Raw genomic sequence first — 110,351 nt, forward strand, 5'->3', positions numbered from 1 at the left:
GTAAACACAGGCCAGAGCCAAGCTGCAGCCAGCGCGGCATGAGAGAAGAGCCTCACAGGGGATGCAGGCTCAGGCGGACAGGCTGGTCCAGGGAAGTGCTGGTGCCTCACAAGGGAAGGAAGCAAAGCCACAAAGTTAAAACAAGGACGATGGGACCAGATGGATGCTCCTGTCATTTTAGTGCAAACTTGGATCTGCTCCATCATGGAACGTCTGGGCGCAAGAGATGCCTGTTGCTGGCCAGCAAACTCAAAATGAGCCCGTGGCTCCCTGAGCATCCAGAGCTAACCACTGCCAAGCTTACCCGTAGCTGGGCTTTCCACAGGCTTCTGGCCAGCAACCACCAGCCCAGAGCTGGGTGAGGTCAAGCCCAGTTTGTTGGGAGCATGGTCCTACTGGGAAACAGCAACCCTGACTTGTGTGCCCTTTGCTCACCACCTGCCCAGACTGTTCTCAGCTAGCGATCCCAGAGGAGAGGAAATCTCCAAACTGCAATCCCTGAATAGAGAGAGAGAGCTTCCCAGCCAACCCTCATACTGAGCGTGAAATTGTATGATATGGAATATTCTATTGGCCAACTTGGGTCCGTTGCTCTGGCCGTGCTCCCTCTCAACTTCTTGTGCACCTGCATACTGGCAGGACATAGGAAGTTGAAAAGTCCTTGATTTCTTAGCAACAACTAAAAACATCAGTATATTATCAACATTCTTCTCATACCAAATCCCATACTGAATCCAAAACACAGCACTATTCTAGCTACTAAGAAGAAAAATTAACTCTTTCCCAGCCAAAACCAGGACACAAGGACAGGAGACTGGGTCCTGGCCCTGCTTCCACGACCACATATATATTTTATTACTGGGAACAGAAACCCTGGCTATAACCCAATTTGTAGACACATGATCTTCCTCCTACAGCTACTTTCAAGTCTTTGAGGAAGTCCCTGACCCAGCTGGCCTACTTGCAGTTTCCCTAGAGAACACTTATCATGGCAAATCCCACCAGGAGGGAAGGAAGGTTGTGCTTAGTTTTCAGATGCCAGTCAGACTTCAGCAGGAGGCTGCAGCCTCGACAAACCCTGGGCAGGACTCTCAGTGAAACTCTCACGTTCACAAACTCCAGCATTTCTGGGCTTTGAGGTTCCTACCAGAGGTAAATGGCACTCAAGCTTTGGACTTTGTCAGAGTCAAAACACTCCTGTCTCAGCTCTGACGTGGATATTTGACTTAATTTCTGCGTTTTTTTTCCATGTAAATCTAAATGTGTTTTCCTGTGGCCAGACTCCCTGAGGTATTTGTGGAAAGGCAGCAGCCCATGGGAGATCTCCTGACACACAAACCTCCCTGGCCAACAAAGTCACACTTAACCGTAAGAGCTTGTAGCAAGGCTTTTGGGAGACCTCATCACTCTACAACTACCTGAAAGGACATTGTAGAGAGGTTGGTGCTGGTCTCTTCTCACAGGTGATTAGTGACAGAACAAGAGGGAACGGCTTTAAACTGCAACAGGGGAGGTTCAGACTGGACATGAGGAAAAAAATTTTCACAGAAAGAGTGGTCAGACGGTGGAATAGGCTGCCCAGGGAGGAGGTGGAGTCACCGTCCCTGGGTGTGTTTAAGGGTCGTTTGGATGAGCTGTTGGTGGATGTGGTGTAGGGGAGAACTTTGTAGAGTCGGGCTGATGGTTGGACTCGGTGATCCCAAGGGTCTTTTCCAACCTCAATGATTCTGTGATTCTGTGATTTTCAGGTCCCCCTTTCCACAGAAGAAGGACCACGGAGTTAGCTGGTGCTTGGGAAGAGTCCCATTCTTCCTTATTGCAGCCTTTCAATAGATAAAGGCTTCTAAGAAAGATGGAGAGAGACTTTTTACCAAGGCTTGTAGCGACAGAACAAAGGGCAGTGGTTTTAAAAAGAAAAGAGAGTCAGTTTAGACTGGATATAAGGAAGAAAGTTTTTATGATGAAGGTGGTGAGACACTGGTTGCCCAAAGAAGTTGTGGATGAGCCTTTGAGCAACCCCGTCTAGTGCAAGATGTTCCTGGAGTAGGCTGAGAGTAGATTGGAGTAGATTGGAGTAGATTGGAGTAGATGTCCCTGTCCCCTTGACTAGACGATGTCCAAAGGCCCCTTCCAACCCAAACCACTTCATGATTCTTCACCCCACTTGTCCTGCAACTCTTGAAACATCATCTCCAGGACCTGATGTCTCTCCGGGCCACCCCTCGAGGCGCGGGGCTGCCCTTGGGCTGCGGGCCGGGCCGAGGCAGCTCACACACTTCGGTTACAGCACCCGCGGCTGCAGCCCGACCCCGGGCCCGCGGGTACCGTGACACCTCTGGGTTAGCGGGGAGGCCTCAGCGCAAGGGGGGACGACGGTGAGATGGTTTCGGGGAGGCCATAAGCCACAATTAGGCTAAAATTCATTCATTAAATTCATACATAAAGCGCCGCCTCTGATCAACCCGGGGCGTCTCGCTCCGCTAACCGCCAGCAGGCCGGGCCTCCCGCGGCCTTGCCGGGGCGGGCCGGGTAGGCCGCGCCCCCGGTAGCGTCACGGCGAAGGGCCGGGCCGGGCCGGGCCGGTGGGGCCGCGGCGGGGAGCGGGAGGAGGCGCCGAGGAGCCGGGCGATGGTGGGGATCCCGGGCGGCTGCCAGTGTAAGAGCCGCGGCGCGGGGGGGGAGGCGCCGACCCGCTTCGGCGCCGCTCGGACGGGGCGAAGGGCCTAGCGGGGCCGCGGCCGGGCGGCGGCGGGGGGGACGCCTCGGCCTGGCCGGGCCGCGGGCGGCGGGGGGCGGCGCGGCCGGAGGCGGCGGAGCGGGGGGCAGCGCTGGTGCTCAGCTCCCCGCCCCGGCCTGCCCTGCCCGGCCGGGGGGTGCAGGGAGGGTGCTGCGCCCTGCTCAGCTCTGGTATGGACAAATGTCTGCTATAGGTGTGTGGTTGGTGTGTGGTGCTCAGCGTGCGGCTCATCGCCCTCGGAGTGCCGGGAGCCGCCTGGGGGCCCCCACCTGCAAAACCAGCCCAGCAGCAGCCCCGCGGGGTTTGTTTTTCGGTTCCAGGCTGGATGGGGCAGGGCGGGCAGCGGCGGGGCCGCTCCCCGCAGCCCCCCGGTCACCCCGCCGCTGGGCCGGGAGCGGGTCGGTGGGCTGGGCAGGGCCGAAGCCACGCCGTGCGCTCAGGCGGCAGCGACCGAGCGTGGACGAGAAGCCTGTCTGTGGCAGCATCCTCTGCAGCGTGGGGCTGGGAGGGTGAATAACTGAGCTCTGTTCTCATTAATTTCTCAAAACAGGAGGTTTGTTTCCAGAAGCTGCACTCTCTGAAAGCCATGAGGCCGGCAGGAGAGCAGGGAAGCGCGTTGCTGCTGCCGAGGAGCAGGGTAGATGGTTAGTTAGCCTGTGCCTCTCACCATATTGACCTCCTGATCGTTTTTCTCATCTGTGCTTGTGTGCGCAGCGTTTGTTTGTCCAGAGTCGGGAATGGACTGTGAGCCGTCCCGGGCAGAGGAGCGAGGTCCGGACAGAGCCGCGATGTCGGTGGGTAGCGATGTCCAGGCCGAGAGCCTGGATGGGCCATTTACCCACGGGCTGGATCACAGCCTCACAGCGACTCAGTTGATAAGTCATAGTTTAGTGAAGGGAGAAAAGCACTTAAAAGCACATGCTAAAGCTCAGAGGAAATGAGGGAATTTTAACATGAAGTGTGATTGCTCATAGGGAAACAATGTAAAGATAGATGGTGATGCTAATGTGGAAACCACCCTGAAAGCTGCATTCCCAATAGGAGAAGGAATTACCAAGTGACAGAAATTGCAGAGGGTGGGTGAATGCTTTATCATACTGCTTAGTGCAAAATGTGTGGAGATGTTCAGAGTGAGTTTGTTATTCCTTAAGGCAGTTACAAATATTAGCCTGTCAAAGCACACAGGCTTGAAAGAGCCAGTGGCCCAGGCAGCGGGAGGAGGGCACAGCAGTGAGCGAGCTGCGTTAACATCCCCATGGGTTTACAGAACCCTGGTACCTGGTTGACGGGCTCCTAACCTTGCTGCCAGGGAGGGCTCTTCATTTCGTCTGCCTTGAAGAAAAAGCCCCACAGAAGGAGGTTGGGTGAGATCATCTGCTTTAACCTCTCTGTTCAGAAGTCAGCCCACTGTGCCTGATCTGTCTCCAAGCTTCCTCTGCAGTCACAGCGGAGAAACTGAGGGTGATTCATCTCACCGGTCTTGGACACCTCTCTCTGGATGAGACGAATTCCATGCTGGAGGTGCCTGGGCTTTTTCATTGACTGCAAGGGGAGTCCTGGCTTTGGCAACAAGGAGTTAGATGAAACAAATCCCACCCAGTGTGTCTGCTCAAGGTGCACTTTGATGGTGTATGCGGAGTCTGGTCAGATTCCCTGTTTCTCGTAGACTGAGCACTGGGACGAGAGACAGGCCTTTGAAATCCTGCTTAGAAATAACTGAAGCTAAGAGAGACATCGATCTTGTGCCTAAAGCCATAGCTGCAGGGTGGGTATGTGAAACCATTTCCTCTCTCAGCTGTGACGCTTTCTGCAACCTTGGGCAAGTAGTTTGAATGTTTTTCTGGATTGTGGCAGGAACATATAAATGTACGTGTAGCTGCTCAGTTTTGCAGTATTAAACCACGTCTGAGATTAGGGCTTTTCATCTGGGTCCCGTTGACAGAACCGAGTCAGGAAGCAATTGCACTGGCCTCATGCCAGCAGGTACAGTACAACTGTAGCCCCTGGCAAGAGAGGGTGACAAGCACTGGGGATGCTTCAGATGACTCAGCGGCAGCTAAAGCATCATTTCTTACACACCTTTAATGTACCTGTGGCTCAGCATCCACTGGTGAAGTGCTAATGATAACCCTGGTGAGCCATACAGCTGTTTTATAAGGATAAGCACATAAATATGTGTTATAGCCTTCAGCAGCTTTATAGATAGAGCAGGTAACGATGTCCTGTTAGTGCCAGTTATTAAACAGGCTGAACACTGGCACAAGCATCCCTTAGTTCTCAAGCCCAGTGTCTGCCCAAGAACACTGTTGGATTTTATCTTTGGTCTCAAGAAAGTGAATAATCAGCTGTAGACTCATAATTTTTATAAGCACAAATTACATACATTGCCTTGGTTATCAGCCCAGTGATTTCTGCTGTATTATAAATATAGTTACTGGCAGTGTCTGGAGGTTGCTTGATTTCTTTGGGTATGTATTACAGAGAAGTGGTTCAGTGCTCAGTGTGAAGCTAATGATCCAGAAAGAAGAAATGTGGGACTGCTTTGAAACTTTGGGATGTTCCATATTAGTTTAAGGCACATACCGACTCTCATAAGCAAGTAAGAAAAGCATGTTCATTTCCAATGGGCAGAAATTAAAATGGATCTTTCAGGGACTTAATCTTGATTTTCACATGCTGTAAAATAAAAAGCTTAAGGTGTTACTCTTTCCTTGCACCAGTGTTCGGGGGAGTGAAATAAACTGACTTTTTTAAGCAGTCAGAGAAAAGAAAAAGTTTTTTGATTTGCAGCTTGTCTGAGGATAGAAAAGAGCCTGTACTTCAGGAATATCCCGTGTAATTGACTGTCTTAAAAGCAGGACTGGAGTGCAATAGTGAGCTGAGTACAGTTTCCATCAGCCTGAGCTGCCAAGGCTTTGCTGCTACCTCCAGATGTTGCCATAAATGACTGGAGGGGGGAGGACTGCTCGGGTTTCCCTTTTGCTGGCAAGAATCAGAGGTAAACTCTTTGATTTCGGAAGGAGGAGGTGGGTGTAAAACTCACAAAGGTCTCTCCCTCTGATGTGAAAAGTCCTGGAGGCAGTGTTTCTACCCAGACAGGTGATTTACTTGGAACTCTTCCAGACTGAAAACCACCTTCCTGAAGGCACTTGCCCAGCCAGAGTCTGGAGCAGAAAATTTCTCCTGTGTCCCTGTCACCTTCCTATCCCTCCCTGCCACATCCCACGTGTGCACACCCATGTTTGATTCAGCTAGGAAGGTGTCAGGGACATCGTTTTGGCTGTATTTGTGCACTCCTGGTTGATCAATCCTGACCTTAGAGCTCAGCTAAAACATTCTTTACTCCATTTCATGCTCTTCTAGACAGAACTTCTACAGGTAGTAACTTACCTGGCAATTGGACTTTGAGGTCAAAATCTGCACATATGTTTTCCTCAGATGTGCTTTGCAGCCTTGGTATAATTTAAAGGATCAGACTATTCAGGCAGGGATTTTCTCCAGTGTAGATTTATGTTGGTATTTAAGACAGTAGTTGATAATAGCCCTCAACCTTGGGTTCCAAGGATATTTTCAGAAGATAAATTGTATGCTGTTGTCTTGACTTTGGGTCCATAGGTGACACTTTGAAGCTTTTTGAAATATTACAGAATTCTCTCATTGCAGGTATGGTTTTGAATGGAAAGTGTAGCATTAGCCATTTTTTCCTGTGGATGTCATAAAATAGTTGGACGAATACTTAGTGAATGCTTGAAGAATTACTGCTGCTTTTCTCTGAGTGGACTCAATAGTCACACCAGTTTGTTAGAATCAATACCACCTTCTCCCTGAACTAAATATATTCATAGTTTTTAATCCTCGTGATCTCTCGGGAGTTGGTCTGTCACTTCCTAATAGTGCACCTAGTTGCTGTAGCAGCAAGTTCCTCCAAATATATCACCTGGAATGCTCCCACCTGGCTTTTGTATTCATTTTATCATGCCATTTCTGACAGGAGGCAACAGGAGGAGAAAAAGGAGGTATAAAATCCAGAAGGCAACAGAACAGGAAGGCTGTGCATGGTTGGTGTATGTGGAAGTAGGCTGCTCTGGCCAGGGACTGGCCAGGGATGGCTGGGTCGAGCAGTTGCCGGCACTGGTGGCACCGGGCTGGTGGCAGACAGCAGCTCCGCAGCACTGGGGAGATCCAGGGACCCTCCCTGGTGCCTGCCTGGCTGTCAGAGACTCTTCAGATTCCTTATCAGGAGTGGTGAGCACACAGATGCTTAGCCTAATAACTCATTACATCCCAGCTATCTTTTGTGTCTGTTAGCCAACAAATATTTTCTTTATACTTCGAAATTGTGGTGCATCCTGCCTGTGGAGGCTCTTTGCATCTGGCTGGAGGTGCTTGAGTAAACAGAGATGGAAGAGGGGCTGTAGTGGGGGGTACATCTGTATGGTTGCACGTGGTCCTGGGCAGGCAGACACTCGTGGTTGTCAGCTTTCTTTTCTTAAGTGAGGATTGTGGGATACAATATTTTGAGCCTATATTCTTGGGAGCAAGCATTTCAGTGGATCTTGATTAAGCAGAAATGTAATTTAACACTTTTAAAGGATGGGGATATCTCAGCCTGTGGCATTTCCAGGTGCAGATGAGATTAATTTGCTTATTTTAGGTGATGGCAGGTAATTGCATGTGCAGGGGAGGTACTGTAGTCAGGATGTTAAAACACAAAGAAGTCAAATGGCTCCCATGTTCCTCCCCCACTGTGCAAGCTCTTTAGCATTAAAACACCCTGTCTAGCAGATCTGCAGGCAGGAGTCTTCCCTCCTCCTCCTCCCTGATTAGGTTTGGTGGGGGCCAAGACGCCGGTGATAAATTGAGACTGTAAAGCACTGAACTTTGAGGGGAGATGAAAAAAAACGTTTGAAACATTTGCCGCCCTGGCAGCGTGTACATGGGTCGGTAATGGGGTTTATCTTCTGACATCATTAGAATCTCTGACATTTCTAGCTTAGAAACAATAACTCGCCTTATCCGTCGTCATGTTTTTCTAATTAAAGACAAAGCTTGGTAAATATTTTTTAAATGATTGAATTTCCCAAGTATGGAAAACACATGTTGGGAGTCAGGCTGGCTGCGTCCAATGCGCCTTTTCCCATAGCGTCCCTTGGAGCACACGAGTGCAAATACAGATTTAGAGCTGTGGGTGACAGGTTTATCTGGGATGATTGGCAAGGATTTATAAACCAGAGGGGATTTACTTCCCTCTCCCTCCCTCCTCTTCCCTCTTCTCTCCCCCCGTCCCTGACCCCCGTCTCAGAAATAGGAAATTGGGATCACATTAAACCCTAATTGGTTTGGCTCCAGCGCTAGTTCGGTGGCTGCCAAATAGTTAATTTATTGCGTGAGAGTTTGGCCATGTGTTGAGAGGCAAATTTGCTTGAAGCAAGGGATCTTTGTAAACTGTACATCCATTTCCGTGCCAGGTCCTGTTTACAGCAGCACCGGAGCGGGGTGCCGGAGGTGCTTTCCGTACCCATCCCAGCAGGACGGTGAGGGGGGACCCTGCCATGGGGCTGCCGCTCTGCCTTCCACGCTCCCCAGACGAAATGCTTTCAGGAATAGTTGCCTAAAAGAGCTTAAAGTGGCTTTAGCTGGACTTGGTGATCGACGTTTGGAAACTGCCAGCTAGATAAGACGTGGGAGGCTCTCAAGAGAATAAATGCATCTGTTTGGGAGATAACAGCAGGCCTGGGCTGTCACCACGGAGCAGGGCCAGGTGGGGAGTCCCCGGGGGTGGCGAGATGGCTTTTCCTGGATGGTGTGAGGAGGGGCAAACGGGAAGCAGGCGTATCTGGCTGGCTTCCCATGGCCCTGCAGAAGCCCTCCTTGTTCCTGCCCTTCTCCGTGAGGTCAGTGGCTGTTGGACATCTCAGATCTGCTGTTGCTTGCTGTTGGATCCCAGGCATCTAATTGCGTTTGCCTCCTGTGAAGATTTCTGCAGGTTGGGCTCCAGCAGAAGGGCTTGCATGGGCTTGAAGGCTAAGCAGCCCTCACTTAGGCCAACACTGCATTCACCGGCACCTGAAAGGGAATTATTTGGATTAAAGAGGATACTGTAGCCTGAGTTAAAAACTCTCACTGCTAGCGCGGCTCTGGTTTTGGAGTATGATTTGAAAGAGGCTGTGTAAGGAATAAATCCACGGCTGTGGCATTTTCTTTCATTTCTCACTGAGTTAAATAACAAATTTCATGTTAGGGAGCTGCTTCCAGCTCCGAGGCAGCAGAATTATTACCGCCGCGCTCAGCGGCACCCTTTCTGTGTCAGCTGCTGTTTCCATTGTGAACTTGATACCTGAAGGCTCAATATTGTGACCCTTTAATTTTCAGCTGCTAAACCGTACCATGCGAGTTGGCTAAAAGGGAAGAGCTCAGAGGGGAATTTGACATAGTTATGCTGTGGGAGCAGTGTGTTTCTTTGGGTATTTCTTAAGTGCTGAGTGTTTAGGAGAAATTGATAGGTAGTAGCAATGCACTCTTAGCAATACTTTTCCTTCTGTAGCTCTTGCTTCCTGGGATGTAATAAAATCCATTAAGTTCTATTTATGATCTAAGGCCCAATATAGTAATAGTTTTATTTGGATAATTGTGGCTGTTCTACCAATAATCAGAACACTGAACACTTCCAAGCGTACTGCAAAATCCAGGCTGTGTGTTTAGGAGGGTACAGGGTTGGCACGGCCAAATGTTAGTCAGTTTTCCTGAGGAGTCAGAGACACATCGGTTCAACAAAAAAAGCCTGGATGAAGCCGAGCATCTCTGTAGGAAGAGAGTTCCTGCCCACGCCTGCCACGCTGGGGCCGTGCTGCCCTGGATTTGCCAGCCGTAGCATGGAGGTGCTAGCAGGGTTAGGCAAGCAAAAGGGAGACAAATTGGACAGGTATTGGAAGCAAACAGCAATGGTTTGTTTTGGAGAGCATCTTTTCATCCCGAGGTCTGAAGGCAGGTTAAACATTCATCAGGGAGCCACTCCCCACTGTGCATCTCCTGCTTAGTTTGAAATGCAGCCATTTCTGGGATGAGCTCCTGTAATTACTTGAAAGTACATCGTACTTCCACCACTTTTGGCAGGAAGGAAGGAGGAATACTGTGCTCCATCGCCAGACAAAATAGAAATCAACAATTGGGATTTTTCTCAACGAGCAGATCTATCTTCTCTGCCATTAAATCCGAGTTGGATGGAAGCCTTGTGCCCATTTTGCTTTCGCAATGTGAGCGTGGCGTTCTGCAGCACACAGCCCGTATTCACGCAAAGATTTAAAGCAGCAAATTCTAGCCAGAAATTCTTTCTAGCACTTTGCTTTCCTTCTGCTGTTTGCTTCCCTCTTCACACTACAGATGCTAATGGATCACCTTCCCTTGGTGAGTAACGATACAAGCCGTACTTTACGTTGTGCTGAGAAACTCTGTCATCTTCAGGAATGTTCTTTCAGAGATGTGTTCCCACTCCTAAACCATCACAGATCAGGCAGCACTGAGAAACCTTCAAGACTAGCTTGAGATTACTTGTGTCAGCCTAAACACCTACCTCCTGTTTGAGCCTGGGCACATACCTGAGGCTACAGCAGGCTTGAGCCCCAGTTGGGTGCATGTACAAGTTGATGCATCCAGGCTTCTGTGCATTCTCTGCTCTCTTCTTCCTCCCTCTTCATAGATGAAAGTTGTATTAAACTTGATGTCCTCATTGCGGAGCCATCCGCTTCCCAGGACTGAATTTTTTTGCCAGGAGATTTGCTTAGAGGTGGAGAGAAAAGGCAGCAATCTGGAGGATGGTTTCCAGAAAAAAAAAATACATCAAATTTATGGCAACCACAGAGCAAACTAGTTTAGCGGATCTGGGAGAGCATCCCAGGGATCTTCGCGGAGGTGAAACCATTCAGGGTGTGGAAGGGAGAAAGAAGCACAGAGGCAGGAGCAGATCCTTAACCTGGTCTCTGCTGTCATCCGTGCATCCATTTCTCCAGCCAAGCTGCCCCTCAGCTATAAAGGTGTACACAGAAAGGAGGGGTGAGAATTTGGATGCAGGCAGTGGCTTGTTCATAGAGCTTGTAAATCTGACCGTGGGGTAACAGGGACTGCAGGTCAGCGTCATGCAAAATTTAATTTTTGGTGGATCGTCTGCATCCATCTGCTGCTGTTCATTTACTCCTCTGCTGCAAAAGCTCTGGCTACAGATTACAACTCTTAGTCCATGCAAGTCTCCACGTTTCAAAATATACTGGTCGGTGCCTTTTTTTCCCCCCAGAGGATGATTGTTTTCTGTGGAAATATGGTCTGCCCTCTGTATCTAGGTCTGCTGAGCACCTAGAACTTAAATTGATGGAATCTCCTTAGGAAGAATCTCGGACAGCAGCAGATACCCCTCTTCTGGAAAGCCTGCGGATGAGGATCTTGCAAAGGGAGCAGCAGAGGTGACCTGCACCCGCTTTGATTTTAGCATTGCCCTCCTTGCCACCTGTATCTAACAATACCCACTTGGCCTTGCACTGGTCTTGCACTGCAGTACTCCAGAAATGTTCACAGGCACTTGTCCATCCTTTTTCTTCTTGAATATACTTGGCTTATTGAACAAACCTCTTTTTTTCCCCTGTGTAGAATTGATTTTAGCAAGAGAAAAAATAAAACTTCTCTGTGCGTGTGAATGGGTAAACAACTATCAGAGTACACAAACTGTTGAGCAGGTAATTTTTAGATGTTTCTTGATTTGTCTGCTACCAGTTTTCTTTAAATGTTAAGTCTTCAGTCACTGCAGCTCCTGTGTTCATCAAGTTTTATTTCCCACTTAATAATTACAGCAGTTTCCCTTGAGCTCTGTACCTCTAATTAAGAAAGCTAAGTTTGATATAAAGTTAATGGAATAAAATTTGTTATATTTTTATGGTAAAATATGCTTGCAAAAATAACATTTGTAGACTCAGTCGCTACTCCTGAACACAGTTTACCACTTTTCTTGACCCTCTGTCACTACTGATGACTTTTCTGATGGTCAGAGACCAGGCTCTGGTCCATGCAGAAATTCTTGCCTTCGGTCTCACAGATACCCTGCACGATAGTTTGGCTGGCATAGGGTCTTGGCTTTCCCTTTTGCATGTGTTGATAAGGATTGCCTCAGTTCCCACCAGCACTTTTACTGTCCTGCTGGTGTTCTTGGTGGTGTAGGGTGGCCCAGGAAGCCCTGGAGAACCTGGCAGCACCACGCAGAACCAGTCCTGCTTCAGTTAGACTCTGGGCAGACATGACCCAGCCTCCGTGCAGGCTCTGAAAGCCCCGGTCGGTGAAAGCCCGATGTTATTTCAGGAATGTTTCCTATGTTCAGTGAGCCCTGTTAGAAAGAGCCACCGAAGGGGCACGTCCCCGTGCTGTGCCGCTGGGCTGAAGCAGTACCTCGGTGCCTCCCCAAATGCACCAACACCCCGCTGTGCCCTGCATGAAGCCTTCTTTGCCAGAATTTTACAGAAACTTGTTTTTTTGGCTCCCCTGTCCAAGATTTCTACAGCCGTTGCTGGTCCTCCCGGTCCAGCCCCAAAGAAAAGCAAAAAACCCCAGATGGGGCAAGATACAGTGGCATGTGTGGGCTTGTTCAGGTGCCCACGTGCAGTAGCCTTCTCTGCTGACTCTGCTTCTCCAACACGGGGTGAGTCTGTAGATCAGCAGGACAACCAAGGTGAGGATGAGCCAACAGACAGATCTGCCTGCATACACGCAGCAGGCCAGGAATTTAAATGTCACCAACAGTACTGTCCAAATGGCTGTGCTTCTCTGAGTGGCGGCTCCGTGAGTGGAGATGCACCTCATCACACCTGTTTTATAACATAGAAGCAAAATATTCAGGGCATCCAAATAGTTTATACCCCAACAAACAAATTCTGGCAGTGAGAGCGTGAGTTTCCATCTCATTAAGCTGTTGGCAAAGCTCTGGTAATTCCAGTCACTGATACAGCACAGGAATTATCCCTCGACACGACTGGTTGTGTCAGGTCAGAGCATCGCTGTTTTTTCTCAGCGGTTGCATGTTTATACTTAAGGGTAAAAGAAAGTGTTGAAATGTCAATTCATTGGGTTCTTCTCTGGTGCCAGAGCAAGGTCTCATGAGGTCAGAAGACAAGTGTCTGAGGATTTCTGTACAATGAGCATAAAGTGGATTTCTACCCCTAAGTTGTAATGAGGAATTGTTTTCAAATCCAATGCTTTTTTAAATGCAAAACCTAGCACCAATTCTGAGTTTTGCAGAGGCTTGAAGGTTCAGCTTGGAGGTCACCAGCTCAACTGCAGCCCAGGTTGGCTTTGACGAAGTTTCTGCCATCTCACAGCTGTTGGTCTGTATGAAATCAGCTGGTGGTTTTGGTCCACTTTCTTGGGGACAGGTCAGCTCTACCACGGCTGGTCCCATTTTTGGCATGCAGGAGGTTTGCCAGGAGTTGGAGAGATGGAGTTGGATGAGCTGGAGATTGTGGTGTCTTCTGGCTCCTCCAGCAGGCAGAGGATGAGGCATTTTGTTGAAGGGGTGGCACGCAGATGTCAATAGGCATGGGAAATTTGCCTCCAGCGCTGTTACAGATTTTACGGTGTCTTGCAAACAAGAAAGAGCAGTCTGCTCTCCCTGCCTCGTGTTACGTTACACAGCTTGAGACAGGCGCATACAAAATTCATTTTAGAGGTCCGTCATCCAGTCTCAGGGACTAAGGAATGCTTTAGTAGGGCTTTTATAAAATTTATATGCTTTATCAAAGGTCCTATTGTTTCCTCATTAAAGCGGGATTATCCCTCTGGGATTAGCTGTTCTGCATGGGTCAAGAGGACAGCCACACTCCATTTTCATAGTAAACTTTTGCCTGCCTGCAGAGATGTACTGTGAAACAGCCAAAGCAAGTGGGAGGCTGAGTACCCAGGAGACACAGGGATGCAGGTGCTTGGAAACAGGGCCCAAGAGGAGCTTTTACAAACATCAGTTTGATTGGACTTGACTCTTGAACACATGGAAAAATTTTAGTGGGCTGCACCTCCAGCACTTCTTATCATTCAAACATCCCATCTCCGAGACTCCTTCTGGCATTAAACAGCATCTGTCGTTGGTGCAAACCTTAGGAGGTGAATTTGCAGCTTTTTCCATCTGCTGAAACAAGCAGGCAGGAAGACCTTTTAATTTGCACAAGGATCTTCTATAGTCAATACAAGTTGACCCTGCAGGCTTTCTTGAACTAATTCCTGTCAGTTTGGCTTTGCAAGATCTAATTTTTTCCCTCAAATTATCTGCTTTCTTCCAAAAGTTTATTACATCTCAGGGATTTTTTTTCCCCTGAATGACTACGATTCTGAGTTATGTTCAAGTCATTTACAAATCACTGCTAAGTAACAGATAGCTTCTTTTAGTGATGCTGTAGTGTGCAGACGTTTGGAGTCTATTGGGAAGTGGGTTTGTTTGGTTTTTTTTAAATGCACTGACTGTCTCTACAGTTTATAGTCACATAGTTGCATATCCTTGTGTTCCTAATATAAATATTGTCATCACTGAACAAGGACTTGCAGGAAAATGGTGAAAAGAAATGCTGAAGCAGCACTGCTAATCAGGTAGATGTATTACACTGCTGTTTAGCTGTAAGAAGTCTCCAAGAAGAAGAATGAACTCTTGGTCTAGAAGCCTGCTCAGACTGCAGTATTAACTTGAAGAGGTGTTGTTTGAAATGGCTGCTGTAAAAATCCCTTAGAAAACTGTTTCAGTGCTTCTCTTGCTCTACTCATAATGACATTCCCTACAGCATATATATTTGTCATCTGTTTTTCTAGATCTACAGAGAAGTAAAATCCAAAGTACTCATGCTATAGCTTGGAGCATCAGGTCACACTTGAGCAGCTAACAGCACGCATGCTCTGCCTTCCTCCCCATCTCTCTGATGCTCTTGAGTCCCACCAGCAGCCTTGGTTGGGTTGGTGCAACCCAAAGTTGTTGTGCAAGGGGTGCAACTGGTTATAAGTGGACAATTGTTATGGCATGCAATGGTGGCCTACAGCTCTGAGTAGGACCGGTGGTGTATCCACACCTTCAGGGGTTTTTTTGGTGGCCTGTCAGTGGAAAGCTGACCCTGGTCATTAACTGTACATAACTGAGTCACGCTGAACTCAAAACTCTGTGCAGCATGTCAGGTTACTTGGGCTCAAAGCAACCAGGTTATTAACCATGGACGCAACATTTTAATCCAAATACTGATACAGCCTTAAGTAGGGCAGGAGCTGCTGTAACTCTAATCTCCCCCCACAACATGGGCCAGGTGTTTGCCTTTAACTGCAGCTGCTCCATCTGCAGAAACAGGTGGAGACGTTCAGGACCGTCAGCAAAACACAGCTGGGAAAAGTTAAGAGCAGCCCCACAACGTGCTATTTCACCTGGGCAGAGCACACCCCAAAGCAAATCATTTGCAATAAACACAGCTCCACCTCAGCAATGGCTCTGGGTAGGATTAATGAAATGAAGGGGAAGGAGATGTATGCTTGAGCTGGTTCAGGTTTTTTTTTTTTTTCTCGGTAGCAGCACAGCCAAATCAAATGAACTATTTCCAGCATGCTGCCTTTTAACTGCCTGTGTCATCAAATCCAACCCCGCTTTGGAGAAGCTTTGCTGATGAACATCTCTTTTTCATCTCCTACTCCAGGTTTTTAACTTTTTTTTTAAATTAAGGGTTTCTTTCTTATTCTTTCTCCTGAGATCTATTTTTTTAATAACTTGTGTAGAAAAGCAAGACTTTGACAGCTGTTGAAGTTTCAAGTTTAGTGTATCTGAGTTTTAGATTGAAGGTAATGTTTGGCCTCTTCCTCTTTCCCTCGTATGCATGTTAATTAACTTCAACATACAGACATTTTACTTATTCTAGCTTTTAGCAGTTGTCTGAATGTATATGTCTGGTGTGTGGGGTGGAAGACCTCTGACTTATTTGATATGATGCTCTCACCAAACACCTTTCAGTCTATTGAAAAATCTTCTCTTTGTACCATCTCAAGTGTTTTTCAGCATGTTCCCAGGTCTGTGGGAGCAGGTGGAGGCAGGGCGTGCTAGACATGCACAAAGCAGACCACGAAGCTCGCTCTACTGCCACAGAGAGGTTGGCAGGAGCACAAAGCATGAGCGGTTCCCCCTTTCTCCTACATGGAAACGATAAAGGGATCTGATGGTGCCTGTCCCCTTGCATAGGAATGGTGTCACCTGGATGTAAAATGCTTGGATCCAAGGCAGGCAGCTCCTTGGTAATGGTGTGTTTCCTCCTAAGCACTTCAGATGGAAAAATAAGTTCTTGGAACTTTGCATGATTCTTTCCTCCCCATCTCTCTGAGTCCATCAGGAATATTGTTGTTAGTGTTGCTGGGTTGATATGGAAAGAGCTCAAATGCCTAGGGAGTGGGTGGAGATGTGCACCTCTGAGTGAGGCGGGTCATCCTAAATCTGTGCTGGGGGCGCCTATGGCTGAAGGTCTTGTGTACAGACATGGTGGTGTTGGAGGGAGTTGATGCCTCCAGCAATTATGGGCTCTTTAGCTGGGTTGGTCTTGAGCTTCTGCATGTTAAATCCTGTAGGTTTTTAAGGTGGGTGGGTTGTGTGCTTTGTCCTGGTTTTCTTCAGCTGTTCTCTAGGGAGAAGCTATCTGTATTTTTTTTTTGAGACTTGATTTTCTGTACCTGTTGTTTTGTTGAATGAGTTTGTTTTGGAAGAATCTCTTGATTGGATCATTCTTCTGATGGAAACGTCCATTTTCCAAGACAAAAACTTTCCTTGGGACCAATACGTGCTCAGGAGATCAGAAGCCACCCTAGGCACTCTGTAATTGTGTTTACTGAAGTGTACAACATGGCCTAAATAAATATTTACTGATTTGAATACGGTTCTTTGGCATCCTGGTAGAATGCTGGCTGCTTGATCTTTGGCTATCCTGATATCTCCTTGTTTTGTGTAATTTTTGAGATGGGGTTGGGTTTTTTGTTTGGTTTGGAGTTCTAATAACTGTATGGAAGGAGAAGATTTTAAGTCCCGGTTTCCCAGGATGGGGCTGTTTCTGCCCAGGCCTCCTGCTTCCTAAAGGCAATAAATGGTGTCCTCAGCCTGAGGTTTAGCCTTCTAAGTTTTACTCTGACAATGTCACTTTTCTGCACGGGGAAATTGCTGTGAAATTCGGGTGTGAATTTGCAGCGTACCAGCTGCTGCACTAACACAGTCTGCAGAGATGTGCAGGGTGCTGGAGCCTTTGTGCAAACCCGCTTTCTGCGCTTCCCTTTCAGGGAGGATTCGAGGTGGCACCGCTGCCAGAGATCTGCTCTGCTGCTGGCACGGCCCGGCGTCGGGGTTAAAGCGAGCTGCTGCTGCCCACACTTTCTGGTTATGGGCTGTGGTTTCACCATCCCTCAAACCTCTCTGGTGGCTTCAGAGAAGAGGGGGCTTGATCTGGGGTTGAGCTTGGGGGAAAGGTGGATCCTGGCAGGTCCTGGTGCCTCCAGCAGTAGCCCCAGACACCACTGTGGTCCCATGTGTGCGCTTGTTGGGAGGGAAGGGGCCGCTCCAGTGTGACTGTGGGCTGAGCTTGGCTGCTGACCCTTGGAGGAGTGACAAGGGATTTGGACTAGGGGAGAAAAATTCATGTTAGCGCCTGAATATAGTTTTTCATCCTCTTAAAATTCTTCTGTTTCTTTGAAGTGTGAATCCCAGATGCTACAAAAGTATTTTTCCAGACATGGCTATGCTGTCTTGCTGTGTATTTTCCACCAAATTGCTGAATTACTGTTTTCCTTCTGGCCTTCAATTTTTTTTCATAGCTTTATCTTTTTGTCTGGATGTTTTACATGGCTAAAACTCATTCCTGTCTAGCATACCAATCTAAGAACTCCCACGTGAGACAGTGTTCCCACCGAGCTATTGCATAGGACAGGAATGCTGGCTTTTTTTCCTGGAACCTTGTAAACATGAACTTCCTGTTGACACCAGCTGTAAATCTGCAAATAGGCTCTGCTTCCGGCAGAAGATGGAGGTAATAAAATTTCAGGTCCTCTTTTGCTGTGCCTGGTCCTCCTTGAGCTGCAGCCAAGCACCCCAAGGGCAGTGGAAGCACAGAGGCACAGGAGGGAACCTGCTGATTGCTCTGCACCTCTGGAAGCCAGTCTTTCCCTTTATTTTTTTCCCCCTTTTCTTTAGACACTCAAATACGGAAGCAATCCTAATAAAAGCCAGTTGGAGAATCTCAAAACTCTAATGACTATAAAATGATGCTTCATTGCTTGTTTTCTCTTTTCCTTTCTCCCCTGCCTCTTCCACCACAGAACTTCAGTTTTGTGGAGTTAACTCTATCCTACATCCAAAAAGGGCAGTTTTGGGTAACAAGCTGGCCAAATTTAGGCGGCTATTAGAAGACTTCGCATGTTACCACCCATGTCACTTAATCTTGCTGTTATTGCTACCTCTGAGAGGAGATCTGCTGGGACACATAGCCCACACTAGTTGTTGGTTTTCCTTTTCACAGTTAATGCTTCGCTCTTCTGCATTTCATACAGCGGCAGCTCATAAGCCTCATCCCACGCGGGGCTGGGGGCTGGACCCCGGAGCTGGGGGCATCCGCCAGCCCCAGGCTGCTCTCTCTGCCTTTTAATGCCACTGCGAGATGAAGCTGCAGCTAGCAAGCTGAATGTTTTACCTTCCTTCTCCTGATGCCAAGACAAGTGTGCCCACAGCTCACTGGGGGAAGAGGCAGCAGCGTGCAGAGAATAGCTGCCTGGTTCCCTACGCTGGAGGCTGATGCATGCTTTATTTCTGGGTAGGTAGCAGACCCCCAGTAGATGGTGGAGCTTGGCAGATGATGTGGGCTTAAAATGGTTGGGCATGACCATGTTGATCAACTTTTGGGGATGCTGGGGCTTCCTTGTGGTATCAGGGAAGGGATGGAGGCAGGTGAGAGCCTGGAAGATGGTGGAAGCAGAGAGTGGAGAAGGTAAGCAGCAATAAGGTGAAAAAAGACATTAAAAGCGTGGTAGTGGAAAGGGAGGAAGGATACAGAAAGAAAGGAGTGGTTACAGGACATGGAAATGAGGAGCAACAGGCAGGATAAAAGGAAGATCTGGATGGAGGCTGAACTCTCTCAATAAGCATCCCATTAATTAATACTTTCTCATGTGGAAGCACAGGGGTGTGGATGAAATCCAGCCCTTCTCAGCCTGACCTCGGCGCTCTCCTCGCTCACCGCTGTGCTGGTTTCTCCTTGGCTTCCCGCCCTTAGAGAAACCGCAACCTTTCCGACTTCTCCGGGCAGAATGAAAGGCACATGGCAGCGGTGTAAGAGGAGCCTCTCGCAGTCGTCTGCGCTTGGGTGGGCGTGCTGGTTCTTTCGTAAACTAATAGCTCCCAGCAGTGCTACTAAATCAGACTTGGTGGAGCCGGGAGCGGAGAGTTGGAATGCCGGGCCAGGCGCAAAGGGCTGCGCTGGGTTGTTTCTTTTTTTTTTTCTTTCCCCAAACCCACCATTTGTTAGGTCCAAAGGGCCAGCGACAGCAGGAGAGGGAGCTGGCAAGGATGGGCTTTGCAAAGAAAAATAAAAACATCCCCCCAAAAAAACCTGTTTAAAACATAAGTTGTTGCGGTTGTTGTTCAATGAGGCTGGAAGGGAGGGAGCCCTGTTCACTGCTGAACCTGCAAAACCAACAAACTGGGGTGCTACTTGAAAGCCCTGCTTAAAATCCTGAACTGGTGGGTTTACTGGGTGAAATGAACAAAACAACCGAGGATTTTAAGTGTGTTAAAAGGAGGCTGTGGTTTGGGTGAGAAATTTGGATGTTTTTAGTCAAGGTTACCAGGTTAGTGACAACTAATTAAGGAGAAAATAAACCTCCTTTGGTGGCTGTCTGATGCCAAGACGTAGGGAGGTGCCATCTCCTCTGAAGGGCTGGGCAAGGACCAGAGACCCAGCAGCGCTCACAGATGTGGCAGTCCCAGGGACTGGAGGGGAGGGAAGCTCAGGATGAAGCAGGGAAAAAGGCTTCTGTTAAAAGAGCCCAAGATAAAGAAGGAAAAGCCATTATCAGGGGAAAAGCGACAGCCTGCAGGAGGGCAGTCACCAGCGGAGGGAGGTGCAGGAAGCAAGCTGGGGCGTAATGACCCTGCTGTAGGGAGGGGGCTTGGGATACATCACATGCATTTTATTGCTCATATTTTTGATTGTAAATGTTGTCCTTTCTGGGATGAGACCAAAAACACAAGTTCTGCTGACAAGTCGTGCTTTGATAAGTTTTAACATGTGCTTTCTCAATTGTTGAAAAACTTCTATAGGGGAGGTGGTGGGGAGTACTGGGAGCCCAGAGTAGGGCTGGGACACAGCTCTCAAAGCACATCATCTCCCCTGCAAAAGGGAGGATTTCTGCTTCCAGAGCTTGTCTGCATCATAAACACATGCTAGAGGGGATGGCCCTGTAAGGACTTAAGCAAAAATGTCAGATCTAGGCAGGTAACTGGCTTTTCTAAAGTAACAGGGAGATGCCTGAGACAGCTCTATCAGCAGAGCTTCTGAAACCAGAAATGCTCCTGATCCCCCACCTGGGGTGCTGAGCAATTAAAGACAAGCGTCACCAAAATTGCAGTTGGAGGGGAGCGGATGTATGTATTTTAACAACTCTATGTAATCAAATGGTGCTGCTATTGATCTGGAAAATATTGTCAAGCTGCAGTTGGACTAGACTTAATCCTCTGCAGGCTAGGTTTTACTCTCTCCAAATACGATTACTCATTTTTTCCGTATTTCTGTGTTTGTTTTAAATACCCGTGACAGCTACAGAGACTTGGATTTCTAATCAGAGCAAGGGTGTTAAATTTAGGAATTGGTGTGTTGTTTTGGGGGGGATTTTTTGAATAGGGCATCAGTTCCTGGGTGTTTTTTCTTATGTGATCCCATAGCCAGAATAAGGTAGCTTTTACTTAGGTGTCCCATCATCCTGTCCCGTGTGTCCCATCCCCCCCCCCCCCCCCCCCAGCCCTAAATCAGAGACCAGAAGTAAAGTTTCAGTAACTTGTTTAGCTTATGTTTAATTCCTTGTTGCGCCTTTGCTCCCACTGTTTTTTTGCAATGTCTGATCACAGTTGTTCTGGGTGTAAATGCTGCCAGCTTAGTTAAGGCTAACTTTTAATACATTTTGTCCCCTCTCTGGCTAATATTGAAATGGCACAAAAGCCAAAAACTGCTCATGTTCACTCCTGAAGGAGGCAATATGATTAGATTTACTTGACAAATTAAGCTTGTTAACATAATCTGCCATGTGCTAATTTAAATAATGGATGTATTGAAAAGAGGATGTTTGTTAAATGTGATAAATTTGGTAGGAATGGAGAGGTCTACTCTCTGTTTGGGGGGGATGCCTCTGTCTGCTGAGCTTGAACTCAAGTCAGTGAGCCTTCCCTGTAACCCCACCAGCATCGCTTCAAAGGGAGCAGTCCCTTCTTGGCTCCACTGACTTGTAAGTAAGGCATAAAGAAGGCAATAAAATGTTTGACTTTCCTGCCAGACCTGAGCCTGGAGGAGGAGGAGGATCCCAATTGGTTTCCATCAGATTCCAGTTAGCATGAATTTACGGTTTCCACTTAGCCTGATAAATGGCTTTGGCTGCCTTAGGGCATTTGGATTTATTTTTCTGTGCGATGGAAAGTAGTCAGCTTAAAAAGGCAAAGGCTTTCCAGGGTTGCCGTGAATATGAGTGAAGCTTCTTTCCAAGGTAAGAACACAGCAGGCAAAAAAATAAAGCTGTGGCACGTCATGAAATATGGGTGAAACAGAAGAGAAATCAGAAGTAGTTCTCTTGTGCTTGCTGTGGCAATGGACTGTGATAGGCATAAAAATTCCACTGGAAACTGGAAAAATTCTTCAGATTTCCTCGCTTTCCTCAGAAACCACACTTAGCAGCAGGTATCAATAGCTCCCAGTGTTCAGACTTTGTTTGCATCGTTCTTTCCATGGAACATTCCCAGGAGAAGAAAGCAGAAGCAGATTAATGCAGCGAGCTGGGGAAAGCAGTTTTCCCTGTGCTGCCTGCAGTCCTCCTTCCTTCCACTGTCATGCTGATGTCTGGGTTACAAAATCTATTTTAATGCAGGGGAGCGGGTTAGCCTCTTGGTTACATGGAGGTGTTTTTGAGGTTGGTAGATGATGTATTTCAGTGTCTTCTATTAGTGCGTTGCCTGTGCTTCCCCCTGCTCCGTTTGCAGAGGCTGGGCAGGGCATGGCGTGCGGGATGCTTTCTCCTGCCTCACTCTGCAGTAGCAGGAGTTGCCCCATCAGCGCGGCTGGAGAGACGGGGCTGGCGGTGGGATGCTTGCCTGAGGCTCCACGGCCCTGCCTCTGCCAGCAGTGAGCTTAGGGAGGGCTCCCAGCTTGGGTGAGTTTAGGGTCATGAGCTTAGGTCATGGTTTGGGTGAGCTTAGGCATGTGGTCATGTTTAAAATACAATCCATGAGCCTTTCAAAGGAGGCTTTGCAATGGCTCCTGCTCACGACACCCTGGGGACCTCACCTTTAGTTTTTATGCCTTGAGAGCCCAAAACCACACGTGCATCTTCCTTACTCCTAGACCGAGCCACAAGGTCTGACATATTCCTGCCTCTCTAAGCCAGAAGCAGGGATGTCTTTGCTGAGGATGTTGGGTTTTTGGTAGAAGCTGGCCTGTGGGTATCATGGCAAAGAGTGAGTACATTTTCAGAAAGGTTTTTAAAGTCAAACCGTTGTTAACTATACTTAAAATTCTTGGAGTGGCCTGAGCTTTTGATGTTTCAAACCACTTTAGGTTGTAAAATTAGAGAAAAGATTTATTTGGCCATGGGTTGACAAATGGTAGTTAGTACCCAGTTGTGATAGTTGGGGACAGCTTTTGTTTATGTAAAGTGAAACGTTTACAAGCTGTTGAGGTCCTTAGGTTAAAATATGATTAAAAAAAGAAGGTGAGGGAACATCTAGTGCTAGTTACCCGTTTCAAATAAAATCCCCAAACCCCGGGCCATCCCATGTACCTTGTAAGAGGGCTTTCTCTGATGATTTTGACCCAGAGACCTGACAGCTCCCAGGCTGTATCTCTTGAGCATCTTGTATTTGTCATACAGCATCCCCCTCCTCTCTTGTGCTCAGACCAACGTCAGCTTTTGAATTCACTGGCTGGTTTCAGGCTGCTTCGGTGATGTCGGGACAGGGCTGGATGGGGAACAGTGGTGTCTAATGCTAAATGCTTAATGCCTTAAGCATAGGGCTGCATCCATCTGCCTGGTACCATCTCCACTGGGAGCAAAGCTGCAACACAAGCTCACTCCTTATAAGACATCAGAGAATCCACATGAGAGCCACTGCTGTTGGCACGACCCTGGCCAGGGAGGGCTCCTGTTGGGGACCTCACAGTGCGAGGCGCCAGGGAGCAAATCATGAGATGCAAGTCCATAGGAAAATAACTTTATTAATTCTGGTGCTCGTGGAGCTGTTTGGTTTTTGTCTCCCTTCATTGTCTGTATAATTTAGAGATGATTTTTCCATCTCAGTTTATGAAATATTGGAGCGTCAGTATTTTGCGCAACCTTCATCAGAAGTGTCAGAGCCCCAGCGAGCTAAACTTTCTGAAATCAAATGTTTTATTGACGTGCCTTGCCAGCAGCCCTACCAGTGGGGACTGGGGCACAGAGAGACGTGGCACTGGCAGATCTGCCTCCATCGTCTGCCTGTCCCCAACGCGCTTTGCTGCCCAAGCATTGCTTTGCAGGGTGCTCCAGGTATCTGTGCGCTGATAGTTGATTGTCATTCTTTTCTTCTTTTTTTTAAACTGAAGCATATGATATTTCTGCTCTTAGGTGAGGTTTGGAGGTGGGAGAGTAGCTGTAAATCTGTGCCCCATCTGCCTGCAGCCGGGCCGCTGTTCTCAGAGCGATGCGCTTGCCCAGCCAAGGCTGCAGCAGCTTCATGTGCTCCTACAACAGCTCAAAGTCTCCTGCCCAAATGCCTGCCCCCAGTTAGCATCCAGCATCCTGACTACGTGGGAGGAGATCATGGCCCACGTCTTCATGAATGCATGCCATGCCTGCTCACAGAGTGGTTTTTAATACTTCCTTTAAAGCCTTTTCCCCTCCCAAAGGGAAGCAGAGGTACCTTAAACTAATTAGGAGTAAGAGGCAGAGAAGCTGGGGGGGAAGGGTTAGGTGGGATGCTGGCGGGCAGTACTTTTAGGAAGTTTATGGACATGGCTTGGCAGTTAGCAGTAGCCTACCAAAGCACTGGGAATTTCATAAAAATAAGCATTTTGCTGTCTGTAAGTGAGTAAATATCCTGCCATGCTTATACCAACTGCAGAGAATGCAGCTCATGTGATTTCTGGGCTTTTAAAAAACCAGCAATACAGCTCGGGCAATGGCAGGCTTTTAGTTTGCTGTCCTGGCAAGATATGTAGGTCGCTGGTTCTCAAAAAAAGTAGCTGGAGGGAGAGTTAGTGTTGCCTGCAAAGATTTGGAAAGGATTACATCGAGACCTGAAGCCTCTCGGCTCAGAGGAATATGGACTGGAGTGGCGAATCCCTCCTGAGATCTTAAAATGTGCCTGTGCGTGGTCTGCAAGCAAAATGCAAATGTCGCTTCTCCTCCTCGGGAGGTTTTATGGGAGCTGGGAGGAGGATGGCATGGAGGAGGATGGTTTGGGCAGTAACTGGAGGGGTGGTTGCCCCTTCCCCAAGGCAGTACCGCAGGCAGCCAGGGACGCCTGTCTGTGTGGTGAGGAATGCTGTGTGTAAATCCGTGTTTCCCCAGTGCCCAGCTTGCGGTGAATGGTGCTGGGCTGATGGGATTAGTCAGGGGCCTCCAGTTAATATCTGTTGTTCACACCACACATCGGGGAACAGCTATTCAAAATTACCAAGAGCTTTGTAGGTGGCAGAGCTGGCACGTCTGTGTATTAATGGGGGGAAAATGGCCAAATGTAGTTGTGTCCAGTGAGTTTCTGTTATGAGCCTCCCCTGCTGCTGTGAGATCCCTGGTTGAGTTTACTCACCCTATAAAATGTTTCGGATTTACATTTTCCTTTAACACTTCCTCTTCGATCCGAGTAATATGTTACACATTTAATTGCTTTTCCTTTGAATTTTCCAGTCCTCATTTGGTACCCTTGCAACATCAGTATCTTGTTATCTTGTTGTTGCTTCTAATTGCTAACACATGCCAGCTTTCCAGCGCTGCAAACTCTGGCGCTGGGGCTGGGAGGGGAGTTTACAGGGAAGATTTACGTGCATGGGGAAACCTTCAGAAAATTAATTCGCTCGTTTACCCAACAGCTTATCCAGATTTCAAAATTGAGGGCTAAGACGAAGGCTGATTTACACCCAGTGCTGCATAAAGCAAAGCCGATTTTGGGAGGGTTGCTCCAGTGGAAGCGCCTGTGTCGGCGAAGCCCTCCTTCCCTCTCGCCGCCCCGCCGTCGTCTCGCTGTTATTGCCGGCCATAAACAAATTACGTGTATTTAACAAGTTAATGTTAGCCCGGCTGCGAGGCGCTGGTAGGTGTGTGCTTGGTGACATCAGCTGGCGAGCAGCCTGGCAGCAGCGCGGCGCAGGCAGGGAGCAGGCAGGGAGCCGAGGGTGTGTGCCTCTAAGCTGGGTATTCTGGCAAGGTGGAGAGCTGGTCTGTTTGGCAGGACCTTCCCATCTGGGATCCATCTGTGTTTCCCTGGAATCGGACAGGCGGCTCCAGGCAGTGAGAAATCGCAGATGTGCGGGACCTGACACATGTCCAGCTAATGAAAGGAGAAGGCAGGCTGGGCTCCGGCTGTGCTCGAAGATCACGAGCGGAGGAGGAGGAAGAGCGCTTTTATTTATATTTCAAAGAAACTAGGTGTATTCAACAGCAGCTGGATCGTTGCAACCTTGCTGTTTAGGGTAAGCAAGAGATGGGTCTATTTTTAAACGGGACTGGGTAGGGCGCAGCATATCCAGGGGCAGGGGGGGATGCTCGGGGGGATGCTTAGCTGCTGTGCCGCCAAGTAGGTTTGAAGAGCGACGTGGGTTTTGCCGGCGGGCTGGGGAGAGCCTCAACCTTGAGCTCAGGTAAAGGGAGAGGGTGGGAGCGGCACCGTCCGCAGCGCTTCACCACCCAGCCTGCCTCCGGTCGACTGCAGTGGCTCTGCTGGGGGAAAACTTCAATAGAGGAGCCGGCTGCATGCGTGGATTCTGCAGCTGAAAAAATACTAAACTCTCTGAGGAGAGCTGCGTTAGAGCTCTCTCTATGTTGCCATGGAATGGTTTATTATTTTTTTTTTATTATTTTTATCCCCCACCCCCCCCACTCCCCTTGAGCAGAAAGCTGGGATTCAGCATTTTCTGGGGAAATGGAAAAGCAGGAAGGTTTTTGTGTATTTTAGCAGAATGTGTTTTTCCGCTGTGCCTAGCCTTGCTCTCATTTCTGCATGCTGATACTGAAGCTGGGGGGGTAAATCTGCAGAGGTGGATTTCTTCCATCGACTCCCAAATTTCCTTAATTTTCTCTGTGTTTTCAGTGCTTCTCTGCATTGTGGCAGAGGCTGCTCCCTTTTTGTCTTTGCGCTCCTCGAGCAGCAACTGATGCTACCAGCATCTAAATCTCTCTGATCAATTTTGTGATACCGGAACAGACCTCCCTGCCCTATATATTTTCACTGTCAGGCTGCAGACTGCTGTATCTTCTCTTATTCCATTGTAACCTCCTGATCCTGCGTGTGTATTTTAAACCTGTGCTTCCCCCCCCCCCCCCCCCCCCTTTTTTTGGGGGGGGAAGGTTCAGCAGTTGAAATTGCTCCTCCAACCCTCCAGAGTAGCTTGTTGTAAAGATCCCACTGTTGCACGATTGCTGAGCTGCTGCCCCGGGTGGGTGCTCTGCAAAATATTACCGGCTTTTTCTCCCTCCCGCAGCGCTCGGCTCCTGCGCAACAGTACTCACAGTCCATTTTATGTACCGGAGAAATCCTGCCCAGCCACAGGACACGCACCAAAATCAGCACTCAAAGTTTGGGGAGCTAAAATGTGGCTGAGGGTTGTTTGCTATTGAGCTGGAAAAAGAGAGAAGGATATTTGCTAGGCTGTCTGGTGCAGGAGGATTCCCTTTGGGGCACTTTGCTGTTGCTTTGTCCGGGTTAGTTTTAAGCGTGCCAAATGACAGGGTTTCCCCAGGGAGAGCGCGGTGCAGCCAGGCCAGGCTCCCTGGCAGGGTGCTGTGCTGCTGCATGGGCTGCAGCTCCATCCTCGTCTGGTTTGGCTGCTGCATGTGCCGCCTTAAGGTTTTCCTTCTCTTGCAGCATGCAGGAGATAACATCCCTGGATTATAATATATAAAAAATATATAAGTCTGCTTCTACAGACATGCTGAACACCTCCTATGTGTCCCTCGCTGTCCCCAGAGAGGAGGCAGAAGGAGCGTGTGCTGCCTAAATGCTCTGCGACTTCAGCGTCTCAAAGTGCACCAGCACAAAGGAGGAATGAAAACCAGAAAATCTCCAGCAAAGCCATACAGGGTGTGATGATATCTGAACGCAAAGAGCTGTGCTCCGCTGCTGCGGCTCTCCTGAAGACTCCCCGAGTTTGAGAACGCAGCACAGCGTGTTGGAGCATCTGCTCCTGCAGTCTCTTTGCAGGTCGGGCTCTGATTAAGCAAACAGAAGTTTTGCCAGCATCAGGGCAGCGTGATTTGGCCATTAAACAACTAATTTGCTGGTGTCTTGCTCAAGCCCTGCAGGAAACTTTTTTTCTTCTCAGGTTCCCTTATTCTGGGGATGGATTCGGGGTGCCTGAGGAGCTGAGTGCTTAGGTGAGAGTGGTAGTTGTATTTTGGGGAAGGGGATGGCTTGAAACCCAGTGGCCACTTGGATGGGCTACCTCACTTCTACAAAATTATTCTAAGTGAAGACTCGTTTTCTCAGAATTATCTTCTGGATAATGCGATTTTTACTATTAATATGAAGATGTTTCACCTGATTTTTGGGACTACCTAGGCTTCACCTAAATGACTGTGGGTCCTCTCTGGCTGGGTACCCCTACCCCAGCACATCCACTGGTTAGAGACACCTGCAAATAATACAAAACTAAGAGACCCCAGTGTTAAGAAACAAGGTAAAAGGGGTAAAGCAAAGGCAGTTTGAGAAAATATTGCCAACAGGAGAGTGCAATAAGCCAAGTGAAGGATTTGAAGGGTCTGAGGAAGGAGCAAAATTGCTAAAGGCAAGGAGAATAAATCGTTAATCTGAGAAGTCTGTTACACAGGGAATGCCCCGAGGAAAAGAGCAGAGACTCCATTTAATAGTGAAAAGGCCAAAACAGTGCTGCCAAGTCGGGTTCTGCTCTGCCCAGGGACTGGAGCCACAGCCTCTGCTTACTTCCAAGATGCTGCTATTTTTGCAAGTTGCATCTGCTGGTTTTTGCAGAGGCTTGTTTAAACCCGCTGAAGCCAAAAGCAAAGGGAGCTTTTCTTACGTGAACCATGGGTCAGGCTTTTGGGGTTTTTTTCCTTCTGTTTTCTTCCTCTTAGTCTTACAGTACTGGTGTCTCAGAGAGCGGGGTTTCACTTCTTAATGCTACCTTGTCTGTTGGATTAAACGGGAGTCCCAAATTATTTTATTGCTGCTTGTCGCGCATCACTCACGGTGGATTTTGGCTTGTAGAGGTTATCACTGAGGGAAGTAGGCAAGAGGGAAAGAGTGTGGTTTGACTTCAGGAGCTGAGTTTTCAAAGCAGCCAGCTCTCTGGTCCACAAATTGACCCATAAATGCAGTAACCGTTGGCAGCATTTTGCAGGAGGCAGCGCTCTCCCGCGATTGTGCGCTGGGATGGGCAAGCCAGGTGGCCTCTTGTTTTTTCAGGATTTGGACAAAAACCGAGATTTGTTTGATGTGCATGTGCAATGTTTATAGTATAGCTGGATAGCTGAATGAAGTCGTTTGAGGACTTGGGCATATGTAGCAGATTTAAGGCAACGCTGGCTAGTTCTTAAATCTGATCGGGAGATGGTCGTAATCCGTTGCCTATTGGTTTTTTTCCCATAATAAGGATTGGCTTATCTACACTTGTTCTGGGCTAGATTGTAAGCTTGCCTTTATCCTAGCATCTAGTGACTATTTCCATATCCGATTGCTTGTTAGAAGCTGGATATGAAATGTGTTTCGACAGACACTCCAGAGCGGTCCCTGAGGGCAGCATCACTGCAGGTCTCTGGGAGCCTGTTCAACTTTTATTTTTATGATGGAGACTGTCTTAATTCATGCAGCGTTCAGGGAATGGCTGGAAAAACCTTTGTTTAGAGCAAAAGCAGGAGCTGGGAAGAACTGGCGAGCGATGATCCCGCAGTTGGAGTGGAGTACCTAGAGGCTTGGGTTCAGTTCCTGGGTCTGCAAGCAATTTTCTGAGTCAAGACCTTGACCTTAGTGCTGCTTTGTGTGTCGGCAGCTTGCGTCCAAAAGGACAATAGCGATTTCAGAGGTTTCAAAGCATTTTAAAGTGTAACTATCGCACCTTTTTATTGGGCTGGGCAGTGGCATTCTTATAAGCCAAGCTTAAGGCTTTAGAATAACATGTATTGAATTTCCTTGGCGCGCTCCCGGCTGTAGGACTCCTGTCTTTCGTCCCTGCGGCAGGACTTGTGCTATTGAAGGAGGACAGTTGCAGGTGGCCAGAAGACTATTTGGAAGAACCAGGACTGTCACAGATCTGCTGTTCAGTTACTCGCCGGTCCTATGGAAACTAAAAAGCAAGGAGTCAGTTTTCCTTCCAGCAACAGGACGCCACACCCCGATGGTGGGTTGCTGTGTAGCCATCCCTTTCAAAGGCATCTCTTTCACAAAAAAACCCCAAGAAAGCCCCAAAAGTATTGATAATCATCACTGAGCTCGCCCCAAACAAGGGGAGGAGGAGCACACTGCAGCCCCAAAACAGCTCAGACCTGTTGCTCTGCGGCAAGCTGTGAATGTTTAAAGACCGGTATTACTTAGGATGCTGGTGGAGCGCTGGGGGGAGCGGGTTATTGTGCGGGGAACAGATGTGCCGTGCGCTGTTGCCGCGTGCCGGCTCTGTGCCGCTGCTCCGGCACCAGGTGCAGCCATTGTTCCGGCTGGTCCCTATTCATCCGCCCTCGGCTGCCGCTCTGCGCCCGCTCCCTCATTGTTTCTCCAGGAAATTAGCATTAAAAACCCATCCGAAACCCCCATGTCCCTCAACTGCAGGTGACTGTTATTGGCCCCAGCTGCCACCCTTGTGCTTGATTACTTCCATATGGGGTTGTGGAAAGAAGTAGGATCCACTTACTGATTTTTTAATATTTTTTTCCCCTTTTTTATTCCCCCCACCCCACACAGACACTTCAGCACTCACAAGGCACAAAACCCTGAAATCTATTAAGCCCCCAATAGGCTCCAGTTGCTATTACAACTGGGATGAACATTTTACAAGCAAAGCTAATTACACCCTTGCCCTGCTTTCTTCCTTTCTTCAGCCCCCACCCCATAAATGTAAAATAACCAGAGGGCAATTGGTAGTAAATTAAACCTTTGCAGTGTCCTGAGAGGAGGTTTTCTGGCTAGCAGGAAGAAGTCTGCTGGGCTTTAGATGTTTGGCTATTTGGTGGGGGGTTTTTTTACTAGAAAATGGGAAACTCTGGTCTCTGGCATGTTGCTGTGACACACCTACTAAAGGGACATGCAGATGCCAGCCTGGGTCTGGATAGAAAAGGAAAAAATAATTGAACAAGTGGGTTGTTAATTTGTGAGTGTAGTCAACTGTTGAGAGGAGCCAAAGGGAAACTATGCAGCCATTGAGGTTACAAAATTCTGGGAATGACGTGATTTTTGTCCTGGTGTGATTCATCTTCAGGGCAGCAGGTTGCATGAAACCCCAAACCCCCTGAAATCCCCTCTGGGTTTCCTGCTGACAGAGTGTCATGGAGCAGCCCAGGTTTGCCCTGAGGTGAGCTGTGCTGCAGTTGATAACAGGAGAGAGGGAGGGTGTGCATCTCCTTCTGCCCTAGCTAGGGCTTGAAAATGAACCTGTTCTGCAGAGGCACAGAGCATCTCCATTGAGGAGCACCGGTGGGTTGTGTCCTGTGACGAGGGGACCAGCCCACGCAGCCCTGACCTACTTTGTGCCAGGCAGGAATGGAGGAAAGTGGCAGCTTGTCTCCACACTGGAGACATCAGGTATAGCTTTCCTCTGTGCTCTGTCCCAACAACTTTGGTGTCAAAGCCCTGTCCATGTCCGGAGGTCGATTGGTGGGAGTATATACCTCTATTGAGAAACGTTGGGCTTCTCTCACAACACACTGGGCCTCCCAAAAGGTCTTTGCTTATGCTGCAGCACTGCAGCTGATGAGGGTTGTGCTGGTGGCTCCTGAGAGAGCAGCTTGCTGGGGGATGATGGTCCTCGAAGCACCATGACCAAGGTGTTGCACGCTACTGGTTGGGCCTGGCCAGGCTGCTTGAAGATGAAAGCCCATTAAAGCCCCATAAGTCCCAGCTATTTCATAGATAATCAGTAAGTCTTGTGTCTTTGCATTCTTGGTGGTGCCCCAGCAGCCACTTCCATAGGATCTGTCTTGTTCCTTGCTGGTGATGCACTGGGCAGCTCATGCTGAGACCTGACAGGGTGCTCCAGTGTGACAGTGGTGCTGCAGTCTCCTGTTGCAGTACAGATATATGTATGCAAACCTTTAGCTATAAAAGATCCTAGATGTGCCCCTCTCTCCTCAGAGCAAGACCTGGAAGATGTGATCAAAATGAAGAATGACTTTATTCAGATAACACAGCCCCTTTGGGTAAAGAGTCCCTCTTGCTGGTCTAGGCGTAGATGCTGCAGTGAGTCTTTGCTCAGATAGAGAGGTCTTTGGGAGTGGCTGGGGCTTGGCTGGTTGACCTCAAGATTACAAATGTAAATTTACTTACAGATGGGGAATGGCCTTGTCCTGAGACTTTGTGTCTCAGCACTGGTTCTTTGGCATTTGTCAGGTTGACCTCCACCTTGAGGTCCATCCTGCCGTGATGGGTGGGACCCGCCAATGTAGTTTGTGAGAAGGATTTAAAATAAAAATTCTGGTTGGTATCCAAGAAGATGGGTTTAAGCTGAAGTACTGGGGTTATCAACTGCATGTACCTCCTTTCTGATACGGACCTGTGCTGGCTTGGCTGCCCTGCGTGGACCACCCAGATCTTCCCGGGAAGCAGTTGTGCAGGTGCAATGGTGTGGATTGTGCACATCTGGTAGTGGGCTTCTAAAAAAAATTATCAGCCCCTTAGAGGTGCTGTGCAGGGTGGGGAGAGCCACCCGCTAAATCAGGTCAGAAGGATGGATGAAGCTAGCAAGACGACCTAATAGAGTATCTTGAGCGATTTTCCTCATACTTGTTTTAAACCCTTCAAAGTCAAATCTCAAACTTAGGGGGTTTCTTCTCCCTAATTAAATTAACAGACCATATGGTGTTTACTGTGAGCGCCTGCAATATGGAAGGAGCTACCTCCTGGATCACTTTCTTTTTTCAAAAGAAGCTGCTTTACCTGATGTCACTGTTCTGAAATGTTCTTTTCAGCAGCGGGTGTGAGGGGTTATTTCAGCCACCTCGCTGCTGTTGGTGTCACCTTCTGATCCTGGGGATGAGCTGGATCTTAACCTTTTCTGTTTCTGCAGCCTTCTTTGTCTTCTAGCTTTTGTAATGCCATTTTGCTGCTTAGTGGGACTGCGTGCAGGTCAGGGAATTTCCGTGCTTCTTCATAGGCAGGTAATGATTCTTGGGTTTGGAGCTGAGGAGCATAGAAAACAACTCAGCGGGTGATGGTGTTATTTTTAACAACTACTACTAATTTTTTTGTTGAGGGTAACATTACCATCTCAGGAATATGTGAAACTGAAAGTTTTGTAGAGTTTTGTTCTTTATTAATGGCCTGTCTTAAAAAAAAAAAAAAGTTACTTTGCATGTGCTGCTTTTATCTTTACATGAAATCTGGAGGAGGAAATGAAGACCTTGAGGAAGAAAACCATTGGTTTATTATCAGACCCTTGCATTTAGATGAACAGGAAAGTAGGGTAAAAGTCTCTAAACCTGTAGGAGAAACTGAGACTTTTCCTTTGACTTTGCTGTCTGTTTTCAGCTACTCTAACTCATTTCGTAGGGTGTTTTGGTAACCATAATTCTTGTGTGCGAGTGGACTTTGCTGTGAGCTCATCCTGCATCTCTCCAGTGGTGTACATTAACCTTTCTCTGCAGTCTTAACTTGTTGACACGTGTTTTCTGTAGGGGCTTGGTGTTAAAAGGGGAGATGGATGACCCTTTCATCTTCAGCCAGGCTCAGCTTGTTCCGGGGTATCTGAGCTCCCAGAAACAGATACATTTGCGTCCGCTGAAAGCACCCTGCCATATTAGCATATTCCCTGTAACGTATGCTCAAAGGGTGTTTCTTTGCAGAGAAGCCTCTCTAAAGATAGCATCGTGAAGTTCTGTGTTGTCAACCAGGGACACTTGATCTAAAAAACAACATTTGATACACAGACAAGGTTTGCCAGTGCCATCTGGATTCTGGGAGATGAGCTAGGTTGTCTCTGTTTTGCATACACTCACCAGGAAAAAAAAAGTACGTGCAGGCAGAGTAATTCTTCAGGATCACCTGAGCAGAACCATTTAGTCCACACGAATGTCCTTGGTGACATGGGACACCAGTGCAATCCCATACCGCTGGGCACCATGTGCCAGTGCACCTTCTTCAGGTGCTGGAAATAATTCTGTAGTTTAATGGTGTGTTTATTGAAATCCAGGCGGAATCAATTTAAATTCCGTGGGACCAGTAATCAAGCATACTGCAAGGCAGAACCTGCAAATGATGCAAAACCCCACAGAAATGGGAATACCTTTAGGGAGGTGGGGATGCAGGGTAAGCAGATGTCTTTGGCTTCAGTTCTGCGTGGTGGAGAGACCATCCTTAAAAATACACCAGTGCTGAGAGCAGAAACCTGGAGAACATGACCATCAGACGCAGCCATGGATTGAATAGCAAACTTACTGTCCACATCTTCCCAGGGATGTGTAGGTTATAAAACATATTTTACTTCAGGGCCTATTTCTTGACTTTCTAGTTATCCTCTCGTATGCAAATCTAATTTGCCTAATGGGCTGGTGAGTGTAATTGAAAGGCAGCCTGTGCTTACATGATAGTGGAAAGTCTCACCTGTGCTGAAGCACAGATGGGTCTCTGCCTCGCTGCTGCATCATTAGGGGAAATTTATAGGCACTGTGTCACAGGCTTTGCTGTGACCAGGGGAGGAAAATAGCAGTTTAAAACAAACTTGGGTTTTTTTGTTTGCAAGGTGGGCTCTCTGTTTCCTGGTGTTGCAATTTTGGTGGTTGCACTTCTTGGTTAATATAGTCTTTGTCTTTCCCTTGTGCTCCAGTTGATGGTGAACAGGCTAATGCAGGTTACTAGTAACTAGATGAGGACAACCCTAAGAATGACAAGTTGGAAAGTGGGTTTTGTGCTGTGTTGCGGCATGATGCTTTGAAAGCAAGTGCATCAGCAGCTGAGCCAGCACCTTCACTCTGTGGTCCCTGTGCATCACTGAATCTCCAGAGGTTATCCATGGAAAATCTCCACCTCTGCTGCCAATAAGAGAGAGGAGCGAGGCACAGCAGAGACAGTTACTGCTCTGCATCTATCTCTGCTGGGGTCATTCCCTGAAGAGACCAAGGAGTAGTGAGCTTTAATGGCTCTTCTGTTCACCCCCATCTCTCCATGCCTGGGCTCTGCAGGAGATGCTGCCCCAGCACCACACCAGGGGCCCTGCTGCTAAGGGTGTGTAGGTGCCCATCTACATCAATAGGCTCCTAAACACCTCTGAAACCCATCTCTAAATGCATTGCTCCTGTGCTTCAGCTCCGTGGGACAGTGGAGAACTTTCCACATGCTGATCAGGTTTGGAGCAAAGGGGAAGAGCAATTTGTGTAGTGACGTGAGGAGTGTTTTTAAGAGGCAGAATTGTCATCTTGGCAGGGCTCCTACGTGTGTCATTGATCGGGAATGAATATTAGCTGGGCAGCAGTTAATGTACTTAGCGCCCAAGTGGATGAAGCGCACTCTCTAAAGAGAGCCAGCGTGAGTTATGGCGTGATTAGCAAATCTTGGCTACCTTAGGTACATTGATGGGGTAGCAAGATGGGTGGGTGTTAGTGCGTGCAGCACTGCCAGCATCGGTGCAAGGGCTGCAGTAGTAAAGCCGCTGTGGGGTGAGGGATGCTTGTGGTCCTCAGTTTGGACTTCAGCACTTGTAGAAAGTTGTAAATAACAGGGATGAAAAAGACTTCCCAGGTCTTTTCTAAGTTACTCCTTGATTTCTGGGACAACTTGCTCAGTTTAGGATAAAGTTTGATGGAACTTTAGCCCTGGAGCTGGCTGGTGGTGGGTGAGCTCCTGCTCTTCAGCCTCCATCCAGAGAAGGGAGACTCCCTGTTGGACTCTGCTTTGTATTTGGAAAAGAGAGCAAACAGTATGACTTCAGGGATCCAAGGGGGATTGTTTTTCTGTATCCTTCCTTGATTGCTTCATTTTGGGTTTGTGGTAGAACTTGGATCGTGGTTTGTTTTGGGTTGGATTTTTTTGTTTTGTTTTTGCGAAAATGACTATTGTTTTCATCTAAACTAGCCCTTCTGACTGAGCTTCTGGACTGCTTCCTTCTCCAGATGGTCAGGAATTGTACCTGTTCTGTGCTTAACAGCTTTGGGGTTTTCTAGTTTGATTTGGGCTTTTGGTAATAGCTTTGGGTGTCCTTGGTATTTATTTGTGCCTCTCTGCGGTCTAATTGATTGTTATAGATTAAATGTGTTCTGCCTTGATCTTTTCACTCCTTTACTTGCCTTTTTTTAAGTGGCATTATTTACCAGTTACTGGTAGGGGTGCTTGGGCTGCCGGCGCTGGTATTTTGGGTCTGTCTTGTATGCATAGACTTTATTATTTCAATTCCTGTATTGGTTTATTTTCTACTCACCAGATACCCTCACCTCTTAGACGCCAGATCTGCTGTACCAGTTCTCATTAGCTTCAGATCCCCACATGCTCAATGGCAGTTATGGTGCTATAAGAAATCCAGATTTGCTCAGTACTGGCTGTTTTTTGAGGTCAGTGGTGGTGTTTTAGGTTGATTTATAGTGGTGGGAACCAAATCATCAAGCAGCAGGGCTTGGACGGTGGAGGACTGAGAGAGGGATGTATTCTTAAATTGCTGTTTTCAAGCTTCTGACTTAAACCTTCTCCTGTATGTCTTTAGTAACCAGCTGTAAAGTTCTTAAATCTTCAATTACTGGATGATTTTAAGAGGAATTTGTGGTGGGTTTGAATCCATCTTATTTTAAATGAGACTGTTTCCTCCTCTAATGATTTTTCAGGCTGTTCCCCTTTTACCTTGTGTTGTATGAATTTCTGAGGTGCTCCAGGATGGCTCTGCCCTATGTAGGCTCTATGTTTCTGTAAGGAGTGTCTATACCTGCCTCTTCAGTCAGGCTGAGTAGTGCAGGACTGAGAACTTGTCCAAGTCATGGACGATGCTTGTGTTTGTTGTACCCAGTGAGGCAGGATCCCTGTGAAGGTGCAATCTAATCTCAGGGATGCTCGGGTAAAAAGACAAGCTTATATAGGCAAGGGCTGTCTTCCAAAGGAGGTTTGTGTTTTCTTCTTGCTGCTGTGGTTGAAGCATTTCTGAGTTATCTGGTGACACAAAACTCCAGTAAACCTTTCTGCCAGCCCAGACTATGCTGTGGTTCATCATTCATGGGTGCTCTTCCCACTGCCCTGCGGGGTGCTGCTGGGGCTGCCTGGGCAGCAGAGCCCACGCCAGCTCTGCCCACTCCTGGAGTTGCTCATGGTGTTTCTTGATGCCCCTCCTGGTTCATGTGGGCTCTGCTCTGAAGGGCAGCGGAAAACCTACAGTTTTGATCCCTAAAGCTTCGTGGTTATGAGCTACTTGGGAGTTTCCTCCCCAGCATGCTGGAGAGCAGATGGGTGTGAACTGACAGTCTGCGTCCAGGAGCCTCATGTCTGGGGCACAGGGATTATTTTGTTTTACCTGAGACCTATTGGTCCGAAAGATCCTCTTAGCGATCCACGGGAGCATCTGTACAAACAAAACAACCTGTACACATCCTGGCAGGAACTGGTGCTGCATGTGACCAAACTGGTTCCCAGGAGCTAACAGGGAGCAGAGGCGCAGCAGTGGGCAGGACTCGAAGGCCCAGGAGCCGTGGTGATGGGTCCAAGCTCCCCTGGTGCTGTGGCCCGGGGCTTCGCACCATCCCTTAACTGCTTGGAGTCAGGGGTTAAAAATGCACCGGGAAGTGAAAAGGCTTCTGCTTGATGTGATGCTTTTCTCAGAGGAAACTCCCTAAATGACTGCTCCCAAGCAGGCAGGGCTTCATCCTGCAGTGAGCAGAGAGGGACCGCTGGTGGGAAGCCTTTAAGAAGCAGGGCTTGCTGCACTGACCCAGAAACAGCATCCTTCTCGACATCTGCTAAATTTCTTACAGAATTGACTAGAAAATTACCTCCTCTTCCACAACTTTATTTTTCCTACTGAAAGGAAGAGCTGGGATATAAAACACCAGGTGGTGTAAAAGAAGGGTCGCTAGCCTGGTGTCTCAGAATAAACCATCACTTCCCCCCCCCCCCCCCAGCTTCCAGGAATGAACCAGACTCACAGCGTGGAAGCTGCAGGACCCAGCAAAACTCCCCCTGGAAGGGACTTAGGTTGGAAATGTGGCTCCCCTGGGGAAGCCACAGGAATGCTGGACCCGCAGCGTTCACCTGGGCTTTTTGCAGCAGCCCAGCAGGGAGAAGGGGGCTGCATCACCGGTGAGCGCTGCTGCAGTGTCGTAGCTGTGGCCTTGCTGTGGGTACAGCACCGGCAGCTCTTCGGCTCAGCCGGCGGTGAGCAGAAGGGCGCTGCGAAATCATGGCACTGCTGTGCTGAAATGCTTTTTGCAGACTCCCCTTTTCTGAACTGTTTTGTTAAAGAATAGAGTAGGGCAGCCGAGGAGAGATGGGGTCCCAGACTCTCAAATGGAGTTTGTTGAGTGGTGGTGAGATTAATTTGTGGCTTAAATCTCTTCTGCCAAAGACTTGCTGATGGATTTGAAGCAGCGAGCACTGCTGATGTTGTGCCTGCTCGGACACCTCTGATTGCATTATCCACGCGAGAGGCTCTTGTACAGGGTGCGCTGCAGGGAAGCTGCATAGCAGCCCAAAGCATTCCCTCTGGGAACGCTTCCCCTGGGTGAGACAACCCTGTAGCCTCCCCGAGGCTCCTCCAGACCCGTACCTGCAACCGGAGAGGCCCAGCGAGGGCTGCGGTGGCCCCGTGCTGGCACCTCCATGGGGAGCTGCAGTGGTGGCCTGGGTCCCCCCGACTGCAGCGGGGTCGTTCCTGGGAGTCTGCTCCAGCATCTCTGCTGCTCCGAAGCCCATTTAATTCAGTGGATGCATTTCTATTGACCATTACAAGCTGTGGAGAGCCCCTCGGAGCTAATTAGTAATAAGAGGCTGCCAATTAAACACTGCTCCCTGGGCTCTACTGCCGCTTTTCTGATACTGCTGGGTTGGAGAGGAAGGTAACAAAATGGAGCCTAGTGCGTATGTGTTTCATCTGGAGAGCAGGAGAAGGGTGGAGCTGCTTGTTAAATGGCCAGCAATCCAAGTTTTAAACGGATTTATGAGTGCTAGATAGAATCATATCTTAAAGACTGTCTCAAAGCCTCTGTTAAGGTGGAAAACACTTTCAAAAGTTAGAGCTTGTTTCACTGTGGTTTTCCCCCCTTTGGGTCACCCAGAATTCTACAGGTACAAAAGTTGTAGCTTTATTTACTCTTATGGTGTTTAGCCTAAGCAAGAAGAAAAAAAATTTTCACTACCAAAATTACAGTGCTCAGTTGTTCTATATAACCTGTGGGATTTTTGGTAACAAATTATTTTCAGCAGAGTTTAGCACAACTTTGGTTTAACACCAGTGCTTGCAAAATTCTAAAGTTTTAAAGGCAGTTGCATCCATTCTGAAGTTTTCTTTTTTCAACACTTGGGTCCTAATTCACAATTAACAGCATGTTACCCTGCACAACAGGCTGATGCTCTTCCAGAGAGGGCTTATGCCAGCTAAAACTGGCGGGTATTGAATAGACATCAAGAATTAGAATTAAGAAGAGTTTATGAGTTGCTATAATGGGTACCTCTACAGTCAAAAAGTGCTGCTGAGGAACGTCAAAGACAGGGAGGAAAGCTGTGATATGCCAGTGCTGGGTGTGCAGTGGAGGCAGAGCTGGTGGCTCTGGTGTCGAAGTGCAGAGGATGGCTTGTGTGTCTTGCACGTTCGCTGTGCTGCTGAACCGTGGCAGAAGCGAGCATCAGTGTCTGACACTTCCATTTGGGCAGCATCACATGTGCACGGGTGGCTGGAGGAGATGGAGCCTGTCTGAAACGCCTGCCTGCCTTCAGAAATGCAGTCCCTAAGCTGTGGCAGAGTTTAAAGAAAACTAAGAGGAACGGATTTTCAATGCTGGCGTTGCAGTGGGAGGCTGGGTTAGCATGTCCTTCAGCTGTGAGTTTCCCATGTGTTGGATTGCTTTTTACTCTCTGGAGTAAACTTGGTGTTCAGTCACTGGACCCCAGAGGGGCACATCACCCCATCCATGGCCTTGCTGCTTTGGGCAGGGAGCTATTTCTGACCTTTTGGGGGTAACTCCCTAAAGCCAACCCTTGTAATGACTTTTCATCTCTAAAAAGTAGCTGAGTTGGTAGAAGTGCCGTGTGTCATTCATGTAAGCATGGTTAACTCAGTTCTTGCTTTCACTGTACATAGCATTTACTATAAGTGAAACTCAAGCTCTTTTTTTATCCTGACATAACATTTCTCTGTATGTAGAAGCCCCACAAAATAATAATTAAAAAAAAAAATAAAATCTTTGATACCAAGCTGTTGCTTCAAGTCTCTTTCTAAATGGCATCCCTTTTGTACGTGTTGTGTCTGGGCTCCACCGGCCTTGAGAGCCGTTAATCTTCCTGGTGTTTTCTTCCCTGCGGCAAATGAGAGACAGATGTTCCCATCTGGAAAGTTTGCTCCCGCCACCGTTGTTTCACTCGGAGTCGGAGGATTTGGAGAGCAGTGCAGCAGGCTGAGACTTTTAAGAACTAATTTTTCCATGATTGTGATAATTGCCTGTTTGATATCTGTAACTGCTTTCATTTTTCATTCAGAGTGCTTTAGCCTAATAAGTAAATAGTGCAGAGGAGTAAATATTTCTTAATATTGTAATGGGAGTGGATGATTTAAAACAAAAATAAGTCTTGATTCTGTAACTTTAAGTGGAACAATGGACGAATGAAAAATTACCAAAATACTTTAGCAGTAACTAATCACACGAATTAGTGAGCATCTCTGGCTTTGCTTGAACACAGCTGCCCTGCCCAGCCCCTGCCCATGTCCAGGTTATAACCCAGCCAAAGAGGTCTGAGCAACCAGAGGGGTGGTTTTGGGGAGGGAGGAGCTCTCTCCCCGATCCCCAGAGCACTTCCCATCCTAAAACTGTAATGCTGGCTGCTTTGTGGGCTTTGGTTTCCAGGATTGTATTCTGCTGGGGTATATTCCAGGAGCATATCCCTCCCTTCGGGGTGGCTGTCTCTGATGGGGGCAGAGCAAGCGGCTGGCGAGGGTGGGGTGGGTTCCCTGCCCAGGGGCACGCAGGCTCCCCAGCAGTGCTCGCTGCATCCCTTTGAGACAGCCGATGAGCAAAAGCTCTTGGCAGGGACATCAAGAGATGAATTTGGGTCCCCGAAACTTCTTGTGTGGGAAGGGCATTGCTATGGTGTGTTGGTAAGAGCAGCAACAGCTCCCAGGTGGCTGCTGCACCATGTGTGAATGGTTTTTAGGGCAACTATTCCCTCGCTCCTTCATGGAAGAGAGAGGAGGAGAGGGGGGGCTACCACACCAAAGTGGTTTTGCTCTTGTAGAAGTCAGATGACCAGAATTTGGGAGGCTTGCTGCATACCCCACTCTGGAAGCTATCAGATGCGATTGTTTGTGGGATGGATCCTGCAGCCGTGGGTTTGCACTGCTGGCCCTGGTATGAGGCCGTGGACCCAGAGGAAACCAGAGCTAAGGAGGCAGAGATGACATGGAGGTGGGTTTGTGCTGATGGGTCTGGCATGGCCAAGGCAAGGGCAGAGTCAGAGCTGCAACCGTCTTGTCTGGGTGGGAACACAGCAAAAGAGAACTGCTGTGAAGTCCAACCTGTGCTACCGATGAGTTTGTAGAGCCAGGCACATTAATAGGTTTTTATAAAATCACTGAAGGGCAAGACTGATAAAGATCTGCAGTCTGCCTTCAGAAATAAATTATTAATCTTATTTCCCTTATTAACTGCTTTCTGGACTGGTTGCGAGCGATAACATACTTTGCTCTTTCAAGTTCTTCTATCTGAGTTTCACATTGAATTGAGATTTAAAGTGAAACAGCTGTGTGTGGGAGAGGAATAGATGGCAATGGAGATACACGCGTTTATTTTTGATTTATAAAATGCCTATCCCAGGCTCAGCAGCTCCCTCCTGTGTGATGCAAGGCTCTCCTGCGAGGTGCCGAGTCCTCTCCACTCCCACAGCATCTTACAGCTCAGGAGCCTAGATGTGCTATAAAACCAAGCTAAACAGGGTAAAAATAGGCTGACTGCATTTAGTGGAGGAAGTATCTGTACAGTAACATAAGTTACCCACTGCAACAGATGCTATAGTATTATCTTAGCCAACTCTGTGCTTTGGCATGGAGGGAGGAGGATGGAGAAGGACCTCAGTTGACCAACATTTGCTGCTGACCTGTTTATGTGACACACTCGTGTCTCCCAGTTCTGTCTCCCAGTAAGTTATCATTTATTGATTCAAGCAAAGGGAGACCTCTGGAAACCACCCTATGCGCAAATAAATGTCAATATTTGTACAGAAATGTAATCTTGACTGCAAACCTCTTAATGTCTCCCTCACCAAATTGGGACTAGCCCAATCGTCCTTTTTTTCTTAAGGCTGCTGTATCGGCTGCCTTGTTTCCAATGCTTATCTTCAGTCTTCCCCCTCCATCACTTTTTGCAGCATCACTGCATCAAAAACATAAAATATTGGCTCTTTCCTCGATGATGTGGTTTCAGTTTGAGCTTGGGGGAAGCTGTCTGGAAGCAGGTGATGGAAGGATTGCAGTGGAGTAGCAGTAAACAGCGTCTTCTGGAAGTCTGAGTAATGATACTCTTGTTTTGCATGTAGATAACCTCTCATCTGCATGCCTTGGAGAACTGCAAAGGTGCTCTACAGATGGCTTAGAGCCGTCAAGGGGAGGGAAAGGCAACCTTAGAGCGGAGGAAAGATGTTAATAAAATTTAAATGTAATTCTTCCCATTTCTCAGTTCCTAAATGTGAAAAATATTAGCTTGGTGGAGACTGAAAACAGATGGTGAGCAGTTGGAGCAGATAAGCATGTTATTCAAAATAAACATTCGCCAAAGCTGGGGAGGTGGCGAACCATATTTCATTTCACCCTATTTACATTATCAGGTCAGGTTACAGTGATGCTGCCTCTCGTTTGCATTCAGACTATCAACAGGGAACCCTGCGACGCAACCAACTGCAGTGTGTCCTTTTCATCGTAGACATGTTTGGGCTGGAATGGATGGGTTTGGGCCATTTCCCTGTTTTTTTCTCCAGGACGATATATTGAGCTAGTTATCTAAAACCAGCTCTCCTAGGCTGTAGGCAGGGTCCTGCCAGCCACTGGAGAGGGCATGGAGGTGTGTCCTTCCTTTGTTTCCCTCTTTCAAATGGTCTCTTTATCTATTTAGACAAGCTTTGTGTTGCTTTGTCTTAAACCAGAGATTCTTACCCATGTAAAGTGTGGGGAAACAAGCCTCTGGTTCAAAGGACTATTTCTAGGAAGGGTTCGTTTTGCTGACTTGTAGGCAATCTATAATTCATGCCTCTAGTCCGAGTGGTCATCTGAAGTGGTAGGGCCAGTGGAAAGAGAGGTGTGTCTGAAGTGTGGCTTATTTTCCTTGCTTTGGTGAATGTTTTGGGATGGGCTGAATTGCCTTTGGAGGTGTCTGTCTGTTGGCTCCAGAACAAGCTTGGACCTGGCTCCTGGTCTACCAAAGACTTTCTCCTGGCAGACTTAACCTCAGCTGCTGCTACTGGGATGATTCTCCAGTCCCTTGCTCTCAAGAGGCAGGTATGAATTTGGGGCTCTTCTTGAGGCTTTTTAGGTTATGAGCATATTCTGCCTGTTGTAGATGAAAGTCGAAAACATCTGTTCTGATTAAGCCTCTTCTTTCTGTATGAAACCGTTATGTGCTTTCACTCCTGAGACTGAACGACTGGGCAAGCCCTTGTAAACAGTCTTTTGTTCAAAAGACATGAACTAAAACCAAAACATTGTTAATTTAAAGACTTTCAATCTAACCACTTAGGGATCAAAGCCTTGTGGGCAAGGTCTGATTTTGAGTCTGCTCTCTCTGTCCTGCAGACTGCAAAAGCAAACCCTTACCTGTGCATCCCTGCCAGTTTTGCAGTGCTGTCTCACATGTAATGTGTTTTTCTCTTATTTATTCCAATATGTTTCATGTTTTGACTTCTACAGAAAGCTGGAGTGCTCAAGTCTGGCAAACAGGTTTGTGAGAAGCAGTTCCAACTCTGTGCAGCTTATTTATAAATGGGAGCTACAAAATCGCTTCTAGGCCAGGCAGGTCCCTCCTTAACTCTCGCGACAGCAAACCAAGGGGAATCCTGCACCTGTGTCAAGAATGGCTTGAAGATACCAATGTTCATGCTGTACGTGCCCTCCAAACATCCAGCCACAGACTTAAAATCCATTTCCCATGAGGGAGGAGTCTTTACTGTCTTGAGCTGATAGGAAGGTTTAAGAGCCTGCGCATACTCCATGTGCTCACTCACAGAGGTTGCTGGATGGTGTTAAATTGTGCCCATGCAGACGCTACAGTGTGAATTCCTATAAAGCATCCATGTTTTCTGCACCATAACAGGGGCTCTTTCTCTCCTCCCTTGCTCTCAGCAAGCTCACGGGTCCGCTGTCACAGCTAGATCAAGGCTTTCTCTTGAGCATCATCCTGCAAAGTGCAGCACCACCAGCGTCAGGCACTTCATAACTGCCCATCACCTCTTCAAAATGCAACCATGTATATGGGAGTCGCAACCCAGGAGTCGTAGCCCCAGAAGGATGTGAGGAAGGTTCACAATCTGCTTTTTGTTAATAAATATAAATCTCCCATCCTGATACTATTCCGATGGCTGTTGGAACTATGTTTTGAACTTTGGGAAGCGGATGAGGAGGAGACCGGTGATGTCTGTCTGCCCCCCAGGGTAATTCCTGGCTCTCTTCTCCAGTTCCTTATCTTGCTTTTTGGGGGAAAGTAACATCCAGTTTTCTTCATGCAGTGTTTTTATTTCTTTTTCATCACCTAGTTTATTCTATAATTGCCAAAGGCATTTAAGGGTTAATTTAAATTCCAGGGTACTTGAGATACTCCCTAACTTGTGGCTATTTTTTTTTCTTCTGCCTTTTCCCTTTTCTCATACCCAGAGGCATGAAGAGAGATTAATAAAGCAGCTTCTTTATACAGTTTACGACGCAAGTAAATGCTAGCCATTCTTCAGAGGTTACCTATCACAGCAACACTCTCTGTACTAAACACCATAGGTGAAAGACTTCTTTAAAGAAAGTAAGTATGATGAAATGTGTCTCAACTGGGTGTTGAAACTGCCCCTTCTAAAATGTGCTGTTGTGTTGGAGAGCTGGAGTCTTGGTCCCCTGGCAGCGCAGGAGCGGGAATTCTCTGAGGACCAGTCAAGACCCCAGGTTTTCTCCTGGCGTGCTGTCCTGTTGCCACACTTAGCTCTTTCTCCTCCCCAGAAAGGAGAATCATCAGCTGCACTTAATCTTGACATATGCTCCTCTTCAATTTGTTACGCTAGGATGAGAACTGGAGCAGCAAAGGAAATACAGCACATACCGACAGTCAGCGCAAGAGTCATGTAGAACTGGGGCTTTTCAGCATGTCACTAGGGATGAAGGGTTTCAGGTGTATTCAGAGCTCTGGGGCTTTCTAGCCTCTTGCACACCTGGGCTCCTTAAATGGGACACGCGAATATATAGGGCACGCAGCATAAACTGATATGTGCCTACAGCTGTCCTCACCCAGACAGCAGCTTTGCAGCATCTGAAATCTGTAACTCCAATCGCTGTGAAATCTGGTCGTCAGGCTTTGTCAGCTTTTGGAGAAGATGAAATTCTTGCACCAAGCCAAGACTAAAACAGCATCTCTGTGATCGGGTTTCATTCTACTCCCAGTGAATCGTCTTCCCATGTGAAACTCCAGCACATTCAAGGCCAGGAAGGCAGCTCTCCCACCCGGCTGGGTGGCCACGTCGCTGACGCCTCTTTCCCTGGTTAACCTTTGCAGGTCCTGGGTGCAAAGTTGAGCAAGTGTCACCGCAAAGTTTTGACATTTGGCAGCTTGACAGCAAAAGTGTTTTGCCATAAACATGTTCAGTCTGTGTCCTGCAGACACTGCTTGAAAAATAACCACGCATTTGTAAATGTTTCTAAGTCCAGCTGGGGTTCGGAAGGAGGAGTTTTTGAAGGAAAACAAACCAATGTTTCCAGTTTAGGTAGATGTCATGCTCTGACAATTGGAGTTCAGTCATTGACAAGAATTATTCTTGGAGCATCATCCAAAAATCTATTACAGTGTTTGACTCCAGTGTGATATCAGATGACTGATATGCTGGAGGGACTCGCAGGCATTTTGAGGAGCATCTCAGCATCCTCTCAGTGCATCTGGAGACAGCTCTGAAATGTTGCCATTGGTGAGCCAGTAAATATTTCTGAACAGTGAAGTGCAGAAGAAAGAGGCCGGGAAGGCGGCATTTCTCCAGGGACCATCTCACTGGCTCATTTTTAGCCCCAGGTCGACGCGAGGCTGACTCAAGTCCTCGTTTGCAGTCTGGTTTGCTCACATGATTCTCATTAAATGGATGTGTTTAGGCTAAAAAGGAGGAGTTTTAGAAAGATGTTTTTTATCTGCGTTTATAGATGCCCCAGGTCATTAGCAGGAAGCTTTTAAATTTAACAATCCTGTTTGCTTCTTGTCTGTCGGAGTAAGCTCGGAAAAGAAGGTGTTGGCTTCTCGTGGGCTTTGGTTTTGGTGTCTCATGCAATAACGCTGCAGTAGCTGGTTTTATTTTGGGATTATAAATTCCATGTGACTTTTTTCCCCCCCCTGTAAATTAACCAAATTAGTTCTGCTTTCTTAATGCGCCCTAGGAGCATTTTAGGAGGAAAGAGGAGAAACCTTAAGGATTGGTTTCACGCTCTGTTTCTCTCCAGAGCATGGCAATATCAGGTTGGCCATATACTCCTGGGGAGGAGGGTTTCATAGGAAGCAGATGAAGAAGATCCGAGGAGGCGGGCGGGTGGCAGCACAGTGGTATTTGGGGTGTGCAGAAGGAAAGGGCTAGCAGCAGGCAGGGAGTGATGCAGCGCTCTCCTTGGCATGCCTGCAGCCGGGCAGGCACAGAGGTGGGCAGAGAGCTTGCAGAGGAAAGCCTGAACCGCATCTCACATCTCTGTGGACAACGTGCAAACAGGTCGTGGTTCTCCCGTGTTAGCTCACGGTTTTGCAATTATTCCCGTATTCTGAGCAAACATGTTTCTGTCCCCTGATGGCCATCAAGCAGCTGGCACCAAGTGGTAGGTAGACACAATTAGTGCTGTTTTGATTGAAAAATTTGGGTTGTTTAGCAACACCTCCCTTCCCTGCCTGGGTGAGTGAACTCAGACTTCTCCTGCTAGGAACGCCCCTAACTTCATGCACAAACCCTGCTCTTTTGACTAGTTTGCTGCATTTATTTTGAGTGGGAGGAAAGGCAAGAGTTTGTCTCCTCCTGCTCTTTATAATAAACTCACCTGCTGGAATAGGTACCTGTGTGCACGAATGATGTCCTGTTCCTACATCAGTGTATTGTTATTCATCTGAACACCGTACTCATGTGTGGATGTGATAGGGAGAGTCTGCACATCAGTATTAAAACATAGGGAGGTTGGACCAAATGTATGCGAATAGTAGTTCACAATATTAATATGGTTATTCTATGTTAAGATTAATAGAGCATTTGGTGGGTCCTCACTTTGTTCATGAAAGCAAAGCCTAGAAATTACTTTGTTTTGAAAGCAGGTTTAAATAAAGACAGACACAAACTCTGCCATGGAAGTATCACAGACACAGGTTTTATAGCATTTCCAGCCCCACCACCTCAGTTATTCCAGCTGTGCTGAAATGGCAGGAAAACATGGGTTTTCAGCATGTATTCATCTCTGTGCCCCCTTCCACAAATCGTCCAGCAAACAGAAAGAAAAATGTGAGAAATAATACACTTCATTTGTTACCTTGCTGACGTTAACCATGACTTGTCACAAGGAAAATAAATGAGCCAGCTCGTGCCTGGTGCATGGTGGCAGAGCAGGTGCTGGTGGTTCACGGAGCAGGTTCCAGGTCAGCGACACGAAGGGCTTGGGTGGCAGTTTGCATCTTCTCTCCTCAAAAGCAGCATTTCTGTTGTCGGGAGTTGTGAAGTAGCAGGTTTTGTGGTTGTATTTCAGTGCAAAACTTTACCATTCATTCTGTGCTTCTCAGCTTTGCGGGAGTACGGCATACAGTTGCTTTGCCAGAACTTGAAAGCTGAATTTCTTACAGTTGATAGATATTTGTAAAAACAGTGGATTACAGCATGATCTTTAATACCTTTCCTCGGTGGCTTAAAGCAGCATCAGGACTGATCCCAGGCGGTAGAGAGCCTCTGTGCACGTGTCGTTTTTTGGCTGTGCCCAGTTCAAGGGGGTGCACTGGGAGCCCCCTTGGGCTGCCTCGCCGAGCAGCGATGCTCGCTTGTGTGCCAGCACAAAGCGGTGCGCTTGGCTGCCCCCCTGAAACTCCAGCAGACTTCTGTGCTCGCCAAAAGCCAACAACTGCCTGAGAAAATTCACCGGTCCGAAGCCCAGCCTGCTTGCACCAGAGAGAGGTGAAAGATGAGTGTCTACACCTCCCTCACCCCCAAGCCGGGTGCAGATGGGCGCTGGGAACCCATCAGTGTTCCTGCACTGGCGGTCACAACTTGTTAGCAAGCTAATTGAGCAAGGGAGCAGTGGCTTGAGGAGCAGGGAGCAGTCACCACCTTCTCGGAGGGACAATTTGCCACATGTCACATCGCCCAGGGTCCTGAGCTCCGTATCCAGGCAGGTGCCGAAGCCCTAACAGCGTGGCATGGAGCACCCCGGGGCGGGTTGTGTGGGCTCCCACAGGAGCTGCACTTTTGGAGATGCTTGGGTTTTGTCTGCTGAGCTGTCTGGTTCTAAAAAACAAAAAACTAAACCCAAATCCCCCCCAAAAATCCCAACACCCCCCTAAGGCTTGTATAAGCACACATTTCCTCCTTTTCTCTCAGTTTCTCCCCTTTTGAGGCTGATTTCAGCCACACTGGAGCCAGGAGTGTGGCCAAGTGGTTCAACTGAGCTGGGACGTCCCACCAGAGCTTGGGTCCTCAGGAGGGACCCTCAGAGGCTGAAAAAGAAGCTGTAGCATGAACTGGTGCTGTATTAGACACTAGAGTCTCCACACCGGAGAGAGGGTGTGACTAGCCGATGCGGGCTCATTTTTACAATGCCATGAGCATTTCAGTCACTTCTGACACAGCTGCTGCCAACGTTGCACCGATGGTCCCCACACAGTGGGCCAGCATCCACCCGAAAACCGAGCTGACTGTTGCATGGCTTCAACCTGGCAGTTCCCCCGGAGAAGCCATCTCGGGGTCGGCAGCGCGGGTGTGGGGTGTGTGCAGCCATGGGAAGGCTGTGCTGGGCAGCGAGGAACAGCCCGGTGCAAGGGAGAGGAGGTGTAGGAACACTTAATTTGTGAGGTTTTTTTAAAAAGCAAACGTGCAAAGCTGGTCAGAGAGGTGTTTGCCAAAGTGGCTGCTTCGGAGTGTGTTTTTTCTTGTTGGGGAGCAGGGCTGGTGGTGGAACCTCGGCACCCCTCGCCAGTGCCACCCCGTGCATCCCAGCGAGGTGCATGTGGGCACGCCTGGGCAGTGCCAAGGGGATCTTACAGGGGAGAAAAGCAAAGCAAGCAGGCAGAAATACTTCGAGGAAGCATCTTTGGGCACAAGGGGTGAAAAGATGCAGTTGAGAGACTGGGATGGTGAACATGGGCATACTGAGCCTGCCCGGCAGCACCTCGGGACACCTGCTGCCCCCCGGGTGCCCGCCCGCCCGGGGCTGTGCAGAGCAGTGTGGGAGCCTCGTGTGATTTTTCTCCCCCACCCCTTCTCATCTTTGCCCTTGCAACTGTACTTCACGTGCTGGGTGGGGAAGCGCTTGTCCGTGACTGTCACTAAGCGTTACCACCTTCTCTTCGCACAGTTGCTGGTGAGAAGAGGGTGCCAGTGATGCCCGGATCGCCCGTGGAAGTGAAGATACAGTCCAGGTCCTCTCCTCCCAACATGCCGCCGCTGCCCCCCGTGAACCCTGGCGGACCCCGGCCAGTGTCCTTCACCCCAACTGCACGTAAGACCCCAGCAATGTGCTTTTCCCTGGGACCAGCTCTAGCCAGGAGGAAAGGTTCTGCTTACAGAAGTCACCGGGGATGCCTCAGCCGTCAGCCAGGGCTGCTCACCAGCACGGCGAGTGTTAGCCATGCTGCAGGGCTGTAAGGAAGGGGCGACTGGGGCTTTCCTCCTGTTCTGCTACATATGCAGGATGTATAACGGGGTCTGTCATCTCCTCCCACCCCGCCTGCTCCTCCTACCTTACTCCTAGTGCTGCCTTGAGTCCTTCTCCTTGCAGGTGCAGCCTTGATTTCTGCCATAGACTCCTTAAGAAATTGAAGTCTTTTATCAGGTCAGCTTCAAACAAGCCAAGAGCCAGGCTTTTCACTGTATCTTTTGGAGAAGTTAATTCCCCCTCTGCTGTATCTCACTTCGCAGACAGCGTTTCTGCAGTGGAGATTAGAAAGTTTTCCTTTTTTTTAATTTCCCAGCCTTGGAAATTCCTTGCTGTCCATCCAGCTTCTCTTTTCTCCATCTTCGCTTTATAATCTTTGCTATTAAGCCGCAGTAGATCCTGGCCCTGCCCAGCCTCGCACTCACTTGTAGCAGGGTGTTGCACAGAGGTGACTCTGCGGATGGAGTGGATGTACACCTTTTTCTCACAGTCTAGAAAGAGCAGAGACTTTTTTTTTCCTCCCTTAGCTGATATTTAAGCCATTTAATATCCTTTTAAAAGCATCATTCTGGAGCAAAGCTGCTTTACTTTGTTGGGCACAGAGTTATCTGACCCCCACACATGGCATGTACATATTTTCCAAGCCCTCCTCACCCCTTTTTCCCTGCGCTGAGCGTCTCCCTGGCTGGTTCTGCATTGCTTTGCTGTCCACAGTGGTGTCTGGGATATCTCACAGTTTCACACTGGCAATGGATTTCGGAGATTTACAATCCAGCCTCTTTCAGGACACACACTGATGTATTGCATGATGCTGGCAATAGCACTAATCACTGGGTTATCCCGCCAGACACGTTGTCCCCAGCTTTATGCGCTGAGGGGTTTTTAATGGCTCTCCTTTTGCTCACGCAGAAAAAGATCATTAGCAAAGTGACAGAAATTAATTTTTCAAATGAGGTTGTTTGGCACACTGTTAAGGGCCAAGGAGCCTGAATCTGCTGATTGCAGATGACTTGATTGCTTCTTTCCAAGAGAGATGAGAGATACAGCCTGTGGTGAAGTTTATTCTTGCTTTTTACTTCTCAGTTACACCAAAGGGTCTTTGTCAGAGTCAGTGGGTTTGTCTTCTGCCCTGTGAAATCTCATGGCTTGGGCAGGCGAGGAGGAGCATGCTGGAGGAAGGCCATGCCTGCCTGCAGATCAGTAACAAAAGGGTTGGAGAAACAGCGAAGCCTTTGAATACTGAGGACCTAAGGCAGAATTTAACAGAGCAGCCCTAGATGATGATTTTTATGTTCCCAGGAATTTAGCATCCTCCTTTCCTCACAGCTGTAATCCCACCGGTCTCTGTACGCCGCCTCAACTTGCTTCATCACTGTCTTCTCACCTGGAAATAGAGGTCCCAGCCTGGCTCTGTGGTCTGTGGCAGAGCAGATCCTGGCGATGCGCAGGATCAGATAACTGCCAGCCACCCTGCGGTAACGCCGTTTGCAGGAGGGGTCAGGCAGCTTAAACCTAAAAACACAAAGAGCGGTTACAGGGGCTGCATCTAACAGCAGCCCCGAGCCAACCCAGCTCGCTCCGCTTCCGTGGCATCACCTGAGTCCATCAACATCTGCCACTCCCATCCTTGGCAGCCTCCCCCGAGGGTCCCCTGCAGCCCCCCAGCTGGGTTGCACAGCCCCTACTTCTCCCGGGGTATAAATAGAGCTTGTTGCTCTCCCTAGTCTTTCGTTTGAAACAATAAGAGGAAGCAAAAAAGAGAAGGGGTAAAGCACCTCGGTTGTGGCTGCCCGAGAGTGCAGAGTTGTGCAGTCCTCTGAGAGGAGCTTCTCTGGGTGGCTTTCCCTCCTATTTATAAACACTTTAATCATGAAATAAATGTTCTTCATGAGTAATTGCCAGAAGCCTTGCCTTTCACGTATCTCTGCGTTTGCTGGTACTCCATGGTAGCTAACCCTGCAAGTACGTGTCATCTGCAGGACATCTCTGGTCCTTTGCTGCTTTGGGGAAGCTGGCATGGACAGGAGTTTTTCAGGTTGCATTGCTCCATAGCAAGAGGCATAACTCACTTTCTATTTGCACCTTCATCATCTCAATCCTGGCCTTTGCCTTCACTTCACCATCTCTCTGTCTTTGTTATGCCGCAGAAGAGCCCGTCACCCCCTGGTTAGCAGGAACCACCTTTGATGGTCTCTCTACCCTTATCTTTCCCTTGCATCTTAACTGACTCTGGTTAATCTTCTTGGGTTCCCTCCCGCGCTCACCACGGCAGGTCCAGGTGTGTGGAGCCTTTCCAGCCTCTGACCCCAGTGCGCTCCAGAGCGGTTTAACCGTTCAAGTACCTCCTGCCACCTTCTCCAAAAAACCCTCACTGGGGTCGTGATCATTTGGTATGATCCTCGCGAAACTGCAGCGGAAATTTTGGCATCTTTTTTTTTGCAAGCTGCTGCTCCATCGTGGCACACACCTTCCCCTGCCCTGAATGTAAGGGGCAGCTGTGCCGAGTGGCTTCAGTGCTTCTGCTCTGAACGCTGTCGTTTGAAGTGGGTTTTTATAGCTTGTGGCTTTCTCTTCAGTGCTTGCATCCATAAAGAATTCAGGGCTGGGCTTTTAAGGATAGCCCAGTGGATCAGCTAAAACTATATTTACAACGATGTACTTTTCACCTCTAAAATTCTGAGTTTATACTGACTTGAGGCCCCAAGCGCACAGCTGCTCTTCAGACGGGGCTCTAGATTGCACAATGGTGGCGCGGGGATGTCAACAATTTATTTTAATCCCTTGCCGAGTTCCCAAACTTCCAGCCCTTCAGTCTGTTTCGACATGCTTGCTGCTTACAGGAGGCAAAGTTGCAGATGGGACCAGGTTGGAAAAAACAACCGTGTTTGCAAAACTGCCTGTAAATCCCTGGGGAGGTGCCGCGGGGCGGGATGGTGTCGGCCATCCTCAGGGCGACGTGGAGGCACCTGAGCTGCGGTGTCTGGTAGTGGGACCCCGGCTGTAGTGAGCACTGGTGACGTAAACGATGGGGCTGGGAAGGATCCTTGGATCATCTGGTGTAATTTTCAGCCTGACGCAGACCAGAAAACGCTGCTCTCTGATTCTTGCCGAGGGCTTGTAAACTTTGAGCTAAAGCACGTTTAATTCCTCGGGCTGAGCATATGGCACGACTCCGTCTGCCACAGCATCGACTTTATGCAGCCTGACCCCATGTCCTCGTGGATGGAGGTGTGCCTGCTCTGCTGAGCCCTAATTCTGCGGTGTTTGATGGCCGTGCAAATGGAGCTGGCGGAGGAGAGAAACGCTGTGGAAGTCACTGGCAGTGGTATAAATCACACCTGAGCAGTCCCGTAAGGAAAACTCCTGCGGATGCCTTCGCTGGGCGCGTGGTTCTTATGTGCTGGCAGCTGCAGAGTGTCCCCACGAGCTCAGGGGAGGTGGGGGAGAAGGCACACACATTGCCCGTGACCACCTGGCTGCCCTCCAGCATGGCATGCAGGCTCTGCTCTGGCCATGGCCCTTTTTCTGATTCTTGCCCAGTTTGCTAGTGGTGATTAACCAGCAGCAGCAGGTTCTTGGGTGGAAGATGGATCCTTGTAAACACCAGACCACAGGGACGTGCCCATCTGATGCTCAGTAACGCTTCTGTCTCCCATTTGCAGTGCCCAACGGAATAAACCATTCCCCCCCGACGCTGAACGGGGCACCGTCCCCACCCCAGAGATTTAGCAACGGTCCTTCCTCCTCCTCCTCCTCCTCACTGACAAACCAGCAGCTTCCAGCCACATGTGGTGCCCGGCAGCTCAGCAAGCTGAAGCGCTTCCTCACTACCCTGCAGCAGTTCGGCAACGACATTTCACCAGAGATCGGGGAGAAGGTCCGGACCCTCGTCCTGGCGCTAGTGGTAAGCCCCACGCGTGGGCCCGGGCCGCCTTGCTTTTACCAGAGCCCTTTGGCGATGGGACCCTGGCAGCCAGCGCGTGCCCCTGTTACACAATATTATCTGTTTGTGTCTTTACGAGCAGAGCTGTTGACTGAGCAAGACTCTGTAATGTTTATGCTTTCTAGTAGACTTGCTGACTTCTTTTTTTCCTGTCTTTGGTGGGTTTCAAAAAGCTGTCCAGTGGCTTTGGCATGAGCTTGGGTGCAGCTGAACTTAGGAAAACTTGTAAGGATTTGGTCTAAGCTTTTCTATAAAGGCCACACGTCTGGTGCCATGGGCTTGCTGGAAGCCATGGGCTATGCTGGGCTCCTTCATTTCCCCTCATGAATGAAACTTTTCACACAATTCAGAGGAGCCTGTAGTTTTGTACTAAGGAAAGTGTTTTCCTTCTCATGCCTGACCCTGACCATGGATCACTTTACCTCTGATCTGCCTCCATACAAAGAAATGCCATTTCCAGGCACTGTTTCATTAGCGCTGCCCTGACTTCAGGGTGCTCAAACCTGCTTTGCTCGGCAAGGCAGCCAGAAGTCACGGAAAAGCTGGGGTGTCGCTCGGGCACTGGGTCCTGGCACTAGCAGGGACTTGCTCTGAAAAGCTGGTAGTGCTTCTCCGCTCTTGAGTGTGCAGAGAATATCCGGACACTTCAAAGATGTCATTTATGATAGGCAGTGATGTATTTATTGGGTTTTTTCCTCGATGGGCTGCTCCTGCATGTCTTAAACAAGCCCACTAGCACAGCAAGGCTGGCTGTTGCCAAGGTCTGCAGAGGAGGGGAAGGCTGCTGTTGCAGAATAGGAGGTCTGGGCTTCTGGTGTGCTGCTGATTTGCTGATTGCATATTTGCCTGCATTACCAAAGGCACGGATTCTTTTGCTTGTGACAGTCTGAAGGTGCAGCTACAGGAAGAGGCTTGGTAAATAACCTGTAGGCATCTTCTGCCCTTCTTCTGCAGTCCTACCCTTGGATTTGTGAGAGCTGGGGTTGGTGGCTGCGTGTGGGTGCATAAACAGTGCATCGTGCCCTTTTGTAGCTACAGACAGCTGAAAACACCCTTCAAAAAACAAATGAACAAGTCTTGCTGGGGAATTGTGACTAATATTTGCAGGTATAGAAACTAACTGGTAGGAATGCTGTGCAAGCCCATACCCTGGACCAAGACCCTGGAGCACAGCACCACGCCGCCTGCCTGACTGGGCTCCGGTGCAGCTCCCAGTGCTGCTCCTAAGCTGATCTCTGGTTTTTGGCAGGTTTCTTTTGAGGTTCAGCACGCAGTGAAGGTAGCTAGACCGCAGGCAGCCTGCAGTAGTTCTGCTTCCAAGGTTGGCACGGGCAGAGCAAATGTGGGTCTGTGCATGGCCTCGGGGGCTTTCACAGTGCTTGAGCGCTGGATGCAAAATGCTGCTGCTGCTGAAGACAGGTGTATGCATTTCCATGGGCGTAGGGGAGTACCTCAGCTTACCCTTTGGAAGGGAAACGATAAGCTGTCCAGGTTCCTCAGCCTGTTGTTCTCACCACTGATCGTGGTAATTGCCGCAGGGGTGAACTTTGTACGTGCAGGTTATCAAATCCTGCTGTCCCAGGGAGCACCCAGCCTGCACGGCCACAGGGATTCAGGGTCAGGCCGCGGGGGACCATGCGAGTGGGGTGAGCAGCGGGCTGGTGCTGACCTTGTGAATGGATTAGGTGAGATGAGCTGAAAGGGAGGAAGGAGGAGAGGAAGGCGTGCAGCCTCGAGCAGCTGGAATTGCTGTCTGGCTCCCCACAGCCTGCCCCTGGCCGGGGTGCAGGAGATGCCACCTGGGTCCTGCTGCCTGCCTGGAGCCCGTCCCTGCCTCCCAGCCCCAGAGCTGGGAGGATGCTGGGCTGGGCAGCGCCCGGCTGCGCGCAGCGTTCACCCCTCGCCTAGTGCAGCATGTCTACTCCATTGGCCTGAGTCTTTTTGGCTGCGTTAGGCAGGATCTGATGCAAACATTGTCAGTCCTGTAGTGGCAGATGCAGTCTCCCTTCCAGTTCTGTTCATTTGGAGCCGTTTTCCATGTGTCTAAAAATAAGAACAAATTGTCATTTCATTTCTTAATTTCTTTTCTCAGAACTCAACGGTGACAATCGAGGAATTTCACTGCAAGCTGCAAGAGGCAACGAACTTCCCCCTCCGGCCATTTGTGATCCCTTTTCTGAAGGTGACAGGGAGCTGGTGGGGCTTGCTGGTGCTCTGTGTGCCGCTCTGTGCTGCTTGGCAGCATGTCCTTGCTGGGAAAGCTCTTGTTTCCAGCACCACGGCAATTCTGTTAAAGTCCAAGACAGACTGCACAGACCGTAGCAGTGGCCATGTGGGACTGGCTTGCGGAAAGCTAACATTATAACGAGTGCCACATATGTCTGCTTGTATGTTAGGGATAAAGGAGACAAACCAAGCTCCGTTCAGCAGCTTCTGATCTTATAATCTTACTTGTAAATGTTCAGATCTAGAATACTTGAAGTGTTGGCATACGGAGCATGTCTGGGGTGGTTAGATGCTGGAAGCACAGACCGCCTCCCATGACACTTGGTTTTTGGGGGCACTGATGTCAGGTCATCCTTGAGAAAATACAGGTAAATCTGACCGTGCAGACGCCAGGAGCTGGAGGATCCTGAGCGGGGACCACAGGCTCTAGGTGTTACTGCTCTGAGGGATTAGGTGTGCAGAGCAAACCTTCTGAGAACGGCTGGAAAGGCCTGCCTGCAGCCTGCATAAACCAGACCGACGCTTCTTTTCCAGGCCAACCTCCCGCTGCTGCAGAGAGAGCTGCTGCACTGCGCCCGGGCTGCCAAGCAGACGCCCTCCCAGTACCTGGCACAGCACGAGCACATCCTGCTGAACACAAACACCACGTCCCCCGCCGACTCCTCCGAGCTGCTGATCGAGGTGAACGGGAATGGGAAGAGGCACAGTCCAGACAGGTAAAACCAGCTTCCATCGCTCTGCCACGTTCTCGAAGTTGTGACTTTGCTGTCGAAGCTTCAAGCAGCGCCCAGGGCTAAACCGTAGGATCTTGTCACTCCCAGAGACTCTTGTGGCTGTTAATAAGACACCGATGATTGCTCCTCGTGCACTGTGAATTCAGGTTGGGATCCTCTTTCAGGCAGGCTCTGTCCCAGGGGGACTTATTGGGTAGCACTGAAAAGCCTGAGCTGGAGAGCTGAGCGGTTCTCCGCCTCCCCGGGCGACGAGCGGGGGCACTGTCAGGGCTGAGAAGCATGCAGTTCATTTTCACCACTTCTTATTCCAAGTTAAAAGTTGTTACGTAATTATGTGGAGCATGCTTCAAATTTATAAAAACTGTGAAATTTTAATTTGGTCATGCTCAGAAAGATGAATCACAACACTTGGACATCTTGAACTTTCTCTTTGACAGGGTCATTTTGTGGATTTGTTCACGAGTTTGAGCATGTTTGTTTTACCTCCCTGCCTTTACCCCCTGGTAAAATCATCGCTGCCCAAACTCTGCTGATTCGCAGTCTGCATCTTTCCCTTCCTGAGTACATTTATGCTGTGCTAACAAACACCTCTCTCTGCCCATGTGGTTGCAGAAGGGAAGACAACAGCTTTGAGAGGGAGCCACTGCCGACAGAGCCTCCGGCCAAGAGGGTGTGCACCATCAGCCCCGCGCCCCGGCACAGCCCTGCCCTGACAATCCCCCTGATGAACCCCGGGGGGCAGTTCCACCCCACCCCGCCACCCCTTCAGCACTACACCTTGGAAGATATCGCGACCTCCCACCTCTACAGGGACCCCAGCAAGATGTTGGAGCACAGAGAGATTCGGGACAGGCACGGCAGTCTTGGTAAGAAAGCCAGGAGGGCTTTTAGTCATAGGAGCTGTGAGGTCCAGCAGTTGAGCTTTGGCATCAGTCCCTGCTTGGCCACTCGCACCCAAAGCTGTGTAATGCTGGGCATGTCCTCGGCTGAGTTTTTGCAGGGAATTTGGAGAAAACAACTAATCGTGGGACATTAAAAATGGGAAGATTGAGAGTTTGTATTTCCCTGTGTACGTGTAAAGGCTGGAGATGATGAGGGTGAGGAGGAAGGAGCTGGTGTGTGAGTTGAGTGTAGCCAACCTGGCAGGCAAGAGTGGAGGGCAGGGGAAATAGGAAGTAACTTTTCCAAGATCACTAAAGCTGGAGAGCAGAGCCTGACCCCCCGCCCCGTTTCTCCCCGGAGGGGGGTGGGAGGCGCACGCTGTGTTTCCAGCAGAGCAGCCTGAATCACAAGCTCTGAGCTCCTGTGGGATTTTAACGAGGGAGCTGGCTCCCCAGGCAGGTCAGATCCAGACCCGTGAGTGGGTTGTAGCACTTTAGAGATGAGGCACCGACAGGGATAAAAGCACTGCGGTGGAATTGCCCCTGTAGACCCACCTCCTTCAGCTGTGTTTTAAAATCCCAGCTCTGTGTAGCTGGAAATACAGCTCCTTGTTGTCGCTTCGGGGCCACCTTCCCTCGCCAGCACTGGAAGCTCAGTCCATCGAATTGTGCTCCTGGCTGTGGTTTGTTGCAGGTTTGAACGGGGGATACCAGGACGAGCTGGTGGACCACCGCTTAACGGAGAGAGAGTGGGCTGACGAGTGGAAGCATCTCGATCACGTAAGGAACGGCAGGAGGTGTGGGAAGCTCTGTGGGATGCAGCAACCCAGTGTTCCACCTGCTCCAGTTTGTGATTTTCTTGTTGTTGATACCGTATCCAGCCTTTCCTAGTGGCTTGTAGAGGAACAAGCCACCGCAAGAAGGTGGATGTCGGGGAGGGCAGATAAGAGCAGTAGCGCTTTCCTGGCAGGTTTTCTCTGCCCACGGTTAGTGGGAGCCCAGATCACTGTGGGCAAAGTGTCTGGAACTGGGGAGCTTCTCCTGCCGAGCACAGCCATGTGCTGCCCTGGCTGGCTGAGCAGCCAAACCCAGCCTTGTCCCACACGGGTCTTCCTGCCTCAGCCCTGGCCAGCGTTGGGCCGACAAGCGTGCAGATGTGCTATGTGCAATCAGAGATGGAGCTTGCAAAATAAGTAAACCCATCGTTATTTTTTTAAAGACTTTTTTTCCTGAGGTGCCAGCCTTTTGTGGGCCTCACTAGGCACACAGACAGCAAGACTTGGTATTTCTGGCAGACTTTCTGCAGTCAGCTTTTTCCCTCTGAGCAAGGCTGCTCATCCAAGCACTTCATTGGAGTGTTTCCCCTAGAGAGGTGCGATTGTAATTCAGCTTTGATCGTAAAGGCAGAGAGATCTCGTGGAATTTTTTGGGGGGTGTGGGGCAGAGTAGAGGCCCCATAGCTGAATATTTGCAAGTTGGGATGTGACTACGGAGAGTTGGCACCAGGACCACAGCCAACCCTTGCACGGGCACCTTATTCCCATAGGTAAGTGGTGGGTTTTTCCCCTCCACCTTCAGGAGCGTGGCCTGAAGGAGTTCAGCCACCTCCCGTGGTGGCCAAGGCCTCACGGGGTGGGTCTGACCAGCTCCTTCCCACCGGCTGCTGCATCCCTGCTCAGCATCGCTGCTGCGCGTGCGGGTACGGCCCCCAGACCTTACCCGCCTGCATCATCCAAAATACCGTGCTCAGAGCCTGTTGCTGGGAAATGACCTCGTGTTTCATCTTCCTGGGATGGTCCCTCTGACGAGCAATTTGGGAGGTGACCTCGTGAGTGAGACTGAAAACCCCTTCCTCCCTGCAGGCCCTGAACTGCATCATGGAGATGGTGGAGAAGACCCGGCGCTCCATGGCCGTGCTGCGGCGCTGCCAGGAGGCCGATCGGGAAGAGCTCAACTACTGGAAGAGGCGGTGCAGCGAGACGGCCGAGCCGCGGAAGGCGGGCAGCGAGCTCGTCTCCAGGCAGCACAGCCCCAGCAGCTCCGACTCCATCGGCAGCGGTAAGCGAGGGGTGGGCGTGCTGTGCCACGACCTTTTTAAGTGGGTGTCTAATTACGACAAAGCTATATTAGGCATAAAGCGATGATAATATATTCAAATGATAATATAAATTAAATACTTAAGCTGTTCTCAAAGCTTTGAAGAGAGACATTGGACAGGAGCTGGGTGAGCTCCGGGAAGCAGCATTTGCTGAGGTCTGAAGGCACCTTTGGGCAGCAGCAGCAGCACCTTCTGCTGGTGCCAGGAGAGCATCTCCCTTGTCACTGAGCTGTACTGGCTGAGCAACCCGAGCCAAGATCATTCCAAGCTGTGAAACCGGGGATGAAAAGGCAGGAGAGGTGGTTGGTTCCACCCCTCTTCCCTTTCCAGTTTGTCTTGCCTAAAGGATTTTAAATGTCAAGGTCTACTAATTCTAAAAATACCAAAGACTGCTGTAAGTGTAAGAGCTACTACCTGAGTTATTAATTCTATTTTTGTATCATGAGTCAACTTAACTTTATTAAAGCTGACTATTTTTCCCCTCCAGCATGTGGAGGTTTTGACCCTTTACAAAAAACAAGTCTGAAATGCTGATTTTATGCATTTGAATAGAACTCTAATTTCCATCCAAATAAATTTGCTGCAAATCAAATGCTGAAAAAAGCAGCTGATCATTCAGTAATGAGGATGGATGTTTTCTAGCAATACTAATAAATGTCAAACTAAAACTCCCAATTTTATATACATTCAACTTATTTGTATACAAAATAAAGAATGAATCCTCCTGCATGTCAAAAAGAACCATCTGAATTAGAGCCCAGCCCAGATTTAGCTGCAATCGAACAAGTTTTGATAGTTTCCAGAGAGCGAGAACAAGTATTTCCTGGGAAAACAATAACAAGTACACAAGCAAAAGGAACTAAAATAGAAGATATTAATCGGAGTTTCTCGGAAACCAAGCACCCGTGGCTCCAGCTGTAACTGCAGAGCAGCATGCAGCCAGCCCGTGGGGTGGCTGCGTACGCGTGATGGCCTGAGCAGCACAGCCTGGTTTTAGCCCTTCTACATTTAAGTATATTGTGACTAACACACAGCTCCATGTTGTTAAAGGTGATATAATTTAATTTTTTTTTGTAAATTGGGAGCGTTATTGATGCTTTCTCCCCTCGTAGGACCTAGGGCTAATTTTCAAGCTCTGTTGCTGTTACAGGAAGGTGCAGTTAAACATCAAGAAGCATCCTCAGGTGTACCCCAGGCTTAACCTCACCGCCCTCCTGGAGTGCTTTGGTTCTCCCACCAGCCTTTGACACGAATCAGTTTTTGTTTTGACCCTTCAGAAAGTAACTCTGCAGCCTTAAAAAAGGGGATGCAGATAGAACACAGGACGAGGCTTCTGAGAAGGTTCCCTGTGTGACTGCAGCCTGTGTTAGGTCCTCGTGTGACCGTCCCCATCTGCCACGTAGGCTCTTCCCAGGCTCACGGGTGCTGCATACACACCTCTCGCCCTAAGAGCTGTGGCAGGACAATTTGTCAGTTCAAGCTTTTGAATTGCCCCTGGGAATGAAAGTGCTGCCCTTAATGTAAACTTCTGGACGTATAGATCGATGCACAAAGTCGCTGGGCAGTGCAGATGTTTGATGGCACATATTTATAAGCATTGCCTGTTGTTATAGAGTACCAGGAGATGGAAATGGGTTATATAGTGTCATAAATTATGCAAGGCGCTAATTAAACGTTGTAGTCTATCATCTGAGCGTTTGATGCATGGCTTTAACTGTAGGAATCCTCTGCTTTGAGTTTTAGCTGGTTAATTCTACCCTGCCCCACGAGGTACCGAGGTACCGCCGAGCACTTGCTGGGTGCTCAAGCAGCAGTGGGGGGAGACGAGGCTTTGCCAACCTTACTCTGTGTCCCTTATCCAACAGATTCATTGCGGGAGTTCAGCAGCAGGTCGGGAACAGGCTACGTCACCGAAGAGATATGGAAAAAAGCTGGTAAGTGTTTGCTAGGAACCTCGGCGAGGGATTCTGCCAGATCGGTTGAGGTAAACACAGATGCTCTAGATTTGCTCTGCAGGAACTGGAGAAGCCCAGCTGCAGGAAAGCCTCAGGATGTGCACATCTGGCTGCAATGCCCCCCGCCTGGGTTTTCCAAAGGGCTTTGCTCCTTCTGACGCTGCCAGTGGGGATCCTGTGGGGCTAAGCCTGGCCCCTCCGCTCCCAGGAGCGGTCGTGATGCTGGTGCTGACCGTGTCCCTTCATCCCCGCTGCCCGTGGGCGTCCCAGCTGCAGCCAACACGCTGCCACGTCCCAACATCTCTCATCTCTGTGAGGCTCGTCCCACTCCTCGGGCGGGTGGATGAAGCTGCGTTTTTCTTCCAGAAGAAGCCGTGAATGAGGTGAAGCGCCAGGCCATGTCGGAGGTGCAGAAAGCGGTGGCGGAGGCCGAGCAGAAGGCGTTTGAGATGATTGCCTCCGAGAGGGCTCGGATGGAGCAGACCATCGCAGACGCCAAGCGCCAGGCCACTGAGGATGCTTTCTTGGTGATAAATGAGCAGGAGGAGTCTACAGAGGTAAGGTGCCAGGGGACATCCTGGGAAGGGACTTCCCAAGACTCACAAGGTCTCCAGGTCTTATCCGACAGTGACTTGGAGCCTGCAGGTCCCCTGTCCCTTTTCCCTTTTAAAAGTCTCTCTCCAGTCAATAACTAAAATGATGCATTGATACCCTAAAAAAACCCTCACTTTTGCTCGAGGGGAATCAGCCTAAATTACTAAGCCTCATAACACCTAATGAAACATTTGCACATTGGAAAACAAGGGAAGACTCTTAGTTGGTCATAGCCAGTGACACCTGCTGAATGGGTGTCTCAAGAGAATTTCTTTCTGCTCTTCAATCATTAATTACCTTCACTGTTCCTTAACAGGAAGCTCACTTCATTAAGCTTTGGAGATTTCAGCTGGACTGGGCAAGAATTGCATGGTTAATTCCTGCGTCACCGCAGCCCAGCCACGTGTGGTTTGCTTCTTGTTTTATTTTCTCCGCACAAATGCAAGAGCAGAGGCTTTGCCTCTCTTTCTGCCGAGCAAAAATCTGGTGGGAACATGGGCTGTGTGGGCAGCAAGTCCATCTCCCTCCTCCTGCAGGGTTTCAGTTCACCCTGCTGACCAGGGCTTGGGAAGGAACCATGTAAACATTAGGTGTTATTACAGAGAAGTATGTCTGAACTCTGATATTTCCCGATTAAATCACTGAAAGTTGAATGCACCAGTCGGTAAACATATGATGGGAGTGGGTGGAACTGCTCAGGAAGCCATGGAAGAAGTGAGACAAGCAATGATTTCTCTGTAGGGGAATACGAGAGGAGTGTCCTCCTCCTCCAGCTGTCCCGGGGAGCAGCGCGGGACCTCGGGAGCAGCCAAGCGTCCCCCCGCCAGCAGCTCCCATGCAAGCCCCAGAGCTCCTCTCCACAGGCCACGCTGAAGAGCTGTCATGTATTCTGGCATGCCGTGTAACCTCTGAAATACAGTTTAAAAACACTGCTTGAAGTGCAAACAGCTGTAAAGCAGTGACCCAGTTTTCCAAGAGTTACTGCAGGCTTCAGTGGGGGTTTTATTTGGTCGCGAGTCCTGCTTCTCCGGGAAGACCGAGGAGCCTCGGGGACATGCTGACTCTGGAGCGCCTCGCTCCCGACCCGCTCGCCTCGGCACTCTGCTGCCAGCCTGTAAATCATCACGAGGAGCTGGTGGCTCCGGTGCAGACCCTGGGAGCGGGGAATCTCACAGCCCTCCCTCACAACAGGGCTGCCCCATACAGGCCAGCATCTCCCACCACCCCGCTCTCCGGCTTCGACAGCTTTTTTGCTTGTGGCCGATGCGAGTTGCCCCGTCGGGCAGGGTTAGAGCCAGACTGGCCCGGGCAGAGGCTGCTTTTCTGCAGCTGAACTTGCCCTCCCCAGTATGTGGTTGCTAACGCACGAGTCCAGCTGCAGGAAAGCTAATCCACCGGCTCCCCTCCTCGGAGCAGCTGCAGCCGCAGCTCCCGGGGCTGGCCCCTTGCCCCCGCGCTCGCTCGTAAGGAAGCGGTGGCACGCCGTAAGCCCACCAGCTGACGCCTCTCCCAGCGGCCAGAGGGGCTTTGCTCCACTTCCAGATTGAAGCTCGGGCTCTGGCAGTGCTTCCACCTGGCTGGGAGGCTTTCAAATGAGCTTTTTCTTTTCCAAATTAGCCTGCTCCGACCTCTTGTGCAGCTAGGCAGGGTGCAAAGCAAATGGTGCCTGTGCAGCACGCTGTAATCCCTGTAGAGAGCACTTGGCCGGGAGCGATACCAAAATAGAGCTGCTTTAAAACAGGAAATAAAAAGACCGAATAGCAGCATCTGCAGCGTGTTTTTTAGTCCTTGCCTGCTGTTTCTTCTGTGCGTTTGGGCGGATCTAGGGGAGAGGATGTGACCGGTGCAGTCTGGCAGGCGGTTTTGGGCAGAGCAGAAGAGTAGGGGTTAGTACCCTTGGCAAAGGGCTGTGAAATGGCGGGAATTAATGGATTGCTTATTTTAATATTACTAAAACTAGGCCAGAGGGGGATGAACAGTCCCCTCCAGGGCTGTTGAGTCAGCACCATCCTGCAGCTCTTGGAAACTAAACCCATTTTAAAGTGTGGCGTCTTTGGTCTTGCAGAGTTGCTGGAACTGCGGTCGCAAAGCCAGTGAGACGTGCAGCGGCTGCAACATCGCCCGGTACTGCGGCTCCTTCTGCCAGCACAAGGACTGGGAGAGGCACCACCGAATCTGCGGCCAAGGCCTGCACGGCCAGAGCAAGCCGCTGGCTCTGCCCACGGGCCGATCGGCGGCAGCTGCCGCCAAGAGCCTGGACGGCGTGCCCAGCCCGGCCCTCGAGAAGACCTCAGCGACCACCTCCCGGTCCTCCACCCCAGCATCCGTGACAGCAATAGATACGAACGGACTCTAAAGGGGAAGTTTTGGTTCGCTCCATTTGACCAGTTTCCCTGGGTTTTTTTAAAGCTGAAAAAAAAAAAACCCACAGCAACTTGTATCACTTGACACATTGGACACATCGCGCCGCCTCCTCAGAGCACCGACACTCGGGCTTTGCCATCTCATTCTGCCTTTTTCCTTTTGTGGCTTGTGAAGAACTGGGGCCGGTCTTGCCCGCGGCACCTCCGTGCCCATCTCTCTGCAGTGGGGTACCGGGAGGAGGCCGGGCAGTCACTCAGGGGGACCTGGATTCGGTGGAGAGCGCTGCCAGCGCATGCGGGAGATGCTGAGCCCCGTCCTCACGGGTCAGATGTGCTCAAGCTCTTTTCCTGAGGTGTCTGAGCCGCGGCCTCCTTCAGCCACCTTTTTTCCATAATATGCATCTGTGGGTTTTTTCCTTCCCTGAGCAGTGTCCCAGAGGGCCGTGCTGGCGGTTGTTGCTGTGAACAGACCAGAGCCCGTTTCCCAGCAGGAGCATCTCGTCCTCCACTGCAATGGCAAAAGCCGAGCCCTCTTCTCCTCTTCTGCCTTCCTGGCGGCCGATGATTGCAGAAAGGGGGAGAGCATTCAAATGTCAGCACCAGGGAGTTACGGCTGGTCACTTCTGGAAGGCCTGGTTTTAATCCCGTTCTGTGACGGGACAGACAGTTGTGTGTTACCCAGAGTGGGACCTTTGGGGGACAGCGCAGAGCAAACCTGGATTGGTTGCAGGTGGTTATTGCCCTTCCCACCTGGGTACCGTTACTTTGCTATGCAGAAAGTGGTTTTTTTCACTGCATGGAAGTTGTTGGTTTGAGAGTTACTGCCGTTGTTTTTAACCACAGAGATCCTCACACGATTGCGGTGGGTTATTTACAGTCTGTTCTCTCCACGCACGTTGGCCAAACTATTAGAATAAAAGCAGGACGTGGTGTCCTGCATCACTTCTTATCCCCAGCCCTGGGGGGCTCCTGGGGCGCTGCTCCAACAACACCCTCTGCGCTCCCCTCGCCGGGGCTGCCCTGGGATGTGCAGCTGCCGTGTCCCGCCCTCGGAGCCCGTCCCGGGAACGCGGCGGGCGCAGAGCGGGAGGTGCTGCGGGGCTGCCCCGGCCAGCCGGGAGATCCATCGCTCCCAGCGTCCCTGCTGTGCGTGGAAGGAGCGATCCGGGGCAGCGCAGACCCTGTAGTCGCCCCCGCCCCGCAGAAGGGCTGTTTTGGGGCGCAGCAGGGCTCATCCTGGGGGGCTTCATCAGAGGCGCGGCCCGGGGCAGGGATGGGCACCTCTGAGGAGCCTCCGCTTTCCCACGCTGCACGCAAATGGGCTCTAGGAAACCATCTATTCAGCAAAGCCATGTTTCCATGACTGGTTTTGTGCGATTGCCGGGCTGGAGCCCAATGAGGCGAGTAATTCCCAAATTATTTTTGATCACTTTTTCAGTTGGAGGCGAATAATGGAGCTGTAATGAATCGTCACTGAGCCTGCAGGGGTGTAGCTGGCTGCTGGGGATAAACAGCGACCCGCTGAACCAGCTCTGCCCCTTAGGGAAAGCCCTTCCGGAAGCTGCTGTCAGGGCTGGAGTGGGCGATCCCCCTGTCTGCAAGGTTTTATTATGCAAAAAAGCCACAAAGTCGCCCGGTGGTCCCGCCAGCTCTGGCCGTTGGGCCTGTGTCCCCCGGGTGCCTCGGCGCTGTGCAGGGACGCGGCTGCCGGGCGCTGAGCACTGTGGTGCTGTGCCCCTGGCATGCAGCAGCCCCCGGGGGGGGTGGCACTGGGGTGCAGCAGCCCGGGGAAAGTGTCACCCCACTCCGAGGGGTTCCCCCAGGGGCGACCCCGCGCTGCCACCCAGCTGAAGGAGCTTTGCAGGGCCCCAGGCTGCAGCGGGGAGGAGCAGCAGGGCGGGGACTGCCCCTGCACCCCCAGGCCTCTGCCGGGGGGCTGAAGGGCTTTCCTGCCCCAAGGGGCCACCGGCAAGTTCGGAGCAGCCTCAGGTAAATAACGTCTGGTTGCCAGGTCCCCATCCTCACCTGCCCCCCAACCCCGCGCTGCGGGTCGGGTGTGGAAAGAGCAGGGCAGGGCTGGGAGGAATTGCTTGTAAATAGATTGTCTTCCATAATTCTCATGCAACTTTGATGGCCGTGTATTAAAATTAACCCCAGTGTAAATGAATGAAATACTAACAGTCATGATTAGAACAATTGCTTTTTTTTTTTTTTTCTTTTTTTAACATGGAATGATAAATGTGAAATTCGGACATGGGAAGACATTGGGTTGAGGTTTCTATTTTTTTTGACATTTAATTCTGTAATAGAAATTTGTTACTTCATTCCTGTGCATAACTTATTTAATGTACTGTATAAAGGAACCCAAACTGTTACAGATGTATTTAGTTTGTTCTACTCAAAAGTAGTCAATAAAAAGACTATATTCATCATACAGCTCCCCCTCCTCTGGCAGAAGGAGCAGAGGTTTGCTGGGGGGCTCGGGCCGCCCTTGGGCTCCCTGCAGCTGCGCTGCCAGGCCCCGGCCTTGGCCAGGGGACAAAAACGGCCTCCCCAGGGGTGGAGATGCTGCTCCAGGTCATGGGGGAGCCCTGAGCAAAGCCCGGGAGCAAGTACGGGCAGAGCTGGTGTCCAGCCCCTTCCTCAGTAATTCCAGATTTCTTCGGGTTCATGTTTAAATATGTTCTTTTCTTAGCTTTTTTTGAGCACGGCACAGCCTGGAGGTGCTGTCGCCACCCGAGGCTGCCCACTGCACACACCTTTGCCTCATCTGAGGATTTTAGGCTCCAGGCCACTGCAAACGCTAATCCAGTGGTTAAGAAACCCCAAAGTGGGGCCAAACCCCCCACTAGTCTGGGGAGGCTGCAGCTCGGCCCTGTGTGGGTGCCGGCTCTAACCACCCCCTGGCAGTGCCCCGGCGCAGCTCCGGCCCCAGCACGTCCCACTCCCCTCGGGTGTGGGGCCCCCAGAAGGCTGGAGCCACCACCACTGCCCCGTGATCACAGCAAACTGTGGCTTGGGCCACGGAAATCAGCAGTTACCAATAACTGGGTACATAATTGGGCACTGGGAGAAGGGGTCCCACGTGGGGACAGGGTCGGGCTCTGTGCTCACCCTGTCCCGGGGAGGGGGACATTTGCTGTTTGTGTGCCTGCACCTGCCCGGGGCTGGGGTCTGATGGTTCCCCCCTGCCCCGAACAAGACATTTCCCTGATGCCATCTCTGCAGGTCACTCCCTGCATCAGCCATGCCGCCCTCCCTGCGCCCCAACCCAGGGAGCCCCTGGGAAGCTCCTGCCAGGGCAAAGCCAGCCCCCCACCAAACCCAGACCCCCCCGCTGGGGCTCCATGGTGGTGGGATGTGGGGTGACACGGTGCTGGCCGTGCCCAGCACAGCTTGTCTGCAGTGTCCCCGGGGTGGGGCTGTACACCCCGCTCCCTCGGCCACAGATTAACTGCATTACTGCACCCGGGGATTGGGGAAAAAACAAATTAATGTTTCTGGGGGTGCTGCTGGGGAGCAGCACCCATGGGGAGTGGGAGAAGAGCCTGGGCGGGGCAGGTACCCAGGCAAGCGAGGGCTGGTGGTGTGGGTGCCCATGGTGAGCCAGGCCGGGTGCTGGGGACCGGCAGGGTGCAAGGACAGTGGTATTTGTGGCCATTCGCTGCCCTGCCCAGCCCCGTGTGCCCCAGCAGCTCCCCGCCGCCTGTGACAGCGCCAGGTCAGCGGAGGAGCCGCTTCTGCAGCACCAACAAACCAACCCCGAGTGTGGGACCCACGGGGCAGCCAAGGGGGCCTCCCCGCTCAGCTCATGCCCCGCCACTGACCCCCACCATTAATTAATTCGGCTACAACCTCTTTCTGACAGCACTGAAACGGGTGCTAACGCTGGTTTATGTTAACTGAGCCGCAGGATGAAGCAACAGAGCTATTGGCCATGCTCACCCTCCCCAGGGGGTGTGTGGTGGGTGACTGGGGGGACGGGCACAGCCACAGGCACAGCTGGGGGGGCACGAGTCCAGGCTCAAAGCCATGACAATGGCTGCACAGGCTGCTGGCGTGGCCAGGGCTGGCTCTGGCACACCCTGCCAGAAACACAATGACATTTTTTTTTCTATAAAACACTATTCACAATCTGTACGAGGCAGCCCAGCTCCCTGGGCAGAGCCACTGGTGGCCCAGGGTGGCTCTGGTGGGCCAGGCCACAGCTGGCCAGGGCAATGTCCCCTAGACCATCCCAGCACCCTGTGGAGCCTCTCGGCCTGTCCTCAGAGCCAGGAGGAAGAGGAGCCGGGGTGTGAGAGAGGCTGAGGGCTGCTGGGACGCAGCAAGCAGACCCGTGCTCCCCCAGGGGCTAGGCTGCCACCCCCAAACACGGCTCCCATGAGCGCTGCTGGGAGTGCCCCGCTCCCCCCGGGCAGCATGGAGACTGTCTGGGTTGGGGGGAATAAATAAATTAACATGAAAAGAGCAAAAGGGTAAAACACTGCCAGGGACAACGGGCGGGCAGCCCCCGCCAGACCGCAGGAGGGGAGAGGGGCAGGGGGTGACGAACGCGAGGGAAGGCGCCGGCTGTGCCGAGGGCTCCGCATCCTTCCGCATGCCGACGGCGTCCTGGAGGCGGCTGCCCAGGGTCAGTTGCTGTTCATGATCCACCAGGAAGCTGGGGAGGGAGAGTGTAAGGGCTCAGGGACGTGCAGTCAGCGTTAAACAGGGCAGGGGGATTGGGGGTGGCAGAGACTTGAGCACCAGGAACGCGGTCAGTGGGAGCAGCAGGTCAGGAGGAGCACTGCCAGCGTGGGATTTAGTCCAAATTAACCCGTGTTCCATGTTATTTTACTCAAGACCCAAAAGTGACAGCAAACTGGGGCTTAATTTGGTCTTATCTGTGACCAAGCTCTCCCAGTTCCTCACGCCTGTCAGATTTCTATTGGTACCATGGGGAATGTGCGTCTTCCCTGAGCTGGTCTCTCCCCGGCCTCAGCACCACTGTAAAGTGGATGCAGCCCCTGGGACTGACCCAGCAGGGCCAGGGCTTTGCAGAGCAGGTTCAGGGCTCAGATGGGAAAAAAAAAATGAGGCATCAGGTGTATTCCAGACAGGGCTGAGCTCATCTCCTACCCAGGAAGTGTCCCCAGCTGCTCGGCCGTCCTGGTGGGAGAGCAGCCAGCACACCCCCCCAAACCTGCCCAGGGAAACGGGTCTCACTTGGGCTTGAAAAACACAATTTAGGTCACCCCCAAGCCAATCTTCTGCTCTGGAGGGATGGAGGCGCCTGTCCTGCCCTCTGCACAACACCTGGAGCAGGAGCACGGGGCTGCTGGGGTCCCACAGCCCCCCAGGGCCCTCTCACCTGGGAAGAGCATGGTGGTCAGCAGCTCCGGGGACTCCAGCAAGCTGATGATGGACCGCTGGAAAGTCTTGCTGCAGCTGGACTGCAAGTGGCTGTAAAACAGCGTGTGGGGTGGGGAGGGCGCAGGGCCTGCGCACGCCAGGCGGTGCAGGAGAGCGGCTGTGTGCCGGGATCCCTGCCCAGGCACGGGGATGGGGCTGCTTCCGCACCACCCGGCGCAGGGCACCCCCTCCTGCCCTGCTCCCTAAACCCTTTATCAGGGCGTTCACCCCTTTCCGCTGCAAAGGGCCGCGGGGACGCGCTGGGCTGAGCAGTCAGCAGCAGGACAGGCAGCGCAAGGAGAGGGAGCAGTGGGGTCCTGGTGGAGCCCCGAGAGGGAACACCATTCAGCGCCCCCATTCCCCCCACAGAGCATCTGGACCCACCCCGCACAAAAAAAGCCTCCAACCTTCTCCATGAAGTCACGTCCTGCCAGAACTCGTAAAGGATGAAGCAGGCCTCGTCCGTCAGCTTGCAGGCAGACACGCTGCGGGGACAGGAGCGACGCTGAGACGGGGCCGGGCGAGCTGACACGGTGCAGCCACGTCAGTCCCGCCGGGCCCCGGAGCGAGGGGCACAGTCTGCACGTGAGCCTCACCACGGGGCTTTCAGAGAGCGGTTTGGAGGCATCCACAGTTTGTGGCTGCCCCGCGGCTCCAGGAGATCCCGAACCCAAATCCTTGTGCTTCGCAGTTCCCGCAGGCAGGCAGCAGAGGAGCTGTACAGCTATTAAACTGGTCCTTGCTGCTGCTGCCCAGAAACCAGCGTGTTAAGTGTTTTATTAAGCATTTCTTAGCGCGTCCCTAGCACTGCAGCACACAGCCTGACAAAGGAGCTCATCCCTCCAGCCCTGCGGAGCAGGTGTGCATCATCCCTCACACCTCACACAGAGAAACTGAGGCACGAGTGCAAGGAGCCGAGATCCCAGCACAAAACCACAGCTCGCTGCTCCCCAAAGTGATGCTGTCTCGCCAGACGATGCTTCCCACGCTCCCTCCTGCCACAGGAACAGGCCGGGGCTTTCTCCAGTCCATGGGAAGATGGAGGGGGAAGCAGCAGGGAGGCGAGAGAGCAAGGCTCAGCGTGCAGGGCCTGGGGAACCATCTGCACTCTGGCTAAGGATGAACGGTTCCTCCAGCTGCTGCCAAGGGCTGCAGGAAAGGACCAAGCTCTGGGACGGGAGAGCAAAGCAAGTCACCCGGCAGCTCGGAGGCTGCATCCTCCTGCGTGGTGCAATTCCCTGGTGTGAACCAGGACAGCGGAGTCTCCCCAGGCTTCACTGCAGCTCTCCACTCACATGGAGAGCCTGCCCGTGCAACGCTACCCAGTTGTCTGCACTAATAGCTCTCATGACAGAAAAGCCCATCAATTCCGAAGAAAAAAATTACCATTCTCTCTGCCACACGTGTCAAAATAAGTATCTTCCTTTTGTTTGGACTGAAAACGCAATTTTGTGCTGTTGGAACTGAAGAGCTGAAAAATGACACTTTAAATGGGAACAGCACGAACATTTCCCACTGAAAGCTGCCTGACATCTCCCGTGGGAGAAGGAAAGCGCCTCTCAAAGAGCAGCTGTGCAATCTCCAGGGACACGCTGGCAGTGGCGTGTCACTGGAGGCAGACCTGGGCTCCATCCTCCGCTCTGCTCGGAGCTCCAGAGCGGTGCTGGGGGGCAGAGCCTTGGTCTCACGCCAGGGTTGGCTTCAGGTGTTCACGCCTGCTTCCCACCAGCGCTACACACACTTTACATAAAGCACTGCTCTGACCTGCACTCTCCCATTGACTTCTCCCCATTATTTTTTTTTATTACTCTGCCCTTGTGAGACCCCACCTGGAATACTGTGTCCAGCTTTGGAGCCCCCAACACAAGAAGGATATAGAACTGTTAGAACAAGTCCAGAGGAGGGCTACCAAGATGATCAGAGGGCTGGAACACCTCTCCTACGAGGACAGGCTGAGAGAGTTGGGCTTGTTCAGCCTGGAAAAGAGAAGGCTCCGGAGAGACCTCATAGTGGCCTTCCAGTACCTGAAGGGTGCCTACAAGAAGGCTGGGGAGGGACTTTTTACAAGGGACTGTACTGATAGGACAAGGGGTAATGGGTGGAAGCTGAGGGAGGGGAGGTTTAGACTAAATATAAGGAAGAAGTTTTTTACTGTGAGGGTGGTGAGGCACTGGAACGGGTTGTCCAAGGAGGTTGTGGATGCTCCATCTCTGGAAGTGTTCAGAGCCAGGTTGGATGGAGCCTTGAGCAACCTGGGCTAGTGGAAGGTGTCCCTGCCCATGGCAGGGGGTTTGGAACTAGACGATCTTTGAGGTCCCTTCCAGCCCAAACCATTCTATGATTCTATGATTTTCAAGTTCTTCAGTGCGGGAGGAACGTGTGCATTCGCACATGCCACAGCTGTTCCTGCTGGCATAAAAACCATCCCCTCCTTGCCAGAGGCTGACAAGGGGCTCTCGCTGGGAGTACCTGCAGCAGGAGATGGTACAGCACCGCAGGCAGAGACACCGCTGCAGCTGTGACACTGTCCTGTCCTCTCTGCAACGTCAAACCTCTGCGTGCCAAGCCCACCCTTGCACTGACCAGCACATAAAAAATTCCACAAAAAGCCCTTTCATCCCCCAAGTGTGCCATGTTAAAAGCCCCTATTTCTGGGCAAGCCACTCCACAAACAGCCCCGCCACCTGCCACACTTACTGCAGGCAGCTGCTCTGCCCGGCGGTGACCTCCGTGTAGGACCTGAACGCCTGGCGGAACTCCTCAATGCTGCTCGTCGCCACTGAGATCTGCCTCTTGGCCACCAGGATGTGCTGCGAAGGGACAGCGGAGCAGCGGCATCAGGGACTGATCTGTTCCCTCCTGCCCTCCCTGCTCCCACCCTGCTGCGGGACAAGGCAGTGTCGAGCAGCACTGCAGGGGAAGCTGCAAGAAGGGGCTGGCACCACAGTGCTGGGGACAACACCAACATTCAGCGGCTTCTTCCTACCTGGGCAGGTTGCCATTACAAGGAGGACAGCACCAACAGGAGATGCTCCATGCCCTGGTGGCAGGGTCCTGCTCTGGGGCTGCTGCATTTCCCTGTGTCTTTCCCCCTGTAGAAAGGGGCCTCGAGACCCCTCCAAGGGGCTCTGCAGCGCTCGGAGCAAACCTGGGGGATCTGGGCACTCGCAAGTGGAGCGTTGCCTTCCTCTGGGCTGGCCGGGGGTGCTGCCCGGGACTTTCGGGGACATGATGGAGCTGCATTTGTCCTGTGGATGGTCCCACGCTCACAGCTCTGACTCCCACCCTGCTACGTCGCCAGGCACAGACCCCCCCACCAGACCAAAGGCAGCAGCTCACCCAGGTGACTCCAGTCTCGGGGCACAGGGGCTGTGTGAGCACACACGTGTGTGTGCGAGAGGGGATCAGGGCATGCTACGGGGTTACCTGCAAACAACAAGCAGAAGGACAGGGACTTACTGCATCTCTTCCTTCACACATCGCTTCCTCCTTTAGCGGCTCCAGGCGTGGGCTCTGCATTTAACACCACAGCAAAAATCACCGTTACTGAGAGAACTTTACAACAAGGTAAAACATGGCAGTAACCCACAGCACAGCCCAGCTGAGCAGGACGGATGGGTCCCAGCTGAGCAGGGACACTCCTTAGGGAACCTGGGGGAGAACAGGGATGTGAGCTGCACATCTGTGGGGCTCGGGGTCAGGTCAGCATGGACCATGGAGAAGCCCGGGGAGGGTCAGCAGAGCTGAGGGGAGAGGGGGGCTTTGGAGACAGCAGCTTTGCAAGTCGGGGTGTGGTAAATGGGTGCCAGGACCGAATGCCAGCACCGCTGGCACGGGGAGAGGTCCCAGCACTGCCCTGGCCGGCGCTGAGGTGCGGGGCAGCCCCCAGCCCACCTCCCCTCTGCCACACACCTTGCACTCTAGCTTCTCGATGAGCTGCTGCAGCCTGTTGATCTGTGCCATCCACTGGCTGTTGTCTTCGACACAAACACCTGTACAGGGAAGGGCAGAGAGGTGTCACCGAAAAAGCTTGCTTTTATCATTGCAAAAGCTTGCTCAAGACCCTGAAAACCACAAAAGCTTCTAAACTGATTTAAACCAAAATACTGGTTGGTTTTTCTCCAGAAACTTTTCCCACTGCTCAAGAGATACAACACCCCACAGCAGCTCCAGCTGGCGCCTGGGTGTGATGGTCCAGGCCCCGCTGTCCCGCGCTGCTACTCCCACACCCACTCCAGGCTCCAGTGGGGCAGAGACACCAACCCAAGGGATGGCCAGGCTGCAGATACCTGTTGTTAGCATCCCAGAGTAGGGGTCTGTTGGAGACAGACAGACATTCTTCTGTCCTCTGCGCCCACATCGTCTCCCTGACCGCAGGCCAACTGAGGTCTCAGATTTCTTTATGTCCTTTCTGAAAGAATAAAATACAAAAGGCAGGGTTGAAGTCACTGACTATATGGGTCAGCTTCACAGCAGGCTTCGAAAGGGCAGATCCTGCTCCCAGGTGTCCCTCCCAGGGAGATCCGCCAGTCCTGCCCCATGCTGCAACCCCCACGGGTGGTGGGGAGAGGGGGAGGACCAGCATGTCCCACCTCCTTACCTCTCCCGTCCCGCCTGCTCCTCCACGGTGTCCACGGCACACTCGAGCGAGGCCTGCAGGGACTGCAGCTGGTGCATGGTTTCCCGCAGCAGGAAACGGGTCAAGAACTGCTCCATCTTTGAGGAGGTCTCGTACCTCTGCAGGGAAGGGGAGAGGATCTGTCAGATGCTTTCGGCTCTGCGCAGGGGGAGTGGAGCCACATCTGGAAGAGGTTGGCCCTTAAATAAACCCAACAAGGGGGATCCTGATCAAATTTTCGATTATTGTAAGAAATGACAGCACTGTAGGACAAAAGCATCCTCTGGATGCATGCCTGCGAGGTCACAACCCAGAACACACAGCATGAGACCTCCCCATCCTGTCCGCAGCACCCACAGCCCCTGGGAGCCCTGGAGGACTGCAGGTGGACACTTCCAAGCTGCAAAGTAAAGGCCACTTGCAGAAATAGCTCCCAGCTCCGGGGAGGGCTCTGGGGCAGGAAGAGCATCCCTTGCTGCACCCAACAGCTCACACACTGCTCTGGAGTATGCTCTGTGCTGGAGGGGTGTCAGGTGAGAACACAGGGCTGTGTGCCCTCTCCTCGCCACACTCCTGCCCGGTCTGATGTACAAAGTGTGCACCACAGGCGTTGGTGCTGGGGGCATGTAAAGGCAGGTCCAGGGGGGCACACAAGAAGCGCTGGGGAGAATGGGGGGGTCACTGTGCATCCTGGCAAGAAGGCAAGATGGCCCGGAGGGCACCCAAGCAGCGGGTCAGGATGCATGCCATCCTCCAGGACATGTCTGAGAAGCATAGAGAGCCAGGGAAGTGCCTGGACACAGACACAGGCACCCCAAACTCCTTCCTTCCTTTGCCAGCTGTGATCACAAATCCTCTTGGGCAAAAATCTGGGTACAATGAACGGCTGCAGCCTGGAGCATGGCTCCTTTCCACATGCTATGGGTTCTGCTGGCAGCACCATTCCCTGCAGCCTGGTCCAATCCCTTTACTTTCCCATCCAGTCTTCACTTGCTTCCATAAAATCACCTGGAGTTTTGTCCTTGCACTGTTAGACATCCCAAGGGCCTGGGGAAAATCTCCAGGCCCCCAGGGATGAAGACAAGGTACCCAAGGAGGGACGCTCAGGAGGCAGGGAGCAAGGAGACAGGAAGAAAGGCTGAGGCACGTACCCAGACAGACACTTCGAGAGCAGGCAGAGTTCTCCTCTGCTGGGGCTGAGCCAGTCTCCCTTGCAAAGCAGGTACCTGTGGCTGGTCTTCCCCTGCAAGACTACTCTTGTTCCACTGCAGGGTGAGGCTCTTCCTCCCTCCCTGGCGTCCCTCAGGAGTGCCAGTCATGCCAAAGCCTGCACTCGTTATGGACAACGGCAGAGCTTGACCCGGGCAGGCTTTGCAGGCCAGAAGCTGCCTAAGTTTGTGCTAAGGACCATGTTGCTGCATCCCTTCAGTGCAACCATGACATGGGAGACCCAGCGGCATTCCACCACCGCTGAAAGCGCAGCAGGCTTTGCCGTAGCACCCAGGACCTACCCACTCAAGCACAGCATCATCGGGGACTGGGGTGGCATGGAAAACCTGTGGAGCCACCTCTTCTGTGCCCGGAAAGCTCTCTCAGAGGAACAGCCAGTGCTCATGGCCAACTCCCCATCCTGCCCTTCCACCAGCAGGGAAAAGGTGGTGGAAATGCTTTTCGAGAGATTCAGGCCCTGCACATGGCTAACACCGGGTTCCTCTCCCTCTGCGCCTATGGCGGAGTCACTGGCCTGGCTGTGGAGGCTGGGGCAGGAGTGTCCCATGTCACCTCCTCCTGCCTGGGCCAGACCCAGCGGTAGGGCACTTACTGCCCCAGAGTGGCAGGCTACCTGCACAGCCTGCTGACCCAGAGCCCAGCCACCCCGCAGGGCTGAGGGCCTTGAGGAAGACCACAGTGATCCAGCTGAAGAAGCAGTGCTGCTATGTCTCCATGGACCTCCACGACCAAGGTTACTATCATTCAGCCAGATTTCAGGCCCCGATGGGTACTGGATAACCCTGGACAAGGGATGGTTCTGCCCGGAGCCGCTCTTCCAACCAAAGCTACTCCACCAAAGCTCCCCAGGGCTCCCCCACTTGGCCCTGCAGAGGCTGCAGAAGGTATGACCACACCAGGAGGGACATGGTGGGTAACACTACGCTGTCAGGGAGCTCCTCAATGTTTCTGGCTTTCCCAAGAGGATGTGCTTAGAGTTGAACGCCTTGTTCCATGGCACGGGCTGACACGTGCAGCTCCTGGCGAGCGCAGAGAGCGGCACAGCAGCCTGGGCCGGGGGCTTGATGGCAGCATCGCTCACATGCTTCCAGCACACGTGGATGGCAAAGGGCGAGTACCGGGAGCACGGTGCCACGTACACACACAAGATATTGCAGTAGGCAGACGACAGCCACGCATTCAAAGCATCCCACTGGCGGGGCATAGCTCCTGCTGCAGGAGGGGGGTCTCCCAAACACTGCCTTGCTAGGGCCAGCTCCTGCGCCGCTGCAGGAATGCAAAGTCAATTCAAATGCTCCAAAAGAAGTAAACGGCTTTTCATTTACACTCTGGGTTATTTCTGTGCCTATCCACCATCACTCTAGTAAGTCTGTGTCCAATCAGGCTGGCAACACAGCAGCAGCTCGTGCTGTGAACTCAGGCCACGCCGACTGTCTGGGTACAGCCGGTTGACAGGCGAGCCCCGACGCTCCAGGCTGGAGGCTGTGCATGGCCCAAGCACTGCAGCAAAGCTGTCCTGAATGCACTGCCCGCGGCTGCCGGAGCAGGGAACGGCTCCGCTCCAGCAGGCAGGAAAGCTCCTTCTGCAGGAGCCCCACACTCCGTGGGGAGCCACAGGGGTGGGAGGAACGAGCTGAGGAGGAGAAGGTCCAGGGACGCCTGCACTGCATCAATTTTACTACGGGAGGTGATTTCTGATCTTGGCACTGAAGCAGCTCAGCACTGGGTACGGAGGATGAGCTGGTGGAAACCAGGGAACTGAATTCGCTCTTTGTAATTTTGGTATAAAGGTCATTTGGTGCTTCAGGGAGCTGATTCAGCTCACTGAACAGGCAGAAAAGCACTCACCTGGCTTTGCTGCTGCTTTAGTGAACTGAGTCAGCTTAGATGACTACAAAAGGATCAGAGGTTGCCTGGGGGGAAGCAGCTGGGAAGCACTGCCCAGCTGTCATAGCAGACTCCTCTCCCCATGGCCAGCCTGTCAAGGGACACAGAAACCACGGGACATCACTGTAAGCACTATGAGAGACAGGACTGAACTGGGAGGTCAAGAAAGGAGGGCTGGTTGCCCCCCAGGAGCATCCACCAAGAGAGATCAACCCCTTTCCTTGACGAGGAGACAGACTGGACCAGAGTCACCTCTGCCTTCCCCATGGTGTCCTCATGCGCCCCCAAGGCTGCGGCACAGACCAGCCGCCAGGCTGCCTTCACATGCCTGAGCACCATGAACTCCACTTTCATGTCCAAAATAGAGTCCAGCAACGCTACCACATTATTCAGGTCAAATATTTCCAATTCCTACTGTGTTTCTCTCCAACACACAAGAGAACTGAGGATATTGAACTCCAGAAGCTCTGCACAAAAGCACATGGAGGTAACCCTTCCGATGCTGGTGTCAGACATCTGTTGAGAAGCGGGGAGGGCCTTGAGCCCCCCGTGGTTTTCTGGTTCCTCTGCGCCACAGCTGAGCCACCAGCCCAGTCCCAGAGCCACATCTGCCTGGGGCTGCTGGCACAGCTGCAGCTGGCTGGGAGGGGAAGGTAAGCAGAGGGGATGCTCATCTACTGAGCACTGCCCTGGGCTCGTGCTGGAGCAGGCGAAGGACGGCCACAGCTGCTCCCCACACCCCCCAGCACCCGGTGAGCAGAGCCCTCTGCCCAGCGGCCGTGCTGCTGTGGGTTCTCATCTGTGCTTGAAAATGAATCTCATTTTTGTGCCAGAGGAAGAAGATGGCAGCAAAGGTGATCCGATGCAGCCGTGAGAAGCTGAGGTCCAGCTCTGCATCTCTGGGCTTTCCCCAGCCAAGCATCCCATCAGGTCCCACAAGCCTTCCTTCTCCACGGCCCCAGAAGATGGAGAGCACAGGGCTGGGGACCCCAGGCAGGGCCCCTGCCACTCCTCCTGCCCCCTCCTTCACCTCCTCACTCTCAAGGGGTGCAGGCACTGAAATCTCCACCAGCACCGCTCCTCTGTGTTTGCTCAGCTCCCACCAGCCCAGACACAAAACCCCTGCTTACAGGGGAACAACCGACACTCAAACCTCCCCAGGAAAAGCCTGAGAAAGAAAAGTGAAGAATAATTGACAGACTCCCCCCCACCGGGGCACAGCAGAAAGGATACATTATTCATCCACCACATGGCCGGGCACAGGCTGTTTCATTTCAGGAGCTGGTCCAAATCCAAACGCTGTCACCCCTCTTTCCGCACAGAGGGCACTTCCCACAGCAAGCAGCCTCCGCAGCCGTGTGGGACCCACTTAATGAGGTGCGATCCCATCCCCAACCCATCCTCCCCAGTCCCCCGCAGGGGCTGGCTGTGGCCCCCACAGCCTTGGCATATGGACACTTCCCCTTGCACAGGGACCGGATGCTTCTCCCCAGCCGCATCGCTCCCCTTCAAAGGGCCAGGTGCTGGAGAAACCCCAGTGCCAAGCCAGCCTCCCTGCACTGCCCATCCTCTCAACTTTCCTCCTGAGGGCGGCCTAATCCTGATGTCCTCTGTGGATGATGTTGGTGGATGGAGCTTCATCACAGGAGCAGGCAGCTGCTCCCACCGACATCGTGTCACAGCTGAGGGGGGCACGTTCAGCCTGCCCTGAGCCCTGTGGCTCACCCCAGCAAAGTCCTTACACCTCAAACACACAGGCACAGGCACCAGCCGGGAGTGTCACCCCCCAAAACCCAACTACCAGCCCTGGGGCAGGCCATGCTCGGGGGGGATGCGGCTCTGAAGCTTGCCGTGCAGAAGGCTCCCCATCCTCCTGGGCCCAGCACGCCCCAGCCCACCTTGCAAGGGCAAAGCAGGATCCCACGCAGACGTGTCAGTATTTCGGGGCGAGCATTGCACACGACGAGCCAGCTGCCTCCTGTCTCTCACCTCGTCAAACACAGCACGCCCAGGGGAACGCACCAGCGAGAAGGATGGAAATTACCATCTCTCAAGAGAGCCCCAAATGCTGTTTCACCCTTCTGCATCAACTTGGAAAAGTTCATGCCAGGGGAGGGAATCACTTGAATAATGCACCTTCTCTTCAGTTCAGCCGCCCGGCCCCCTTTGCACTCCTCACTTTAGGACAAACAAGCAAAACCCTCTTGGCAGGTGTTGCAGCATGTAGTTCAAACCCCTCTGTTAGAGGCTCAATAAAAACGTGTTCTGTCTCACTGAGCACAGCATTTTCTGCTCACAGCAAAGACTCATGGAAAGGAGTCACAGAGAAAATAACTCAGCAAGCACAAGACAAGGCTTTTTGGTCATGGACTGGTATTTCAGCTCCGCTGACCCAGATGAAAATCCCAAAGTTGCCAAGAGCTGCTATAATTCTGCTTTTGAGAGGTTTTATTAGTTTCTTATGATGATAGTTAAGCTCAGGACAGAGTGGAATAGGTGATCTCATAATTCCTGCCAAAGGAGAAATAAGAGTGCCTGACTTGGAGAGGTATTTATGGGCTAGTTTGCAGCGTATGCAAACTGGAGAATGGAAAGATTTTAGCATAAAGGTCCCATGTGAGAAATATCAGACTGTTTCCCAAGGTATTTCCACAGTTCACTTCTTACTCTGACGCTATTATATTACAAATGCAAAGTTTAGCTGCAAGATAAGCTTTAATTAGTATCCTGAAGCATAGCTATCAAGTTATATTTTACAAATCTAAGTAGGAATGACAGAATTTGGAGAAAAATCCTCTTTTCTTGAAAAGGCATCTTTTCTTTACCATGTTTCTAGCAACCCAGTGAGGAACCCCTAAATGATTTGGTTTCCTCCTGCGAACCTGTGGATCCATAAAGACCACGAGCAGGTTTGCTGCCCACACATACCCTATTTCCTACAGTAACTGCAGTCACTTACACAGCGAGAAGGACGAACCCGCCTTGCCTTTCCCATGCTTTATCGCAGTGCTTATCCTGCAGTCAGCAATGTGCACAGCAGGCAGCAGGTCGAGGATCCTGCCAGCAGGGAGACAGCCACTGAGACAGGCCATTGATCCACGCTGGGGACCCTGGCCCACAGCGACTGCGACAGCTCGCGTGGAGGTGGGAATCCTCAAGACTAAAAAGGCTTTTGGCAGCACTGCTTCAAACCACAGCTCCCAAACAGAGCCACAGCATACCTTCTCCGAGCTTTGGCTTCCTTATCCTTCTCTCTCCTCCCTGTGGCTCATCACCCTGGCATGGTCTGAGCAAGCCCAGTGCACCTCCCAGGCTCTGCTTTCATTGTACGAACAAAGCAGCCCTGTCTGTCTTTCTGCTTGTAAAGTGGGCTGGTATTTCACATGAGCCTATTCACAGCGGTGGGGTAAGTACCTGGAGGATGCAGGGGTGAGCAACCCTGCGGCAGCATTAGTAAGGAACTACCAGAGATGGACCATGTCCTAACCAAGAGATGCTGTGGCTCAATAGGTGAGACTCAGCCCAAGTCAGAGATCCCCTTCTTCTCCCTTCTTCTCCCAGCTAGCCCAGGTACCACTGCCTCCTCGGGAGTGACACAGAGCTCTCTTAAATCAGCGGGGGAAAACAGGCAGGGACTGCAGATCCTTCATATCTGTTGACTCCACAGCCCTGCTCGGGAAGCAGAGCTTTATGCTGAGGGCCATCAGAGCAGGCAGGTTTCTTCCAGTTTGCTCAGTGCACTGCATGGCTGCATCTCCAGCAAAAGCAGCTCCCCAGGATGAAGTTTCATTCAGCTCTTCCAGGAGGGTGGTCTCTGCCAAGCTGGGGCTCTCAGTCCTCAGTCCTGGTAGCATTAGAGGTGTTTCAATCAACAGAAATGAGGGACAGATGCGTCATATGGGACATCTCTGCTCTCTGCCCCCTCCCCTGGCTCAGAGAGGTGTGAGCTTTGGCTAAAATCCAACCTAATAAACCCACTAATCCCATAATAACCCAAGACTGAGTCCCATTCTGGAAACACAAACGTGGGAATGTATTCAGGTCACAGTAGGTAATAAGGCCAGACTCTAGCAGCGGCAATTTCCCACAGCTCCACAAGAGCCCTGACCACAGGGTTGGAGCCCTGCCCTCTCCTGCCCTCTCCCCGGCTCAGAGCCCAGCGGCGCAGGGAAGCGCAGGGAGATGCTTCCCAGGAGGGTCAGTATCTGCATCGGGGCACCCAGGAGCTCAGGGCTGGGATCAGAGCACCCCATCAGCACAGACCTCACCGCTGAGAGAAGCACTGTGAACGTCAGGCTGCCCTGGCCCCCTGGCTCCACGTGGATCCAAATAGGGGTGGAAAAGCAAGTCCACAAAAATCTGTTTCAACTGGGAAAATCTGATTCTCTTTTCCAGCGAACACCTGTGGCACCAGAAACTATTAAGTGAAGGAATGCATCATGCCAGTACTGCTAGGCAGACAGTAATTGTGCTGTCCTTTGGAGAAATATGTGAATATACAAATTCATTACCAAAAAAAAAAGCAAAACAGAAAAGAACTGCAATAATGCATAGCTCTCTGAAGAGGATTCATTCTCTCCCTCTGGACTTGCATTTAATAACTGTGAAGGGGTCAGGCAGCTGAACCAAAGAGAAAATGCATTTTCAAGTGATTCCCTCTCCTGGAATGAATTTCACAATGTCCAGGGAGATCCTGTGGAGACTGGATCTGGCCAGAGGAAACTCAAAGAGAGGGCAAGATCGTGACTGACACTACAGAGGCACAAACAGCACTTCAATGACTCTGCAGAGCTGAGAGCAGGACTGGTCCCACCTCACCTCTCTGTCCGATCAACAGGTCCATGGACAGCGTGCACAGGATGATGCTCTTCATCCATTTCCTACCAAGCATCAAACCACCACACCGAAGGGAAAGAAAGAGCAGGCCCTTCCCACAGCTGTGAAATAGCATCAGCCCCAACCCCATGGCTAAACCATTTAATACATTTTAAGTGCAAAGGGGGCTGCTGGTTCCTGAGGAGGGTCCCTTCCAGTATTGGACACTGCTTTTTTGCAGCTTTATTTAGCCTGTGAGGCTGTGCACTGCAGACCTCTGCTCTCCGACACAGAGGCAGGGGGGCTCACAAAGCAGGAGGCTGCTTGCCCTAATTAGCAGCCTCCAATCTGCCTCCCATCAGCACAAGCCGCAGGGAGAGGGAGAGTATTCACTGCAGGGATGAACTCAGCACGAGGCTGGGAGTCAATGAAATTCACCATCTTCTACCTTCTCCCAAGCGCCTCGCTGTTTCCCAGAGCAGCTCTCCTGCCCCAGTGGGTCCTGCCCCCTCTTCCGCAGCTTATTTTGTTGCTGTTAGCACAGGCTGTGCTGAGCACAAGCTGCTGGGGTCAGTCCAGCGCAGGCTCAACCCTGGAGTCCCTCATTTCATGTCACACTCTTTGTGGAAAAGACCTTGCTTTGGCTCGGAGGTGCAACACAAAGACTATCAGTGATGCTCCCAGAAACAGTGGCCCCAGGCAGGACCCTGCAAGCGGTCTGCAAGGAGCTGTTGAAACAACTGTAGCCAGAGCCCTACGAGGAAGAAGACATCTCCAGAGCACAAAAGCACTAGCTCTACCCTTCCCCTCCAGCACGGCTCCCCCTCCTTCAGGCAGGCTGCAGGCTGTGCTGCTGCAGCACTCACTGCACATGGAGACAACTGAAGGATGGTGGATCTGGGAGGTACCATATTTGCTGCCTCTGACACCCCAGTTTAACACTCAGCAAGCAGCTAAGATCACCACAGCTTCTCTTACACACCCACCTGCCCCGCCACCCTCCCACGGTCCCATCCTTACCAGCTTGGTTTTGTCCATGGCTGCCAGGACCGCAGAGTTGAGGGCTTCCAGGGCGGAAAGCACATTCCTGTATTCCCCGAGATATGCTGAGAAATAATCTGGAGCAGGACAGAAGATCATGGTGAGCTTCCCGAGTGCCTCCATCTCTGCCTGCCTTGCACCTGGTGCTTCCCATGCACAGCCCAGCACTGCAGGGGAGCATTCACGGCCCTCTCCAGCATTGAAGTGAAGAGTCCTCTCCTATCCCCAGGGACAGAATGTCCCATCCTCTTGGGAAAAGCATAGATGCCCTCTGTGCTGGGATTCAGGCACAGGGACTGTCAATGCCACTTGACTGCCCAGTCCTGCCCAGGTCAGACATGCACAAAGCCCCACCACAGACCCTCAAGAGAAGCCCTCCGAGGCAGGGATATCACCCTACTTACCGCACAATTTCTCCGTCTCCACATTACTGCAAGAAACAGAAAAACAAATTCTTGTTAGATGGTAGGGCTGGTTGGGGAGAAACAGTTGTGGTGAGCAGGGTCTTGAGGGCTTGTTTTGAGCCCCCAGTGGATTTACTGCTCCTCCCATGTACTTCCAAGAGCTGGATTAGAAGAACAAAAAGCTGCACAAGTTTAGAGCCAGCTGCTCAGGAGCTATGCCCAGCACTTGCGGCACCCAGGCAGGGATGCAGAGCATCACCTCTGCTTCAGGGGCTGAAGGAGCAAGCAAAGCTGCTCCACCAACATCTCCTGGAGCTGCAGTGTGCTGGGAAAGTGCCTGTGAGAGTATGATGGGGCCAGGAGAGAGGTCAGGGGAGATAGGCAGCGTCCTGCACCCCTGGACTGGCCAGCTGCGTTGGCAGCCCCATTTCTGAGCCCTGGAGCTGACGAGTCCTAGAAGCTGCTTCTTCAAGCCAACCTCTTCCCCCAAAGGTGTGAAGCGTTCAGCCAGGGCTCCCTCCTCCTATTTCCCCTGACCTCAGCCCAGGTCCTCCCTCACGGCTGCCCCATGGCACCAGGCCCCCTCCTCTCCCATCTGTCCCACAGGAGCCCCCAGCTGCTCCTCCTCCTGGCCTTCAGAGCCTGGTGATGTGGGGCTGCCTTCAGGCTCCCAGGCCAGGGGGTTTCACAGCCCATGAGAGGGGTTGTTCCTGCTGTGAAGGCCTTAAATCAGGGAGCTGCATCCAAAAATCTGAAGGCAGGGGCCAACCTCTCACCCATTTTCAGTAACAGAGAGCACTGCCCTGGAGAATCAATGCTGGTGTCCCTGCAGGGCTTAGCCAGGTCCCTCCTGCTGCTAATAAAGGTGCTGCTGGGGTGGAGAAGGAGGAGGAAATGTCCAGAAACAGCCACATTTTTGGGAAGGGATGTCAAGCAGAGCCATGGGTTCACATGAAGCTGTCGGATATGCTCAGGTGGCCAAAGCCACAGAGGCAGAGCTGCTTGCAATGCCTGGCATCACCTGCAGAGCCTGCAGGGAAAGGCCCCAGGACATCATGTATTCAAATCAGCCTCTGCTCAAGAAATTCTGCTGTCTCAAAATCCCCTAAATAATTACAACCATTTTTAATCCTGATTGTGAAAGTGGAAGAGAGCACGAAAGAGTTTAAGTGTGCTGTCACACACGGAGGAACCAGTGATACCCGGAGTTTGCTGGGCTCCAAGCACAAGGACAGCTGGAGTGCCACTGCCCAGGGGAAGTCAAACCACGGCTGCATCACCCTGTCCCCCCTCTGACACTGCTCACAGGGCAAAGAGGCAAAAACGCCCTCAGGTAAAATTAGAGGAAAGTGTGCAAAGTGTCCAAAATGCCATGCCAGGAACAGGTGTAATAATTTAAGCAAAATTTTTCTACAGCTTTTCCCCCAGACATCAAAGGCTGGTTACTGTGTCTCTCTTTCTGCTGGGCTTCCACTTTGTGTACTTTAATAATAGGCAGTGCTTCAAGTCACGAAAATATTTTGGTGCAAGATGTCATCACAGACCTGCAGCAGTGGGACTGCAGACCCCTCTGTTTAGCTAATTGCATCAGGCGCCGCCTTAGGCAACGGAGACAGGCAGTTTTAGGATGTGATTTGGCTCATCTATTTTAAACACCTACCGCAGGAGCTGATTAAGGCAGGGCTCTGGCGCACTGTCCTGGAACTGCAGACAGTTTTTAAAGTGGATAAAAAAAATAGTGTTTCCCTTGAGACGCAATACAGATAATCAGCAAAACCACAGCCCCTTCTTCTGCCAAGTCCACTCCATCAAACTTTGCTATCCCATCTCTGAGCAGCTCCATGAATCCAACCACAGCCCTGCTAAATAGAGTGACTGGGGTTTGAAGCACAAATTTAAATTGGAAAAATGTCTTGCTCCTTCTTAATTTTTCCACTTATTTCTGAAAGTTGCCTGGAGCCTGCAGAGCCACTGCTGCTGCACTGCCACAAGAGACTTGGCACCGCAGCATCCGCAGCACTGCTTGTTAGACCTGTGCCCCAGAGTAATAACTGCAACCACTGGTTCCCAGCCAAGAGGTGGGTAAAAATCACAAAAGAAGGGATATGGACGTGAGATAACAAAATACACAGTGAAACATCTAATGCACACGTTACCCAGGCATTTGCATCTGTCCCCAGCAAGAACCTGGGGCTGGGACTGGTTGCACCAGCAAGAAGAAGGGGCCACCAGCTCATCCCACTGCCCAGTTCCCCACCTCGGCTCTAGCGAGCAGATGTCCGTGTGAGAAGGAGCTACGACCAACACCAACCCTACGGCTTTTAGGGAGAGGCCAGAGATTATTAATATATATCTATCTTGTCTGTTTGCTGCTTAAAAATAAATGTTAACTAATCAATCACTAAAACACTGAACAGTTAAACACTGAACCAATTGCCAAGATCCTGTGGCAAACACCAGCCCTCTGGGAGCTGTCCCGTGGAAGATCTGCTCCCTTCCCAGTGCAGCCTGCTCTGTCAGCAACCCGGCGCAGACACCTCTTCCCACCTCCTGCATCCTGTGGCAGCCCCCAGGGCACGGTCAGGGGCAGGACAGAGCACAGTAAGCAAATTACAAGGCCAGCGGTGCCATTTTCATGCTACTAGAAGCTACTTCGTACCAGAAACCAGGAGGAGCTTACGTAAAGAACCTGCACGTCAAACCCCAACCCATTTTGCAGGGCTGCAACGGGGCAGCAGGCTTTGCTCTGCTCCTCTCTCTGCCATCCCTTCTCCCACTCCAAGAGAAGAGCCAGCCTCTGTCTCCAAAACACTCATCCTGAGACTCTTCACATTTCCACATAGCTGTATTTTGACTGCGCTCAAACCACTGATTAACTGTAATTAAGCTTGAACTGATGATGAAGGATCTTGTCATCATTATGCTGTCGGGATTTTGTCAGAGTGCGCCTGGAATTTATGTGAGAAAACAGCAATCAGCTTCAGCAAAGCAGATGGGATTTTTTTTATTTTTATCATGTTGGGAACTTTTGCTGCCATCACAGGTCTGGTTTCCAAACCTTTCCAGTGTAACCCACAGTGTTTCAGTCACTCTCCATCATTCAGAGACTGGTAGATGCTGCGGCTCCGACTCTCTGACTAGAGAGGGGAGGAAAGTTCACACAAGTCCCTTCTTCCACAGAACCAGTCTTGAGGTTATTTCCACTGAGAGTTTTTAAAAACCCCCAAGTCAGCACTCCCACCTCTTTCACTTGTCACTCAAGGTCAGAGACACAGGCTCTGGGAAATCTGTACCCAATTCCTGCCACCACCATCTGACCACTCTCATGCAAAGGAGGATTTGCCAGACCTTATTTTTCTAAGTTTTCCCAACAGATGCAGGACAGAAAGACACATGAGGTCCATGTGATGCTTCCCCGGGCAGGTTTCACAGTCCCCTGCAAAGAGTAGTAGGCATGCGACCCATGCAACACTACAACGTCCAGTCCAAAGCCCTTTGTAACCAACTCTCCGTTAAGTTGTCCCTGTGAGACCCTGGGATCTGCTGCCATCCCGCCTGGCTGGGCTGCAGACGGACACACGGCTGCTCAGAGAGCAAACCACATCTCCCAAGACGCTTCTGCAGCAATGGAGATTTTTTCATCCCTTCAAAAACATCTCTCTCTTCTCACCCAGGCATTTCAGTGGATGAAAATGCACTTTTCCAGGAAGGTGAATCTTTCTGTTCTGCGCCAGTGCCAGAGCTGGTGTGGAGCTTCCTGACAAGCTACATGAAATGGTGGACCGAGCTGTTGTACCAAATGGCAATAAAGAGTTGAATTTGTCAAAGAATTAGAGCAAGGAGATATTTTAAAGCCAAAATGGAACAATTTTCAGAAATGCAGAACAAAAAAAAGCCATATGGGGAAGCATAAAATCTGAACCAAACACAACAGAGGTGCCTGACGCACAGGCCACAGCATCCCACCTGAGCGCCGGGTGGATGGGAGGTGGAGCGAAGGTCGGAGAGGAAGGACAAGGAGAAAAGGATGAGTGTGGCACCGTGGGCTCTCTGGAAGGAGAACAAGTAACATATGAGACCTCTGAAATATTCATCTTCCCAGATGTCAGCTTTGGGACTCAGGGGAGCAGCTGCAGGTTCGCAGTGATGGGTGAGGGTCAGGACGTGTCTGGGCAGCGCTCCGTTACCCAGACACAGAGCGCCTGGGTATAAAGGTCTCTGTTACTGCCTCCCCTTGGGCCAGGCTGGCACTGATAAAGAAACACAAGTTTCAGCCTAGACCTGATGAACACAGCACCCTTGTGGCCAAATCCACCCACCAGATTAAGGGTGAAACTTTTCCATCACCAGAAAAGCTACGGGACATGAAAGAAGCATGCCAGATATGTTTGTAGAGCTTGTAGTTGCTTCCCAGCTTTGTAATACTTCCAAGTATCACCTCAGGTCATAACTCTTGAATTTGGCACCAAATTTCAGCCACCTCTCAAAAATATTAAGTTCCTACAAGTGCAAGGCAAGCAGGCAGCCCAGAGGAGAGGGGCTGTCCAGGCCCCGCAGCGAGGGGACAGCAGAGCACCAGCACAGCCCTTACAAGACACCAGATGTTGTACAAAGGATCAAGTCCCCCTGCAAACCCCCAAAACAAATGCCAGAAGGTCCAGCTCTACACGCAGAGCCACAGAGACCTCTACGAGGCCCAGTATGCTGAACACTGCTCGATCTCTGTTATCTGCAGCTGTGCAGTGGGCAAGCAGTTCCCGGGCAGCCCCGGGGGACAGACAGGGTCATGCCTCCCCGGGGACAGGCCTGTCTCTCCAAGTCCCTCGTCCCGGCAGACACATGGCTCTGGGGCAGGATCAGAGCGCTGGGGCAGACCAGCGCTGCCCCACGTTGTTTGCAGGGGGCAGGATGCTGCTCACCAGACAAGAAGCTGAGCGCGAGGCTCCCTCTCGGGGAGGCCCCACCTCCTCCTCCTCCATGAGCTGGGGATGAAGCTGAAGAAATGTACAGTTCCCTGCTGCCCCCTCCCATATCCTGTCCCGCATGGACCATGACCCAGTCAGGGACAGAAACAAGAACTACACCTGGAATGGCCTCAGGGCCGGACTTTCCCTTCTGCTCTTGCAGAAATGGGAGCAGCCTCACAGGGCTGGAGGGACGGCGTCTCCTACGCTTGCTTGAAGTCACTGAACGCAGGAATTTGGGAACCAGCTCTGTCTGCAGGGTCCCTTCTGCTCTTCATGTCAGAAAGAGATCAAAGACCCAATGGTCATGCCTGGCTAACAGATGTCACCAGCTCAACGCTGCAACTGCCACGTTGTCATAGCTACCACACCGTCATTACGGGTAATGAGTTGGAGAGAGCACTGCTGCAGCCAGGGCCGTGCCCAGCTCTGACAGCCCACTCGCTTCGGTCAGTCCTGCTTGTCTGCTCTAGACAGACGGAAGAAGCCCGACCTAAAAGCAATGGTAAACCAGGAGATCTTCACCGTTCAGTTAAGGACACAGTCGAAACTCTGCTTTGCTGCAACCCATGTTTTCCAGCGGTATTGTGTGGGGGATGACCCCAAGGCCACCCAAAATGGAGAGGAAAGGAGCATTTGCAGATGAAAGCTCACTGCTAACTCCCACAGCCCAAAGAGACAGAGGTATTTTCAGGAGACATCTCCTGCTGCTCACATCCAATGAGCCCAGCTGGCAGGACAGGCAGCAACAGGCAGCCAGGCTTAAAAGTGGATTACACACACCAGCCCACTTCTCTGCCCCACCACCCCACCGCTGGCAGGAGTCAGTCACCCTGTTCCCCCAGGCCTGGGTGGATGATGGGGGGACTCGCAGCCAGGGACCGCTGGGGATCTGCTGTCAGTGGCTCGGTGGCGTCCAGGGGCTGTTCGCATCTCGGCGTGGCACAGGCCCTACGTGCTGCTACTCTGGCTCCTGCTAAGCCCTGGGACCAGTGTGGGCAGCTAAGGCTGTTCTGAGTTACCTCTCCCTGGCGGGGACCTGCTCAGACACTGCTGGGGCCAAGGGCATCGGCGAGACGTGGGAGATGCTTCCTGGGGTGCTGGGGAAGCGGCACAAGCCAGAGATGAGCCTGCTGCCCGAGACTGGGAGGAAGCTGCAGCCACCTTCTCCTCCAGCAGCACCCCTGCATTTGACCAGACAGCCCCCAGACATGCCATTCATCAACAGCCAGGTTCTCCCAGGGCCAAGACATGCTCGTTCACAGCGGCCAGGAGGGCAGAGGGACCCCAGCGAGGCCACGCTGATATCCAAAAGACTGGGATGAGAAACCCAGCCAAGCCCAACGGACTCCTCTAGATAGCACCAATCAAGAGAACACCAAGGCTAAGTGCAATTACTTCTCCTGTTCTTTGGGGGTTTCTTTTTTTAAAAGTAGCTGGCCTAAATTCACAGTTACACTCCTAAGTCCCATTTCTGGTGGAAAGCAGCTCTTATGTAAGTGAAAAGCAGTTTCTTGTGTCAGCAGTGGCAAAGTCTGCGACTTTGCACAGTCTGTGCATCGTCCTCACACCACCACATGCTCCTCCTGCAGACACAACCTGCTCTACAGAACGTATATTTCTGGAATACATTTTTCAAACTAACATAATGTAATTTTAAATGGATGCTTGCTTTTACGGAACTACAGTAAATCTGGTAACAACTGTTCTCAAAATGTCTGGCTTCTCTCATCACCAATGCTCGTAGCTGGTGTTCAATGGGTTTTAACATCTGTGTGTTACAAGAGGTAGGTTTATCTCACCCTGACTATTTATCACACCCGCCTCCAAATGTCCTCCATCTACAGTCAAGCAGTTTTATATTCTCCTTCGTCTCCCCTCCTCTGTGCCACCGCAGTACTTACTCTGAATGACGCCTGTCAATGCCACTGAACAACTCCCACAGCTCCTCCGAGCTCAGGATCCCATCAGCGAAATAGTTCTTGAACTCCTCAAATGACAGCTTCCCATCATCTGCATTTAAATAAAAGGGAAGAATAATTATATATCTGCAGAAAGAAGCACACAGGCCCCAGCAATCCTCCCAGCAGCCTCTCTACAGGAGCGTGGGACGGTTAGGCGTGTTGTGCATGATAATTAGAGCTGATATCTCATTGAAAGCATGTCCCACCAGTCCCCATCAAAAACCCAGCAGCGCTGGCAAGCAGGGACACTGCTGCTGGAATTTCAGGTGGGAATTTCAGCCCCTTCCAAAAGGTCCCATGCAACATTTTCAGAAACACATGCAGATACTCTGTACTTAGACGACTGTCCAAGCTGACTGTCCAAGCACAGAGTCCATTACAAACAGCACAGTGAAGACAGCATTAGGTTTTTATGGAAAGAAAATCTCTCCATTGACTCAAGAGCTTTCTTCTTCCCGTCTGTGGAGGACTTCAGCTCCTGGGCTGCATTTTGATCTGCAACAAAAGCAGCTCCTGGAGCCTGCAAGCTAATGTGAAGGAAAAGAGCCCAAGAGGGAGTGGGAAGGCTCCAAAAAACAACTTGTGATTTTGGACTTCTTGGTTTATGGGTGACAGATTAAAAACTGAGGGGCAGAGCCTAACTCTCAAATGCCAGGGTCTCCCCTGGGCAACCAGGAACAGGGCCACCCAACCAAGGGTACCTAAAACCCTGGAATGAGCGCAGAGACTGAATCAATCATGCAAGAGATGGAGCAGAAGCCTGACAGCCCCTGGGCTGCCTGCTGCACAGCCTTCCCTTCTCGCTGCTAGCAGTGCAGAGGAGAGGTTGTGAGCATGCAGGCAGGAGAGGGTTTGGAAGGGGTTCTGTCCTGCGTGGCACATGGGCGTTGAACTGGAGGAGCCCACTTCCCCAGCCCCTGGCCAGGCCCTTTGCCTCCAGAGCCTCTTCCTCCAGACGAAGCAGAAAAGCATTTTTCTGCAGCAGAGAGCTGCTTGCCCTTATCCTCCTTCACTCGTTCAGCCAAACCTCCCAGCAGGGACGGGCTATGCTGCTTCGCCCAGACCTGGGCAGGGAGGGGGAGGCAGCAGCAGGAACAAAGCACTCACCATTCTTGTCGGCTCGTCGGAAAATCTGCAAGAGAAAATACAACAGGGTTTAGCGAGGCAACAGGGAGAGCAGCACAGCTGAGCGGCGAGCCAGGCAGCACCCAGCACTGCCACCATGGAAAAAACACCTCCTGGAGCCCAGGGGAGCCATGCAGAAGCCCCGACTGCCAGGGCTGCGCAGGCCAGTGCTGCACAGGCTGCTTCAGGGAAATTCCCCTTTACAAATTATTAAAACCATTTCTTGCCTCCAATGTGCAAAGATCTTGGCACAGACGCTGTTGCCCGAGCGAGCCCAGCATTCACACCGAGCATCTTTTAGAGAACACAGAGGGAGAAGAAGTAGAAAGGGCTTCACTACACCCTTTGATGGAAAGTGTTTAATTTTTCAGACCCTTTAAATGAAAGAACATTAAGCATAAAACCACTCCATAACAGGAGCACTTGGTGCATCACCACTGACACTTCAACTGTCTGCACCGAGGAGCAGCTCTTGTCCCGCACTTTGTAATCACCCTTCACAACAATCCTTCCTGCAACACCTCGACAAGAACACACACTGTAATTAATAATTAATGAATTAATCTGTAACTAATTCTGCCACAGAGCACAGCTGGAGAGCCGCTCCAATTCAGGGTCTCAACCCAGGTTCCCAACCACAAGGCTTCTGCCCACACCCCAGGAGAAATCTGGGGCTTCTTATCCCTGCCTGGCTCCTCTTCCACCAATAATTGTCAGAAGGTCTAGGGCTGACTCCAGTGAGCAACAGCATCATTTCCAAAGCCTGGGAACATCTTGCAAGACCAAACAGTACAAGGTTTTGGCCAGCACATCCTTATGGAGCCAGTGACAGAAAGTTGTGTGTGGCAACTTTCTTCTTTTTAATCATTCTTCTTAATCATCCTGGTTGATGAAGAAATCTGAAGGTCTGAAGAAAGATCAAGAATAAAAAAGGGCAGGAAAAGGGGAAAGCAGACTTTGTTATATTCTTTTTCACACACCTGCAAAGCAGAGACCGCTGATAAAACCACCCCCAGACAAGCTCTGCTCCCTGCCACAGGAAGACGCGTTGCTGCCAGCTGCCCCCTCTGCCCCCAGCTCCCTTCCGCACCGCTGACAGCTTTGCTGCGTGTTTTGAGGGCACAAGCCCATATCTTCTACTGAAATGTCTCTGAAAAATCGCTTTGAGGTAAACAGCTGCCCAGAGAAACCTCTGCTGCTCACTCCTGAGGAAGCTGCTGGCTGGCAAGCGGGCAGAGGCTTTTCTGAGGTTGGTCCCAGCGGGGAGCTCCCTGGTCCTTCCCCATGACCGAAATCTGGAGCAGGGACACCTCCTCGGAGGATGCTCTTCTGAGCAACGCAGGCTGCTGACCCAAGCCGCTGCAGGGAACGGAGGCTGCCCTGAGCTGACCAGCGTTAGGTAACTGTCCCTCCACATGCGGGCTTCCAGCCGCGCAGGCTGCCTCCCTTGCAGGAAAGCAGGCAGGCGCACTCTGAACGCCCCGTAGGACTCACTCGAGGTGTTTGGGAGCTCGACTGCTACCAGCTGCGACAGGAACTGCCTGCGGGCAGGGGCAGCTCTGCCTGCGGGCAGGGGCAGCACCAGCGGGTCCCACATGCCCATGCCACCCTGCCGCCTTCCTGCCTCGGGCAGCCGCTTTCCATCAAGGCAAAAGCTTAATCCTGCAGAGCTCTCTGTCACCGGAGGGACACATGGCTCATGCAACGACATTTCTCTGACTCTAGATGTCACTGAGGCCAGCTAGCTCATCCCAAAGACAGTCAACTGTCACCCAGACACTTCACAAACGCAGATTCAAGGGAGGCCAAACATTTCCCGCTCACAGGCTGGCCCTGCTTCGCTGGGTCTGACTGTGGGCTAAGAGGAGAGCACAATTTTCGGGGGGATCCTATGGGGCTGAGAAGGTCTCTAATCCATGGTGAGCCCATCCTGGATTCAGCATGAATCTCAGCAAACAGTTAACGCTTCTGCCTCACACACAGGAGCCTCTGCTCCAGGGGTGCATTAGAAAAGCACTGCCAGTGCACACACAACAGCTGCCTGAAGCTCAAAATAAACAAACGTGGTACAAGCAGCAGAGCTGTGAGAGTCCTGGAGGCGAGGCCCCCATCTGCTCCACATCCCCTGGGGACGGCAGGGCTCCTCGCCACCTCCAGTGAGCCCGTCCTCGGCCGACCCCGGCTGCAGAGGGGTGCCTTGATGTGCCAGAAAACACCAATGGCTCCTGTGTGAGAGGCAGGATCCAACTCCAGCCAAGCAAAAATAGTGCAGAGCCACTTCCACACTCCACGGGTGACTCCTGGCCCCCTTGGGGCAATTCCTAGCCCCCCCTTGGGGCGCAAGCACATGCACGGCAATGACAGATAAGTGCTGCTCCTGGTGCAAGAGCCTGGTGCGGAGAGCAGCCCTCGGACAAAGCCAGGCAAAAGCGATGCAAAGCCAGGCTCGGAATAGGATCAGGTCTGCATCGGCTGCTGGAGAGGCCCTACAGGCTTGCAGTCTCAGAAACACAGGGACACTGCCTGAAGCCCGAGACATCTCCCTTAGCCCCCGGCATCTGCTTGGGTCCAAGAAGCCGCAGCCCCACCCAGTGCCTTTATTTGGGGATGAACCCCCCACACCCCAGGAAGGAGGGACATTATAGGGCTTCTCCCTGCCTACAGGGCTGGAAGCAACTGTGGCTGCTGGACACACAGCCAGGGACACGCCAGCTGCTGGGGAGGGCACAGCCACCCCGGGGACACCGTGCTCACCGACCCACCGCAGGCTAACGCGGGCTGCGGCCGGGTGCTGGCGAAAAACGGCGGGCTGTCCAAGCAGCTTTTCTGAACCTCTCGTATGCCGAGCGGGGAGTAAGCAACCCTCGAGCGGCAGCTTGGGGGACGAATCTCACAGAGGCTTGAGATGTCTGCACAGAGAAACAATTGCGATGGCAGCACTGCAGTTAGTACCGCGCCTGCAGCGAAGTGTCTCAGGCAAAACCCTTCTCCTCCTCACCTCTCCTGAAGGCAGGATCTGCGGGCAGGCAGACGGCAGCTCCAGCCCCAGGGGAAGCACTGGCTGCCACCCGGGATCTGTCGTGGGCAGCCGTGCCTTTCCGCTGCCCAAGGGGCAGGCTGGGATCCTGCCCGGCTGCGGCAGGGAGCAGCTCGCCCTGACAAGCCTTGCGGGGCAGCTGGAGACCAGCCAACTGCCCAGACCCAAAAGGGGAGATATTAAACTCACCCTGTCAATCTCCAGAGCAAAGGGAGCCATGGGGAAAAGGAAGGGAAGCCGCCAGAACCCGGAAAGCAGCCGCTACTGCTGTTAACACTTCCCATTTTAATTGGCTTAATGATGCCCTGAGGGATAGATGTGGGATTCAGCGGCTGCCCCGAGGAGCTGAGCTGGAACACAGCTGTCACCACCAACCCCCCTCCAGACCATCTTCCATCAGCCAAGTAATTAGTGTGGTTAATGATGCTGTCTGGAGAGCCTTGCAGTCTGAAATCCCCCCTCGGCAGGAGAGAGACCCTGACCCCCGGCTGGAAGCTGGGGTACCACTGCGGCCAAGGGAGCTGTGCCTTCCAGCTGCTCCCTGGTGATGTCAGGAGGTCTCCCAGGCAGAGGATCAGACTAGGCATTGCATTTGCCTTCCCAAAGTGCTGCCTGAGATCTCCTGCTACCCTTCTCCAGGATGAACTGGGACACACAGGTGGCACTGCCCAGACTGGGATAGGACAGAGACAACAGCTGGCACCACCCTGAGCTGTCCAGATGCTGGGGCACCACAGCAACCTTTGCCCTTAACTCTTGCTTGCTTTCTCCTCTCCAGTCCCTGCAGCAGGGCAGGGAATGAAAGAGCTGGCAGCCCACCAGGGAGATCTGGGTGCTGCCCATCCGACCCAGGCACCCTACTGCTCACAAAAGACAGCCAGGAACAGGGGAGTTGAGCACCTCTGATGTGCTCCAGCAGTGGAGGTGGGCTTTGACCCAGGCTGTGCCACTTGCCCTGGGATATGGCCAGGCATGCAGCTGCCTGCCCACCCTGCCAGGTGCCACAGGAGAGGCACTACCTCCCCCAGACCCCTGGCTCCAGGGCGCACAGCTCCCTCTCAATAGGAGCACCCTCACCGCAGGGCTTGAGAGGACACAGTGTGATGGGAAGCACTGTGCCAGGACCTGTCTTGTGAAAACAAAGACGGCCACTATCCACACCCTCAACTCCCCCAAGCCACCCGTAGCCACCGGGGCGCCTGGCCAACCTCCAACCTGCACAAAGAGCATCTTCCTCCACAACTCCTGGTGCGTTAGGAGCAGGCAGGGACGGGGGCTGCAGCGGGCAACAGACACACTCTGCCTGTGGGATCCCACGGCTTTTAACAGCTACACGGTACCTTCTGCAGCTTTCCTGCCAGACACACACAGCTTCCCGCTCCAGGAGTCACGACAGCCAGCTCTTGATAAGAAGTGGGCTATTTCTAGCCACTCAGAGGCCCATAATTCAGAAAAAACATACAACACTAAGTATTATTTAAGACATCACAACCCACGCCTCGATTCACAGCTTCGGGCCCAGCGCAGCCGCAGGGCCCACTCGCATGTCTCTTGGGCTTGGCTCCTCAGCCAGGGCAGGCGGGAAAGGGCCTCACCCTGACACCTACATGTGCAGCGCCGCCACGGCTCCCCGCCAGGAGGCACCGCGGCCCGCCTGGCCCGTGCGAGCCCCGGGGGTGGGACAGGAGCTCGCCCCGCGGTACTCACGTCGTGGAAGATGGGGAGCGGCTGGCGGCGGGGCGCGGGGCCGCGGTCGGCTGAGAGCAGGCACACGGCCAGCAGCTCGGCGCACGCCATCATGGCCCCGCCGGGCGCGGGCGCTGCGGTGCCGGAGGGAGCGGTGCCGGAGGGAGCGCTGCGGCGCCGTAGGGTGCGGTGCCCCGCGGTACGCTGCCGTAGGGAGCGCTGCGGCGCCGTAGGGCGCGATGCCGTAGGGCGCAGTACGGTGCTGTAGGGAGCGCTGCGGCACCGTAGGGCGCGATGCCGTAGGGTGCGGTGCCCCGCGGTACGCTGCCGTAGGGCGCGGTGCCGTAGGGCGCAGTACGGTGCCGTAGGGAGCGGTACCCCGCGGTACGCTGCCGTAGGGCTCGGTGCCGTAGGGAGCGGTACCCCGCGGTACGCTGCCGTAGGGCGCAGCACCGCGCGGTGCGATGCCGTAGGGCGCGCGCCGCGGAGCCGGACTCACCCCAGCGGCTCCGCAGCCGCCAGGCAATTTTGCCTCCGCTGAGGGCCCGCCCCCGCGGCGATCCGGTTGGCCGCGGCCAGTGATTGGCACCGCAGGGCCGCGCCTGTCGTTGGCGGAGGGCAGAGGGGCGGGGCGGCGGCGGGGCCGCGGCGGGGCCGCCGTGACCCGGGTGTGGGCACGGCCTGGCGGCGGCTGTGGGGCTGCCCCGGGCTGGGCCTGGTTGGACACAGCGCAACCCGCTGTTCTCCCAGTTGGCTCCCGTGCGGCCCACGGGGGTCCCGGTGTGGTCCCTGTTGGCCCCAGGGTAGCCCTAGTTGTCCCAGCTGGTCCCAGGGTGGATGCTGTTGGTCTCAGGGTAACCCTGGTTGCCCCAGTTTGGCCCCAGTTGGTCCCAGTTTGGCCACGGGTGGTCTCAGTATGGTCGCTGTTGGCCCCACAGTAGCCCTCGTTGCCCCAGTTGGTCCCAGTGTGGCCATGGATGGTCCCAGTGTGGATGCTGTTGGTCCCAGGGTAGTGCTGGTTGCCCCAGTTGGCCTGAACTCACCCAGTTCGGCCATGGGTGGTCCCAGGGTGGTTCCAGGGTGGTCCCTGTTGGCCCCAGGGTAGCCCTAGTTGTCCCAGCTGGTCCCAGTGTGGCCATGGGTGGTCTCAGTGTGGTTGCAGTTGGCGTGGGGTAGCCCTGGTTGCCCCAGTTGGCCTTGGGGTGGTCCTAGTTTGGCCATGGGTGGTCCCACTGTGGTTGCGGATGGCCCTGGGGGGGTCCCCCCGCCACCCCGAGTGGTTTCAAATGACTTTCCAGTGGTGCCAGCTCCTCCATGCCCACAATGCCGGGAGCCTTTCCTCAGTGCTGCTGCCCCCCGGTGTGACACACCAGGCGTGAGGGGGTTGTACCGATGGCGCTGGGTCCCCAGTACCTTGAGAAGATGTAAAACCCCTTCGTGCCCCAAACAGGGGCTGCAGGAGTGGGGGGCAGGCTGTGGGGAAGAGGAGAAGGAGGCAGGAGCTGCTTCCATCCCTGCCTGGCACAGGCTCCCAGAGGCCTGTGCATGCAGAGAGGAACAGGACAGACATCCATGTCTGTACCCCAGCCTGTCCTCGGAGGTTTTCACAGACAAGGAACAGCTAATTAGGTAAATAAACTAGATAAAGCTGTGCCTGGGCAAAGCTTCATACTGCTCCCAGGGTACACGGTGATTTCTTGGAGTGGTGGGCTTCTTCCCATCCCTCTCGGAGTATCCTGGGGTTTTACTATGGAAAGGGGTATGCACCAGTTTCACTTGGATGCAAAATCCCAGCCGGGCTTGCCTCCAACTGCACCACCTCTCCCTTCACATGGACCTCTCGAGGCCAACCCGTTTTGCTGAGCTCTGCTTCTCTTAACCCAGGTCTCAAAACCAAGACACTTCCCTAGCCCAACGTGACCGAGCCGTGGCACGTGTAGTTTGCTCGCTCTCCTCCTCCCCCAGGGAGAACCAGCTGCAAGCTGAGCCCGGAGCAGTTGCAAGGATGCATCAGTTATTTTTACCATCTCCCAGCTGCTCCGGGTGTGTGCAAGGGAAAAGAGGCGGAAAAAGTGCACCTGGGACCTGATGGGGGTATCTGAGGGTTCCGGGGAGCACGTGCACCCAGCCCATGCAGCACAGGGCTGTCCCCTGCCCCTGGGGAGGCAGAAGGAGGTCCAAGAGCTGGAGCTGTCGAGCGTGGCCATCATCAAATCAAACTAAAATGGAGGCAGGCGCTAGAGAAACAGGCAGGGGAGACCCTACGGCAGCAGGGACAGAGCACCTTGCCAGGGAGTGTGGGAAGGGGCTTGGGCGATGGCGTGGCTCTGCTGTGGATCGAAGCAAAGCCCTGGGGGGGCCTTTCTGCACTCCCGTGCTGCTAAAATCCATGCTAGGTCCTATCAGGGCACCTCGGGGTCAGCATGAGTGTCTGTGTGAGAAGGAGCAGCTGGAAGGTCCTGAGGCCAAAGTCCAGAGCAAAACTTCTGCCGGCAGCAGGAGGCAGCGGTTGCCCCCAGCTCCTTCCAAAGCCACCCCGAAAGCCACCGGCAGGGAAGGCACACATGGCCTCAGCCCAGCTCGGGGGGGACACCAGACCAGGGCTTTGCTCTGCTCCCCAGGCACGGGGGGCACAGGACCACAACCAGGCAGGAATTAAACGAAGCACCCACTTACCAGTGCCTGGTGAATAAACGCTGCTGCGCTTCACCTACCTGAGTTACTTTCTTGCAGAAGAAATGTGAGTGGTTTTCAGAAGTGGAAATAGTGAAGCGTGGGTCGGGATGCAGAAGCAAGGCAGGCAGCAGGCAGTGCTGGCAGGGGCACAGCACCCCGGGCCAGACATACCACAGGGGCCTATGGAGACCCCAAAACCTGCCTGGACCCTCCAAGGGGGATTAGGTTAAAGGTATGAATTCTGGCAAACTCGATGCTGTGTCAGCATCTAACGCTGCCCCTCAGCCACTGCCAGCCTGTCCCAGAGCTCATCCCGCTGTTGGACTCTCCTGACTCCTCTGAGCCCAAACTTCTCAGCACGGGGACAGGAGACCCCACAACTGCCTGGGCTCAGCACCACATCTACATCTGGCACAGCTCAGCCTGCAGATCCCTGCCCACCTGCTGCACCATTTGCCAGTGCCAATGGAGCTGCCACCGCAGCCCGATGGCACCGGGCACCCCCAGAGCTGGACGGGCACAGTCCCTGCAGGGTTGCTGCCAAGGAAAGGGAGATGGCAGCGAACAGGAACCAAGGACACATGGGGCACACAGGATGTGTCCAGGGTGACCACCTCCCACACCGTGTCTGCTTCACTTGACAAAGAAAAGCATCTGTGGTGCAGATAACTCATAAAATTGGGCAGCGCCCGGGGCTGCTTCCCAAAACCACCATGTGCTCTTTGGAAATGAGAGCCCCTACACAAGCTATCATCAGATCTTTCTCCAGCAATTTGAAATAGCAGGAGGGAAGCCCTTCAGCTGCATCATGAATCATCCCTGGGAGGCAGAGCGGTTATTTTTATGGTGCTCTGGCTCGTGTGGAGCCGCCAACGCATTCCCCCTGAGATGGGCTGCGCTGCCGCAGCGGGGGATGCGTTCCTGTCCCTGCCGGGAGGCCTGCTTTCATGGGGACCAGGAGTCCCAAGGGCTCATCATCCCATGAGGCTCCCTGTTAGGGGAATGTGATGGTGAATGCCATCAGAGAGGTTCGCCTTTGCTCAGGGGAAAAGGGAAAAGCTGTGCTGTGACTGGCGGTTAGCTCTCACGCAGGAGCAGTCCTGCAGAGCTCAGGACGCTGGTGAGTCCTCTCCTGTCTCCCTGTGCCCACTGGCTCCCCTGAAAGCCAACGGCCCCCTCCCCCTCGGCAGGGTCTCAGCCCTTTGGGCAGCAGTGCAGATCACTGTTATCCTCCACAAAAATGAAACTAAGAGGGGGAGAGGAGAAGGAGTGCCGGATCTTGCTAAGCGCAGGGGCGAGGATGAGTTGGCATACGGTTGGGCTGGGCACCCCGCAGTAAATCATGAAAGCTTCAGCACCTCTGTCACCTCAGGTGACCAAGATCGACCTTGCAAAGAAGGATGCAGCAGACAGGGGACTGGGGGCCATGTCCAACCCACCCTGGTCTCCCTGTCCCCCTGCCCCTGGCTCTGTGGGGCAGGAGCCCCATGGACCAGAGCAGCAGGAGAGCTCTTCCAGTTTAATTGCCCAAAAAAGCCCCATTTGATGGGGCAACAGGGTGACACAAGTCACTGGCTCCTCCCACTCGAGCACAGGGGACAAACAGGCTGTGTGTGCCACTGCCCTCCTGACCGTTGGGTTTTGGGACGGCATGGCACACTCCCCTCCTCGCCAGGGCCCCAGCTGGCCCCACTCCCAAGCCCTGGCCAGTGCCAGGGGCTGCAGGAGGAGGGCTGGGAGCAGGGCAGCTGGCACCACGATGAGGCTGAGCCATGAGGTTTGCTACCCCACACTGGCACACCGCTATCCACATGTGTCCTGAAGTAAGAACAATCCTGCGGCAGCACAACGAGCTGGGGATGGGGACATGAGGATGGAGGCAGCGGTGATGGGCTTGTCGTGCCACCCCAGCACCCACTGGCAGCCTGGCCGGAACCTGGGCTCCCATTCCCTGCAAAACCTGGCACAGGAGCAGGGTGAGCTTATGCAACATGATCCGGGGTGAAATATTTATCAGGCTGTTTAAAGGAAAAACAGGCAGGAGGCCGGGCAGAAAGAGGGAATGAGCACTCACATATGGGAAGGAAGTGGCACATACCTGCCTGCCACTGGGGTGGGGGCCATAGCCCCCCTCAGCCTGCCCCAGGCTGCCAGGGAGCCCCTGGAGTCTCCAAGCATCCCTCCCCGGGGGCCCCCGATGTCCCCTGCTCCCCAGGAAGGGAACAGTGTGCCACAGAGGGGGTGGGGGCATTCAGGGTCAGGGCTGCCACTTGCAGCCAGCTCGTCCCCAGTGAGCAGGGACACGGGAACCTCAAACTTTGGGCCACAAAGTGGTGCTGGCAGCTGCATTCAGGCAGGACAAAGAGGTGCTGGGGTGAACAGGGGAGCTGGGAAGTCACAGGGAGCCTGCTGGGGTGGTGGATGCATGGACTGGTTTCACACAGGCCCCACGCTGCCTTCCTCCTCCCCGCACAGGGGCTGCGGCTCTGGGCAAACCTGTGCAAACACTGCCCCAAAACCGGGGGGAAGACAGGGAAGGGGGGCAGGCAGGAGAGGAGCTGAGAGGGGACAGGGGCTGTCAGAGGATGGGACTGCCGAAATAAGCAGACCCCCCCCCAGAGCCATAGCCATATCTCCCTGGGGTACACCCTCTCGGGAGGAGCAGAGGGTGGCAGGATCAGCCCCAGCTCCCATCCCACACACGGGAGTGCATGGAGTTGCAGGGAGGGAAAAAAAACCCCAAGGACCAAAGCACTTCCTGCAACCCCAGGCAGTGACACACCTGGTCATGCATTTCAAGTTCAAAATCAAACACCCCCCATTCCCCCAAATAACCCCAAACCCCTTGGTTTCCCAGGCTGAGGTCCCCACCACCCCTAATGCCCCCAGCCCCCTGAACACAGCCCTGCACCAAAGGCCAGAGTCAGTAGAAACCTTTATTAAACACGAAGCTCAGAGGAACACAAGCTTGTTAAAAGGCAGTAAAAGTGAAAGTGCGTCTCCAGCCCGGCCCCAAGGGGTGCCGGGACACCCCGCTCCTCCCCTCCGCCTCTCCCAGCCGCAGTGGGCCAGAGAGGGGGAGACAGAGACGAAAGGCTTGAATGGCTGCGTGGGGAGGGGAAGAAAAGCCTGGAGACAGCAATGGGTCCTCGCCTGCAGAGATGCACCCCCCCAGGGCACCCCTGTGTCCCCCTCCGAGGGGACATACACACGGTCCTGGGGCCGCCAGCCCCATCCAGCCCTGTCCCCCTCCCACAGCCACCTGCCACCATGGTGGCTTCGCCAGCAGCCCCTTTTCGGCCGCGAGCAAAGCTGGGACATGCCAGCGAGTCCCTGGCGGGACCCTCCATGTCCCCCCCACCAGCACCGTCCCCCTGTTCCCTCCTGCCCCACCATGTTCCGGGAGAACTCCCACACACCATAAATAATAAATAAATACCCCACACTTAGCTGGGCTCTGGACAGCCCCCCCCCCCCCCCACGCAGGGGGGGGGAGGGACACCCCCAACCCAGCACACCCCACATCTCCGCCCCTCCCTTTCCAGCGTGACGAAACCTCTCGGCACCCCGACTCTGCTGCACGGCCCCCCCCCCAACCCCCCTGGGAAATTAAACACTGTCCCCAGGGGACAATAATAAATTAATCAAATCTATACATAGGCCTGCTTAAAGCTCCGTAACGGGCACCTGGGGGGGGGGGGCAGTGGCTCTGCCCTGGGCAGCCCCTCCCCGTGATTAGGGCTCTGTGAGGGGTCCCCTGAGATGGGACCCCCACCCTGGCATCCCCCTCGTGGGGCTGGAGCCAGGGACGCCACCAGCTCCTGCTGGGCTGGGGGGGGGGGGGGGCTGGAGGTGGAAGAAGAAAATATTGCAAAAATGGACAGGGAGAGGAGCTGCGGGTGCTGCCACTGGAGGGGTTGCTTGCCCTGCCCACCCTGCCTGCAAGGGCAGGAGCCCAGGGGTGGGCCCCCCCACACACTTGGCAGCTCCCCTGAGCACCCCAGCAGAGCCTCAGAAGTCCAAGGGCGTGAAGTCCCCAAAGTCGCAGTCAAAGAGCTCACTGATGCCCTCACCCTCCTCCAGGCCGAAGTGGTAGTCCTGCGCCTGCGGCGGCGACAGGTTGATGAACTCGTCCGCCAAGAAACCCGAAAAATCCTCCCTGCTCTGCTCCAGGAGGGCGTCCATGGAGGCCAGTGGCGAGAGGCTCACCTCCTCTGCCGGGCACTTGCTGGGCAGCGCGCTTGTCCCCGGCAGCAGTGTTTCTGCGGGGATGGGAAGCAGCCGTAAATCCCACAATACTTGCCAAAAAACCCAAACAAGCAGGTTTTTTTGGCTATGCAGGAGAACCTGCTTTCCCACCCCCCTGCCTTGCTGAGGTGCCCGAGCATCACCCCAGCTCCTTGCTTGTGCCAACAGCAGAGGGGATCACAGCTGCAAACACAGCAAGAGCCCCTGTGCCATCACACCAGCCCCCCTGTCCCCAGCCCCGGTTGCCCACCTTGCTCTCCGGGCAGCAGCGGCATGTTCACGTCCTGGGCAGGATGCAGGAGGGGGGAGGCTCTGGCCTGTGAATGGCTGGGAGACGACTCCTCTGCGGCGGCTTTGAAGGGGCTCTTGACAGGGCTACAGACCCCCGAGCTGTCCTCGGGGCAGAGGAAGACATCGATGGGGCCCTGAGTGCTTCGCACGGAGACCTGGAAAGCCTGGGGAAAGGGGAAACGAGTGAGACAAGGAGGGGCAAGGATGTCCAGGGAGCCTGGGCTGGGCTTTGCCGAGGGCTGTGCAGACATGGGGAGTAGAGGGTGGCCCCAGCTCACCTCTGCTGGGTCTGAGACCTGCAGCTGGGTCTCCGGGGGAGCTTTGATAACCATCACCATTTGCTCCGAGGGGTCCACAATGCTGCGGAGATCCTGGCAGGTCACATAGGCTGCGGTGTGGCGGGTCAAGGAGCAGACATGGGGATGCTTTCACACAGCAGCAGGGCGGACTGCGAAACGCCCTGCCTGCAACACGGCCAGGCTCAGCTCAGGGCTCAGCCACATCCCCCCCCTACCCAGCCAGCCCCATTCCGGCCCCGCACCAAAGGATATTGCTGGTTGGCAGGGTCCTCGGTGAGCAGGCGCAGCTGTACCGTGCACGTCTGGATGAGATCGTCCAGCTGCCGCTCGGCAGCCTGCAGCTCCCGCAGCTCCTTCTCCAGCAGCCGGTGCCGGCCGGGGGCCCCCACGGTGGCCTGGCTGCCCCTGGGGAGCACCACAGCCATCAGCAGCCCAACCCCACCGCTCCCTCTGCCCCACACCGTGGCTGTCCCCATGCACTGTCCCCACCTGGGCCACCCCGTAACCAGGGAATCAGCCTTATGGGCATTTCCCAGCAGGCACAGCCCTGGGGTCCCTTCCCTCAGCCTGGACGCAGCCCCCCCACTCCCCAGGCTGGCTTGAGGAGCCTGAGGGGAACTCACAGCTGACTCAGGAATACCGATGTTGCCCGGGAGCCACCCGCATAGAAGTGCGGCCCTCGCCCAGGGCCGTAGACCATGGGAAGGGGGAGCCACCACTCCACCCCTGAGCAGAAGCTCCCAGTGACACCACTCTTGAGCTTCTCCCACTCCACTTGAGCCTGGCCCAGGTGGCTCCCCCATCTCAGGGAACAGCCAGCCACGGCCCCACAAGCCCAGTCCAGGGACGTACAGCCACTGGATGTTGTTCTTGGACTTCTTGGTGATGAGTTGGATGCCCTCCAGGACATTGGTGATGTCGTAGATGCGCCTCTTCTGCACCTTCAGGACCTCAGCTGCCCAGTTGAGGTCCACCACGCCGTCAGGCGACTGGCTCAGCAGCTCCAGAAAGCGTTTGGTGGTGAGGTTCAGCGAGGTTTCGTAGCGGGACTTCTCCCCAGGAGACTTTGCCCCTGCAGCCACCGAGGACAAGTGTGATTTAGCCACAAGTGAAACCCAGTGCTAGAGCTGAGATGTCCTAAAACACTTCCCCATGCTCGCAGGTGGCTCGTGGACCAGGACCAGCACCCATCTGCTTCCTCAGGGCAATGGGCCGAGCTCCCCACATCCCCCAAGGGAAGAATGCTGCAGGGCCTGGCGCAGGCTCTGACACCCGTGCTCAGTTGTGACCGCAAGCTGGGTTGTGACACCAAGGAGCCAGGCAGGGCTCAGCGCGGAGATGATGGAGGGTCCACCTGGCACACTGCACCGACACCATGTGGGCAGCTCCAGCACAGAGGGGGACGGAGCTGGTGTGGTGGCCAGCAGATGGGCAGGACAACCGTGTCACCAGCTCAGGGGACAACAGCACGGGCTGGAACAGTGGCCAGAAACAGCCTGGCCCCAGGAACAGCCTCTCCAAACCAACACGAAGGTATGGGGAGAAGCTGCCAGGAATGAGCCTGGAGGCACAGCCAAGCCCACGGGCAGCAGCGTGGGGCGGCCAGACCCCCTGCTCCAGGCTGGGGGGGGGGTCAGGGGGAGCGGGGCTGGTACCTTTGGCGGGGTTCCTGGCCTTGCCCCGGCCCACCGGCAGGCTCTCTGCTATGTACTGGTGATCCGTCTCCAAGTTCAGCTTCCTCTTCACCTGCGAGGGACGGGGCTCATCAGAGGGACGGCCCCGCTGCCCCCCACAGCGCTGGCGACGGAGGGTGGCCGCGAGGGCCCCCCCCGAGAGCCCCCGCCAGGGCACAGCACCGCGGGGTGCGGGAGCTCTCGCCCCCGGCAGGAACGGGTCGATGGAAGCGGCTCCCCGGCTGCCACACACGCCAGCGGGGACGGGGGGGGGCTGGCCCAGCCCTGGGGGGCCCCGCCACGGTGTGGGGAGCGCCCCAAAGCAGGCGCGGGCCGCAGGAAGGGGAGGCAAAGCACGGCCCAGCGCCCGGGCGGCTTCCGGAGCGGCAGCCGGGGCAGAGCCGCGCTCGGCAGGTGGGCTGCGTGGCACACCCGGCCCGGCCCGGCCCGGCAGGGTACGGCAGGTGCCGGCGCGGAGCAGGGAGCAGCACGGCGTGGCACAGCCCGGCCCGGCGCATCGCCCGGCTGGCCGCAGCCCAGCACAGCGCGGCTCGATACACAGCACGGCCCGGGGTACGGCGCGGCCCCGCCGGGCCCAGGGCTCCGCGGCCCCCGTCCCCCGTCCCGCTCCCCGTCCCGGCCCCGGGGCGTTACCGGCGGGCGGCCCAGCGCGGGCCGTCTCGGCGCGGCGCCGGGGCGGGCAGGCTGCGGCGTGGCGAAGAGCAGGAGGTCGGCGTCGGGGTGGCCGCCGCCCGCGGGCTCCTCAGCGGCGGAGACGATGAGGAGGTGCGGGGAGGCGCTGCCCAGCAGCGCCGCCAGCCCCGCCGCGCCGCCCGCCGCCGCCGCCGCCATGGTTCACATGGCTCCCATGGCCGCCGGGGCCGGGGCGGCGGGCGGCGCGGCGGGCAGGGCGCGGGCAGGGGCGCGGCCCATGCCGGGCGCGGGGCCGCTCCGCTCCGCTCGGCTCCGCGCCCGCCGCCGTATTGTTCGGCGCGCCAGCCCCGCGCGCCTTTGCGCGCCAAATCCTTTTTGCCGCGAAAGCGGCGCGAGCCTCCCCGTCGCCCGCCCATTGGCTGCGCCCGCCGCCGGGCGCCGCGGCGGGGGGGCGGGAGCGGCGTCCCATTGGCCGTTGACGCCGGAGCGACGGGCGGTGCCGCTCGCCGATTGGCAGCGGACGGCGGCGCCCGACGCGCTGACAGGCGGCCAATCGGCGGCGCCGCGCCGAGGCAGGGGCCAATCGGGGGGCGGCTCGGGGACGCGGCGGGGGCGCCGCGTGGGTGCGGAGCGCGGCGGGCGGGGGAGCGGCGCCACCCCCGGCCCCCAGTACCCCCCCGCCGGGATTCTCCGCGCCGAAGCCTTCCCGGCCCCGTGCCTTGCCCACCCGCTTTTTTTTAAGCCTCGGGAAAAGCTGGCCACGCAACACCGGCGGACACCGAGCGCTCTCCGAGCCCCGGGCCCGGGCTGCAGGTCCGGCCCCGTCGGGGTGACGGGCTTCCGGCTGCGGGCGCAGCTGCCCTGCGGATGGCGGAGGAGGAGGAGGAGGAGGAGGAGGAGGAGAGCACTGGCACACACCCACGAGCAAAGTTCATCTCGCCCCTCCCCGCGGACTCTGCCCACCCGTGGGGCCCGGTGGGTTTGGGCTGTACGGGGTGTCCCAGGCTGCCCCCGGGCGTGCCCCTTCCCCGGGGGGTGACGGTAACCGCAGCCTTGCCCAGGCGGGGGCAGCCCGGCAGCGGTGCCCCTGCCCGCCGTCGGGTGCGGGTGGGCGTCGAGGGGTGCCCGTCCGTGCTGGGGTGCGGCCTTCGAGCACGTCTGCCGTGCTGTGGGGAGCATTCCCAGGGGAACGCTGGGACTCTTGTACCGTGTCTGTAAAACCGACGGAGGGACAAAGGGATGAGTTCAGAATTGCAAAGCTGCCCCAAGACTGCGGACGAGGCTGTTGGGCAGGTCTGGAGGCTCTGGGCTCTGATCCTGGTCGAGGGGTCCCGCTCGCGCAGACGGATTGGGACGCTGCAATCTGCTCGGCCATTTGCCGGGCGATTCATGGCATTTTGTGTTTCCGAACGCTGAACAGCTGTGGATCTCGGCAGCTTCTTCAGCACTAGTTGATAACCCCTCGCAGGGCGGCACGGAGAAAAAGCTCTGCTGGAAGCAAAATCTGCACTTGACTGTGCCGACAGCTGTCTGGGCCGGTGGGGCTGTGCGGGCAGGGGCGAGGCAGCGGCCGAGGGGGTGGCAGCCAAGCCGGGAGTGGCCCCGCCACGCCGAGAGATGATAGTCCACCCAGGAGACACAGCACAGGGAGCTCCCACCATCGGCATCTCCCGCCTGCAGGACGCTGATAACCCTCCTGCTGCATGAGAAGGCAAAATTAAAAAGGAAAAAAATATATATACCTTTCTAATAAAACTGCCGCATTTAAAGATTAAGCCTTTCCCAGGGCCCAGAGATGTTGACGCTCATGGGCAGAGTGTGGTGGCTGGGTCTTGGTCAGGCACCCAGAACCCCCCTGAGCTGAGCGCAGGGTTTAACCCCTCTGTGTCCCCCACGAGCTGCCCCGTGCGTCCCCGGGGGGCCCCATGGACGAGTACGATGGCCCTCAGCCCCTTCCCGCCACCAGGCAGGGCCGCGGGCCAGCGCTGGCTCCCGCCCCGGCCCCGCTGCCAAATCCGACCTGCCTGGGATGCAGGAGATGGGGTGTTTTTTCCACCAGTGCGTGGGATGCAGGAGGCATTCGCAGGGCTGTGTTAACTCTGCTGCGGAGCAGATCCTGACACGCAGTGCCCCTGCACTGGCCTAACAGGTTTCAGGCTTTAAAGGATTTTATGCTGGATACTTTGGCAGTGGCTGCAATTGCCCTGCAGGACAGCCAGCACGGAGCAATGCCATGATTTCCCCAAGTCCCTACACATCCTTAAATACACCAGGAACATACTGCATGTCCGTGACCAATCATATCACCTCGCCATGCCTCATTTCTTCATCAGCAAAAAGCAAACAGAAATGGTGCCCTGCTTAAAGGAAATTAATACAGTTAATTAATGCTTGGCCATTCTAATATTCAAGGGCCCGCTCTCTGGAGCCCTTGCACTGCAATATTATCATTACTGTGAAGCATAAGCAACAGTTAGACCAGATGTTTGCACACAGTTAATGTTTCTTCCATCTGGGGAGGGGGGGAAAAGGCAACCCCAACAGCCGGGTGGGAGCGAATGGCTGGCAGTGCTCTCCCCGTCCCCAGGGAGCCTCGGCCAGGCGCTTCCTGGGGTGATGCAGGGTTTGGGACACAGCTGCTGCACCAGCTGCTCCCGCTCTGCTCACAAAGGCTGTTTTTTTTTCCCCCCCTAATTCATGCGGGAGCTTATTCGGGGGGAGCAGGCTGTGCTCTGCCCCCCTCTCCCCCCAGCCGTCGTGCTGCCTGGCTGCTCTGCAACTTCTCCAAGGCTTTTAGTGCTGGCGGCACTGAGAAAGGGTGGCTGCGAAGACAAATGAAAAGCAAAGGCTGGTGGGAGAAGGAAGGGCAGGAGCTTTTCTTGCATGCATATGAGGGAAAGCAGATGAATCCTGTCTCCTGCACAGCTGCAGACTCCTCCCAGCCTTGCCAGCCCTGCTAGGGAGTGGAGATGTGCTCCCAAGATTAGCTGTCTGGCGGGTGCTGCACAAAGATAAAGTCCTTTATCCTCCGGCCCCACTTGGTCATGGAGAGGATCAGGAAGGCTATTCATAAGCTTTGTACCCCAGCCGGATTTACCCTGCAGCAGTCACCGAGTTCGGGTGGGTTTTGGCTGCCTTGCACCTCAGGACAGACTCAGGCCAAGGGGGTGCCTGCTGGTCCCTGTGCTGAGGGAAAAGCGCAGACCAGGGCTGCAGATGGAGCAAAATCATCTCCTGTCCGTGGGAGCAGGCAGAAGGAGAGCTGGCAGGATGCAAACCTGCATCCCTGTGCTCAGTTAACCTTAGCATGTAGGTGCCCCAGAAGCACATTCAGTGTCCTTGTCATCCGTAGTGTGGTCCTGCTTTCAGCAGCTCCCATACGGGCTGTGTTGAGCTGTCGCCCTGGAACGGCTGCGTTGTGGCTTCCCCCGGGGCCTCCTGCCAACACTCCCATTCCCACCGCTTTGGTTCAGGTGACAGTGAGCTGACAGTGTGGCACGCTCTTGCTGCAAGAGGACAGGCAGCTGGGGAGAGCCCAGAGCTCCCATAGTCCTGCTATCCTGACCTTACTGCCCTCCATCTCCGTCAGCCATTGTCCTTTGTCCACAGGAACCGCAGCAATTTTCTGATGGCACAAATAGAATAACTAAAGCTTGCTTGTGGCAGGAGAGCATCACTGGTTTAGGAGTCTCCTCTCAGATCCTGGTCCCAAAAGCTAGGAACTGCCTGCTCCCTTGCATCTTGTTACAGAAGATTACACTAGCAGTTCTTCTCCCAGGACATGAGGTCAGCTACTCTCTTGGATGCTGGGCACAACAGATTCAGCAGTGTTATTTCCTTCTCTCATATGATGGCATTTGCTATTAAAGCTCACATCAATCTGTAGAGTCCTTCAGTAGAAGTGACAGGGGCACAGAGCCCACTTGCCCCCTGCTTTGCTCTTGTTCCAGCCTCTGTAAGACAGCAC

At 52.9% G+C, this 110,351-nt stretch overlaps 4 protein-coding genes across 6 annotated transcripts; 2 read left to right on the top strand and 2 right to left on the bottom strand.

The window, feature by feature from the left end:
• The first annotated feature begins 2,575 nt into the window (after positions 1–2,575).
• CBFA2T2 (CBFA2/RUNX1 partner transcriptional co-repressor 2) lies at positions 2,576–66,810 on the top strand. Of its 2 annotated transcripts, none has more exons than XM_074842866.1 (11): positions 2,576–2,656; positions 49,285–49,428; positions 53,247–53,488; positions 55,620–55,709; positions 56,288–56,469; positions 57,100–57,353; positions 58,063–58,148; positions 59,231–59,426; positions 61,332–61,400; positions 61,788–61,978; positions 64,081–66,810. In XM_074842866.1, exons 1-11 carry the CDS (start codon positions 2,629–2,631, stop codon positions 64,369–64,371), a joined length of 1,773 nt encoding a protein of 590 aa, XP_074698967.1. In that variant the 5' UTR covers positions 2,576–2,628; the 3' UTR covers positions 64,372–66,810. The 2 variants fall into 2 exon arrangements, with proteins under 2 accessions (XP_074698967.1, XP_074698968.1); XM_074842867.1 differs by lacking the exon at positions 2,576–2,656 and adding an exon at positions 25,419–25,677.
• Positions 66,560–97,074, bottom strand: NECAB3 (N-terminal EF-hand calcium binding protein 3). Of its 2 annotated transcripts, XM_074842868.1 has the most exons (14): positions 96,565–97,074; positions 91,803–91,827; positions 90,636–90,744; positions 87,734–87,817; positions 83,768–83,793; positions 83,343–83,440; positions 74,373–74,509; positions 74,062–74,183; positions 73,685–73,764; positions 73,232–73,285; positions 72,470–72,582; positions 70,180–70,257; positions 69,732–69,823; positions 66,560–69,041 (listed from the first exon to the last, which is right to left on the bottom strand). In XM_074842868.1, exons 1-14 carry the CDS (start codon positions 96,655–96,657, stop codon positions 69,013–69,015), a joined length of 1,140 nt encoding a protein of 379 aa, XP_074698969.1. In that variant the 5' UTR covers positions 96,658–97,074; the 3' UTR covers positions 66,560–69,012. The 2 variants fall into 2 exon arrangements, with proteins under 2 accessions (XP_074698969.1, XP_074698970.1); XM_074842869.1 differs by lacking the exon at positions 87,734–87,817 and having other exon boundaries at positions 96,565–97,070.
• Positions 75,708–76,780, top strand: ACTL10 (actin like 10). The gene is given in 7 exon segments (XM_074842917.1): positions 75,708–75,738; positions 75,741–76,070; positions 76,073–76,258; positions 76,261–76,377; positions 76,380–76,506; positions 76,508–76,566; positions 76,569–76,780. Coding segments are annotated over 7 exon segments (1,062 nt in total).
• Positions 97,075–102,737: 5,663 nt separating the features above from the next.
• On the bottom strand, positions 102,738–106,582 carry E2F1 (E2F transcription factor 1). The gene is made up of 7 exons (XM_074843122.1): positions 106,385–106,582; positions 105,713–105,803; positions 104,910–105,129; positions 104,310–104,462; positions 104,037–104,151; positions 103,718–103,922; positions 102,738–103,481 (listed from the first exon to the last, which is right to left on the bottom strand). The coding sequence occupies exons 1-7, from the start codon at positions 106,580–106,582 to the stop codon at positions 103,231–103,233; spliced, it is 1,233 nt and encodes a 410-aa protein (XP_074699223.1). The 3' UTR covers positions 102,738–103,230.
• Between the last annotated feature and the right edge of the window lie 3,769 nt (positions 106,583–110,351).

Source organism: Strix aluco, chromosome 17, assembly GCF_031877795.1.
Source record: "Strix aluco isolate bStrAlu1 chromosome 17, bStrAlu1.hap1, whole genome shotgun sequence".
NCBI classification, from domain to species: domain Eukaryota; kingdom Metazoa; phylum Chordata; class Aves; order Strigiformes; family Strigidae; genus Strix; species Strix aluco.

Bases quoted from the DNA above. Each gene is read 5' to 3' on its own strand.
- NECAB3 (XM_074842868.1), bottom strand. From the start codon at position 96,657: ATGATGGCGTGCGCCGAGCTGCTGGCCGTGTGCCTGCTCTCAGCCGAC. The intron at 70,258-72,469 runs GTAAGTGTGGCA...CTGTCCCCGCAG, and splicing joins GGGCAGAGCAGCTGCCTGCA to CGTGTCTGCCTGCAAGCTGA. The intron at 69,042-69,731 runs GTGAGAGGGCCC...CTCCCTCCCCAG, and splicing joins GACCACCATGCTCTTCCCAG to CTTCCTGGTGGATCATGAAC.
- E2F1 (XM_074843122.1), bottom strand. From the start codon at position 106,582: ATGGCGGCGGCGGCGGCGGGCGGCGCGGCGGGGCTGGCGGCGCTGCTG. The intron at 105,130-105,712 runs GTACCAGCCCCG...CGGTGGCTGCAG, and splicing joins GGCCAGGAACCCCGCCAAAG to GGGCAAAGTCTCCTGGGGAG. The intron at 104,463-104,909 runs GTACGTCCCTGG...GGTGCTCCCCAG, and splicing joins AAGAACAACATCCAGTGGCT to GGGCAGCCAGGCCACCGTGG.
- CBFA2T2 (XM_074842866.1), top strand. From the start codon at position 2,629: ATGGTGGGGATCCCGGGCGGCTGCCAGT. The intron at 2,657-49,284 runs GTAAGAGCCGCG...CTCTTCGCACAG, and splicing joins GATCCCGGGCGGCTGCCAGT to TTGCTGGTGAGAAGAGGGTG. The intron at 61,401-61,787 runs GTAAGTGTTTGC...TTTTTCTTCCAG, and splicing joins AGAGATATGGAAAAAAGCTG to AAGAAGCCGTGAATGAGGTG.